The 144,179-nt window shown below is 42.4% G+C and overlaps 1 protein-coding gene and 1 long non-coding RNA gene across 3 annotated transcripts; one reads left to right on the forward strand and one right to left on the reverse strand.

The window, feature by feature from the left end:
• Positions 1-4,368: 4,368 nt before the first annotated feature.
• On the reverse strand, positions 4,369-41,299 carry LOC124035561. Of its 2 annotated transcripts, XR_006838766.1 has the most exons (4): positions 41,100-41,299; positions 7,874-7,942; positions 6,910-7,000; positions 4,369-4,626 (listed from the first exon to the last, which is right to left on the reverse strand). It is a non-coding gene; the product is annotated as an uncharacterized LOC124035561 (long non-coding RNA). The 2 variants fall into 2 exon arrangements; XR_006838765.1 differs by lacking the exon at positions 4,369-4,626 and having other exon boundaries at positions 6,263-7,000.
• Positions 40,578-107,146, forward strand: LOC124035560 (TOX high mobility group box family member 3-like). Its single transcript, XM_046349042.1, has 7 exons — positions 40,578-41,356; positions 81,044-81,097; positions 95,320-95,562; positions 102,983-103,243; positions 103,493-103,723; positions 104,392-104,472; positions 104,916-107,146. The coding sequence occupies exons 1-7, from the start codon at positions 41,255-41,257 to the stop codon at positions 105,804-105,806; spliced, it is 1,863 nt and encodes a 620-aa protein (XP_046204998.1). The 5' UTR covers positions 40,578-41,254; the 3' UTR covers positions 105,807-107,146.
• Positions 107,147-144,179: the final 37,033 nt, after the last annotated feature.

A 144,179-nucleotide genomic window follows, 5' to 3' on the forward strand; every position in this document is an offset into this window, starting at 1 on the left:
TTTGCATTTAACAAGAGATCAAGTCTAAACAGCTGAAACTTGTGTGTCCAATATCCTTGATCCAGAGCCACAATGGATCTTCCAATGTATACTTTGTCACATGAAGAACATCTAAACATATCCCTATGATGACTATAGGCATTTCATCCTAGAACCCATATTTTATTACATATCATAATAAGTGAAATCATTTGTTTTATGAATCATCTGTTTTATGAATGTGCATTAGAGGAGAATTCAATTAACTGGCTGCCCAATCAATCACCTTTATAGCAGTTAACTTTAAAGGAATTTTCAATCACAGGCTAATGCCGTTAGGTGGCTTGATGAGACAATGTCTGAGAGGCAGTGTAGATCAATATGGCACAACCAGATCTAACCCCAGTGTGATGTGTCAGTGAGGTAACCATCCCCCAGACACACAGACACACTCATGCATGCACACAAACACAAACTAACAAGCGTACAATGCTGCACGCAGCTTGATTCTGTGATTGTCCTTATGTTTCTAATTTACACCATACTTTCACATCAACAATTGGTTGAGAGTGACTTAGATTCTCTCAACCAATGAATCCCATCTGTGTGGTTATAGAACCACGTGTGAGTTCTAAATGTCACCCTATTCTCTACATAATGTACTACCTTAGACCAGATTCTTATGGGACCTGATCAAAAGTAGTGCACTATATAGGGAATATGGTGCCATTTGTGACTCAGCCATGCTCTGCTCCAGACCTGCCAATTCCACTGACAGCTACAGTTCTAATTAGCCCAAAAGTCTTCTCTTCATTACTAGTTAACCTATCACAGAGCATGGAGAGGGGATGATGACGCCATCGCCATCAAATTAGTTTTATATAAACAAATGTGTTGTTTCAATGTCATCCTATACAAATGAAATATCATTAGCTCACACTTGTTCTTGTTCCCCCATTTGTATTCAGTGGACACAACTCCTGTGCAGAGTTAGCTAGGAAACTATGATGAAGTGACAGGCAATTTTCCATCTAGGATATAATATTAATATCCCCAAGGTCGTATTAGTGTGGAGCTGTGTGTCATAGCCTCCAGCGCTGGGCTATTGGGTTATGAGACTACATGGCTGGGCCAGGAAAGGAAAGGAGAAGATCTGGGTTCAAACACTATTTTAAATATTTCAAATATTGTAAGCCTTTGCTCTTACCTGCCTGTAGTGCCAGGTGGTTGGGGTTTATGCTTTTGGAACTTTTTTGTGCCTCCTTTGCAATAGGCAAACTCAATCAAGTACAGCTAAAGTATTTGAAATGAATTCAAATAGTATTTGAACCCAGGTCTGGACAGAGGGTGAGGAGGGAGTTTGAGGGTGTTGTCACCATAAATACACTCGAGTAGGGCCTGGGAAAAGAAAAACCTAAATCTGAGGAGAGGGTGGACACACCTCTGAACATTGAACACTCAGATGGCTAGGTCTAGGGGCCATATGTTGTCTTATCGATGTGGGATGAATAACATCATAGCACAGGGTGAGGTGGACGACCTATGCAGCACACCTGTGTCCGTCATCGGACATGTCACACTACAAGTAGCCAGTGAAGTTAGCTAACATGTTCTGAAAAACAAAGTTGCTGAATAAAATGCACACCTTACTTGATTTACCTTACCTTATCTACTTCAATTACAGCAACAACTTTCCTCTGGGGTTTATAGTAAGTAAAATAGAAAACATGAAAACATCTGTCACTACTCTTCTCAATACAAAAACGTGTTTAATCAAGGCTCTAAATGTTCCGTCTAAACACTCAGGTGGTTTTTGTATTTGATAAACTCTCATTGTAGTCAGTTTGCATCGTTATGTGCTTCCATATTCTTTCATTTCACCCTGCCGCATGCAGACGATAGAGACAAATTGATGGGGTTTGATAGCCGTGTGTAGCTCAAGAGGTCAGCCAAACGCTGATATAATTGCAGAAATATCAAAAGCGTTTTCCGTTTGAATACAAAACTAACAAAAAGCCAATCAGCCTTTCATAGAGGGCTCTGTGATTGTGGGGTAGAGTTGGACACCTGAAAAACATTTGGATGGAGACGCTGGCCAAATGGTTGATTTTTGAACAGTCACATGGACAGGGAAAAGTAGCTACAGACATCCAGGTGTCATCCGTATCACTATTGAATGGGGGATTGATGATAGAAAACATCTCGTAACTGATTCAAACAGGACTTCGTTTGGAGCAGAGCCATTGAATACAATGTTTTGTGGAACAAATACCAAGTAGTCTTTGAAACTACAGTAGAAACAATACATTACTGCCTGTTACAGGAGCATCTGGATGGATCATACTGATGAGTACGTGTGGGAAAATGAGCATGCTCACAAAACTGGTTCCAGAACTCAGAGGTTTGACGTGACGGGTGCATTACAATAATTTTAAAAAAGGAAAATCTACAAACAAAAAGCCCTTTCATATGTTTTCCATAGAATTTTGGTGAATATTCTGTCAGCATGCTTTTGAAGGTCGCGCTGACGCTGCAGTTCAGAGAAAACGGTCATTTACGCCACAGAGTCTTTGTTGTTGTCTTCATTGTGCGCTGCTGACCCCAGGCTTCTCTAAAGAAAAACATCCCACACCTCCGATTACTGGCTCATTAGGTCTGATACTAGCTGTGAGCAGGGGAGGTGCAGGGGTGGGCGGGGAGGCTGTCGTATGTCTCTTTAGCCTTCACTCCCACGCCACACTTTAACCATTGAGACATTGTTTAGCAGTCTAAACCTGGGCACTGTTTAACCCCTCGTTTCTCACACTCTCACACTTCATATCATGTCAGAGGGCAGCTTCAGGAGTTTGTTTAGACATTATCCCTCTAGATTTATACACTATATGATAATCTGACTTACTCTTTACGTCTTTTAACTATATTTACCATAATAACGCTAAGTAAAATAAGCTGCTGACTATCAAGATTCTGATTGTTTCTGTTGTTGTTTAAGATAGCTTTGGGGGTGAAACAGCAATATGATTCAGGACATTGCAGAATACATAACTTACTATAGGAAGACTATAGAAGCCTTTTGGGGTTGTGAAACTGCGTTGTATTTTATATTGTATCTATATTCACTGAATGTACTTCAAGGCTACTGCATTTTGAGAGGTAATAGTGAATACTGGTAGATGTTCCTATGCAGCTACTGTATAGAGAGAAGAACATCATTCACTGTGCTTGTTAAACAACAATAGTATGCACGGTATTAATTACTACATGTTGTATAACAGATGTTGAATATAAAGAGTATTTTTGATAGTTTCTCTCCCCCAGGCATTCAGCTGAGATGGAAATAAAACAAGAGAACAGTGGAAATGCAGCAGGCACTTCAATGACCTTCCATTTCCATGGCTACGTGCCTTTGGTATATTATTATACAACTACTGTGCCGCTCTGTTTAATTTTTAATATACTCAAAATAAAGTTCTCATTCATTCAGCTCTACAGCTCCTGTGCTGAGTTCATCATTTCACTGTTGTTGTTTGAATAACTCTAAGGGTGAGCCACAGTGGAGGAGAGTAAAATACTACTCGCTCTATTTCTATTGCTCTCTCTCTCTTTCTAATTCTCTTTCTCTCTCTCTCTCATTCTCTCCCTTTCTCTTTCTCTCTCCCAGTTTCTCTCTCTCGCGCGCGCGCGCCTCTCTCTCTCTCCTTCTCTCCCTTTCTCTTTCTCTCTCCCAGTTTCTCTCTCTCTCGCGCGCGCGCCTCTCTCTCTCCTTCTCTCCCTTTCTCTTTCTCTCTCCCAGTTTCTCTCTCTCGCGCGCGCCTCTCTCTCACTCCTTCCGTTTGATCCATCAGAATTCTTATTTGGAAGACAGTATACATTACTACAGTGCAATTCTCTGCAATGTTAGACAGACTGCATGAAAGTTGTTCCTGTATCTGCTGAAATAGACTGTACTGGCATCTGGAGTTGGGAACATTCTGGCTGAGCTGTAATAGATTTGCGATGGGTTTTTGTATCAGGAAGGGAAGGACAACATGGGAATAACAGCAAGCATTATAACGATTTGTAGATTAGATTGTGTAACAATAACAAACAGGAATCTTATAAAAGCATGGAGTTGTATTAGTGTAGTATATGCACGATTACAAGTCATTGTTCTATCCTACCAGCTTTTATTTTAGACTCAGTAGAGTAGATAATCAATGTATTGTTGGATGTGCATGCTCATTTAATTAAGAGCTGCTGGAGGGTTAATCAAATGGAAATACAAAAACACAGATTTCAACACTGTTCGATATCATATATTATGCACACTGATGTCTATTGATCTGGTTGTTGTCAGATGATTGGGTGGGGGTAGTATGGCTGTGCTCCTCAGTGAAGGGCTGGTCTGAGGGATTGTTGCTTGAGTATGATCCTCTGTTGTCATCAGCTTCAATTCCACACATGCACACGCACATGCACGTGCACGTGCACACTCACGCACAGACATTGAGAGATTGCTGTTTGAGTATGATCCTCTGTTGTCATCAGCTTCAATTCCACACATGCACACGCACGTGCACGTGCACACTCACGCACAGACATTGAGAGATTGCTGTTTGAGTATGAACCTCGGTCGTCTTCAGCTCCAGCTGTACTCAGGAGAACAATCTGTATTTCACAGGGAGAATTAGTTTTTTCAGACAGTTTCTAATGAATAATGTTGTTCTTTGCATAGCACTGAAATGTTGTCAGACCTATACCCTGTATGCTGTATATGAGTTTTTTGAGCATTGTCCCTCACTATCATAGCTATCAACTACCTTGAACAAAAACACTGTAAACGTCAATCAGTTGACCATGCTACAATAGCAGTACAATAATTTCTGCACAAGCTTAACTATGAGTTCTTTAACATTACAATATTGACATCAATGCAGGGAGGAAATACTGGAGCATTGCCAGTCATCCAGCGGTAACACTAGACCATGTTAGCAGACATTACAGAAATGAAATGGCCTTCTCGTCCATTGTGATTGCCGAACTGATCTAGACAGCCAGTCGTGAGCTCTGCATTCACCATACCGCCCACTAAATCTACCAAATAAAGCAGAAATATTTGAGGTGTTGATCTGAACGAGCAGGCCCCCTGAATTGAATCTAATCCTCGCTTTGTATTTAAAAAGAAGCCAAATAGCCCTGCCTCTGCGCTCTCTCTCTCTAACTCTCTACTTCTCTTTTTCCATGGTGGTTATTTGTCGTGTGATTATCGGTAAAGAAAAACTAGCCAAACGTGAATTAAAGAGAGAAATAACACTGTGGTGAATGACCTGGATGTCGGTCAGAGGGGTGTGGGGAGGGGATTGAAGGGATGTCTGAATGTGTCTCAGTCCAAACCGTGCTGCAACAGAGGGGGACTCGTCAAGGCAGCAGCAGGCCCTCGGACAATGGAGCCCATCGCACGCTGATGCCGCTTGACATGTGAATGACATGCTGAATGGTTGCCATGGGAACAAATGTGTTTGTATTTTTGCATTAATATTCTGTGGTGAATTTTTGTCTCCCATTTTTTTTTCCGTTCTTTATGGCTGGGGAGAATTGACTAATAATGTGGTGATTCTAAGCATTGTCCCCGAACAGAGTGCTGCATAGCAGGGAGGCTCTTCTTTCTCTCTACTAGATCTACTAGACATTATATTATAGCCCCAGCTTAATGCTAATGCGTCAGAGAGTATTAGAGCACAGTCAGTCAGCGCCATGGTCCATAGATTAAATGCAGAGCATGTGAACAGAGAAACAGTGCATTAGGTTCTGCAGGAGGGGGCCTTCCACTGCTAATGATTCAATGACACAGTCTAGTCCACTACTTTGTCAGGCCTCATACCCCCATAGACCACCAAATAATAATAATAATAATATATGCCATTTAGCAGACGCTTTTATCCAAAGCGACTTACAGTCATGTGTGCATACATTCTACCACATACTGGTATTAAGTGTTCAGCCACCACTGAGGAAACAGGCAAATATGTGTGTTTTGTTTGCATTCACAAGCATTACTGTGTATGAGTGTAGCATAGCGTATACCAGTGGTTCCCAACCTTTTAATTTTTTTATTTAACCTTTATTTAACTAGGCAAGTCAGTTAAATTCTTAGTAGAAAGAGGTGGAAGGGAAGCGCTACTAAGGTACACAATAGTACATTTTGGGAGATAGAAGGTGCTCTTTGGTAAAAGGGGTAATTTGGTCATCAAATTGAAAGGAGGACCAAGGCACTCTTCATATAACTGATTAAAATGTCTTTATTAGTATGGCATGTTCAATAGAAACAAAGTTTTTTTTTAAACCGACGCGTTTTGGCTGCATGGCCTTCGTCAGGGAGTACAAAAAAAGAGGAATACAAGGTCCTCTTTTAAACAGCTTATCAATTAGCCCTAATTGGAAGAGGGAGTGGTTACACAATTGATTGGACACACCTAGTAAGCAATACTATACACATTAAAATACTGTAGCTATGTTATCATAAAAATACAACTCCAAATTAGAAGTATCAGAAGACTAAAAGGTAGTTCTAACCTTAAATATGACTGGGAGAAGTGTCAAGAATAAGAAAGCTAAATATACCATAGTACACTAGAACACAGCAAAACATGAACAACAACAGTCTAACCATAGCTGAGAGCAATAGAGCAAAATGTCCACTAGATGACAGCAAATGGACCCATCACAACCCCACAGGAAGGGTGAGAAATCCCTATCTTCATTTAAACCAGGGTATTTAGTGGCCTGTAGTTTGTAAATCCAAAAACTTTCCCTTTGGTTTAAATGTTTAAGACGGTCCCCTTTTCTAATAGAGGCCGGAATATGATCAATACCCATAGCTTGTAGGGAGGCAGGGTTGCCATGGTGTAGGGACTTGTAGTGCCTTGCCATGGGGTAGTCTTCATTACCTACCCGTATGGCGTACTTGTGTTCCGCTGAGCGGTCTTGAAGGCGTCTCTTTGTCCTTCCAATGTAGAACACCTTGCATTGTGGACATTCCAATCTATAGATGACATGAGTGGTTTTACAGTTAGTGAAATGCTTGACATAATACTCCATTTTGGAAGCTGTGTCAACAAAATACTTCTTCTGTACAATATTACTGCAATGGTTGCAATGGTTACATTTAAAAGAGCCCTTGGGTTTGTGGTCAAGCCAAGTTTTTTGAGAGTCACCCAGAAGATAACTGTGGACTAATTTTTCATTTAGGGTAGGACATCTCTTAAAGCTTATGACTGGTGGCTCAGGAAAGACTTGGCGTAGTAGCGTATCACTTTGGATGATTCCCCGATTGTTTATAATGATTATTTTAATGCTCTCTGCTTCAGTGCTGTATCTTGTAACAAAATGCACTCTCTCTGATGTATCACGAGGCTCTCCCCTTCGCAACAAGTTCTCTCTGTCAAGTTATTCAGCCCTTATAGCGGCATCTTTCAGGACCTGAATGCTGTAGCCCCGACTCAAGAAGCAATTCTGCAATTCAACAGATTTGACACTGTAGTCTGTTTCCTGATCGCAAATTTTGCGGACTCTTTGGAATTGTCCATATGGAATGTTTTCTTTTAGCCTTTTGGGGTGAAAGCTGTCTGCCCTCAGAATGGTATTCCCATCTGTAGGCTTCCTAAAGATTGATGTGTGCAAACAACATTTGTCATTTTTACTAATGTCGAGGTCCAAAAGATGAATGTTATCCTTGCTGTTCTCCATAGTTAGTTTGATGTTAGGGTTAATGTTGTTAAGGTATTGGTGGAAGGAAATAAGTTAATCTTCTGAACCGGACCAAAACAGGCAAACATCATCAATATAGCGTCCCCACCATATAATCCGGTCAAAGAAATGGTTACTAGAAGGATCCAAAATGAAGTCATTCATTTACCCAAGTACAAACCAGCGTAGGAAGGGCTGTCGCTCCCATGGCACACCCTCTGACCTGTTTAATACGGTCCTGAAAGATAAAGATGTTATGATTAAGAGTCCATTCAGTCAGTGAGACAATTAATTCTGTAGGAGGCATCTCAGTTTCGGGTCGGGTACTCAAGAAATGGTGCACAGCTGCCAAACCTTGTTCATGCTCAATGGTGGTGTATAGAGATTCCACATCCATGGTGACTAAAAAGGAAGCTGTACCTATATTGTTCAATTCCTTCATTATGTTCAACACATCTGTGGTATCTTGAAGATGGGCTGGGAGTGACGTCAGAAAAGGCTTAATAAAGTAATCAATGTACTTAGAGATGGCAGACTTTCATTACCACTAGGGTTGAAGGTAAGAGATTGGTAGAATTCATCATTGTCTAATTGACGGCAGGCTTCTGTTACATATTTGTCTTTACTCCACACTGCTGTAGCACCACCTTTGTCTGCTTTTTTAACCACAATCTGTTCATTTATGGACAAGTACACCATACGGGTAGGTAATGAAGACTACACCATGGCAAGGCACTACAAGTCCCTACACCATGGCAACCCTGCCTGGTCCTTCTGTAGCTCAGTTGGTAGAGCATGGCGCTTGTAACGCCAGGGTAGTGGGTTCGATCCCCGGGACCACCCATACGTAGAATGCATGCACACATGACTGTAAGTCGCTTTGGATAAAAGCGTCTGCTAAATGGCATATATTATTATATATTACAAGCTATGGGTATTGATCATATTCCGGCCTCTATTAGAAAAGGGGACCGTCTTAAACATTTAAACCAAAGGGAAAGTTTTTGGATTTACAAACTACGGACCACTAAATACCCTGGTTTAAATGAAGATAGGGATTTCTCACCCTTCCTGTAGGGTTGTGATGGGTCCATTTGCTGTCATGTAGTGGACATTTTGCTCTATTGCCTTCAGCTATGGTTAGACTGTTGTTGTTCATGTTTTGCTGTGTTCTAGTGTACTATGGTATATTTAGCTTTCTTGTTCTTGACACTTCTCCCAGTCATATTTAAGGTTAGAACTACCTTTTAGTGTTCTGATACTTCTAGTTTGGAGTTGTATTTTTATGATAACATAGCTACAGTATTTTAATGTGTATAGTATTGCTTACAAGGTGTGTCCAATCAATTGTGTAACCACTCCCTCTTCCAATTAGGGCTAATTGATAAGCTGTTTAGTAAAAGAGGACCTTGTATTCCTCTTTTTTTTGTACTCCCTGACGAAGGCCATGCAGCCGAAACGCGTTGGTTTAAAAAAACTTTGTTTCTATTGAACATGCCATACTAATAAAGGCATTTTAATCTATTATATGAAGAGTGCCTTGGTCCTCCTTTCTTTTTGATGATCAGTTAAATACTTATTTACACTGATTCTGATTTTAATAGCTATTATTTCAATGGCAAAAACGAATATATATGGTGACAGCGGACACCCTTGTTTAACTCCTCTTGACAATTCCGCTATTTACTATTTTACACCTGGGGTTGCTATACATTATTTTTTCCTATTTAATAAGAGAATCACCAAAATGGAAAAAATCCTCTAGAAATACCAGGCATGGTATCTTAGATGTTTCATGTTGTTATATTATTTCTAGTAGTTGTCGTATATTATCTAAAATGTATCGTCCATGTAAAAAACCTGTCAAATCAGGATGAACAATATCTGGTAAAACCTTTTTAATTCCGAGTGCTATGCATTTCGCTAGTATTTTTGCATTACAACATTGAAATGTAAAGGGCCTCCAGTTTTTTTAGATAGACTGGATATTTATATTTGCCATCTGGGTCTTGTTTTAATAATAGTGAAATCAGACCATCCTACTGAGTACCTTACAGACTACCATTTCTATAGGAGTAGTTAAAACAAGCTAACATTGGACCTTTGAGTATATCTTGATATACCTCTACCTCTATTCAGTGTCTTTATCATTGGGTCAGTGCCACTTTTGCTTGTTTTCAGACAATAATTTCCTCCTCCAGTTTAGATGGACGTCATATTGTATTTGTGTCTCCCCTTTTTGTAGGCAGATTATGTGGATCAGACAAAATAGTTTTTATTGGTCTATTTGTCAGTGTCAGCAGAGTCGGCTACCCTGTAATTTTTGTAGTAGGCCTATTTAAAAAAAAGTGTGTGCATGTACTTAGGTGTCCCTTACTGGTAAGAAATATAATCTACTTTCACCCCTGTAATCATGATAAACTCCAGTATAACCTGGTATTAGAGGATAGATAGGGATATATAGGATAGAGATGTAGGATAACTCCCAGATGTAGTATGTCTTTTTAGCCTTTGAATCCTGATAATTTCTTGTTTCTGGTTGAAAGTACAGTACATACAGTATAGTTACCACATTGAGAGCTGATCTTCACACCATTTTGAATGTATTAATATAGAGTTATTTAGTATTCAGAGAGGCAGTGGTAGGCTACGCTGACTGTGAGTGTGTGTTACTGTTAACCCGTTCTATGGGCAGATTAGATGCTGGGTCATCCTCCACCAAACCCTGCTGATGACACGGGAGAATCAGCACTATTTACAACAATACCACTGACACACTCACTGATACATAATGAAATTGTGTGTGAGTGTGTGGCAAAATACCCCAGTAATGGATGTGATGGTGACATCTTAGACATTTATCATCATTTATCAGTCTTTGATAATAGAAGGGGATCTTACAACCCATGATTAAATCACCCAGAAGATCATTATGTCATGTAAGGTATAGAGACATCGTGTGTGTGGACAGGACTGATAAATGAAATGTCAATCTTTTGTAGAGCACACCCTTACACGGAACCCAAACCGGTTGCGCGCGTGCGCCATTGTGCACTATCGTGCATACATTTATTTTGTCCCCCTACACCAAAAGCGATCACGACACGCAGGTTAAAATAGAAAAACAAACTCTGAACCAATCACATTAATTTGGGGACAGGTCGAAATGCATTAAACATTTATGGCAATTAAGCTAGTTAGCAATTTTTCCTATTTAGCTAGCTTGCTGTTGCTAGCTAATTTGTCCTGGGATATAAACATTGAGTTGTTATTTTACCTGAAATGCACAAGCTCCTCTACTCCACCAATTAATCCACACATAAAACATCCAACCGAATCGTTTCTAGTCATCTCTCCTCCTTCCAGCTTTTTAATCTTTGAACTTATATGGTGATTGGCATCTAAACTTTCATAGTATTACCACGACTACAGGCAAAACAGTTAGTCTTTCAGTCACTCACGTGGGTATAACCAACGAGGCGATGGCACGTGGGTACCTGCTTCTATAAACCAATGAGGAGATGGGAGAGGCAGGACTTATAGAAATAGAAAGGAGTTCTATTTTAGCCCTTGGCATTGCAGATGCTCGTTGGCGCGTACGAGCAGTGTGGGTGCAATAATTGAATAACATGGATTTCTAAATATATTTTGCGATACTGGTAAAGGATACATGACAATATATTCCATATCTCTCCAGTGAGGGGAATGCCCTGGGAATATTTTATTTCACTGACCAAAGATCTACATTTAAATTAAACCAGAGAAGCAAAAAATCTCTACCAGTATGATGACAGATATAAGATACTGTATACACATAGCTCACTGTACACTTTATAGGCTACTGTGTATTTTCAAATCGTACATTGTAATACAATTTTAGATACAGTAGGTCCAGAATTTTCCCTTTACTTTATTGGCTAATTAACCTTAGAGACAGGCCAGCTCTGTTTGAAAAATGAATCAATGGATCGTTACAACGTGTGGCGATGAAATCCGAGCAAATTAAATTTTCATAGGTCAATTAGGTCCTTTGGTTCTTGTTGTACAAATGTAGCTTCTTTAGTGGAAACCTGGCTGCCACTCTTAGAATAATATCAATATCAGTGGTCCTAGATCATTTATAACGTGTTGGGTTTACACATATAGACTCACAAACAGAGAGAAAGAGAGAGAGAGAGAGGTAGAGTGAGAGAGAGATAGAGAGAGAGAGAGATGGGGGAAGAGGAGAGAGTGAGAGAGAGAGAGAGAGAGAGAGAGAGAGAGAGAGAGAGAGAGAGAGAGAGAGAGAGGGAGATGGGGGAAGAGGAGAGAGTGAGAGAGAGATGGGGGAAGAGGAGAGAGAGATGGGGGAAGAGGAGAGAGTGAGAGAGAGAGAGAGAGAGGAGAGAGAGAAGAGAGAGAGAGAGAGAGAGAGAGAGAGAAGAGAGAGAGAGAGAGATGGGGAGGGAAGGGGAGGGAATACACCATTGAATGTCCCAGGCCATTAGAACAAGGGATATTTCTGGTTGACTGAGCAATTCATTCTCGACATGTCACATTGAATTTCTTCCATTATAAAACACGGCTGCCTTCTCTACTCTAAAGGCAGATTGCCTGCTCCTTTTTCACCCAGTAAAATATTGCCTCTCCCTCAAACAATCTTTTTTTATCCTAGTTATGAGAGAATTCAGAACATTCATAATGTTCATAATGTAAACTGATTATTTGAAAAAGTCTCACATTATTTTATTAGATGGATAAATATGTTATCATGTCATCCTTATGAAATACATCTATCCTTATACCATGTATACCATCCAAAATTATCAATTGTAAGCCTTACATTTGTTCACATTTTAAAAGAAATAAGCAATCCAAACCCATTGACAGTAAAGCCAGTCTGTGTACTGTCATTTATGACATGGTTTCTGGTGTTGTATACACACCTGTCCATTTTCTCTGTTATTGATGTGGTATTGGACATCAAAAAGAGAATCCATCTGTAACTGTCACCATGTATGGGGCTTTAGTGCTAAAGTCTGTTTTTCACTGAACCTGCCCCATGACACATGGAGTAAAGAGTAGGATTGAGTCTCTTCTATCTGTCGACCAGCGGTATCATATCCTCTCATCCTCAGCAACATCTTGTGGTTAGCTGTTAGCTCCACCACTTCACAGCATCTCTCTTTTAGGAGCCAGGCTTTATTCTGTGACTCAGACAGTTCTGACAGACCTGCAATACAGATTGATGTTGCCCAGATAGAACCGGGAAGGAAAGAATGCCAATTATGTCTGCCTCAGAGAAACACATGTCTGTGTGTGACGATACAAAGGCCTCCTCACTACATTGTTATCATTCTCAATAACCCAAACAGTGTTTGGGAGTAAATTGACTGTCTGCAGACATCTATCCCTCTATCGTCCTCTCCTCCTTTCTATGTCTTCCACCTCTATTCTAGAATGAATCTTTATTTCTGTTGCTTTGGGTAGCATGGAGTGTTTTTCTCTACAAGAAATGTAATCACATATTTTTTTAAATCCTAGTTGTTGGACACGAGTATGAATACTATTGATACACGCGCAAGACATAGTTGTACAAGAATTGGGTTTGTATACAGTACAAACATGTATGCTTTAAAACTGAACACAAAATTCTTGAATGGTCGTCTTTATCTACAATAAGCCAATACATAAACTAAGAGAAACAAGAGAAGCTGTTAGTTCTGGATAAGTACAAGCCCTTTATCTGTGGGTAGCTGACAGCATACTGTAGGGGGATTTATCATACATTATGTTCTAAACAGAGAATGATCTAAAAGCTATTATTATTCCAAAACCCTCATTTCATCACTTAAGAGCACATTTTGGATAGTGTCCAAGTTGTAGTCTGAATATGCTCTCATCTATGTTAGTCGTCATTAGAATAACAAAGGTCACATGACATAGATCTCCATGATATGGACACTATTCAAATGACTAGTCAGAAGCCTATAGCTGATTATTGAAAATATAATAAACCCTAAACATCAAATCCTGTACTTGTCCAAATAACACACTAACACACAATGGGAGGGGTGACTCTGAATGTATCTGACTGAGCCTCTGATCTCTCTGTGCTAATGGAAATGACAGTTGAGAGAGACAGAGACAGTAGCAGTATGATCCTGGCTAAGATCCAGATCCATCTACTACCTCTGTTTCTCCACTGTCTAAACATGGCTGTCCTCCCTCTCTTCTGACTGAGCCAGTTCTCACAGAGCCACTCCTCTGGTGTCTACGCTCTTATCCAGAGCGACTTACAAATTGGTGCATTCACCTTATGACATCCAGTGGGACAGTCACTTAACAATAGTGCATCTAAAACTTAGGGGGGGGGTGAGAGGGATTACTTATCCTAATATTCCTTAAAGAGAGGTGTCCACCATTGGGGGCACTCTGGTGGTTGTCATCAACCCCAGCCAACAGCGAGTCGTGTAGGGCTGATCAGAGCCTGGAGGTACTGAGGTGCCGTTCCCCTCACATGGCTGGTCTTGTAGCGGATGCGAGCTTCCTCCAGTGGAGAGAACCTCTCTTCTGACCAGACGGGCTGCGGCGTTCTGGATGAGTTGAAGGGGTTTAATGGCACAGGCAGGGAGCCCAGCCAACAGCGAGTTGCAGTAATCCAGACGGGAGATGACAAGTGCCTGGATTAGGACCTGCGCCGCTTCCTGTGTGAGGCAGGGTCGTACTCTGCGGATGTTGTAGAGCATGAACCTACAGGAACGGGCCACCGCCTTGATGTTGGTTGAGAACGACAGGGTGTTGTCCAGGATCACGCCAAGGTTCTTGGCGCTCTGGGAGGAGGACACAATGGAGTTGTCAACCGTGATGGCGAGATCATGGAACGGGCAGTCCTTTCCCGGGAGGAAGAGCAGCTCCGTCTTGCCGAGGTTCAGCTTGAGGTGGTGATCCGTCATCCACACTGATATGTCTGCCAGACATGCAGAGATGCGATTCACCACCTGGTCATCAGAAGGGGAAAGGAGAAGATTAATTGTGTGTCGTCTGCATAGCAATGATAAGAGAGACCATGTGAGGTTATGACAGAGCCAAGTGACTTGGTGTATAGCGAGAATAGGAGAGGGCCAAGAACAGAGCCCTGGGGGACACCAGTGGTGAGAGCGTGGTGAGGAGACAGATTCTCGCCACGCCACCTGGTAGGAGCGACCTGTCAGGTACTGAGCCAGTTCTGTAATTGTTGACATCGGAGGGATCAAGTGTAGGTTTTTTCAGAAGGGGTGCAACTCTCGCTCTCTTGAAGACGGAAGGGACGTCAGAGAAGGTCTCCGGAAAAACAATACCAATTTGTCATGGCAACCTTGTTATCAAATATCTGTATTGGGAATCAGATTAGATTGGTTGTCATAGAAAAACAATACCAATTTGTTCTGACTTGTTAGTTATATTACCATACAAGTTACAACCTAATATGTTTGTGCCATCAACAGTGTAGCTACTATTTACCTCAGCAGGTTGCTTGTGTTTAGAAATTGAAATAGAATTACAAATGTAGGATCTTAATTTGATCACCCTGTTGCAGAACAACTTCCCTGCCATTTCAAACTTGATGATCCCTTACGAGGAATGTATCAACCCCTACAAAAATGTCCATGAATTATAATCCAAATAATAAATAACATTTCCTGTTGCTCCAGGATTATTTTGCTGCTGTAGCAAACTGGCTCGAATTAGGATCCTACATCTGTACATAATTTGAATAGAATGACATTAGTCAAATAGAATGACATTAGTCAAATAGAATGACATGAGTCCAGATGACAGGATTCTATTCCATCAGTAGGAATGACAGGAAGTTGAGTTAAGTGATAGCATACCCGATTAGGCTTGAAATTAACTACTTGCTAGAAATCAAATACGTGTCACTCAAACAGGGACAAATCTGGACTAATTTATGACCATAGAGATGAGGCTTACTTCTCTGGCAGAATCAATATCACAACTTCCGGCGCCGACAGAGATGGCCGCCTCGCTTCGCGTTCCTAGGAAACCATGCAGTTTTTTGTTTTCTTTACGTGTTATTTCTTACATTAGTACCCCAGGTCATCTTAGGTTTCATTACATACAGTCTAGAAGAACTACTGAATATAAGATCAGCGTCAACTCACCATCAGTACGACCAAGAATATGATTTACGCGACGCGGATCCTGTGTTCTGCCTTTCAAACAGGACAACGGAATGGATCCCATGCAGCGACCCAAAAAAACGGCCCCGAAAAAGAGGGAAACGAGGCGGTCTTCTGGTCAGACTCCGGAGACGGGCACATCATGCACCACTCCCTAGCATTCTTCTCGCCAATGTCCAGTCTCTTGACAACAAGGTTGATGAAATCCGAGCAAGGGTAGCATTCCAGAGGGACATCAGAGACTGTAACGTTCTTTGCTTCACAGAAACATGGCTCACTGGAGAGACGCTATCGGAGGCGGTGCAGCCAGCGGGTTTCTCCACGCATCGCGCCGACAGAAACAAACATCTTTCTGGTAAGAAGAGGGGCGGGGGCGTATGCCTTATGGCTAACGAGACATGGTGTGATGAAAGAAACATACAGGAACTCAAATCCTCCTGTTCACCTGATTTAGAATTCCTTACAATTTACATTTACATTTAAGTCATTTAGCAGACGCTCTTATCCAGAGCGACTTACAAATTGGATGTCGACCACATTATCTACCAAGAGAATTCTCTTCGATTATAATCACAGCCGTATATATCCCCCCCCCCCCCAAGCAGACACATTGATGGCTCTGAACGAACTTTATTTGACTCTTTGCAAACTGGAATCCATTTATCCGGAGGCTGCATTCATTGTAGCTGGGGATTTTAACAAGGCTAATCTGAAAACAAGACTCCCTAAATTTTATCAGCATATCGATTGCGCAACCAGGGGTGGAAAAACCTTGGATCATTGTTACTCTAACTTCCGCGAAGGCCCTGCCCCGTCCTCCTGTCGGAAAAGCTGACCACGACTCCATTTTGTTAATCCCTGCCTACAGACAGAAACTAAAAAAAGAAGCTCCCACGCTGAGGTCTGTCCAACGCTGGTCCGACCAAGCTGACTCCACACTCCAAGACTGCTTCCATCACGTGGACTGGGAAATGTTTCGTATTGCGTCAGAGAACAACATTGACGAATACGCTGATTCGGTGTGCGAGTTCATTAGAACGTGCGTTGAAGATGTCGTTCCCATAGCAACAATTAAAACATTCCCTAACCAGAAACCGTGGATTGATGGCAGCATTCGCATGAAACTGAATGCGCAAACCACTGCTTTTAATCAGGGCAAGGTGACTGGTAACATGACAGAATAAAAACAGTGCAGCTATTCCCTCCACAAGGCTATCAAAGAAGCTAAGCGTCAGTACAGAGACAAAGTAGAATCTCAATTCAACGGCTCAGACACAAGAGGCATGTGGCAGGGTCTACAGTCAATCACGGACTACAAGAAGAAAACCAGCCCAGTCACGGACCAGGGTGTCTTGCTCCCAGGCAGAATAAATAACTTTTTTTGCCAGCTTTGAGGACAATACAGTGCCACTGACACGGCCTGCAACGAAAACATGCGGACTCTCCTTCACTGCAGCCGAGGTGAGTAAGACATTTAAACGTGTTAACCCTCGCAAGGCTGCAGGCCCAGACGGCATCCCCAGCCACGCCCTCAGAGCATGCGCAGACCAGCTGGCCGGTGTGTTTACGGACATATTCAATCAATCCCTATACCAGTCTGCTGTTCCCACATGCTTCAAGAGGGCCACCATTGTTCCTGTTCCCAAGAAAGCTAAGGTAACTGAGATAAACGACTACCGCCCCATAGCACTCACTTCCGTCATCATGAAGTGCTTTGAGAGACTAGTCAAGGACCATATCACCTCCACCCTACCTGACACCCTAGACCCACTCCAATTTGCTTACCGCCCAAATAGGTCCACAGACGATGCAATCTCAACCACACTGCACACTACCCTAACCCATCTGGACAAGAGGAATACCTATGTGAGAATGCTGTTCATCGAATACAGCTCGGCATTCAACACCATAGTACCCTCCAAGCTCGTCATCAAGCTCGAGACCCTGGGTCTCGACCCCGCCCTGTGCAACTGGGTACTGGACTTTCTGACAGGCCGCCCCCAGGTGGTGAGGGTAGGCAACAACATCTCCACCCCGCTGATCCTCAACACGGGGGCCCCACAAGGGTGCGTTCTGAGCCCTCTCCTGTACTCCCTATTCACCCACGACTGCATGGCCACGCACACCTCCAACTCAATCATCAAGTTTGCGGACGACAAAACAGTGGTAGGCTTGATTACCAACAACGACGAGACGGCCTACAGGGAGGAGGTGAGGGCCCTCGGAGTGTGGTGTCAGGAAAATAACCTCACACTCAACGTCAACAAAACTAAGGAGATGATTGTGGACTTCAGGAAACAGCAGAGGGAACACCCCCCTATCCACATCGATGGAACGGTAGTGGAGAGGGTAGCAAGTTTTAAGTTCCTTGGCATACACATCACAGACAAACTGAATTGGTCCACTCACACAGACAGCATCGTGAAGAAGGCGCAGCAGCGCCTCTTCAACCTCAGGAGGCTGAAGAAATTTGGCTTGTCACCAAAAGCACTCACAAACTTCTACAGATGCACAATCGAGAGCATCCTGGTGGGCTGTATCACCGCCTGGTACGGCAACTGCTCTGCCCATAACCGTAAGGCTCTCCAAAGGGTAGTGAGGTCTGCACAACGCATCACCGGGGGAAAACTACCTGCCTTCCAGGACACATACACCACCCGATGTTACAGGAAGGCCATAAAGATCATCAAGGACAACAACCACCCGAGCCACTGCCTGTTCACCCCACTATCATCCAGAAGTTGAGGTCAGTACAGGTGCATCAAAGCTGGGACCGAGATACTGAAAAACAGCTTCTATCTCAAGGCCATCAGACTGTTAAACAGCCACCACTAGCATTGAGTGGCTGCTGCCAACACACTGACACTAACACTGACTCAACTCCAGCAACTTTAATAATGGGAATTGATGGGAAATGATGTAAAATATATCACTAGCCACTTTAAACAATGCTACCTTATATAATGTTACAATGTTACATCTCATATGAATACGTATATACTGTACTCTATATCATCTACTGCATCCTTATGTAATACATGTATCACTAGCCACTTTAACTATGCCACTTTGTTTACATACTCATCTCATATGTATATACTGTACTCGATACCATCTACTGTATCTTGCCTATGCTGCTCTGTACCATCACTCATTCATATATCTTTATGTACATATTCTTTATCCCCTTACACTGTGTATAAGACAGTAGTTTTGGAATTGTTAGTTGGATTACTTGTTGGTTATTACTGCATTGTCGGAACTAGAAGCACAAGCATTTCGCTACACTCGCATTAACATCTGCTAACCATGTGTATGTGACAAATAACATTTGATTTGATTTGATTTGATATCAGCAAATGACAGTTATATTCAACGGAATATGAAGTCACATTTAGTTTAACACTCTTGTTGACATTTAATTCAAAGACTACGGGCCAAGAGGCCAACTCCATTCTCAGGCTACTGTTTAATGTGTTTGAATGGCTATCGTAAAGACAAGCCATGATATCATTGAGATAATGGCCAGAAAAGTTCATCCAGAATGTGTTTGTAGTTTAATGTATTATGTTGTAAAAATTGTAGTTCAAAGCCAATAGGAAAACAAATCAAGATAAAACCAAGTAGGAAATGCTATTCTATTGCTCTTCTATCTATTGAAACAGTACAATTTAAGGGTCCCTTTCCAAGACCAGTGTCCATACCATATTACATATCATTTCCATGTGATCAGATTGTATTTCATCAATGCTTAGGGACCAACACTGCAGTAATATTCCAGGCCACGGTAGAAGCACAAAATACATACATCATTCAACAGCTATCTCTACTGGACACCTATGGGTAAGATAAAGTCTTCATGTATTGTTTTAAATGAGCTACAGATTAAGCCAGCCTACAGCCGCTAGACTCCTGTGAGCTTTTCTATCCAACGGGCTATATGTAATATTCAACGCTCAAAGCAGAACAGCTAACGGCAAACAGCCCTCAAGCTGTGCAATAGTGAGGAGTGAGCAGTGCTTAACTGCAGTGTTGCATAAATATTGATGAGATTCCTAGCTACAAACCTATGATATAAACATCAGAATAAGACCAGTGACAGCCATTAGAGAGTGGTCACACTGAATCAAACAGAATAACTTGTCTTTGATGCCAGTTGTCAGCATTATCACTGCCATTAGTGGACACATAAGAGCAGAAAATGATTTTCTAAATAGACTCGGACTCTGGAACTCTGTCCTTAGATTCATTCTTTTGCAGTACCTTTCATGTGTGCTATGGAGATGAGAGGGTTTAGCAGCGTGTGACCCTGGCAACTCTACATTCTTAGAAATAAAGGGTTATTAGTCTGTCCCCATATGGTAACCCTTTTTGATTCAAGGTATAACTCTTTTGGGTTACATGTGCCCTGCACAATACAACACAAATATACACATTACACACCAAATATACATATACAGTACCGATCAAGTTTGGACACACCTACTCATACAAGGGGTTTTCTTTATTTTAACTATTTTCTACATTTTAGAATGACAGTGAAGATATCAACATTATGAAATAACACATATGGAATCATGTAGTAACTGAAAAAGTGTTAAACATAACAAAATATATTTTATATTTGAGATTATTGAAAGTAGCCACTGTTGGAATTCTGTCAACCAGCTTCATGAGTTAGTCACCTGGAATGCATTTCAATTAACAGGTGTGCCTTGTTAAAAATGTATTTGTGGAATTTATTTTCTTCTTAAAAATGTGCTTGAGTTTGAGTTGTGTTGTGACAAGGTAGGGGTGGTATACAGAAGATATCCCTATTTGGGAAAAGATCAAGTCCATATTATGGCAAGAACAGCTCAAATAAGCAAAGAGAAATGACAGTCCATCCTTACTGAAAGACATGAAGGTCAGTCAATAAGGAAAATGTCAAGTGCAGTTACAAAAACCATCAAGTACTATGATTAAACTGGCTCTCATGAAGAGCCAGTTTGTTATATCTGGAGTACTTCTCCTGTCCTAATGTGTCAGGGGGCTGGGTCAGTTTGTTATATCTGGAGTACTTCTCCTGTCCTATCCGGTGTCCTGTGTGATTTTAAGTATGCTCTCTCTAATTCTCTCTTTCTTTCTCTCTCGGAGGACCTGAGCCCTAGGACCATGCCTCAGGACTACCTGACATGATGACTCCTTGCTGTCCCCAGTCCACATGGCCGTGCTGCTGCTCCAGTTTCAACTGTTCTGCCTGTGATTATATTTAGTTGACCATGCTGGTTATTTATGAACATTTGAACATCTTGGCCATATTCTGTTATAATCTCCACCCGGCACAGCCAGAAGAGGACGGGCCACCCCACATAGCCTGGTTCCTCTCTAGGTTTCTTCCTAGGTTTTGGCCTTTCTAGGGAGTTTTTCCTAGCCACAGTGCTTCTATACCTGCATTGCTTGCTATTTGGGGTTTTAGGCTGGGTTTCTGTACAGCACTTTGAGATATCAGCTGATGTACGAAGGGCTATATAAATTGATTTGATTCCATTTGTGTTATTTCATAGTTTTGATGTCTTCACTATTAGAAAATAGTAAAAATAAAGAAAAACTCATGAATGAGTAGATGTGTCCAAACGGTTGACTGGTACTGTATATACAGTGGGGCAAAAAAGTATTTAGTCAGCCACCAATTGTGCAAGATCTCCCACTTAAAAAGATGAGAGAGGCCTGTCATTTTCATCATAGGTACAATTCAACTATGACAAACAAAATGAGGGGGAAAAAATCCAGAAAATCACATTGTAGGATTTTTAATAAATTTATTTGCAAATTATGGTGGAAAATAAGTATTTGGTCACCTACAAACAAGCAAGATTTCTGGCTCTCACAGACCTGTAACTTCTTCTTTAAGAGGCTCCTCTGTCCTCCACTCGTTACCTGTATTAATGGCGCCCGTTTGAACTTGTTATCAGTATAAAAGACACCTGTCCAACTGCGTGCGTCCTTATTGAATTCCCGAGACCTATATTGAAGATGTTGGACAAACTGTCCACATGTACTTTTTGTCAGCCAACAAGATGAGTAGGCCTAATGAACAGCAAAAGCACTAGCCTATGTCAATCTACTACCCCATGGTAAAAAAGTTGACCTATTCTATTGGTTATTATTTTCGTCAAACTTGAAACTCACGCACTGCCAAAGTATGCCAGTTAGGCTCTAAACCGGTTGTAAAGTGAATTATTTGGCCACTTGTGTTGCGATACAAACCTTATCAAATAGGCTTATGGGCTAGGCTACATGAGATGTGCGACTATGATTTGAAAAAGTCAGGGGAAAAAGGCATGCGCTGTTTGCACACAAACTGGGCATCATTTACAAGTGATAGGATTATATCACCCATCAGACTATTCTTGATTTAATCTTCTCTTTACATATACTAAATAATATATGTGTGAAATTTGTTTTGATTTAGAATGGACCATTATCATGCACCTGTCTCAAAACAGGGGCAGGGGGAAAAAATACATATAATCTATGCACTTATTTAGTGAATGGAGGATGCTTTTCCCGTGTTTCGTTTTCATGCCAGCCAGGAAGGTTTCTTCTCTCTGTAAAGAGAAGAAACGTGCTTAATATTAGGAAAGTTTAGAAATAAATATAGTAGGCCTAACCTAAAGAAAGCTGATGGGATCCTCCTCTTTTTAATAGATGCTATCTCACGCAATTGCATAGCCTATACCCTTAGGGATATGCGCAATGCCTTCGGGGGTACGCCAAATTAAGAAGTTTAAAAAATGTATTTAATATTTTTATTTCTTCACATTTTCAAACAGTACATTTATATTTTCCAACGTGGCTATACATTTTGGACTATACACGAGTAGCCTCGTTTCACTGCCAAAAATACAATTAAACCATATAGTGTTCAGCGAAATAACAACAATGAATTCATTAATAACTAACATCCAATCACATTAACAGTTACTCTCTCACGGGAAACCTTCACTCTTGCGCAGACATTTAGAAACGAAACATGTCAATTTCAAAAATAAGCTACGGGAAGTATTTTGAGCGAGAAGAAAGATGACCTTCGAGTAGTTAGACCTGTATAAAAGCAACAGATACCATTAATAACAAAGGGCTAGAATCGTCTTATATGGTGAGCTACCGAGTGGCTAGGACAGGCAAGCTCCATGCTATTGTGGAGGACTTAATTATTCCTGCTGCCGCGGATATGGTTGGGACATTGCTGGGGGAAAAGGCAAAAATAATATATACTGACAACGACTTCTTCAAACAACACTGTTTCAAGACGCATCAGTGACATGGCAGGAGTTGTTTTGAAACAATTACTGCTTCGCATACAAGCCAGTGAATTATATGCATTACAGCTGGATGAGTCAACAGACATGGCAGGCCTGGCACAGGTCCTGGTATAGGCATGTCTTTACATTTATGGGGGGTCAATTAAGGAAGATATCCTCTTCTGCAAACCACTGGAAACCAGAACATTATGAGAGGATATTTTTCAAGTACTGGACAGCTTTGTGACATCAAATGGACTTTGGTGGTCAAGATGTGTTGGTATCTGTACTGATGGTGCAAAATCCATGACAGGGAAACATAGTGGAATGGTAACGTGCGTGCAAGCAGTTGCTCCCGACGCCACTTGGGTACACTGCAGCATCCACGAGAGGCACTTGCTGCCAAGGGAACGCCTGACAGCTTGAAAGACATTTTGGACACTATAATGAAAATGGTTAACTTTGTTAAACCAAGGTCCCTGAACTCTTGTGTATTTTCTGAACTATGCAATGATATGGGCAGCGACTACGTAACGCTTTTACAACATACAGAAGTGCACTGGTTATCAAGGGGCAAAGTATTGACACGTTTTTTTAAAAATTGAGAGACGAGCTTAAAGTTTTCTTTATTGACCATAATTTTCACTTGTCTGACCTCTTGCGTGATGACGAGTTTCTCACACGACTGGCCTATCTAGGTGATGTTTTTTCTCGCCTGAATGATCTGAATCTAGGATTACAGGGACTCTCCGCAACTATATTCAATATGCAGGACAAAAGTGAGGCTATGATTAAGAAGTTGGAGCTCTTTCCTATCTGCATTAACAAGGACAACACACAGGTCTTTCCATCGTTGTATGATTTTTTTGTGTGCAAATGAACTCAAGCTTATGGACAATGTCAAATGTGATAAAGCGAAGCACCTTTGTGAGCAATTACGCAGGTACTTTCCCGAAACGGACGACACAAACAACTGTATTCGTTACCCCTTTCATGCCCTTCCTCCAGTCTACTTACCGATATCTGAACAAGAGAGCCTCATCAAAATTGCAACAAGCGGTTCTTTGAAAATTGAATTTAATCAGAAGCCACTGTCAGATTTCTGGATAGGGCTGCGCTCAGAGTTTCTTGCCTTGGCAAATCGCACTGTTAAGACACTGATTCCCTTTGCAACCACGTACCAATATGAGTGGATTCTCGGCCCTCACTAGCATGAAAACTAAATACAGGCACAGACTCTCTCCAATACAACCCAACATTTCAGAGTTATGTGCATCCTTTCAAGCACAATTTCTGATGAACAAATAAGGTTTTATATGTAAGATGGCTAAATAAAGAGCTAAAATGATTGATTATTATTATGTTATTATTTGCGCCCTGGTGTCACGCCCTGACCTTAGTAATCTTTGTTTTCTTTATTATTTTGGTTAGGTCTGGGTGTGACGAGGGTGGTAAGTGTGTTTTTGTCTTGTCTAGGGTTTTTGTACATCTATGGGGTTTGGTATGTCTAGGTAAATGTAGGTGTATGGTGGCCTGAATTGGTTCCAAATCAGATGCAGCTGTTTATCGTTGTCTTTGTTTGGGGATCCTATTTAGGTTGCCAAGGGAGGAACGGCGCGTTGTGGAAAAATGGACCTGGGACGAAATACTGAACGGTAAAGGATCCTGGACGTCGGAGGAGATTTTGGCAGGAGAGGATCGCCTACCATGGAGGCAGGTGGAAACTGCGTGGGAGGAACAGCAAAGTAAGAGAGGACAGCAACGACGTCGGGGAGTTAGGCCACAGAAACCCCAATCATCTTTTGGGGGGGGAGCACATGGAGCAGTCGGCAAAGTTGAGGGGTGAGTCTGATATTGTCGAGGAGTTATTGGACAGATTGGTGGAGAGTGTACGGATGGGAGATTATGAGACTTTCAAGGAGTTGTTGATGAAATTGGAAGAGAGTGAAGAGAGAGCTGATGGTTTGGCATAGTATGCACGGCATTCGCCTTGAGGAGCGTGTTAGCTGTCCGATGCCACCTGTGTCCGTTTCTTGTACTCATCCTGAAACATGTGTTAAAGTTCCGGAACAATTGATGCCGGCTATACACACCAATTCTTCAGTGTACCTACACAACCTAGTGTGTTCTGTTCCTACTCCTCATCCTCTTCCTCCAGCGTGCCTCCAGGGTCCAGTACACCCAGTTCCTCCTCCCCGCACTCGCCCTGAGGAGCGTGTAACCAGCCAGGTACCACCAGTGCCGGCACCACGCACCAGGCCAACAGTGCGCCTCGGCAGTCTAGTATGCCCTGTTCCTCCTCCCCGCACTCGCCCTGAGGTGAGTGTCCCCAGCCCGGTAGCACCAGACCTACAGTGCGCCTTGGCAGTCCAGTGTGTCTGGTGACAGTACCCAGTCCAGAGCGTCCAGCGACAGTACCCAGTCCAGAGCGTACGGCGACAGTACCCAGTCCAGAGCGTCCGGCGACAGTACCCAGTCCAGAGCGTCCGGCAACAGTACCCAGTCCAGAGCGTCCGGCGACAGTTCACAGACCGGAACCTCCAAGGACAGGCCACAGTCTGGAACTTCCAACAACGGGCCACAGTCCGGAACCTCCTACGACGGGCCACAGTCCGGAACCTCCTACGACGGGCCACAGTCCGGAACCTCCAACGACGGACCACAGTCCGGAGCCTCCAACGATGGGCCACAGTCCGGGGCCTCCAGTGACGGTCCCCAGCCCGGGGTCTCCAGCGACGGTCCCCAGCCCGGGGTCTCCAGCGATGGGCCACAGTCCGGGGTCTCCAGCGACGGTCCCCAGCCCGGGGTCTCGAACGATGGGCCACAGTCCGGGGTCTCCAGCGACGGTCCCCAGCCCGGGGTCTCCAGCGACGGTCCCCAGTCCAGAACATCCGGCAATGATCCACGCAGCGAGGGTCCCCAGCCCGGGGCCTATGGCGAGGATCATTTTGTTTTTGTGGGTTATTGTCTATGTGTAGTTGCCTGTCAGAACTCGTGTCTTATAGCGTTACGTTCATTTTGTTGTTTTGTATACTATGGTCAGTATTTCTCTTTCATTAAAGAAGAATGTATTCCTATCACACTGCACCTTGGTCTCCTCGTTATGACGAACGTGACACCTGGTCCTATAAGAGCTCTTTGTCACTTCCCACAAGCCGGGTTGTGACAAAAACTCACCCTTATTCTTATGTTTAATAAATGTATCATATAGTGTGTGTGTGGCAGGCTTACAATGATGGCAAAAAACAACATTTGAGAGTGCGCTGACCCTGGTGCTAGAGGGGGTACACAGCTGGAGGTTGAATGTTTGAAGGGGTACAGCACTATAAAAAGTTGGGAACCACTGGATTAGAGGGACAAGAGTGCTGATTCCAGGCAGTTAGCAAGTTTGGTGGGCTACTAATGGCCATCAGCAGCATCAGAGCTTGGAGAAGCCTAGTTACCGCGACTAAACGGTCACGTGGAATTTGACTTGCCTTCATGACTCGTGATCGCCGGTGTGGCGGTAATACGGTCACTGTGACAGCTCTAATAGGGCCTTGTCATTATTTTAGCACTGTTCTGGATGACTGTGTGATAACGCTCTCGTTAGCTGTTGTGAGAAAGACCTTTAAACAGGTCAGTATTCACAAAGCCGCGTGGCCAGATGGATTACCAAGACGTGTACTCGAAGCATGTGCGGACCAACTGGCAAGTGTCTTCCCTGACATTTTCAACCTCTGAGTCTGTAATACCTACATGTTTCAAGCAGACCACCATAGTCCCTGTGCCCAAGGAAGCGAAGGTAACCTGCCTAAATTATTACCGCCCCGTAGCACTCACGTCGGCCATGAAGTGCTTTGAAAGGCTGGTCATGGCTCACATCAACAGCATCCTTCTGGATACCCTTGATCCACTCCAATTCGCATACTGCCCCAACAGATCCACATATGACGCAATCTCAAACACACTCCACACTGTCCTTTCTCACCTGGACAAAAGGAACACCTGTGTGAGAATGATGTTCATTGACTACAGCTCAGCGTTCAACACCATAGTGCCCACAAAGCTGATCACTAAGCTAAGGACCCTGGGACTAAACACCTCCCTCTGCATCTGGATCCTGGACTTCCTGATGGGCCACCCCCAGGTGGTAAGGGTAGGCAACAACACATCTGCCATGCTGATCCTCAACACTGGGGCCCCTCAGTGTTGAGGGGGGCCCGAACAGGCCCCACTAACATCAACGGGGCTGTAGTGGAGCGGGTCGAGAGTTTCAAGTTCCTTGGTGTCCACATCACCAACAATCTATCATGTTCCAAACACACCAAGACAGTCGTGATTAGGGCATGACGACAAAATATTTGCAATGGGTCCCCAGATCCTCAAAAAGTTCTACAGCTGCACCATCAATGGCATCCTGACCGGTTGCATCACGGCCTGGTATGGCAACTGCTCAGCCTCTGACCGTAAGGCACTACACAGGGTAGTGCGTACGGCCCAGTACATCACTGGGGCCAAGCTTCCTGCAATCCAGGACCTATATAATATGCTGTCTCAGAGGAAAGCCCATGAAATTGTCAGAGACTCCAGTCACCTAAGTCATAGACTGTTTTCTCTGCTATCGCACGGCAAGTTGTACCGGAGCTCCAAGTCTAGGACCAAAAGGCTTCTTAAAAGCTTCTACCCCCAAGCCATAAGACTGCTGAAAAATGTATCAAATGGCCACCGGACCCTCATTTTATTTTGTACACTGTTGCTACTCGCTGTTTATTATCTATGCATAGTCACTTCACCCCTACCGACATGTATACATGACCTCTAACCTGTACCCCCGCACACTGACTCGCTACTGGTACCCTCTGTATAAAGCCTTGTTATTGTTATGTTATTATGTTACTTTTTATTATTTTTACTTTAGTTTATTTGGTAAATATGTTCTTAACTCTACTTGAACTGCACTGTTGGTTAAGAGCTTGTAAGTAAGCATTTCATGAGAAGGTCTACACTTGCCGTATTCGGCCCGTGTGACAAATAATGTTTGATTTGATTTGTACAAACGGAACAGGAACATGTTGCCATGAAAGTCACTAGCAGAATTCATTGCTTACCATTATGGCAGAAAGAATGCGTTGACATGACATACTTGAATTTCAGACAACAATAGGATCAATGTAGATGGCTATTTATGCAGGAGGGTGACAGCAAGCCTGTAAACATGCTAATTTGCTTAGTTAACGATGACAAAGCAAATTGTGGCAGAATTATTTATTTAATTTACCAAAATGGCAATCCCAAACTATCCATCAAAAGAGGATGTGGGTAGAAATCTCATCATGCTGTAGCATTTGGAAAATAAGCTCTTTGGGACATAGCTATTTCTTATTTTACCTCAAGACAATCCTAAGTTTCATGTATCTGTCAATATTGTGGGTAGATCAGATTGTATACAAAGAAGTGCAGGCGTTACCCTTATACAAAAATACCATGTAAAAGTGTCAGATAATAAGATTCTTTAACTTTAGTATCACGCTGACATTAATATGAAGCCCTTGTGGAGGGTTCTCACAATTATATGTTTTACACACTGAAAGCCTTGTGAAATATGAAATGATTATAAAAACACTGAAGCATATAATGTAATTACTTCCCCAAGTTTTTACAGAATGTCAATCAGCATCATATCTCTGCATCATTTAATGGGATATTGAAATATCCTCTTCCAGCATGAGACACTGGAGGCTGCTCTACTAATTAGTATAAATGACGAGCACTAAGATTACTAATGCTGCTGACGACAGGTTTTAATTGAGAATAATATAATGAAGTATCCTGTAGATTTGTCAGAGTTCTGTAGATTACTTTTCATTGGTCTACTTGGGGGTTATGAGAGGGGTAGCTAGTGTTATTTAGGTCCTGTATACAGTAATAACTGTATAATAACATAGTAGTAACAGTAACAGTATAAACAATATTTTTGTCTTTGTTTTAAAGGGCAGGGGATATCAATTTGTAGAGGTTGCAATTACAATCTTCTTAATGTACTGTATGTGTGACTCGAATAGGGGATGGCTTACTTTGAATGATTAAACTGTCTCTGAATATAAATACAATGTTGGCCACTAAGGAGGGAACTCAAGTCATGCATATGAATTAGGGTGCTAGTATGCACTGTATTTTGGGATGGGGTGGGACTGAGTGGAATGGAGTTTCAGCACCTTAGTATAGAACATCATTCAATGAAAATTGAATAGGTTTCTGGTAGACATCATCATTGAAAAGCTACACATTCTGGAGACAGATTCATCTCCCATTTCATGTTCATGTTTGAGCATTTAAACAACAGTCAGTGAAAATAACTGTTTCAGTAACACATAGTCCCTAGAAACTGTGCTTTGATGGTATTACAAATGTTCAAATGCAAATGTAGGTGCCGCGGATATGATTCAGCATTGAAAGAAATGTTACACAAACATGCCCTGTGACATCACCGCATAGGCCTATCACCTTAGAGGAAGAGGATGGTTCAGTTTGGCTTTAATCTTTAATCTTCTCATCATTACCGAGTAGTGTAATAGAGGCAATGGTCCCCAAGAGCATGGCATGAAACACAGCCCAGCACATCTAAATCTATCTCCTGCGGGATGAACAATGCTGGATGCTAGATATACTCAGACTAAATGACACCCTATTCACTATATCGTGCACTATAGTAGTGCACTATATAGAGGATGAGGTGCCATATGGGATGTCGTGTACCAGTCAGAACCAAGTCCTCCCGGTTGCATTTAAAACAGACAATCAGCTCAGGAGTGTAACGTCGTTCTTAGTTTGTAGAAAGAGAGTCGGACCGAAATGCAGCGTAGTGGTTACTCATGACTTTAATGGAAAAAGTGACACATGAAATAACTAACAAAATACAAAAACAACAAACGGAACGTGAAACCTAATACAGCCTATCTGGTGAACACTACACAGAGACAGGAACAATCACCCACGAAATACACAGTGAAACCCAGGCTACCTAAATACGGTTCCCCATCAGAGACAACAAGAATCACCTGACTCTGATTGAGAACCGCCTCAGGCAGACAAGCCTATACTAGACACACCCCTAATCAACCACAATCCCAATGCCTACAAAAACCCCAATAAGACAATACAATAACCCCATGTCACACCCTGGCCTGAACAAATAATATAACGAAAACACAAAATACAATGACCAAGGCGTGACAGAATCCCCCCCTAAGGTGCGGACTCCCAGACGCACCTCAAAACCATAGGGAGGGTCCGGGTGGGCGTCTGTCCATGGTGGCGGTTCCGGCTCGGGACGTGGACCCCACTCCATTAATGTCCTAGTTCCTCCCCTTTGCGTCCTGGGATAATCCACCCTCGCCGCCGACCATGGCCTAATAGTCCTCACCCAGAACCCCACAGAACTGAGGAGCAGCTCGTGACTGAGGGGCATCTCGGGACTGAGGAGCAGCTCGTGACTGAGGGGCATCTCGGGACTGAGGGATAGCTCGGGACTGAGGGACAGCTCGGGACTGAGGGGCAGCTCGGGACTGAGGGGCAGCTCAGGACTGAGGGGCAGCTCGGGACTGAGGGGTAGCTCGGGACTGAGGGGCAGCTCGAGACTGAGGGGCAGCCCGGAACTGAGGGGCAGCCCGGAACTGAGGGGAAGCCCAGTACTGAGAGGAAGCTCAGGCAGGTAGTAGGCTCCAGTAGATCCTGACTGGCTGGCGGATCTGGAAGATTCTGGTTGACTAGCAGATCTGGAAGAGACTGGTTGACTGGCAGATCTGGAAGAGACTGGTTGACTGGCAGATCTGGAAGAGACTGGTTGACTGGCAGATCTGGAAGAGACTGGTTGACTGGCAGATCTGGAAGAATCTGGTTGACTGGCAGATCTAGAAGATCATGGCTGACTGGCGGATCTAGCTGCTCTATGCAGACTGACAGCTCCTTGCAGACTGACAGCTCTGGCAGCTCCATGCAGACTGACAGCTCTGGCTGCTTCGAACAGACTGACAGCTTTGACTGCTCCATGCAGGCTGACAGCTCTGGCTGCTTTATGCAGACTGACAGCTCTGACTGCTCCATGCAGGCTGACAGCACCCTGCAGACTGGTAGCTCCTTGCAGACTGACAGCTCCTTGCAGACTGGCAGCTCGTTGCAGACTGGCAGCTCTTTGCAGACTGACAGCTCTGGCTGCGTCATGCAGACTGACATCTCCTTGCAGACTGACAGCTCTGGCAGCTCCATGCAGACTGACAGCTCCTTGCAGACTGGTAGCTCCTTGCAGACTGGCAGCTCTGGCTGCTTCATGCAGACTGACAGCACCCTGCAGACTGGTAGCTCCTTGCAGACTGACAGCTCCTTGCAGACTGACAGCTCTGGCAGCTCCATGCAGACTGACAGCTCTGGCTGCTTCGAACAGACTGACAGCTTTGACTGCTCCATGCAGGCTGACAGCTCTGGCTGCTTTATGCAGACTGACAGCTCTGACTGCTCCATGCAGGCTGACAGCACCCTGCAGACTGGTAGCTCCTTGCAGACTGACAGCTCCTTGCAGACTGGCAGCTCTGTGCAGACTGGCAGCTCTTTGCAGACTGACAGCTCTGGCTGCGTCATGCAGACTGACAGCTCTGACTGCTCTATGCAGACTGACAGCTCCTTGCAGACTGACAGCTCTGGCAGCTCCATGCAGACTGACAGCTCCTTGCAGACTGGTAGCTCCTTGCAGACTGGCATCTCTGGCTGCTTCATGCAGACTGACAGCACCCTGCAGACTGGTAGCTCCTTGCAGACTGACAGCTCCTTGCAGACTGGCAGCTCCTTGCAGACTGGCAGCTCTTTGCAGACTGACAGCTCTGGCTGCGTCATGCAGACTGACAGCTCTGACTGCTCTATGCAGACTGACAGCTCCTTGCAGACTGACAGCTCTGGCAGCTCCATGCAGACTGACAGCTCCTTGCAGAGTGGTAGCTCCTTGCAGACTGGCAGCTCTGGCTGCTTCATGCAGACTGACAGCACCCTGCAGACTGGCAGCTCTTTGCAGACTGACAGCTCTTTGCAGACTGACAGCTCTGGCTGCTTCATGCAAACTGACAGAACCTTGCAGACTGACAGTTCCCTGCAGACTGGCAGCTCAGGCTGCTCCGAACAGGCAGTTAGGCTACGGCAGCGCAGGAGGGAAGGAAGGCTCTGATAGCGCTGAACAGGCGAGGCGCACAGAAGGCCTGGTGCGTGGTGCTGGAACTGGTGCTACAGGATTGAGGACACGCACAGGAAGCCTGGTGCGGGGAGCTGCTACCGGAGGACTGGTGTGTGGAGGTGGCTCTGGATAGACCGGACCGTGCAGGCGCACTGGAGCTCTTGAGCACCGAGCCTGCCCAAGCTTACCTGGCTCGATGCCCACTCTAGCCCGGGCCAATACGAAGGGCTGGTATGAACCGCACCGGGCTATGCACCCGCACTGGAAACACCGTGCGCTCCATAGCATAACACGGTGTCTGCCTGGTCTCTCTAGCCCGCCGGTAAGCACAGGGAGTTTGCGCAGGTCTCCTACCTGGCATAGCCATACTCACATTAAGCCCCCCCCAATAATATTTTTGGGCTGCTTTTTGGGCTTCCATCCGCGTCGCCGTGCTGCCTCCTCATACCAGCGCCTCTCCGCTTTATCCGCCTCTAGTTCCTCCTTGGGGCGGCGATATTCTCCCGGCTGCGCCCAGGGTCCTTTTCCGTCTAATATCATCTCCCAAGACCAGAAGTCCTTATATTGCTGCTCCTCACGATTAACAGGGAGAGTAGGCTCAGGTCTGACTCCTGACTCCGCTACTCTCTCTCTGAGCCCTCCTCCTATAAATATTTGGGGTTTACTTTCGGTTTTCGCTCTGCGCCGCCGTGTCTTTCTTTTCGACTCCATTCGCCTATAGCCCTCTTCTCACTGCTCTAGCGAATCCCAGGCGGGCTCCTGCACTCTCTCTGGGTCGGCCGCCCACCTGTCTATTTCTTCCCACGTCGTATACCCCATGCCATTGCTGTCCATAAGTCCTCCTTTTTCTGCTCCTGCTGTCGCTGCCTGTAACCACGCCACTCGGTCCGTGTGTGGTGGGTGATTCTGTAACGGCGTTCTTCGTTTGTGGAAAGAGAGTCGGACCGAAATGCAGCGTAGTGGTTACTCATGTCTTTAATGAAGAGATTGCGATACATGAAATAACTTATACATATACAAAAACAACAAACGGAACGAAAACCTATTACAGCCTATCTGGTGAAACTACACAGAGACAGGAACAATCACCCACGAAATGCACAGTGAAACCCAGGCTACCTAAATACGGTTCCCCATCAGAGACAACAAGAATCACCTCACTCTGATTGAGAACCGCCTCAGGCAGCCAAGCCTATACTAGACACACCCCTAATCAACCACAATCCCAATGCCTACAAAAAACAATAAGACAATACAATAACCCCATGTCACACCCTGGCCTGAACAAATAATATAACGAAAACACAAAATACAATGACCAAGGCATGACAAGGAGACATTCAGGTCGGACTGGAAATATACCAGCCATATGATAGGCAATGAGATCATGTCAGACTGCATCACAACCAATCTGATTTAAATAAAACACACATTCCTTTTTTTTTAGAACACTGTAGTTTTCTTTACAACACCCAATTACAGGCAAAGGATATGATCTGATTGGTCAAATGACTGTAAATCATGGCACAGTATCTTCTTCTGTGGTAGAGGTATTCAAAAGGAGCTAGAAAGATGCTTAATGACTGTCCACAGCTCAGGAGGCTGTCTCTTTCTCTCTGTGGGGTTTGAGTCTGCATTATCCACTTCATGTTCACTCCTCAGTGGCTAGCTGCAGGCCACTATTTATCTCCTAGGAGTGTGTGTCAGGGAGGTGTATATGTGTGTGTGAACTGACTGAGTGATCACCAACAGTGCTCTGTAATAGAAAACTGTCATTTATATGCTAATTTGGGGTATTATTAACAGTAAAATACAGTGAAACGTTTAACTACAGGATTCTGTAAAGAATTGCCATTTTCAAATGGTACAGTAATTCAATCCCACAGAATACAATACCATACTGTATTATTGGAGCAGCAAAAACCTTTTGACCACTAGTGGGTACATGGTATTGTTGTTTCTGGGTCCTTAACATATTTTTAGGCTATATTTGTTGCACCCATGAGTGACAGTGCTGTACCTGTCATGCCTTGGTCATTGTATTTTGTGTTTTTGTTATATGTTTGGGTAGGCCAGGGTGTGACATGGGTTTATATGTTGTTTTTCGTATTGGGGTTTGTAGTGTTTGGGATCGCGGCTGATTAGGGGTGTTGTATAGGCTTGGCTGCCTGAGGCGATTCTCAATCAGTCAGGTGATTCTCGTTGTCTCTGATTGGGAACCGTATTTAGGCAGCCTGAGTTTCGCTTTGTATTTCGTGGGTGATTGTTCTTGTCTCTGTGTTGTGGTCACCAGATAGGCTGTAATTAGTTTCACGTTCCGTTCTGTTGTTTTTGTATTTAGTATCAGTTATTTTATGTACCGCGTTTTCTTTCATTAAAGTCATGAGTAACCAACACGCTGCATTTCGGTCCGATTCTCTTTCTTCAACAGACGAACTCCGTTACAGAATCACCCACCACTCACAGACCGAGCAGCGTGTAAACTGGCAACGACGTAGACAGCTTCAGGAGCGAAAGGAGGACGTTATGGACGGTAGAGGCATGGAGTATACGACGTGGGAAAAAATAGACAGGTGGGCGGCCGACCCAGAGAGAGTGCAGGCGCCCGCCTGGGATTCGCTGCAGCAATGTGAAGAGGGCTATAGGCGAATGGAGTCAATAAAAAAGAGAAGGCGGCGCAGAGCGAAAACCGAAAGTCACCCCAAAAAAATTATTGGGCGGGGGCTCAGGGAGAGTATGGCTGAGTCAGGAGATAGACCTGAGCCAACTCTCCTTGTTTATCGTGAGGAGCCAAGGAGGAGACCAGAACCAGAGCCAGTGTTAGAGGTGAGCGAAGCAGAGACTGTGAAGGAGTTAATGGGGAAAGTGGAGTGGAGAGTAATGAGGGAGTTGCTAGCTTGGTGCTATAGATACAATATTCGTCCGACGGATCGTGTCGGGGATTTGATAGCACCTGAGTTAGCGCTCTATACTCAACCTGAGGTGCGTGTTAGTCGGCTGGTGAAGTTGGTGCCAGCCTCACGCACCAGGCCTCCTGTGCACATCCCTACCCTTGCACGTCCTGTGCCTACACTGCTCTCAAGATCTCCAGTACGCCTTCACGGTCTAGCCCATCCTGTGCCACCTCCACACTCCAGTCCTCCGGTGGCAGCTCCCCGCACCAGGCTTCCTGTGCGTGTCCTCGATCCAGTACCACCAGTTCCAGCACCACGCACCAGGCCTTCAGTGCGCCTCGCCTGTTCAGCGCTTTTCTCCTCTCCTGCGCTGTCGGAGTCTCCCGCTTGTTTAGCGCAGCCAGAGCCTTTCTCCTCTCCTGCGCCGCCAGTGCTCCCAGTCTGCCCAGCGCCGCCAGTGCTCCCAGTCTGCCCAGCGCCGCCAGTGCTCCCAGTCTGCCCCGCCCCGCCAGTGCTCCCAGTCTGCCCAGTGCCCCCAGTGCCGCCAGTCAGCCCAGCGCCGCCAGACAACCAGTCTCTTCCAGATCTGCCAGACAACCAGTCTTTTCCAGATCTGCCAGACAACCAGTCTCTTCCAGATCTGCCAGACAACCAGTCTCTTCCAGATCTGCCAGACAACCAGTCTCTTCCAGATCTGCCAGACAACCAGTCTCTTCCAGATTTGCCAGACAACCAGAATCTTCCAGATCTGCTTGTCAACCTGAATCTTCCAGTTCCGCCAGCCAGCCAGGATTTACCGGAGCCTACTACCTGCCTGAGCTTCATCTCAGTACTGGGCTTCCTCTCAGTACTGGGCTTCCTCTCAGTACTGGGCCTCCTCTCAGTACTGGGTTTCCTCTCAGTACTGGGCTTCCCGAGCTGCCCCTCTGTCCCGAGCTGCCCCTCTGTCCGGAGCTGCCCCTCTGTCCCGAGCTGCCCCTCTGTCCCGAGCTGCCCCTCTGTCCCTCTGTCCCGAGCTGCCCCTCTGTCCCGAGCTGCCCCTCTGTCCTGAGCTGCCCCTCTGTCCCGAGCTGCCCCTCTGTCCCGAGCTGCCCCTCTGTCCCGAGATGCCCCTCTGTCCCGAGATGCCCCTCTGTCCCGAGATGCCCCTCTGTCCCGAGATGCCCCTCAGTCACGAGCTGCTCCTCAGTTATGTGGGGATCTGGGTGAGGACTATTAGGCCATGGTCAGCGGAGAAGGTGGATTGTCCCAGGACGAGAAGGGGAGGAACAAGGACATTAATGGAGTGGGGTCCACGTCCCGAGCCGGAGCCGCCACCATGGACAGACGCCCACCCGGACCCTCCCTATGGTTTGAGGTGCGTCCGGGGGTCCGCACCTTAGGGGGGGGGGGGTTCTGTCACGCCTTGGTCATTGTATTTTGTGTTTTTGTTATATGTTTGGGTAGGCCAGGGTGTGACATGGGTTTATATGTTGTTTTTCGTATTGGGGTTTGTAGTATTTGGGATCGCGGCTGATTAGGGGTGTTGTATAGGCTTGGCTGCCTGAGGCGATTCTCATTCAGTCAGGTGATTCTCGTTGTCTCTGATTGGGAACCGTATTTAGGCAGCCTGAGTTTCGCTTTGTATTTCGTGGGTGATTGTTCCTGTCTCTGTGTTGTGGTCACCAGATAGGCTGTAATTAGTTTCACGTTCCATTCTGTTGTTTTTGTATTTAGTATCAGTTATTTTATGTACCGCGTTTTCTTTCATTAAAGTCATGAGTAACCAACACGCTGCATTTCGGTCCGACTCTCTTTCTTCAACAGACGAACGCCGTTACAGTACCAATTTAACTGATATGTAGTAGCAGTGCCCCATCAATTTGAATTGTATAGGGGACAGATTGGAGTGGCAGCAAGTCTTAAACCTTTAATGGTTGAGCATTTTGCCATGTCCTTGGTTTGTTTTGCACTGTTGTCGCTGCCAAGTGGAAGCTTTTGTTCAGGCCTCTAGAAGTGAAAGTAATATAAAACACCAAATATTAATTGACATGCTGTAATGTGTTAACACGTTACCCAGCAGACAACCTGCTTGCACCATTCCCATATAATTAAAGTAAAATACTGTGAAATACAAATCTCCTCTCAAAGAATTGCATTCATCCATTCATCTATTCATGAATTACAATTACAGTATTACTAGACACAACAAGTTGTGATACTACTGAAGTTACAGTAGACATACTGCCAAATTTTCTATAACGACGTTATGGTAGAGAAATGAATAATCAATTATCTGAAAACAGCTCTGGTGGACATTCCTGCAGCCAGCATTCCAATTGCACCCTCCCTCAAAACTTGAGATATCTGCAGCATTTTGTGTGACAAACCTGCACATTTTAGAGTGGCCTTTATTGTCCCCAGCACAAGGGTCACCCATGTAATGATCATGCTGTTTAATCAGCTTCTTAATATGCCACAATTGTCAGGTGGATGGATTAGCTTGGCAAATGAGAAAGGATCACTAACAGGGATGTAAACAAATTTGTGCACAACATTTTAGAGAAATAAGCTTTTTGTGCTTACGGTAAATTTCTGGGATTTTTTATTTCAGCTCAGGAAACATGGGACTAACACTTTACATGTGCATTTATATTTTTGTTCGGTATACAAAGAGAAAACAAATGGATGAATGCTATGGTGCACATGCACAAAACAACCATTGGCTGGATAGATAGAGGTTTAATTAACCAATGGCCCGACAGAACAAACACAAAGCACAGGAAGCTTCCATGCTTCCCATGTCAAGGTGAGGTTGTAGCCTTGGAAATAGTGTTATAGTAGGTTGTGGATTTAGTAGAATAGTAGGTGTTAGGGTTGCATATCTTATGTCCAACACATGTCAGTAATTCACATAAATTCTCCACTTTCCTCGAATAGATTGACATTCTAACACGTATGCTGATGCAGCTGTATCCATCATGCACAATATGTGCTTAATGGGTGAATGAGATGGTCATCAGAACAGATCTGGGTATGACATGTACCTGAGCTGTTTTTAATATGAGATGGGAAAGAGATGGGAAATAATGAGCATTTGATTTCACTAATGTAACACAGGATGAAAAACAAGCACGAGAATTCAGTTACAAATATCCAACAGCAGTTATTTGTTCAGGTTGCCGCACAATGGAATCCCATACTTAATATGAGGAGGATCATAAATAAAGATTATTAGGTTAATTAATTATTTTGCATTTATTACTCTTTTGTACCTCCACATAATTACTCAGCACTGATTTAATTGAATTTGAACGAGAGCTAGCGGAAGATAATTTGTTTTCAGGTTACCAAATGGTTCCAATGTTGCCTGAGAGAGTTGGAGAGGGAGAAAATGACAAATGGGTGCATCCCAATTGGCACACTATTCCCATCCCGGATCAAAAGTAGTGCACTATAACGGGAATAGGGTGCCATTTGGGACATATCCATGGTAGCAAGGCATAATTCATCAGGCTGGGACACTGACACCCAACCAACAATACGGAAATGAATTCAGCTCTGCAGCTGCATGGGCGAACAACATTAAACACAGACATAAATAACAACACCAACCCAAAGACCTGCCGGAGCCAGAGCACAGCTCTGCTTTATTCAAAACCAAAACATATCTAATAACCATGAGCTATTGAATTAGAAATGTAGTGTGGCGGGCGGGCGGTGGCACTCTTATCTGATAAATTATGTGGGAGATTGTGTGGGTTTTTATTTGTGTGCGTGTGTGTGTGTGTGTGTGTGTGTGTGTGTGTGTGTGTGTGTGTGTGTGTGTGTGTGTGTGTGTGTGTGTGTGTGTGTGTGTGTGTGTGTGTGTGTGTGTGTGTGTGTGTGTGTGTGTGTGTGTGTGTGTGTGTGTGTGTGTGTGAGTGAGTGATAGTGAAAGAGATGTGATTGAGTGTATATGTGGGTGTATCTGTATGTGTACATGTATAATGCTTTTGAATTTTTTTTTATTTTTTACACGTTTGCAGTTTAATTATCCAGAAACATAACATAAAAACATCCACCTTGGGTCAACGTATCCATAAATGCAAAGTATATTTTCTTGATGAAGTTACATGGATTTTTTACAATTTGTTAACCATTTCAAAGCAATCGTTGGATCGTTGGACAGCACTCAAAACATTGATTATCTTCTAGCATGGGCATACAATTATATACTATATTTATTTAATTCAATAACACATGCTAAACACCTCCCATGTTCAGAATATCTTATACAATGAAAACATACAACAAACCTTCACCCACTTGGGACCACAAAGGAACCTTAGATCGGAGATGTTCAGTAACTCAAGCTCTCCATTTCTCTAACATGTATGACAGCACTCAATTTTTAGGTATATGTGTAGATATGTGTTTACATACAAGAAGAATAATACTTTGTCCTTAGATGTTTATGTGTGTGTGCGTGTGTGAGAGTGAGTGAGTGAGTGAGTGAGTGAGTGAGTGAGTGAGTGAGTGAGTGTGTGAGTGACAGAAAGGTAATAGAAAGCCCTTTGTCCAGGGTCTCTTTGTGGGTGCTAATAAGTGATGCCCCTCATTTTCATCTCTCCACTGGTCAGTATGTATCAGCAGGCCTACTATCCTGAAGAGAAAGATGTGCAGGCAGGTGGTTGAAGTATCTAATAGGCCATGTCTCTACATGTGGCCGTATATGTTTGACTCGGCCTGACAAGAAATCAGGTTATCATTATATACATAAGAGGCCGAGCACACATAAAGTACATCTCCTCCAATCCCTGTAATGGGAGACTGACTGTTAGTTCAATCTTTTCAGAGGAGAAAATAAACAAGTAGGGCTACACATCATTGAGACATGATGATTATTGTAAATAGACTGTATTCATTCTAGTGTCCCGTGTGGTCATATTAGGGAGGGGACCAACAAGCTGCTTCAGGCTATAACTACTCCTAAGATTGGATTGGCTTTCAAAACTCATGTTTGTTTGTTTTGAAGAGATTTTCATTAGGAAAAATGTGTGATTTAGTAAAGCACATAGAAACAATTATAGTAATAAGGTTCATGACCATCTTATTACCAGTTTATTACAAACATAAACAAATTGTTTGTATCCCACTCAATTCGCAATTCAAGCAACTACTGTAAAAACATGTGTATATTGCTGATTGAGTATTTTGATATAAAATCGGTCAATCAAAGTATCCCCAGAGACTGAAAGCAGTGTAAAATGTAACTATCTAGTGTTTTCATTGAGGCAAATGCTGGCTGAATGGGAGTGGCGTGCTGTGTTCGGGGAGTAGCCCGATTTGTTCACACATTGTTCATCAACAGAGCCAAAGACTGAACCAAGCATCTATCTAGTGTTGTAAAGCAAATCTACTAATTCCACATTATTGGTTGACCGCACAAATGTATCAGATTTTGTCCCAAACCCCACTCTCCACTGGTGGAACACTATAGCAGAATTCCAGGGAATACAATATCCTCATTGCTTTGTGCTACCTTCGCCAACTACTGTGCAAACTTGAGGAAAACAACTTCTGAAAGAAACGAGAGGGTGGTGGAAAACGTCTTATTATACACCCATTACAACGTTAGCTCTGTTTTCAATTTTGTTTCGCAAGCTGAACAGGGGAAGGACGATTGTGCAGTCTGTCCCTGTCGGTCGCGTGGCTTCTTTGTGTACAGCAGCTGCCTCTAAATGCACGGGCAAACATCACCGCTTGGCGCAGATATTATAAACCTTGAGGACGAGCTTGGACATAGCTCAACCGTTATTTGGGTTTCAAAACTATGAAAAGCTTCTTCAACAAATAGAAGAGGAATAACAAAACGTCGTATTTTATCCCTTACCTCTTCTTATCCCGCTTTCTATTTATTTGATTTACGGTCCCGATAAAGCTTGCCCGCCTCGCCGCCTTTCTCTCACTCCGTGCGCGTGGATTGTAAAAAGGTAGAAACAAATTGAGCTCTGTTCACAGTACAGCTGCGCTGTTGCCTGGTACATCATGGATGTACGGTTTTATCCGACTGCCGGAGGAAATCCTATTCCAGGAGACCCACCAAACCTGGATTTTTCCCACTGTTTGGGCTACTACAACTATAATAAGGTGAGCATTTGTGATCTACATTGTTTTGCATACTTCTATCTTGTTTCTGCACACTGTATTCAAACCCCATTCCCCCTGAGTCCAGACAGACTGATATAATGGCAAATGGTGTTGTACACGATTGGGAATGTTTTATTTTAGAATTAATTAGGCTACTTCATCATCTAATCCTATTCTGCATTGGCATTACAAAGCTTTTATAAAATAGACAGAATAACACAATAAGACAAGAGGTCGTTTTACCAGTGCATTACACACTTTAATCAATTAGGCAAGTTACCATCTTCATTTGGTGCTGGAGTTCTGCATGTCATAATGTTTACGCTTGAAATGCTTTCTCATATAGCACATCTCCCTGTTGGACGAAGTTTTGGTATCCTATCTCTTGCAGAGTAAGCTATTCATGCCTGGTGGCAGTGACACTGCTACTTTACGATGAGTGATCGACTTGATTACATGTGTGATAGAGCCTTTAAAAAGTGTCTTGATCCATAATAATTTAATCATTTAATGTGCAGTGTTTATAATTCCACCTGGAGCTTCTAGTCTACATCATCAATCAACATGCAGTTCATATGTTTTAGATTCCCTGAAGGCACATGATAAAGTGATGTCACTACCTATAGAGCTGGTCATATTCGAGGCCAATTCCTGAATTGTGAAAGGTATTAATTGTCCTTGAAGTGAGCAGGTTGTTTATGTTGATATCTGATGTCTGATTCAACTGCTGTTGTTTCAGATCGTGATCCCTTCTTTTGCTCACAGATAATATATCCCTTTTTACTGATGTGTTGCAGTGTTTTGAAAAAAAATGTCATAGTGTTCCTAGTAGGGTTATCCTATGTGAGATATCCTTACACAAACAGTCCCAGAATGACAGGTGGTTTGGTACACAACCAGCAGCAGATATTTGGTGTTTTTGTATTACAAGCACAACGGAGTATTAATTTTGAAAAGGATAATGGTTCTATTTAACAACATCTTCAGGATGTGGAAGCATGGTAAGCTGCCAAAAGAGAGAGAGACAGTCCATATCAAATGAGTTTCCAGACTTTTCCCCAGAACATCCTCTAAAACTGTTCTGAGAACCAGTAGAAAACATACTATAACCCTGTTCTGAGAACATTCTGAGACCAGAGCAGTGTTTGCGTCTGCTTAGCCAAATAGCCCAGGCTTGTTAAAGCTCCCAAGTGCAACCACATTTGTTTGACTGTCTTATAATAGATAAAGTGTGGTTTTGTGTTTGCTTGAAAACTCCCCGGGCCAAAGTTTGAGAAAGGAAATAGTATTTCTGTCAGGAATAGGCCAAAATGCAATTGCAGTCTGAGAGGGAGAGGAAATGAAGCACTCCCTCTGCAACATGTCTCATCACAAACCACACATATCACATGCCAATTCAGAAGCCTCTGCATGCTGAGTGGAAGGCAGATTTGCATGTGTTTGCATAATGCAAGACACATCATCCCCAAACTGATTCGACCAAACTCATTGAGAGGAAACATTAGTCATCCAGATGATGTGTCAGGTTTTCAAGTTATAGAGACTCAAATGAACTTGGGTTGATAACAGATTTATTTATTATAGCTTTCATGTCAAGTTCCCACTCCGAGAAGCTGTGACAGTGCCTTGGTCAATGTCAATGGGTACTCAATGTGATGTATAAACAGTAACACGCTCTCAAAATATTGTCTGAGGAAATAATCCCGTTTTAATCACTTTCAAACATCACAGATTTTTTTTAATCTACAGAAACATCCAAATGAGTGGCACAAACTTAATTAGGTATTACAGTCATCATGATTCATGACTAATGAATCCAGCCGTGATTTGGCAATGAGATGAAGGGGATATGTTAATATCATGTACTTTACAAGGGAACATGAGCTGCTAGTAATCTAGTAGAATTGAACCTTGGACCCTTGATGATAAATGTCATTAAGAGCTGATTTAAAGCACACTTCATCTATGCTACCTATTATTCTATACATTTTTAATATTTAATGGTGTGGATTGTGTTCAGGTGTATGACAGGGCAGTCTCAGCAGGGTGCCTTTGGTAAAGTGCTTTGATTTAAACTGGGACACAAGGCAACTATGTTTAGGGGTATATACCCACAGGGACTCTTTTTAGCCACTGATTGGTTGGTAGTTGGTACTCCAGAAATTGTGTGCAGTCTTACATTACATTCAATTTATCTGGGATAATGACGTGGCTTTTACTGGCTCTTTGGTTTATACTGAGCACATGTGGTCTTAGTCAGTGAAATTTACAAGAAGCCCGGCTTCACTTGTGAAACCTTATGAATACACGCCTAGATTATTTCTGGTCATCAGGGTGTATTTTCTCTCCTTTTCTGTCTCAAAAGTTGAATCTTTTATATGTCCCCCTTGGTTTAAATGTGGGACAGTTTGTGGTCTACATAACTGGGAAAACTCTTCAGATTGGACACTACTAAAGGCTGTGATCTTTTTTGGGTATTCTCTCAACTGTACTGGTTTACATTTAGCATGTCTCAAAGTCAGGTTTGATTTGACTGTTTGATTGACTGAAATGCCTTTGTTCATGAGCGTGCCCCCCACCTCCCCTGTTACTGGCACATTTATAGTCCTGTGTTATACTCCCCTGAAGTTTAATCATGTTTTAGATGTAATATACATTTCATTAGCTGCACTGGTAGAGGTAATTAGTTGGTTGTTACCAGATGTAACTGAGGAATGTGTTGCACCTGCAGCACTGTCACTACTACAGAGTTTCAGTTTGTGAAACTAATACTAATACTGCCAGTAAGTGATTATAAATTGTGGATGGCTATGTTCAGATCCAAAGTTTATGTAATATGCATTAGCATTGTGTTAACTGTGATTGATATCATTTTTCCGCTGTTCCGTAGCCATACTTTTCTGTTGGTTTAAAAGGTGTCATTACGGAAGAGTGAACGATTGTCTTCCAAGAATCCTTTCAATGACAACCGCTGTAAACAGGAAGTGTGTTTCACTGAGCAGGGTTGATAGTAATAGCTGATTGGCTCTGATGACAAATAGCCTCTGTGACTGTACCAAATGGATATGTTTCCTCTTATCCAAGGAAACGCTTATCAATGGATTATATTTCAACTTTGAGTTGTATCAACCACTTGTCTGTCATACGTAATAGACTACATACACTGTAAGAACAACAAATGGGAAGTTATTCACAGCATAACACATGAGGATGGAAGGCTGCAGCTGCAGTCAGCATACTCTAGGACTTTACTGAGCCTTTAAATGAGTCATGTAGGTGAAACAAAAGCCTGATTGAGGATGGGTTGGATCCTATTGTCCCTTGCATATGTATAGGAAACAAAGCAGAAAGGACATAAATAGACTCAGAGATGCTACATTACAGTCCCTTCACACCAGAAAACCCTTGGGGCAATATCTCCTCATTGTCCCCTACAGCCAGATTGGCCTAGCCTCCCGTGGTCTTTGTTGTCCCGTCTGTGGAGTGGTACTGAAGGGGTTAAGACGCTCTTCAAACACACAGTGGGCCGTGTGCATCTTGTCAGTGTACACAGCTGGTGCCATTTCACCACACACACATTGTAAACATATCCAAACACTACTAGGACTCTAAATCGCTGGTACCCCGAGAAGCTGCTTACTTTGCCATTTTCTAAAGTTGATGGATGTAACTGAAGTCATATGTTTAAATGTTTAAATGTTGAGGAAGTGAAAAGCTGATGTGTTTCCTGGGCATTTTAATTGCAGCTTGTCAGAAGCCTAGTTCAACAGATTTATTAAAGAGCCAGTTTTCCATTTGAGATTGGGGAAATGTATTTTTAGCTCGCTCACTTGAAGTACAGTACTTGGAACCCCTGAGCTAATGGATGCTCTGTCCGAAAGTGAGTTACTCTGCAGATTCAGACAATTTCCCCAATTTCTATCTACATTATTTAAACTGATGTGTGTATGTGATTAACTATGTAGTGTTTACGTTTTTGTCTTAGCTCTGAACTTCTATCAGCTCAGTAAAGCTTCCTGCATGGAAGACACTAATAGTTGTTGCTATGGAAGCTGTGTCTGGACTGTGAGTCATATACTGTATATTAGAGGTGGCCTTGTGGTGGAACATTAGTAGATCATACTCTCTGCTTTCTATGGCTGCGCTGTAGATGATCTAAGCTATTACACACATCATTCCTTGCAATGTGTACACACACACACACACACACACACACACACACACACACACACACACACACACACACACACACACACACACACACACACACACACACACACACACACACACACACACACACACACACACACACACACACACACACACACACACACACACACACACACACACACACACACACACACACACACACAGGGAGTGCTCCTGTTTGTGTTTGTATGTCTCTGCGGTGTCCACTTTTAATCCAACCACCACCCAGTGCTCATGAATCCATTCCATCTCCTCTTCTCACATCACCATCATCAGCCAGCAGGCTGCATGTAGATATGAGTTCACAAAGTATTGCTACATTTGAATATCCACACTAGCATACTACTTAGAATGAAACAATATAATGGGCATGCACGGCAACCGGTACCGATGCACCAAGTCTGGAACGAACAGGACCTTGAATAGCTTCTACCCCCAAGCCATAAGACTGATAAATAGTTAGTTAAATAGTTAACCAATATCTACCCGGACTATTTGAATTGACCCTTCGTGCACCAACTCTTCTGACTCATCACATACTGTACACTGCTGCTACTGTTTATTTTCTAACCTGTTGCTTAGTCACTTTATAGCTACCGATATGTACATATCTACTTCTATTACCTCATATCCCTGCACAATGACTCAGTACTGGTACTTCCTGTATATAGCCAAGTTACTCATTGTGTATCTACTTTTCTATTATCATTGTTGAGAAGGGCCCATAAGTAAGCATTTCACTTGTTGTTTACCAAGCATGTGACAAATAAAATATGATTTGATTTTGGAATGTCCACACTAGCCTATGACGTAGAACACATGCCCGATACATTGCTTCCTTTTAAGTAGTATGCTAGTTTGGACATGGGAACAGAGAGACTGTCTCAGAAGGTTCTGTTTTCTCTCTGGACAATCCAACAGCCGTGTCACTGTTACAGCTCCACAGCACTCAGATATAATAGACGGGTAGTAGCTCAGAGCTGAGGTGTCATGCTCGGTGTAGGGTTACGGTCATTTATCATGACACACCTGCAAGTGAATGAGAGAGAAAGGCCTCATTTAACCAGTATTGCTTAAACTGTCAAAGTTCTGAATCATTTAACAAAGGTACCCTGGAAACTTGAGCTGTAGCTCGTCCTCTGCCTAAGGGTCCCAGATAGACTTTCTTTAGGCTTTAAAACCACAGCCAAGCATTTGCCTGGCTACTCATCCACATTGCTCTGGCCAACCGATGTTTCTTCTCCACGTTGAGTCTGGAATTGCCTCTATCTCCAACTATTTCGAGAATGTGAACACATTCTGTCTGTTCTGATTGGTCCCAGTAACCGATGGATTGGTCCAGAGCTGGCCTATATGATGACATCATTAACTTTGGTAATCTGATTGGTTATAGTTGTTAGAGAATATCCCATCGCTAATTAATTTGTTCTCTACAACTACCCTCATTTTGAAGCCACACAAACTACAGTTTTAGACTGAATGTATGGAGCGATTGATAGAGCAGAATAATTCAATTCAGGGTGAGTCGTTAGGCAAGCCTTACATGTCTCTTTATATCACACCAGGGTCTACTAACTCACCATGAGATCTTCTTTTTCCACCACGATAAACCGTCTCATCCTATTTGTCTCACTACATCTCTGACAGCATCAACCTCACTGACTTATTAAAGATAGAATCTGTTCACCCGAGCGCCATTGTTATTGTTTTTGTTTTGTCGACTAAACGGAGGTGAGCAGCATCCAAATGGAAATCAGCAGCGTGGTACAACACATTTCAGTACATCAGTGGAGGCTGCTAAGGGGAGGATGGCTCATAATAATATCTGGAACGAGCAAATGGAATGGCATCAAACACATGGAAACTATGTGTTTGATGTATTTGATACCATTCCACTGATTCCGCTCCAGCCATTAACATGAGCCCATCCTCCCCAATTAACCTTTAAGGTGTCACCAAACTCCTGTCCAGTACATATTCTGCTGTTCTATCGAAGCGTGCAATGATGTTCGAGGCAAAACAACTGTGTTTGTTGTTTGCTGTAACTTCTGTGGTGTTATAATATCCCAAACGTACATGACAGCCTCACCATTAAGGATTCCATCTTTAAAGAGAGAGAATAAATTATTATGTGCCACAGAAACGGCTTTTACTGTGAATTAAGCAGTGGGACCAGTCAATCAGTTCTGGCTGGGTGATTCAATAAATTGTGTCCTATAAATTATTCGCATTGCAGTTAAGACACTTACATTTATTTTTAAAGCACTGTTGCAGTGAGACAGCCATCATATTTTTCACGTATCTAATTTCTAATGCCTCGTAATGGGCTGACGGAGGACTGTATCAAAACATTTAACTGAACTCCCCTGGATTTAACCTTTAATCCAACACAGATTGAATTAGTAGATAGATTAGAAATGTGACGTTTTACACAATCAAATATGCATGACCCCCTTCACTCAACACGTGAATAGGAGGTCCTGTCAAGAAAACGAGACTTAAAAGTTCCATTGTTTGAATTTTTGCCTGTGTTATTTTTCAGACCATCCCTTACTGTTCAGAAAGGAAGTATTTCTCATCAAGGTATTGCTGACTGTTATTATGACTTTCATTTGCAGGGAAATGCGTTGTTGTGACTGTGAAATGTCACCTCATTAGTGAGCTATGTGCTGTAGGGACTGAGAGAGAGATATTATGTAGAAGGCAAAGGAGATTTATGTGCATCCAAAATGCCACCTAACTTGCACTACTTTTGACCAGGGCCCTGGTAAAACAATATGCACTATATAGGGAATAGGGTGCAATATCAGACGCAGCCATACTGTGGTGATTAGTCCAGCTATCCTTTGTTCAGCTGCCTATAGCGCCACCACGACCATGTAACATTCCCATAATGCTCAGTGTGTGTCACCACCAGGTCGTCCTTTAGGGAGAAGACAATGTCAGCAGGTGGGCAAATATCCATCAGACCTGCTGAACAAAGAGCACAGAAAATGGAGTAATACAACAGCTATTTGAATGTTTAAATGGGAGACTGAAATGAACCGCAGTAACAACGTACTGTTTTTCAATAGGTGATTTAATGTAACTTGGACCTATGCCTTGGTTACTGTAATACAGTAGTAAACAAATAATCAGTGTCACGTTTAGAACACACTGACTTTAACGGCTATGTTTATCTCCATTTACAAACTGTTTTCTTACATTTTCCCAGCCAGTGCAGAGGTCCCCAAGCCAACAGCTGGAGTCAGTGTTATGGAAATAGGGGAGCCATGTTGGCCTCAGAAGGTCATAGTCATTGATCGTAGATCGCCCCTCCCCCAACGTTATATATGCGGTAACAGGGTAAATGTTAAAATCTCACTCTGCTAATCCAATTTTGCTGCAGCGTTAATAGTGTAGTATTTAAAGTCATCTTCACCTAATAAATAAACTTTAATAGTCTCCTCAAAAGCTAATATAAATTGGAAAAGTGCCATCACACTCTGGCAGATTTTAATTGGATCTTTTATAGACGTGCATTAGAATGATAAGAATATTCTATTGCAGAAAGTCCTTTGTTTTTCCTGGAAATGTAATTTGCCATAATTTATGTTAGAATTAAATGGTAGCAGAGATCTACAGTATATAGGCACTGTGCTGACATGGCCTTGTCTGTCTCTCTTCTCTGTGTAGGCCTAGCTCTGAGAGTTTTGAAAGAGCTGTTCTTGGGAGAATGTTTCTGTTAGAGATCGACCGATTATGATTTTTAAACGCCGATACTGATACCGATTATTGGAGGGCCAAATTTTTTACATATTTTTTATTTGTAATAATGACAATAACAACAATAGTGAATTAACACTTATTTTAACTTAATATAAAACATCAATAAAATCAATTTAGCCTCAAATAAATAATAAAACATGTTCAATTTGGTTTAAATAATGAAAAAACAAAGTGTTGGAGAAGAAAGTAAGTAAAAATGTGTGCTGTGTCATGTATTGTCATATATTGTCATGTCTTGTCCCTGTGCTTTCTCTTCTATTCGTTTCCTCCTGCTGGTCTTATTAGGTTTCTTTCCCTCTCTCTATCCCTCTCTCTCTCTATCGTTCCGTTCCTGCTCCCAGCTGTTCCTCATTCTCCTAACGACCTCGTTTACTCTTTCACACCTGTCCCCTATTTTGCCCTCTGATTAAGTCTCTATTTCTCTCTCTGTTTCTGCTTCTGTCCTTGTCGGATTCTTGTTTGCTGTTTGCTTTGTTCTTGTTCCGTCCAGTCGTGTTTTGCCTTATCTTCAGATGCTGCGTGTGAGCAGGTGTCTCTGTCAGCTACGGCCCGCGCCTACCCGAAGGGACCTGCAGTCTGTTGCCGCTTATCCTGCAATTCCCCTCTACAACTAGAGGATTTCTGTTTTCCCCGTTTGGACATTTCCTGTAAAGGATTGAGGATTATGTTATTTCTGTTTGGACTTAAATAATCTCTGTTAAGTCGCTTTTGGCTCCTCACTCACCTGCACAACATGCTGTGTAAAATATATGTAAAAAAGCTAACATTTCCTTGCTCAGAACATGAGAACATATGAAAGTTGGTGGTTCCTTTTAACATGAGAGTTCAATATTCCAAGGTAAGAGGTTTTAGGTTGTAGTTAATATAGTATTTAGAGGACTATTTCTCTCTATACCATTTGTATTTCATATAACTTTGACTATTGGATGTTCTTATAGGCACTATAGTATTGCCAGTGTAACAGTATAGCTTCCGTCCCGCTCCTCGCCTCTACTTGGGCTCGAACCAGGAACACATCGACAACAGCCACACTCGAAGCATCGTTACCCATCGCTCCACAAAAGCCACGGCCCTTGCAGCGCAAGGGGAATAACAACTCCAAATCTAAAAGCGAGTGACGTTTGAAACAGTATTAGCGCACACCCAGCTAACTAGCTAGCCATTTCACATCGGTTACACCAGCCATGAGACGGATAGGCTTGAAGTCATAAACAGCGCTGTGATTGCGAAGAGCTGCTGGCAAAACGCACAAATGTGCAGTTTGAATGGATGATTACGGGCCTGCTGCTGCTCAGTCAGACGGCTCTATCAAATCAGACTTAATTATAACATAATAACACACAGGAATACGAGCCTTTGGTCATTAATATGATCGAATCCGGAAACTATCATTTTGAAAACAAAATGTTTATTATTTCGGTATTTTATCTAACCGGTGGCATCTCTAAGTCTAAATATTCTTGTTACATTGCACAACCTTCAATGTATGTCATAATTAAGTAAAATGCTGGCAAATTAGTCCGCAATGAGCCAGGCAGCCCAAACTGTTGCATATACCCTGACTCTGCGTGCAATGAGCGCAAGAGAAATGACACAATTTCACCTGGTTAATATTGCCTGCTAAACTGGAATAGTAGTTATAACTAGTGATTATGATTGATTGTTTTTTATAAGATAAGTTTAATGCTAGCTAGCAATTTACCTTGGCTTCTACTGCATTTGCGTAACAGGCAGGCTACTCGTGGAGGGCAATGGTTAGAGCGTTGGACTAGAGCGTTCTGCCCCTGAACAAGGCAGTTAACCCACAGTTCCCAAGCAGTCATTGAAAATAAGAATGTGTTCTCAACTGACTTGCCTAGTTAAATAAAAGCTACAAAAAATGTATTTAAAAAAATTAATGAAATCGGAAATCGGTGCCCAAAAATACAGATTTCCGATTGTTATGAAAACTTGAAATTGGCCCTAATTAATCGTCCATTCCGATTAATCGGTCGACCTCTAGTTTCTTGTTGTTTATTGATGAGTTTAAATAGTTGATTGTGTCCATGGTTCTTTAACTGGATAGTAGTGCCTATTCATATATTGATCATTTATCCTCTCTGTCAGAAAGCATTAATCTCATATATGGATACTTAGTATTCATTTATTTGTGTACAAGTACACAATTCTAGTTACTACTCCTGCCTGTAGTATGTCGCTCCAAGGACATAATTTTCCAAAGCAATCAGTTCACAGTGATGCCTGGAATGTTTTTCTGAAAATAAGTGCTTGACTGTACAACCCAAAACAATTCATCATTATGCCAACATATGAAATAAGACACATGGTGAGTGAGCCCCAATATCAAAACAGGGAAAGAGAAAAAGTGAGAGAGAAAAACAGATATTTTTAGTAAAACATCAAACTCTCTCTAACATATTCAATAACCATTAAGATGTTGTCAGATTGTATCAGCCTATGGGGTGCACCATTACTCTCAATAAAATAACACGTCTGGCAACCACACAAATCCCTCTCACATATCCGCTTTGAACCCAACTTTTGATAAGTAACATACTCCCCCCCGAGTAGCATTTCCCTATCTGTTCTCAATGTACCACACATTTACTGTAAATCACTATTTAGTTGGAGTGCAGATTTATATGAGTTCACTTTTATATATTGGAGAAAAGATAAAGACATGTAGCGTTTTGTAGAAAGCACTAGCCTATGGATATATATATTTTTTTTATCCACCAAGAAACATATGGTTTATCTCATGCCCTGGCTCGGCTCTAATATTTATTTCATACGCATATTAAAACTGGAAAGTGCTCTCTTTTCAGATGGTTTCCAAAAATTATACAGTGATTGCTTCATTGCTGATTTTTATTGGCCTCAGACGTACTGTCTTAAACAAAAGCGTGCCTCCCCGTTCCCCTGCCTTAATTCATTGTTGCATTTAGGATGTACCAATAAAGGCCCAATAAGGGGACACTTTGCTGCTGGCCTCCATCTGGATCTCTGAAAGCAGTATTGATGTGGAGGGAGAAGACTCTGAAAAGTCATCCACTCATTGGTTAAGTTCTCTTTTGTTTCTTGGCAATCATTCTTGTGGGGTTTGGAGGTCGCTGGTTGCAACCTCTGATTGTTTGCAAACTGATGAGTTGATGAGAGTGTTCCACAATGTATTTGTCTTATGAAGACTCCCCTAGTACATTTCGGAAAGGAGCTGATATTTTAGGCTTTTTGTTTGAGCTCATCTCTTCATTGCAGTGGGACCCAGTGTACACATCCTCACAGGTGGCTATGGTGTGGGATGCCAGTGGTAGGAACCAGGCCAAGGAGAAAGAGGCCTCGGCATTGAGGAGTTCTTTAGTTTCCTCCTGAGACTACATGCTATTGAAAAGTCTTTCATATTCCATTCCTTTCTAGGCAAACGATCTAGTTTCTCTGACAATGGGCAATAACCCTGAACGTTCCTCTCTCCTCATCGGAAGCTCTTACTCACGTCTTTCCAGACACATGCAGATCCTGGGAAAGGAGCTTGCTCTCTTATTATTCTCGCTCTTTTTCTCTCTTTCTATAATGGAGACACAGGTACGTTTTTCCTTCCTACCCGCTGATAAATGAGAAGTAGAAGCAGAATGATAACATTGTATCAGAGACATTACAGGCAGTTGATTAAAGCGTTAGTTGGGGAGTTAGCCAAGGTTAACAATCCATAATGAAACACTGTGAAAATAATGATACGCTGCATGGTTTTATGAAGGCTTGTGGCTGCTCAGCAGAGCTGCGTTGACCTTCAACAGTTACACAAGCTAATCGTGGTGAACCTTCAGCCCCCCTGTAGTTTCCAGCAGACTCAATTAGCTTGTAATATGCATCTTCTAGGAGAGCAGCCTAGACCTTACAGAGTTTTGGTTTTGGGATTGTTCTAGTGACATTGAGATTACTGGCAATTCTAAGATAGCTCTGTTAGGTAGTATCACAAGTTGTTTGTCTGATGTACAATGGCTTGCAAAAGTATTCACCCCCTTGGTATTTTTCCTATGTTGTTGTCTTACTAATTGGAATCAACATATATATATTTTTTGAGGGGGGGTTGTTTCATTTGATTTACACAACATGCCTACCACTTTGAAGATGCAAAATATTTTTATTGTGAAACAAGTAAGAAATAAGACTGGAGCGTGCATAACTGTCTCTATCATCTTGGCACATCTAGCCACTGGGATTTCTGCCCATTCTTCAAGGCAAAACTGCTCCAGCTCCTTCAAGTTGGATGGGTTCCACTGGTGTACAGCAATCTTTATGTCACACCACAGATTGTCAATTGGATTGAGGTCTGAGCTTTGACTAGGCCATTCCAAGACATTTAAATGTTTCCCCTTAAACCACTTGAGTGTTGCTTGAGCAGTATGCTTAGGGTCATTGTCCTGCTGGAAGGTGAACCTCCGTCCCAGTCTCAAATCTCTGGAAGACAAACAGGTTTTCCTCAAGAATTTCCCTGTATTTAGTGCCACCCATCATTCCTTCAATTCTGACCAGTTTCCCAGTGTCTGCCGATGAAAAACAGCCCCACAGCATGATGCTGCCACCACCGTAGTTCACTGAGGGGAATGAGTTCTCGGGGTGATGAGAGGTGTTGGGTTTGCGCCCGACATAGCGTTTTCTTTGATGGCCAAAAACTTTGCAGCCCCTTCAGAGTTATCTTTGGTCTCTTTGTTGCCTCTCTGATTAATGCCATCCTTGCCTGGTCCATGAGTTTTGGTGGGCGGCCCTCTCTCTCTTGGCAGGTTTGTTGTGGTGCCATATTCTTTCCATTTTTAAATAATGGATTTAATGGTGCTCCGTGGAATGTTCAAAGTTTCTGATATTTTTGTATAACCCAGCTCTGATCTGTACTTCTCCACAACTTTGTCCCTGGCCGGTTTGGAGAGCTACTTGGTCTTCATGGTGCCCTTTGCTTAGTGGTGTTGCAGACTCTGGGGCCTTTCAGAACAGGTGTATATATATATACTGAGATCATGTGACAGATCATGTGACACTTAGATTGCACACAGGTTATTATGTGACTTCTGAAGGTAATTGGTTGCACCAGATCTTATTTAGGGGCTTCATAGCAAAGGGGGTGAATACATATGCACACACCACTTTTCCGCTTTGTATTATTTTTAAAAAATCACTTCACCAATTTGGATTATTTTGTGTATATCCATTAAATGAAATCTAAATAAAAAATCAATTTAAATTACAGGTTGTAATGCAACAAAATAGGAAAATCGCCAAGGGGGATGAATACTTTTGCAAGGTACTGTGCACCAATAATTAGGGGTTTACCCTTGATACACCACACTTCCTTTTACATGGGTGTAGCTGGCTTGAATGACAACAGTCATTTAAAGTAAATCAAGTATTTCTTTGTTGTCGTGGTTTGTTTTCAGTGAAGTCTATTAGAGTGCCATTGCTTCTCCTGGAGAGAGCCAGAGAATGGTCACTGTCCAATGTCAGATCCTTTGTGTATGTTGAAAGCAGTTGTCTGGTGTTACAAAAGTCTCAATTTGTGATGTTGTTGAAACAGCAGCATATCTGTATGCTTTGGATAGTAGCTTGGATCATGTTCCTACTGCTTTATCCAGACCATTTGCTACTCAACAGGCCATAGTGCTAGCGGCCTAGCACCATTAGCTTTGATCACTGACTAATAAAGCGTTCTACTATCTAGGGATCCTGTTGCCACAAAACATTGAGGATGTCAGGTGATGTCATATTTTGATTGGACTGTAAGTGTAAGACATTAGTTCCTATTGGCTAATGACAACATTAGCCTGTTGCTCACATCATAGATTACACCTACTTCTCCTCCACAAGCTATCCTCCAGATGCTAGTAAGATATTTAAGCAATACTTAGCCTATATAGCGATTAACTATTGCTTCAAAAGATAATACATTTTCTCGGCCCAAATGTCGAGAAATACCAGAAAAAAAGCATTGTTTACTGAGGCATGTTCCAAGTGAAGCTTTATTCATGTTTACCAACATCTGTGAGTGGTGAGTATTGTAATAAACTGTGGATAAAATGGAATTAAGATGGTCGTTAATGAGGCGATATGCTGAAGTTATATGGAGGAGTGTGAGTTACATATCTTTCTGTAATTACCTCAGTGATTGTCTGATGCTTTGGCTCTTATCAGACATAAACTTGAAGCACATTCCTCTGTGTAATTGTGCTCGCCATTATTATTGCAATTACTGTTATTGCAATTACAATAAGTTATTTCTCATATTGTTCTCTGTTGGACTGGTAGTTTGCTAGTTGCCAAATATGGACTCTAGGGTTGGGCAGTATCCAGGTTTTCATACCTTCATACCATTTCTGTAACCTCCCAAAAACATTTATTACATTTTTTTTGACACACAAAACAATTTAGGCAACAGGGATCTTCATCCAGGGGGAATTGAATGTCTCTGCTGTAACCAAGGGGCTTGATCTTGACATCTAGTGACTAACCAAATGCATAGCTGGAGCCCTGAGCTGGATAGAATTTATTTGACACATCTTAGAATTCTTATAGTTATACTGAATTTATAGTTGTAAGCAGAGGTGTAGCATGCACCCCCAAAGCCACCACGAGGCAGGGGCACCCCCACATTTCCACTTCACAATAACAGCACTTACAGTTGACCGGGAAGCTCTAGCAGGGCAGAAATCTGACAACATTACTTTTTGGAAAGTTGGCATCCTATGATAGTGCCACGTTGAAAGTCACTGAGCTCTTCAGTAATCCCATTCTACTATGTGTGCTCGATTTTATACACCTTTCAGCAATAGGTTTGGCTGAAATAGCCCGAATCCACTAACTTGAAGGGGAGTCCACATACTTCTGTAGACATACAGTGCCTTCAGAAAGTATTCAGACATTTTCCACATTTTGTTATGTTACAGCCTTATTCTAAAATGTATTAAATTTGAAAAAATCCTCAGCAATCTACACACAATACTCCATAATGACAAAGGGAAAACAGATTTTCATTTTTTTAATGCAGGTTTATAAAATATATAAAACAGAAAAACCTTATTTACATAAGTATTCAAACCCTTTGCTATTAGACTCGAAATTGAGCTCAGGTCCTGTTTCCATTGATCATCCTTGAGATGTTTCTACACCTTAATTGGAGTCCACCTGTGGGAAATTGAATTGATTGGACATGATTTGGAAAGGCACACAGCTGTCTGTATAAGGTCCCACAGTTGACAGTGTCATGGGGTTGAAGGAATTGTCCGTAGACACAGATCTGTTTTGTCAGGCACAGATCTGGGGAAGGGTACCAAAACATTTCTGCAGCATTGAAGGTCCCCAAAAACACAGTGGCCTCCATTATTCGTAAATGGGAGAAATTTGGAACCACTAAGACTCCTTCTAGAGCTGTCCACCTGGCCAAACGGAGTAATCAGGGGAGAAGGGCATTGGTCAGGGAGCTGACCAAGAACCTGATGGTCACTCTGACAGAGCTCTAGAGTTCCTCTGTGGAGATGAGATAACCTTCCAGAAGGAAAACCATCTCTGCAGCACTCCACCAATCAGGCCTTTATAGTAGAATGGCCAGATGGAAGCCACTCCTCAGTAAAAGGCACATGACAACCCGCTTGGAGTTTGCCAAAAGGCACCTAAGACTCTCAGACCATAAGAAACAAAAAGTTCTGGTCTGATGAAACCAAGATTGAACTCTTTGACCTGAATGCAAAGCTTCAGGTCTGGAGGAAACCTGGAACCATCCCTACGGTGAAGCATGGTGGTGGAAGCATCATGTTGTTCAGCAGAAGGTACAGTCAGGATCGAGGCAAAGATGAATGGAGCAAAGTACAGAGAGGACCTTAATGAAAACCTGCTCCAGAGTGCTCAGGACCTCAGACTGGGCGAAGTTTCACTTTCCAACAGGACAACAACCCTAAGCACACAGCCAAGACAATGCAAGAGTGGCTCTGGGACAAGTCTCTGAATGTACTTGAGTGGCAAAACCAGAGCCCGGACTTGAACCCGATCAAACATCTCTGGAGACCTGAAAATAGCTGTGCAGCAATGCTCCCCATCCAACTTGACAGAGCTTGAGAGGATCTGCAGAGAATAATGGGAGAAACTCCCCAAATACATATGTGCCGAGCTTGTAGCATCATACCCAAGAATACTTATGTAAATGTGATATTTAAAAAATGTCTAAAAACCTGTTTTTGTTTTGTCATTATGGGGTATTGTGTGTAGATTGATGAGGGAAAAAAATCGATTTTAGAATAAGGCTGTAACAAAATGTTGAAAAAGTCAAGGGGGGGGGGCTGTGGGCACCCCTGCCTCGTGGGGCTGCGGAGGTAGTAAAGTATAACTATAAGAAATCTAAGATGTGTCAAATAATAGTTTTTTTTTAAATAATACCAACTGTATTTCAAAATACTCCAGTATATGGTGTAAACAGTATATCGCCCAACCTAGTGGACTCCCTCAAAGAATTAAAGCATCTTTCCAATTATTTACAGATGGGACAGGCTCAAAGAATTCAAGCATATTTACATTTTTTCTTTCCAGTTTATATATTTTTTAGCCTGGGATAGTACATTCAGCAGATGGACTAATGATTACATACACAGCATCCAGGGGCTGCAGGTAGCCTAGTGGTTATAGCATTTGGCCAGTAACTGGAAGGTTATTGGATTGAATCCCTAAACTGACACGGTTGAAGTCTGTCATTCTTCCCCTGAACAAGGCAGTTGACCCACTGTTCCCCAGTAGGCTGTCATTGTAAATAAGATTTTTTTCTTAACTGAATTGCCTAGCTAAAGGTTAAACAACAAAAAATGCAGGATGTGTAATGTTTTCATAACATTAACACATTTTCCACCAGTGTCCACCACATACCAGGCCTGTTTATTCAATTCCCGGATCTCTTTCATTTTATGAACTAGCCTAATGTGCAGGGGGTTTCAGATCATGTTTGCGGATCAAAGCACAAATTCCCTTTCTATGTTTTCCTCCAGCATGTCTAACTACAAACAAGCCCTCATATTTTCCGGTTGCAGTTTTATTTTGTTTACTCAAAACAGATGAAGAGGTCCGTGACACTCCAACATGAGAGTGGGCTGTGCTTATATCTCTCCAGGCTAAACGGAGGCCTGATAGAGCCATGATATTGAGGCTAAATCACAAGTGTGTGCACTCACATTAGCAGGCTACAGTTGGACAGCCACAAGGTTGAGTACTAATTGATGTTTTTAAAAGCCAATCAGTTCCGCACGATGGCTGCTTAGTGCCGTCCAAAAGTGTCATTTTATTTAATCTGGGTATCAAAGTTTATCCAGCAATGGAGTGTCATTGCAAATACAGGCAGATTGTTTTTGGTTTAATTGTGAGAAGGCGGAGACTGGGAAACGATAGGACAGAAAGAGAGAGCCTTATGTTCAGACTGGCTGTTGTAGTGTATTGTGGGTATTGACATTTTCAGAGAGAATATATTTTTCACAGGAGCTAATGAACAAATAAGAGTAAATGCTCCATCTGCATATGCATCACCAGGCAGGGTCATCTCTCTCACAACACAACAGGCAAGCCTTAAGCAGGAAAAACAAAGTAGTACATAAATCAGAGGTTTTCTCTGGCAAGGCGGAACCCCCCGGGACCTACCTTGGTGCTTCATTAGACTCCAGAAGGATCATGTTTTAAGTGGAGGTGAGCGAGTTCTGAATAACAATGACAAATCATGCATCAGAGCGTTCGGTGTTTAGGGAACATAAAAGTAACATATCGCTTTTCCTAAAAGTGAATAAAATATTATTTGAGGGAAAGGATATTCACAGCACTATATCATAAAAGTATAGTAGTTAACGTAATGGCTACTATTGCTGATTCTGGCAGAGTTTCCCAAATTGCGGTTGAGCATATTCCTTTCATAATTACCCACATGGGATTACAATTAATATATGCTCTTTATTAGGCTTCAGTGTGATGGCTTCACATGTTTTACTAATTTAAATTGTTGTCCTTTTTTGCATCTCGTCGTATTTGACCACATAATTCTATTCACTTAACTCACCCCACATACAGCACTTGTGAGGAAACACTCATGATAATATATGATCAGTATCATGTTTCTCTTTTAATTATAAAAACATGATGTTTCTCTGTAGAAAGTGATACTAACATAACTGAGAGAATATGCAGCACTCTATGTAAAGCTTGTAAGATAAAATACATCCAGAGTTTGTTACACAGGCTGTCAAACCACTGTGTGCTGACATAGAGGCTTTTAGAGCCCAGTCAGGCAGGCCTCTGGCTATTGTTGTTCCTGATCTTTGAATTCCTGGATCTGACAACTAGCACTGATGTCTGATGGTCTGTGGGCGAGAGAGAGCCAACAACAAATCTGAGGGTAACAAATCCTCATATAAAAATGATATGGATGAAGGATATGGATTCAGATGATGCTAGTGAGAAAGATTAACTGAATTATAATATATCACAATTTGCGATGTGCCTGTTTAGAGAGGCCTTTACAAATGAATAATACATTAAATAGAAAACTTTGTGTCGCCGAGTTATAATAAGAAAGCCTTTTCCAGAGTATACATCTGCTCAATTACAGACAGACAGGAGAGATATGCTGGAGCAACATTCCCATGGCTGTTCAGTCACACTGAATATCCACACATGGCAGATTTGAATAAAGAGATCGGGATTATTATTGCTTCCCAGTGTGATGGTAGCCTCGTTTTCCAATCCAGGCCTTTATTTGGATTTTGGGGCCAGCATGATAGCAGTAATGCTCCCGATTTAACAAAAACTGTGAAATACAAGGAGCTAACAGTCAATACTGTTGGAGAGCTGATTTGGTCGATCTCTTCAGTTTACATGAATGAAGTGATGAATTATCTCTGTGTCCTTTGAATCTGCCCCCCTCTCTGCAGGTAAATTGGCTGTCACTCTCTCTCTCTCTCTCCAAAAGAAAGTGGTGTTTTCTCTCCACCTGTCCAGCACAACTGTTTGAAAGCCTCTCACTCTCTGTGTCTTTAAAGAAGGACGTGAAGGATAGTGAGAAGGACAGTGTAGAGTAGATGAGATGTGGGCTGCTACAGTATGAAGGAGCTGCAGCTGCTCCCAGTAGACTATACTTACAGAGATGTGGAGAAACAGTTCAAACACAAGCTTAATGAAGACCAATGGAGAGGCATGTTGGTACACACATACACATACACACAGTGGGGAAAGTGCTTGGGTTCTTTGTAGAACGTATGGTGGAACCCGGCCTTTGCTGAACTGTCTCATTTATTTTGGTGCAGAAACTCACAGTGTGGTTCCCATTTACCCCTAACATAGAGGTCAAGGCTCAAATACAGCATATGTCACTGTCTGACCCCTTTCTCATCTTCCTGGACTGTTAGAAATGGAATAAAACTGCTCTGAGGGAGCTGTGGTCAAAGGAGGAAGTCAATGGCTTATTTTGCTATAGACAGTTAGCAGACCTTGCTGCCTCAGAGGTGGAGTAGTGTACAATATCAAATGAGCAGTGTTATTTTTAAGCGTGGAAAAACAGATGCTTTTTCCCGTAGTTGTTTAAAACAAACTGTACACTACTTAATCTCTGTAGTCAACCTAATTGATACCCAGCATTAAACTGTCCATTAAAGCACATCTACATTGCAATAAGTAGATCCTCATGTTCTAGAACACACTAACAAATCTAATTGAACCATGATCTTAATGTAATGTATTTCACTTCATCTAGTATACTCAGTTGAAAGGGGTTGGATAGAATAATGACATTGCCATGACTCTCCTACTCTCCATTCCAGAACCAGATGCTGGTTTATGGTTGTAATGTACTGTATGCGCACATGACTGACTTTATGAGTTATACCATTGGCTCATACATTAGTCGTAAAGGCAAACGTTTAGCCTTATATTATCCCGAGGGAAATCCACACTTTTAAGTGTCATGGCTGTATTTGATTGGTCAAATGCCTTTTACGTGTCAGCCTCACCAAGGATATTTTTGAGAGAGAGAAAATCACACAGACCCACAAAGAATTTGAAAACAAATCAAACATTGATAAACTCCCATATCTGTGCAAGCATGGCAGCAAGATTTGTGGCCCGTTGCCATGAGAAAAGGGAAACAAGAGGAGCACAAACAACATTGCAAATACCACCAATATTTATCTGTTATTTATCTTCCCGTACTATTCGTACTTCAACTATTTGCACATTACTAAAACACTGTAAATAGCTGATAATATAACACTTGAAAAGTATTTATCTTTTTGAAACCTTTTTGAGTGCAATATTTACTGTTAAATTCTAATAGTTTTTTGTTAATGTTTTGTGTCTTCTCACCTTTGTTGATTGTTTATTTCACTTGCTTTGACAATGTAAACATATGTTTCTCATGCCAATAAAGCCCCTTTGAATTGAATTGAGAGAGACGGAGAGACCGAGACAGAGAGAGAGGTATATTTTCTCTTCACCTTTTTCAATGCTTTGCTAGCTAAGCTCAGCTTCTCTTTTTCCTTCCCTGTAAAAAATAAATCCTCTAAAACATCGTGGGGTTCCATTAACTCTGTGGACTGACATGTTCAGGTTCACTTTGATCTCGTTGTTCTGTCTAACATTGAGGAACGGAATCATTTTACATTGTGTTTAAACATATCTGTAGTGCGGATTTCTTCTTAAGCTCTCTAAATGTCACTGGCTGCTGTGATGTGAAATAAATAATGAAGATGAAGTCTTTGTAATTATTCAACAGTAGGTATCATAATCTTACACTTCCTTTGAAAAGTGAAATGTTAAAATGGCACTTCAGGTGTAAATAGAGTGAAAAGCATGAACAGAGCATTTAGTCTTGATGGCTCCTGTCACATGATGAAAATAATATCTGAAACTCAACAGACGCTTCTTTTTTAAATTTTGTTTTCGGAGGCCCTGTTGCCACGAATTGTCAGTCAAATTGCTGAATGGAGGGCAGTATGCTGGAAAATACATACTTGAAATAGCTAATTGTCTGTAATATGCAGGTATAAACAGCTGTTTTTTTGTCCACAGTTGTCCTTTGCAGCTGTCCTTTCACTTTGGAATAAAACAATTCATAACATGCTAGGCAGTGTATTAACATAGACTCTTGTGCCATAATGGGTGTACATGTGATCTTACACACCATCCCCCAAAGATTGTGTAGGAGAACGATACTGTTAACAACTAACAACGACTGGCAAAAATGGCAGGTATATGTCGCTCAACAACCCAAAGGAAAACATCTTTATCTATAGCATTTCCACAATTTCAGCTAATTTGCTCCAGTCATTGCGTTAATCTGTGCCGACCTGTTGATTGCCAGTTTTCCAGACACATTTCTATAGCCGAACACAAACAGTATTTGCAGCAGGACCTCTCTCTGTTCTGTCAGTAGTGCCAAGCAACATGGCCACAAATTGGAACGTGGTAAAGTTCTGGGAAGGCAGCCAAGATTGAAATTAGACAATAACCTTTGCTCCCCTATACTGGCTCTCTACTCCAGCTGCAGGCAGATCCATTTGTTTAATACAGTCAGCCCTGTAGTGTATAATAGACTGATATATGAGTCACCGCTCAGCAGTTTGTGTTTCTCAGATTTATAGAGATTGAACAACTGGTCGGTTTATACTTACTGTAGTCTTATCGAGAAAAATACATGGCAAGGAAGGATGCATGCAGCCAGCACAGAACAGCACATCACACCACATCACAGCACAGCACAGCACAGCACAGCACAGCACAGCACAGCACAGCACAGCACAGCACAGCACAGCACAGCACAGCACAACACAACACAACACAACACAACACAGCATTGCACATCACATCACAGCACAGCACAGCACTGCACTGCACTGCGCATCATCTACAAAACTGCTTCCAACACTCTTCTCAGCAAACTGGATGCAGTTTATCACAGTGCCATCCGTTTTGTCACTAAAGCACCTTATACTACCCACCACTGCGACTTGTATGCTCTAGTCGGCTGGCCCACGCTACATATTCGTCGCCAGACCCACTGGCTCCAGGTCATCTACAAGGCCATGATAGGCAAAGCTCCGCCTTATCTCAGCTCACTGGTCACGATGGCAACACCCATCCGTAGCACGCGCTCCAGCAGGTGTATCTCATTGATCATCCCTAAAGCCAACACCTCATTCGGCCGCCTTTCGTTCCAGTACTCTGCTGCCTGTGACTGGAACGAATTGCAAAAATCGCTGAAGTTGGAGACTTTTATCTCCCTCACCAACTTCAAACATCAGCTATCTGAGCAGCTAACCGATCGCTGCAGCTGTACATAATCTATTGGTAAATAGCCCACCCATCTTCACCTACCTCATCCCCACAGTTTTTATTTATTTACTTTTCTGCTCTTTTGCACACCAATATCTCTACCTGTACATGATCATCTGATCACTTATCACTCCAGTGTTAATCTGCAATATTGTAATTATTTGCCTACCTCCTCATGCCTTTTGCACACATTGTATATAGACTCCCCTTTTTTTCTCTACTGTGTTATTGAATTGTTAATTGTTTACTCCATGTGTAACTCTGTGTTGTCTGTTCACACTGCTATGCTTTATCTTGGCCAGGTCGCAGTTGCAAATGAGAATCTGTTCTCAACTAGCCTACCTGGTTAAATAAAGGTGAAAAAAAATATTAAAAAATAAAAAATAAACATCACAGCACATCACATCACAGCACATCACATCACAGTACATCACAGCACAGCACAGCACAGCATAGCACATCACAGCACAGCACAGCACTGCACTGCACTGCACAGCACAGCACTGCACTGCACTGCACAGCACAGCACAGCACAGCACAGCACAGCACAGCACAGCACTGCACAGCACATCACAGCACAGCACAGCACAGCACAGCACAGCATAGCACATCACAGCACAGCACAGCACTGCACAGCACATCACATCACATCACAGCACTGCACTGTACAGCACAGGACTGCACAGCACAGCACAGCACAGCACTGCACAGCACAGCACAGCACAGCACAGCACAGCACAGCACAGCACAGCGTAACGGATGTGGAACGGCTAGCTTAGTTAGCGGTGCGCGCTAAATAGCGTTTCAATGGGTGACGTCACTTGCTCTGAGACCTTGAAGTAGTAGTTTCCCTTGCTCTGCGGCTTTTGTGGAGCGATGAGTAAAGAAGCTCCGTGGGTGACTGTTGTTGATGTGTGCAGAGGGTCCCTGGTTCGCGCCCGGGTATGGGCGAGGGGACGGTCTAAAGTTATACAGTTACATTGATGTTGTTGCCCCGGATCACTGTTTGCTGCAGAAAAGGAGGAAGGTCAAAAGGGGGGTGAGTGTAACGGATGTGAAACGGCTAGCTTAGTTAGCGGTGCGTGCTAAATTGCGTTTCAATCGGTGACGTCACTTGCTCTGAGACCTTGAAGTAGTAGTTCCCCTTGCCCTGCAAGGGCCGCGGCTTTTGTGGAGCGATGGGTAACGATGCTCCGTGGGTGACTGTTGTTGATGTGTGCAGAGGGTCCCTGGTTCGTGCCCGGGTATGGGGACGGTCTAAAGTTATACTGTTACAACAGCACAGCACAGCACAGCACAGCACAGCACAGCACAGCACAGCACAGCACAGCACAGCACAGCACAGCACAGCACAGCACAGCACAGCACAGCACAGCACAGCACAGCACAGCACAGCACAGCACAGCACAGCACAGCACAGCACAGGGTAGATAGATACAGTACACCCACGCCAGTTTACAGCTGTATCTTTACAATACATGCATGGAGAAAAACACAGGTATTTACCTAATCCATTACTAGCCTAAAGAGTTTTGTTTTGCAAGTAAGAAGAGAAACATGAAAGCTTAACAGGTAATACTACAGATCCTACTGATTGTACACAATGAATTTGCTGGTGGAATAATTTGTTGGTACATCCGATCTATTTACATAAGCATTGCATGGTAGAAAACTTTCATACTGTCACTTTTAATCCAGGAAGCTTTTCTGCCTGAGTCAAATTATAACGGTAGCCTGGTTTATAAACGTTGTTTCAACCTCCTGAGTTAAATGTCATTTTCATGCAATTACTCTCAAAGAATTAGAGGATTAACTTACAGTGAGTCTCTCAAACAGTGACTGGTACCTGCGTTTTGCAGTGTGTACAGAGGCAAAACCATTCTAATGCGTGTGTTTAACCAGTAATAGTGTCCAGGGAATAGAGAAATGTGTCTGTTCTGCCAAGGCAAAAGGAGAAGACTCCATTCTCCGCAGCTCTCTATAGGGATGGATCCAGGTCACTGAGCCTATACCCACCTGTCATATCTAGTACAGCAACACCACCATCAGCACTAATACCACTGAAACAAACCCATCTACTGTGATGAAAATCTTTCCTGTATGGCGATTAAACAATGCATTATCTCAGATAATGACACACCTAAAACCACAGTAGCCATAGACCAGAGAGCTAAGAGTGCAGTAAAAGTAAGCCTGGTTTAAATGATAGCATCTTGGTGCTGGATTTACTTCAAAGCTGTCCCAAAGTAAACAGCATGTAGACATTCAAGGTTTAGAGGCGAATGCAAGACAACACCACCACCAAGCTGGACTACTCTCATGTCATTTCCTTAAAGGTCCAATGCAGCTGTTCTTATCTCAATATCAAATCATTTCTGGGCAAAAATTAATTACCTTACTGGGATTGTTTTAAATTAAAATGGTCAAAAAGAAGCAAAAATAGCTTCTTAGCAAAGAGCAATTTCTCAAGCAAGAATTTTGCTAGGACTGTCTGGGAGTGGTCTGAGCGGGGAGGGGAAAACTGAAAACTAGCTGGTTTGGAACTCTCTTTCTTATTGGTCTATTAAGTAATGTTTATCCTGGTGATGTCACTAGGCAGGCCAAAACTCCATCCAGCAAAATAAGCTGAAATTTCAGGCGGTCTTTTCAAACAGCTCTTACACTAAAAGGGCATTGTCATCATTTTCACAATTTTGCAGTATTATTCCAACCTCATAAGGTGGAAATACTTTATATATATAAAACACAGGTAAATTAAATGTTTGACTGCTCTGGGCTTGTGTGTCTGTGTCTGTGCTGCTAACAGCAGGCATTGTGGGAAAGCTTCCCCATGTTTCTGAGGCCTTATACTCTCCTCAGCCCTAAGCCCCTTTGTGGCGGCGGGCCAATGGCTTTGCACCCCTCTAGATCAAAGATGAAACCCCTCATTCAGCTACTGCTTTCTTTTAGGATTTGCTCTCGGGAGTGTGGACCAGACCAGACTCAGTGGTAAAGGGAGAAGAGGAGAGGGTGGTTCATGTACATAATATGTAGACTAGCTGGATTGGACCCAGGCTAAGGACACAAGTCCATGTAGGCAAAGTGCTAGAACAGATGCTTTTGGTCATTATTGGTATCAACTAGGGATGTGGTGATCACGAAGGTTTGTCAGCCGGTGATTGTCAATCAACTGACTGTCGGTCTCACGGTAATTGACCTTTAATTAACATAAACACATTTAGCATCTCCTGGCTTCCACACATAGCCTACAAGCCCCTGATGCTGACCTTAGGAACATATACTCTTTAAAAGCCTCATAAATCCATGTCATATCCATGCCAGGACAGCGGAGTCAATCACCACCTTCCGGAGACACCTGAAACCCCACCTCTTTAAAGAATACCTAGGATAGGATAAAGTAATCCTTCTCACCCCCCCCCCCTTTACATTTACATTTACATTTAAGTCATTTAGCTTTAAGATTTAGATGCACTATTGTAAAGTGACTGTTCCACTGGATGTCATAAGGTGAATGCACCAATTTGTAAGTCGCTCTGGATAAGAGCGTCTGCTAAATGACTTAAATGTAAATGTAAATGTATATATCCTACACCTTCACAATGAATCTATTATTTATTTTAGACAGGTCTAAAAAAACATGATAAGAAAATGTAGTCTATTTCAGAAGAACAGAATAGCATACTCTGAGTTTCCCTTATGTTAGGCCCTGATCTGGCTATGCCAAATGGCTGTAGTAGGCTACACTAATTAATTTAGCAGACAGGATTTGCTTAGAATTCTGTGCCATTATTTTATAGTATGAAGAATACAATTGAACATAGCTGAATAAAATAGAAAGGATTCTCCAAATGATTTGAGGGAGTGCGCACATGTGACTACTTTGTGTTGAGCGGTTAGTAAAGAAATAGCTACTCCTATATGCTTCATTTAGAGTTATTAATGTAACTTTAGTTGTTCTACCAATGTTGGGCTTTATGTTTAGATTTTTAATACATTGTAAGGCTGCATGATGCGACTTTAATGATAATTTGAAAAAGTTGTTTGAAAGGCATGATCTTTGCTTTGTTTTATTGTGTAGGCTGTACACACTACATCAGTCTCTCATTCACTATTTGACAAGCACTTGATAATGCCTAGAATTTCATGGCGGCATCCACTTTGTGTGACCGTAATGCACCCTAAAAAAATCCATGCCTTTTGCGGCCAGTGGCTGTTGTGCCCTTCTCGCTGAGTGCTGCACGCTCCATCGCTTGATTGGGTCTTTCTCACAGGCTGCAAGTAAAGACAGACACATCGGGGATGCAACTTGCATATTGAAGATATTGGAAGAACTGTCCACATTTACTTTTAGTCAGCCAACAAGATGAGTAGGCCTAACGAACAGCAAACGCACTAGCCTATGTCAATCTACTATCCACCATGGTACAAAGGTTGACCTATTCTAGTCTGTGCAATAAATAAATATTCAAACCATAGCAGTTCTGGGTTGCGATAAATCCCAAATGAATACAACCACTAGCACCAAAAAATATTTTTTACACAATGTGACTGACACAACAGATCAGAACATTTACAGTAGCTTAAAAAGTTGAGAAACTATTAGGCTATTTCTTCACATTATAGCAAGGCTATAAGCACGAATGTTCCATCAGTGGAAAACATCATTATCAACAGTGACCGCAAATGCAATTATGCATGTAATGATATTATTATAAAGGCACATTTTTATTGTGAAACTTATCTTCCCCAAAATTGATCTCACGCGCTACTTATGTATGCCAGTTAGGCCCTACATCCCTTGTAAAGCAGAATAATGTGCTTAATTTTAAGAAGTTATTTGGACAATTTAGTTGTGATACAAACCTTGGGCTAGGCTGCATGAGGTGTGCGACTATGATTCGAAATAGTCGCAAAAAAAGGCATTGTTTCTTATGCTGGGCATCATTCACAAGTGATAATATATAATTCACGTGATAGGATAATATTGTCACCCATCAGACAATTATTGATTTAATCTTGTCTTTACATATGTAATGATGTGCGCTGAGAGTCGGGAAGCAAGTTCAGGGAGTGAGTGTTTTAATTAAATAAACGAGACATAATACACAACAAGAAACACAAACAGCACACAGACATGAAACAGAAACAGAAACAATAACGCCTGGGGAAGGAACCAAAGGGAGTGACATGTATAGGGAAGGAACCAAAGGGAGTGACATGTATAGGGAAGGAACCAAAGGGAGTGACATGTATAGGGAAGGAACCAAAGGGAGGGAAGGAACCAAAGGGAGTGACATGTATAGGGAAGGAACCAAAGGGAGTGACATGTATAGGGAAGGAACCAAAGGGAGTGACATGTATAGGGTAGGAACCAAAGGGAGTGACATGTATAGGGAAGGAACCAAAGGGAGTGACATGTATAGGGAAGGAACCAAAGGGAGTGACATGTATAGGGAAGGAACCAAAGGGAGTGACATGTATAGGGAAGGAACCAAAGGGAGTGACATGTATAGGGAAGGAACCAAAGGGAGTGACATGTATAGGGTAGGAACCAAAGGGAGTGACATGTATAGGGTAGGAACCAAAGGGAGTGACATGTATAGGGCAGGAACCAAAGGGAGTGACATGTATAGGGAAGGAACCAAAGGGAGTGACATGTATAGGGAAGGAACCAAAGGGAGGGAAGAACAAAGGGATTTACATGTATAGGGAAGGAACCAAAGGGAGTGACATGTATAGGGAAGGAACCAAAGGGAGTGACATGTATAGGGAAGGAACCAAAGGGAGTGACATGTATAGGGAAGGAACCAAAGGGAGTGACATGTATAGGGAAGGAACCAAAGGGATTGACATGTATAGGGAAGGAACCAAAGGGAGTGACATGTATAGGGAAGGAACCAAAGGGATTGACATGTATAGGGAAGGAACCAAAGGGAGTGACATGTATAGGGAAGGAACCAAAGGAAGTGACATGTATAGGGAAGGAACCAAATGGAGTGACATGTATAGGGAAGGAACCAAAGGGAGTGACATGTATAGGGTAGGAACCAAAGGGAGTGACATGTATAGGGAAGGAACCAAAGGGAGTGACATGTATAGGGTAGGAACCAAAGGGAGTGACATGTATAGGGTAGGAACCAAAAGGAGTGACACGCAGGTGAGCACACGTGACAACATATACTAAATGATACATATGTGTGAAATTTGTTTTGATTTAAAATGGACTATAATCATGCACCTGTATCAAAACAGGGGCAGCGGGGAAAAAAATGTAGAACTCTTTTCCAGTGGTTTATTTCCATGCCAGCCAGGTAGGCTATACTCCTGCTGTAAATATAAGCAATGTACTTAATATTAGGAGTTGAAAAATAATATAGTAGGCCTAGCCTATGGAAAGCCGATGGAATCTTCCTCTTTTTAATAGAGTCTATCACTCTATTTTCTCACACAATTGCAGAGCCTATAGAAATGTTGCAAAACGAGCTCATGAGCTCTCATGAAGTGTTTGATTTGATTTTCGAACACATTTGCATTGATGTCAGAGTGATTAGAGGGACAATAAAGTGCTGAGTACCAGGCAGTTAGCAAGTTTGGTAGACTACAAATGACCATCAGCAGCATCAGAGTTTGGAGAAGCCTAATTACCATGACTAAATGGTCACGTGGAATTTGACTGCCTTCGTGACTTGTGACCGCCGGTGTGGCGGTAATACGGTCACCACAACAGTCCTAGTATGGACTACAGCGTTGAGGCTTTGGTGTACATATATCACAGATCCAGTGAATTTCTGACATTTGTTTTGACTAAAATGGAAGTAGCTTTGTGTCATCATAATTCTGAACGTGGTTGATTGATACTGCCTATTTATCCACATATTCCATATTCCTTGTAGGAATATTGTAGGGAACATTTTTGGACAACAGTGAATATGTGATACAGGATTAATAACAAGAAAAATGTTTCATACGGAACCACACCACAACTCTCCTCGGCCCAGTGTTTGTTATGTTTGCTCTGCAGCAAACACGACAAAAGATGTCTGCGTCACTAACCTCAGACTTTTACTTACAGTCTCTCTCTCATCACTACCAAAACAAGCTGGCCCAGATAAGAAACTTGAAAGCAAAGCACACTATAAAATCATCCAATCTCATTTCCTTTATTTTCTTAATTGACCACTTCAGCTTGTTTCCAAGTGTAGTCCATGTTTCTTAAGCCAGCAACAAGAAAGCAGTAATGTTCTTAGTTATGTCATGTACTGTAACATAGTACCTGAGAGGCGCTACTTAGGTTTAACTCCCGTCCCAAATAGACACATCTATATTAGGTGCTCTCACATTTCAGAGAGAGCAGCCTTGGGACTGTATCTTTCATATAAGTTAAAGTGAGCTTACACAAAATCTTTCTGAGGGGACCTGCACACGAGACCTGAAACTCAGTTTTATTAATACACTCAACTCCACCGAGGCTGCTTCCCAAATGGGACCCTATTCCCTACATAGTGCACTACTTTTGACCAGGGCCTATAGGGCTCTCATAGGGCTCTAGTCAAAAGTACTGCTATATAAGTAATAGAGTAATATTTGTGACGCAAAACATCAAACACTGGTAGAGTTTAAGTGAACAGTGAACAGGTGTTCTTTTATAGCCATGTTGATTTCCCAGCATGGGGTAAAACAATTCCATCAGGTCAGATTTATTAAAGCAAACAGGGCAGACTGACGACACAATGGGCATGTCCCAAATAGCAACCTATTTCCTGAATAGTGCACTACTTTTGACCAAAGACCTATGGAATAGTGTTCCATTTGGGATGCAACCAATGCAGGGCCAGAGAAGAAGAGAGTGGACAGGCTGTTAAAGAGAGAGACAATCAGAGACAAACTGAATAAAACTGTCATCTGTTAGATCCAGACTTCTGATAACACCAAGCCTTTGTCTCTCAGAACCGTTGATAACACCAAGCCTTTCTCTCTCAGACCTGTTCTACTGCTCCATTCTAATCTAGTGAGGGGTGAGAGATCGGCTTGAATGGTATACCGTATATACTGTACCATATAACTGGGTATTTGGAAATAGCCATGGGATCGTTTTTCAATAATACCGTCAAAATACCGTTGACCGTTAAAACTAGTTATTTGAAGTTTTTAAAAATTAATTTTACTGTTTGTAGCTACTTTTTAAGTAAATATTTACAGTCAATTTGTGCAATACGTTAGGAGATTAAGAAAATCCCATTCTTTATTTCACCTGTCACATATTTTTCATTATAGTTCTCAGTCATGTGGTGATTGTTTACAAGCACACAATGACGAGAGACTGGAGCCTTGTTACAGCATGGAATTCACAACTAAATCTTTGCCAGCAAGATATCTTATTACTATTAAGTTAGCTGTTTAAAATGTTCAAATTGCTCTGCAGTTGTTCTTTTGATTTGCTAATTTAGTAGCTAGTTTTCTATCTAGCTAAGTGGTTAGCTTATTCCAAAATTAAGATAAGATTGGTAACACCAGAGAATCTATTGCTGGAGCCTTGTTGTCTATTATTATATATATTTTGATTTGTGCGTGCAACAAACTGTGTAGCATTTTTTTGTATAACTTTATGAACTGGGATGTCTGTCCTGTAAATAATTTAGGTCAGAGACTGTATAAAATGTTCACAATAAGCTTGTTAGCATTTAGTTAGCATTCTCTATGGGATGTTACATGTACTTGTTATCATTTCTAACCTTTGGATTACAGAGGCTCAGTGGGATTTTGTTCACTGCTGGTATTACTGAATATTCTGGGATGGCATATGGTCGGTATGAAGGTAAGAAAATCTGGATACCTCCCAAGAGCTAGAGCGAGAGAGAGAAAGAGCGGGAGAGAGAGAGAAAGAGCGGGAGGGACAGAGAGAGAGAGATAGAGAGTAGAGGTCGACGGATTAATCATAATGGCCGATTAATTAGGGCCGATTTCAAGTTTTCATAGCAACCGGAAATCTGTATTTTTGGACAAAACATTTTTTTACACCTTTATTTAATCTTTATTTAACTAGGCAAGTCAGTTAAGAACACGTTCTTATTTTCAATGACGGCCTAGGAACGGTGGGTTAACTGCCTCATTCAGGGGCAGAACGACAGATCTTTACCTTGTCAGCTCGGGGGATTCAATCTTGCAAACTTACAGTTAACTAGTCCATCGCTCTAACCACCTGCCTCTCATTGCACTCCACGAGGAGACTGCCTGTTACGCGAATGCGGTAAGCCAAGGTAAGTTGCTTGATAGCATTATACTTATCTTATAAAAAACGATCAATCAATCATAATCACTAGTTAACTACACATGGTTGATGATATTACTAGTTTATCTAGCGTGTCCTGTGTTAGATATAATCGATGCAGTGCGTATTGTTGCTCCAATGTATACCTGACCATAAACATCAATGCCTCTCTTAAAATCAATACACAGAAGTATATATTTTTAAACCTGCATATTTAGCTAAAAGAAATCTAGTTTAGCAGGCAATATTAACCAGGTGAAATTGTGTCACTTCTCTTGCGTTCATTGCACGCAGAGTCAGTGTATATGCAACAGTTTGGACCACCTATTTTGCCAGAATTTTACGTAAATATGACATAACATTGAAGGTTGTGCAATGTAACAATGTAACAGGAATATTTAGACATATGGATGCCACCCGTTAGATAAAATACGGAATGGTTCTGTATTTCACTGAAAGAATAAACGTCTTGTTTTCGAGATGATAGTTTCCAGATTCGACCAAATTAATGACCTAAGGCTCGTATTTCTGTGTGTTATCATGTTATAACTAAGTCTATGATTTGATAGAGCAGTCTGACTGAGCGATGGTAGGCACCAGCAGGCTCGTAAGCATTCATTCAAACAGAACCTTTGTGCGTTTGTCAGTAGCTGTTTATAACTTCAAGCCTATCAACTCACAAGATTAGGCTCGTATAACCGATGTGAAATGATTAGATAGTTAGCAGGGTGCGCACTAATAGCGTTTCAAACGTCACTCGCTCTGAGACTTGGAGTAGTTGTTCCCCTTGCTCTGCAAGGGCTGCGGCTTTTGTGGAGTGATGGGTAACGCTGCTTCGAGGGTGGCTGTTGTCGTTGTGTTCCTGGTTCGAGCCCAGGTAGGAGCGAGGAGAGGGGCGGAAGCTATGCTGTTACACTGGCAATACTAAAGTGCCTATAATAACATCCAATAGTCAAAGCTTAATGAAATACAAATGGTATAGAGAGAAATAGTCCTATAATAACTACAACCTAAAACTTCTTACATGGGAATATTGAAGACTCATTTTAAAAGGAACCACCAGCTTTCATATTTTCTCATTGTCAGGACCCGGTTACGAACCTGGGTCTCCGGAGTGAGAAACAGTCACTTAACCAACTGAGCCACAAATAGTCAGCAGAACCCAGAACATGAGGCAGACACAGCAGTACTTGAGACGGTGTATTTAATGAAGTAAAAAGTGAAGTTCTTCAGGAAAACATGTAACTCCACAACCTCAAAAGGAATCCTACAAGAACAAAGGTAATCCTCCAAGACAAAAAAGGTAAATCCACAAGGTGGAAGGTAAAGCACAAAAAGCCTCAAAAGATACTCAAAAAACAAACAAACAAACAAGAACAAAAAACAGAATTCCACAAGAGAGTCCACCGGGATCAACAAGAGTTCTCAGAGTACTAGGGCTGGGTGCTATAACATACAAACACAGAGCAAAGAACAGAGGAAAACAAAGGGTTTAAATACAATCAGGGGAAACGAGGCACAGGTGCAAATAATAATGGGGATCAAGGGAAAACAAAAGGTCAAAAGGCACAATGGGGGCATCTAGTGACCAAAAACCGGAACAACCCTGGCCAAATCCTGACACTCATGTTCTGAGCAAGGAACTTAAACGTTAGCTTTCTTACATAGCACATATTGCACTTTTACTGTCTTCTCCAACACTTTGTTTTTGCATTATTTAAACCAAATTAAACATATTTCATTATTTATTTGAGACTAAATTGATTTTATTGATGTATTATATTAAGTTAAAATAAGTGATAATTCAGTATTGTTGCAATTGTCATTATTACAAATAGATTTTTTTTAAACGGCCGATTAATCGGTATGTGCCTTTTTTGGTCATCCAATAATCAGTATTGGTATCGGCGTTGAAAAATCATAATCGGTCAACCTCTAGTAGAGTGAATAAGAGAGAGAAGGAAAGATGGGAGACAGACAGAGAGAAATTAACTTTAATGTTACTTCTTGTGTAGTCCTGGACCAACAGTCAGTTAGTTCTGATGGGAGGGAACAGTCTGTGCTGTGCTGTGCTGTGGGAGTAATGATTTTAGCTTTAAACTGAATTACAGATCGATCCATCCTGCAGATCAGAACACAGCTTGTGAGCTGACTGTGTGGACACGCTGTGCACTAGAGTCGCTTTACAAATTGACTGCAGAACACATAGTGAGGAATATATATATATATATGTCAGCTTGGCACTGCATGTATGGGGACATGCTGGGGGTGAATAGCCCCTATAATCACAGGAGGGTCCAGCTGCAGACTGTTTATGCTGTATTGGGTGGTAAATGAGCATGTATTTGGTGAGAAGGACCCAGGGAATCAGAGATTGGTGTTTACCCAAGCTGCAACTGGCCTGGTGGAGGTTAGGCAGAAGGGAAAGTGTTCCGTTTGTATTGCTGGTCTTGGTCTCATCCCCTTCTGCTAAATGAAAGGGACAAAGCTACAGTGGCTGTCATCTTAAAGGAAATATTAAAATAAAAAAACAGAGCAAAGTACTTGTGTTTATACTCTGACTGAACTAGAGGCATAGTGTAGTTGCAAGTTGACTGGTGTTTTATCCTTCTTACAGAGCGATGACTGGACTGGAAAACACATTAGCATAAGCATCATGTCCCGGAGAACGGAGGCTATGCTGTGATTACTGAGCTCATAGTTGAACTGTAAAATTACTTGTCAGCAGCTGATATGTTTCTGGCAAATGTCTGCTCGTGATTGAATTAGTTTTTGGTGTTTCTGTGAGGAGGAGGGAGGAGGAACACAGTCAAGGTGCTTACCTGCTGTCAAGCAGGTACTGATACTGATGGCTTTGGATTGTATTGTGTAACCTAAGTAGCCTATATTCTGCTCATTCTGTGTCTCATCCATCACAGAGTAGACATTGTTTTTTCTCTTCTCTGGATATTTGTGACATGGCCAATCAGTTATTGTGAGGTCATTTAATTTTGCTTTATTCATGAGTCAACTTTGAAATTGAATAGTCTAAAGTGCAGATGAAGAGGGAAGATTCTAGACCCTTTGTATTCAGTTTAGTATGTAATTTTACACTCCAAGACTTAAGCGGAAAGAATTACTTGATTTATTCTTATAACATTATGTTTTCGATGACTTTGCTCTCTGTTCATGCTCTTGTGAATCTGGACTGTATGGTGACCAAACCAGCACAACAGTCCAAGCTGACATTTATGAGCATCATCATATGACAGTTGTCCAACAGAGGCTCTCAAGGCATAATTGTGGGTCTAACTTGTCCTTCCCATGTTTACTGATTTGATCCATTTGGTTCCTACCTCATACTGGGGGTTAGATGGGGTCATACTGGTGTAATATTGTGTTTGCCCTGGGGTTGAAATAATAGTGTTTGGTATAATAGCTGTCAACAGCTTATTTCCAATATGACATATGTTCATACAAATATTCTTGAACTATGGTTAGAAGATATTGAAATGACACTGGTATCAGTCATACAATGGCTTTGCCAGGGTTATCAAATGTGGAGAATGTCAGTTTGTAAATATATATGCATACAGGAAAATGTGAAGTAAAAGATCCTAATGCAAGTTACTGGGTGGAAAGTCTTGCCAAATAAAAGCAAACCGATGAATTACTATGGTATTTACAGTACATGGAGAAAGCAAATGCATCTCAGCAAATGAAGATGTAAAGAGCCACCATCTCCCCTCCTCCTCTTCCAGCTCTCACAAGAGCTCATCATAGCACTATAATGTGAGAGAAGACTGCCAATGGAAAAAATATTGGGTATTCTTTCCCTCCTCAAAACACAGAGAGAAATATGAACTAATCTCTTCGTCTGATTCACTGTGAGGAAAGCTTAATGCTTTTCTGTCTCTCTCTGTGAGTGTTTTCCCAGACAGTACAGCATTTACAGCCTTTTCACGGCAGGATCAGGATCATGTAAGCTCTTTAATTCTCTGTTCTCTGAAACATTTATTGAAGAAAGAAATGTGCTGCTGGTGCAGATAGAGAGGAAGTGGCTGGGAGTGAAAACACTAGGTAGATGGCCGGTCAGTCAGTGTGTTTGCTCTGTCGTTTCTGTCTCTCTCACACCGTCGAGGCTCGTGTTACACAGAGCTCTTTGGCCATGGATCCAGTCTGTTAATAAAAGCCTTTTATCCCAAGGCTATTTTAAAGCTCTACTCTACTCTACTGCTGCTTGTTCCCCTCTGCCAGATAGAGCCTTTAGGAGATAGAGAGAGATTGGGAGAGGGAAAGAGAGACATCACTTGTTTTTCCAAACATGCTGAGCTTGGAGCTTGAATGTGCAGGGCTGTCTAATGCTTAGTAACAGGTTTGCCCGGCCTGTTGCTGCTGTGCTCTTATGTTCCTACAGATTTTTCACCCCCAGTTCCCTGGTTCCTATAAGAACACCCCATGATAACATTTCTGTAACATTTACTCTGTCATGTTCGGGTGATAATACCCCTTAGTTCAACCAGTGGCAGATTTCACTGCTGCCAAAAAGCTTCCTGTGTAACGTAGCGTGGTTTGGTTTTGTCCTAACGAGGACTGTAGCAGGCAGAGTTTGTTCATCCATCCTGCTCATCTCATCATTTTAATTACAGAGCGCTTATTGTCTGCTCTGACCCATTTTAGTGCAGGCTCTGCCGTCAGCTGCACAGTCCTTCCAATCACACTTAATTTCATCTGGCATTTGACTCAGGGCCGGCCGTGAAACATGAACATTAAACGCCGGCGTTCCACAAAGATTAATTGGGAGCAACAATATAATAATAACAAGATCTGATCGTGTTGCTACTCACTGTCCACTGAGGATGTGGCCAAGCGACTGCCACGGTAGGGTAAAGCTCTTAACTGGGGACTATTTCCAATGGTGTTGATGAGAGACTAGGATGTGTCCCAAATGGCACCCTGTTCCTTTTATAGTGCACTGCTCTTGACCAGGGCCCATAGGGTTTTGATCAAAATTAGTGCACTACATAGGGCAAAGGGTGCCATTTGGGATACCAGATTAGTTCTCAGAGGAGAGAAATGGGCCCTGGAACTGGAAGCACAATAAATCACACCTCATGGAAACAGGGCAGTCTTCCTAAAGAGTTTCACAATACTTTCCTTTTTGCAGTGTTTTCTCTGAAGCTAATTTACTGGACCTCAGGCCAGCATCAATTGTTATTGTTTGTTTTCCTATTGTCTCACCTTAGAGCCTGGTGTTTGTATTTTTTAGTTTTGTATTTCATCTTTATTTAACCAGGTAGGCAAGTTGAGAACAAGTTTTCATTTACAATTGTGACCTGGTCAAGATAAAGCAAAGCAGTTTGACACATACAACAACGCAGAGTTACACATGGAGTAAAACAAACATACAGTCAATAATACAGTAGAAAAAATAAGTCTATATACGATGTGAGCAAATGAGGTGAGATAAGGGCCAAAAAGTAAAGGTAAAGGCCAAAAAAAGGCCATGGTGCCGAAGTAAATACAATATAGCAAGTTAAACACTGGAATGGTAGATTTGCAGTGGAAGAATGTGCAAAGTAGAAATAGAAATCATGGGGTGCAAAGGAGCAAAATAATAAATAAATACAGTAGGGGAAGGAGTAGTTGTTTGGGCTAAATTATAGATGGGCTATGTACAGGTGCAGTCATCTGTGAGGTACTCTGACAGCTGGTGCTTAAAGCTAATGAGGGAGATAAGTGTTTCCAGTTTCAGAGATTTTGGTAGTTCGTTCCAGTCAATGGCAGCAGAGAACTGGAAGGAGAGGCAGCCAATGGAAGAATTTACATGGATTTGTTCTCTGACATGTACATACAGTATTATTGAGGTATAAATTCACCATGTGTTGGGAGCACACACCACAGAGGTGGTAGTTTACAGATATAGGATCTTAATGTGACCTGTATTGTCACAGCAAAATAATCCTGTGCAACAGAATTTTCATGTTTAGTCCATAACGTTGCTTGATCAGTGGTTAGGCTATAAGCCGGTCAAAATGAAGCTACATGAAAAGTGGAATACTGTCAATATAACCGTGTGTTAGTGCGGGTTTTCAGTGAATTTATGTAGATCACGAAGCTCAACTGCATTTTCTGCGGCACAGAAAAATATTCAGCAACAAAAGAGTGATCAAAATTAAGATCCTACATCTGTATATTGCAGGTAGTAATTGCATTGGGAAACAGTTGGATGTTGATGACATTAATGAATAACTAAACACTGACAACCAACACACTACCTGCATGCTCTGGGAAGACATAGCCTACCTCCGCATCAGTTCTTGCCATTAGAAAGCCCACAATAACAACAAAATTATGTATTCACCTCCTTAGATCCTTATGTTCCCTCTCCATTTCCCACAATGTTCAGAGTTCTCTTGGTTCCAGAGCTATTGTTTGTTCACCCCCTAACGTTTCACTCACCAGTGAAAATCAAGGGGGTTAGGAAGAGGTAGCACTGCACAAAACCCTCCTATCTCTCCCTACATCAACACAATGTTGCCTGTGTTTCAATAGAGAGCGATATCTCTGAGGCTTCAATTTGTAATCTAAAAGAAGGGGACAGTGTAACACTTCACAGATAAGCCCAGGCTGCGTTAAGGTTAATTACTGGCAGAGTGCTGCTCAGAATGCCAGGTGTGTGTGTGTGTGTGTGTGTGTGTGTGTGTGTGTGTGTGTGTGTGTGTGTGTGTGTGTGTGTGTGTGTGTGTGTGTGTGTGTGTGTGTGTGTGTGTGTGTGTGTGTGTGTGTGTGTGTGTGTGTGTGTGTGTGTGTGTGTGTGTGTGTGTGTTTGAGTGCTCAGCTCAGATACAGTTCAGTGGGACAGCTCCAGGTAAAGAGGTCTTCAAACGGGTTGTGTTGAATGTATCAAACCACCTGCTTTGCCAACTGCTAGTGGGGCTTGTGGCTTCCCTTCTCATTGGTGCATTACGCTGTTAACATTGCTGCTGATTCTACACGCTCTCTCTCCAAGGCATAGGCTAATTAATGGATACCATTCACAGTTGATTAGCCACAGTTCTTTTGGTAATTACATTCGCATACTAACCACTCACAAGAAAACAAGGGGAGAAAAAAACAAAGGAGTGGAAAATAAATTAATGCACTTCTCATCTGATGGTCTTAATTTATTTCCACTATTGTTTGGCTTCCGCTAAAGATAAGAAACCATTTTTTCTCTCCCTCTATATTTGAGTTGTTCCACATTCATAATGTTTCACTAGAATGACTTTGAAATAAATACTCCAGTGCTTTGTGCAAATGGAGAAAGTGTCTCACAGAGGGAGGACTCATGAAGACACAAACCTCTTCCCCTCTTCCTCCCTGCCCGGTGTAGGCTGGGGTTTGTGGGGTTTGTGCTGCTGCTGTAGCCTGGTCACAGAGAGGTGCATTGTGCTCTAGGGCCCAGCTGTTAGTGCATAATTCTTCATTCTGTGTCCCATTGTTCCTACCTGTCAGCATGCTTGTGTCTCAGAAGAAAGGAAATGGCAGCCATTTTGCTAGGAGGGCTGTGTGTGTGGGTTTAGGGGGCTCGTCATGGACGCAACACACAGCGCTGTTGCTATTTCTTAACTAAACTAAAGGACACATTTTGTAATAGCTCATCTAGCAACACTTATGCCCTCCATTCATGCTTGCCTTTCACCAATCCAAAAAACCACAACCGCTCCATGTCCTATTGGTACTCTCCCACCATCTTGTTTTTGTTCCTTGGCAGCATCCTCCTCCCTTGGGTTACTTGAAGTTAATAACCTGCCAGAACATCTTGATACTTTGCTTTGTGATGCAAACCCGTGCTTAATTACCATCCCATAAGGCATGAATAGCCGGCCCAGATTTTCATTACCTTGCAGTGAATTGACTATAACCTCTCGAAAGACATCTTTCTACTACGTGACAATAGAGCAATGTGGCAGAAATTACTCACCCAAGTAGAAACAACTAGGACTTAACTCAACACGTAAATTTGAAAAATGTAAACGCAAGTGGCACTAATTGAATGGATCTGTGAAAGGAAATATCTCTGTGACACTGATTTGACATAATCTTGGTATGAGGCCAGAGGTATAATGATGATCTGTTCTCTTCTCTTGCAGTTTGCCAACAACAACAACTACATGAACATGGCAGATGTCGCTGGTGGTGGTGATGTAAGTATCCCTTCTCCACTTTCCTCAACTATCCCTTCTCCATGTTCTGATCTCTTCTCTACGTTCTGATCTCTTCTCCACGTTCTGATCTCTTCTCCACGTTCTGATCTCTTCTCCACGTTCTGATCTCTTCTCTACGTTCTGATCCACATTCTAATCCCTTCTCCACATTCTGATCCCTTCTCCACGTTCTGTTCTCTTCTCTACGTTCTGATCTCTTCTCTACGTTCTGATCTCTTCTCCACGTTCTGATCTCTTCTCTACGTTCTGATCCACATTCTAATCCCTTCTCCACATTCTGATCCCTTCTCTACGTTCTGATCTCTTCTCCATGTTCTGATCTCTTCTCCACGTTCTGATCTCTTCTCCACGTTCTGATCTCTTCTCTACGTTCTGATCCACATTCTAATCCCTTCTCCACGTTCTGATCTCTTCTCCATGTTCTGATCTCTTCTCCACGTTCTGATCTCTTCTCTACGTTCTGATCCACATTCTAATCCCTTCTCCACATTCTGATCCCTTCTCCACGTTCTGTTCCACGTTCTGATCCCCTCTCCACGTTCTGATCCACATTCTGATCCCTTCTCCACGTTCTGATCCACATTCTGATCCCTTCTCCACGTTCTGATCCCTTCTCCACGCACGGATCCCTTCTCCACGCTCTGATCCCTTCTCCACGTTCTGATCCCTTCACCACGCTCTCATCCCTTCTCCACGTTCTGATACCGTCTCCACGCTCTGATCCCTTCTCCATGCTCTGATCCCTTCTCCATGTTCTGATCCCTTCTCCACGCTCTGATTCCTTTTCCACGTTCTGATCCCTTCTCCACGCTCTCATCCCTTCTCCACGTTCTGATAACGTCTCCACGCTCTGATCCCTTCTCCACGCTCTGATCCCTTCTCCATGTTCTGATCCCTTCTCCACGTTCTGATCCCTTCTCCACGCTCTGATTCCTTCTCCACGTTCTGATCCCTTCTCCACGTTATGATTATGTTAAGGCCAATAATGGAGATGTAGGGAAGTCAATGAATCAGATGAAGATGTCAGAGATAACTACTATTTTTTTCAGACCGTGTACCGGCATACGAGCTATAGCAAATTATAGGCTACAATTGTTTTTAACATCGAGTAAGGCTTTGTTGTATTGGTGATAAATTGCTTCATTTAAAAACAAAAATATTGGGTCGGCAGGCTAGCCTAGTGGCTAGAGCATTGGACTAGTAACCGAAAGGTTGCAAGTTCAAATCCCTGAGCTGACAATGGTACAAATCTGTCATTCTGCCCATGAACAGGGGCAGAACTGTTCCTAGGCTGTCATTGAAAGTAAGAATTTGTTCTTAACTGACTTGCCTAGTAAAATAAATATAAGGCTTTGTTATATTGCTGTTAAATTGCTTCATACTGAAGCAAGACCCTGCGTAGATAATTAGTAAGATTAGTCAAGTTCAATATAGAGCCCTCTCTTCTGAAAGCCTTGTGATGTCTCTAGGTGAGTCAAGGTGAGGTGTCAGAAAGTTAGGGATGTAATCACCTGTTTTCCCTCGTGTTCCAAGACATGATCAAGGAGCCTGAGGAGAAACACGTGCCATTACTCACAAAACCACTCTCTGTCTTGCCTGGCAGTTACAATGCCTTGAATGTCATGTGGCATGACTTTAGAAGTATCTGAATGATCTGTGTATGTTATGGTAAGGACACATAGAGTAGGTTTGGGACTACTGCTGCTAAGCTGACAAACTCACATTTCCTGTCCCTCTGAGCGTTGGTGACTGAGGATTCAACCGTGTGCTAAATATACCAGTGTAGTCGACCTCCACCCTCTCTCCTGCCCTGTCATTAGGGATAAGTGCACCAAAAATACTCATCATCCATCCACAGTAGTTCAAAACAGGGCAATCTCATACTGTTTAGTGTACCATGGTACTGTCTAAAGAGAGACTGATCTAGCCTGCTCTCTCAACCATGTACCAAGCAACCACAGTATTGCCACAGAGAAGGGCAAAACATATTCCTTTGTAATGTTACACATCACATCTCTCTCCATGGTTGAGAAATCTATAGTTTCTTGACTCAATACGTCAAAGGTAATGCTACTCAGTCAAGCAGTTACAGTACAGCAGGGACTGCACAGACTGACCCAACTACAAAGCCTTAACCTTTTGCGTGTAGGGGGCAGTATTGTCATTTTTGGCTAAAAAACGTACCCATTTGAAACTGCCTATTTCTCAGCCCCAGAAACTAGAATATGCATATAATTGTCAGATTAGGATAGAAAACACTCTAAAGTTTCCAAAACTGTATATATTGTCTGTGAGTATAACATAACTGATATTGCAGGCGAAAACCTGAAGAAAATCCAATCAGGAAGTGCCTCTTATTTTCAAACCTCTCTGTTTATATGCATGCCTATGCTACATTTAAAGGGATGTCAACCAGATTCCTTTTTCTATGGCTTCCCTAAGGTGTCAACAGTCATTAGACATAGTTTCAGGCTTTTATTTTGAAAAATGAGCGTGAAAGATTACATTGCGTAAATGGATAGGTGGGGGCTCTCAGAGTGAGTTTTGCGCTACAGAGTGAAGAGGCCATTGTTTCTCCCGGTATTATTGAAAAACCTACACACCCGTTTGATATATTATTGAATATATATTTTAAAAACAACCTGAGGATTGATTATAAAAAAGTTTGACATGTTTCTGTGGACATTAAGGATATTATTTGGAATATACGTCTGCGTTGTCGTGACCGCTCTTTCCTGTGGATTTCTGAACATAACGCGACAAACAACCGGAGGTATTTTGGGTATAAAAATAGTCTTTATGGAACAAAAGGAACATTTGTTGTGTAACTGGGAGTCTCGTCAGTGAAAACATCTGAAGATCATCAAAGGTAAACGATTAATTTGATTGCTTTTCTGATTTTCATGACCTAGCTACTTAATGCTTAGTGTACATAATGTTTTGTTATGCTATCGATAAACTTACACAAACGCTTGGATTGCTCTCGCTGTAAAGCATAATTTCAAAATCTGAGACAACAGCTGGATTAACAAAAGGCTAAGCTGTGTTTTGCAATATTGCACTTGTGATTTCATGAATATGAATATTTTTTTGTAATGTTATTTGACTGTGGTGCTATGTATAGCATTACAGCGGTTGCTGATGAAAATGATCCCGCTAACGGGATGGGTAGCATCAAGAAGTTTAGAGTCATATAGGGAGATGTTCCATTTGCCAACACATTTTCTCAAACTAGGTGCATCCATCCTCCATGTCCAGGGCCTGCTGAGGCCAAAGAAATATAATTACTAGAACCGGCATCCTCATGCAACTCAATGTGCCGTGATCAATGGTGATTTTTTTTAACCCAATCTAGTAACTCTACTTCTATGGCTGAGGCCCTCTGTGGTGAGGCGAGTCGAGGCCACGCCATCACAAGCTGTTCAGAGAGCATTCAGCCCAAGCTGTGAAAGCCCAGTGTGGCTGGACTGGCTGGGTGGGGGCTGGTGGGCGGGTGGTAGTTAGGGCGAGGGCAGGAGAGTTAATAGAATAGCCAAGCAGCTCATTTGCATTTTATCAAAAGGAACAACTGTTTCCAGTGTTATGGCGCAGATGGCATTGTACTTCAGCCCACTTTTTGTGTGTGTGTGTATGTGCATGCATGCGTATGTGCATGTAAAGAGAGAATGATAAAGAAATTGTTTAACCACAGGCAGAGCAAAGATTATTTATTTTTTCTAATGAAAAAAGGATTGGAGTATGTGAAGTATTGTTTCTTGTAACCTGAACTGAGGAGAAATTTAAGTGACTTTCCACTTTGAGTTGTGTAATTTCACACTAAAATGAGATTTCTCTCTACAGTAACGCTGTATTAATCAAGTTAATGTGACAGGCCTTGGCTCTGGGTGCACTGGAAGGGAAGGCTGTACCAGCACCAGCCAAAATGGATCTGGCTCCATGATGAATGAGTGACTTTGACAGCAGCTAAATATATACAACTGCATTCTGCAACTCTTGTATAATACGGAACACTAGTTAATGAGTCATTTCTACACAAACACTACATGCTATTACTCACTGGTATACTCAAACTCAGAGAACACCTTTAAATAAGCCAACATGCGTATTCAAATAGATAAAACAATATTAGATACTTAGATGACTAGTGTATCAAAATAAACCAATATGCTTATCCAATAGATACAATAACATTGGATATGTAGATGGCTGGTGTATCAAAATCAACCAAAACTTCATATGTAACAGATAAAATAACATTGGATATTTACTGTAGATGGCTGGTGTGTTATTATTCTGAACTTACAGAATGAGATAAGATGACCTTGGTGTGCTCCTGTTGAAACACCCATCCTGACAGGGAGGATTGACTGCTCTCCTTAGAGAGTATGATACAGTACACCGGGATTCAATTCCACTCAGCGGTGGGTATCACTTCTCCCTTCCAATCAAATTAGACAGGAGTAATGATCTATGTAGAAATGGATTCGAGATGGTTACACATTTGAAATGTTGATTGCGAGCCCACCGTGATGTTATCATTTGAGTAGCTTTATGCTCTGCTGCCTCGCTAGATATTGGAAACTGGAGTCTCAATCCTGGCTCTATTGATCCCGGGGCCTATTATATTCAGTAATTGCATGGCTCTGCCTTTAACAAGTCTTGGTTATTGCATCAGTGAATTGGATTACAGAAGTTTATTGAAAGGCTGGAGATATTGCCTCAAAAGCTTTTTCTTGCTGCTTTCTTTGATATTGGGAGTGAGAACACCATACATGTTGGTGGTTGGTGGTCCTTCTGTAGCTCAGTTGGTAGAGCATGGCGCTTGTAACGCCAGGGTAGTGGGTTCGATCCCCGGGACCACCCATACGTAGAATGTATGCACACATGACTGTAAGTCGCTTTGGATAAAAGCGTCTGCTAAATGGCATATATTATATTATATTATGTTCTAGATAGAAGGAATATGAGAGAGAGTGGAGTCCTCGATGGTTCACAGAAACACATCAGATCATTAGCATCTGAAACTCAACCATGAATCGTCTCATGCTTTTCCTGAACATTTCCATAATCCTTGCCTGTTAGCTCCAATAGTCAACACTTTAGCAGTGAGCCAATGTGTTTGTCATAAATCTACTGGCCTTTTCACCATGCACGTAATGCTGCCTGTATATGAACAACACACTATATCATACAGCACTGGGGCTCTGTGGCTGCTTGGGAGATTCCCTATACATCTGCCCACACATGCTGGATTGATCTGGTCTGGCCTCAGCTCCCTCTTACAAGCCCTGCTCTGCACCCTATGCCATCGGACCCTCCGCCTGCCCATGGAACGACCCGTCACACATGCAGGCACACATAACACACACACACAGTGACCGACATGGACACACACACACAAACATGAAACCAACATCTGGTTTGCTTGGCACTTGGCTGGGCTGAGCATTCATAACAATTTAAATGGATAACCAGGCTGCTGATGTGAAGGAAGTGGATTGTGCATCTCTTAACCTGAGATCATAGCCCCTCTAAACTGCTCCTGGTGCAGAATTAGCCAGGTTTTATGTGAAGTGACACCAGGCAGTAATGCTGCAATACTGTAACAGTGTGTTACTCTCTGGGCTCCACCAGCCATCCATCCAGCCAGGCAGGCAGGCAAGCACTCCTAGTCTGGCACCTCTCCCCTGAGGAAGAGAGGCCTGCCCTGCACTGACAGCTGACACACTCCCTCCGTACCCCAGGCGAGCCTTAGCTAACTTCATGTATCAATTTTAGGCTCCCAACTCGTGCAGATGTTAATTTGGATCATCATTATGGACGGGAGTGGAGGAACACAACCAGAGTCTTTGATAGTGATCTTACTTCCTCTCTCTCTCCCTCCCTCCATTACTGTAACGGCTTTCTTCCGTTGAAGGAGAGTCGGACCAAAATGCAGCGTGGTTAGTTCGATACATCTTTCATAAAGAAAAAACACAAACAATACAAAAACAACAAACGGAACGTGAAAACCTATACAGCCTATCTGGTAACAACTAACACAGAGACAGGAACAATCACCCACGACAACTCAAAGAATATGGCTGCCTAAATATGGTTCCCAATCAGAGACAACGAAAATCACCTGACTCTGATTGAGAACCGCCTCAGGCAGCCATAGACAATGCTAGACACCCCACAAAAACCCCATGACAAAAACGCTCCACAGTAACCCATGTCACCCCCTGGCCTGACCAGATAAATGAAGACAAACATACATACTTCGACCAGGGCGTGACAGAACCCCCCCCCCCCCCAAGGTGCGGACTCCCGGACGCAAATCAAAACAATAGGGAGGGTCCGGGTGGGCGTCTGTCCATGGTGGCGGCTCCGGGTCGGGACGTGGACCCCACTCCATCAATGTCTTAGTTCCTCCCCCTCGCGTCCGAGAATAGTCCACCCTCGCCGCCGACCATGGCCTAGTAGTCCTCACCCAGAACCCCACTGGACTGATGGGCAGCTCGGGACTGAGGGGCAGCTCGGGACTGAGGGGCAGCTCGGGACTGAGGGGCAGCTCGGGACTGAGGGGCAGCTCGGGACTGAGGGGAAGCTCGGGACTGAGGGGAAGCTCGGCACTGAGAGGAAGCTCAGCACTGAAAGGAAGCTCAGCACTGAGAGGAAGCTCAAGCATGTAGTTGGCTCCCGCAGATCCTGGCTGGCTGGCGGATCTGGAAGAGTCTGGTTGACTGGCGGATCTGTAAGAGTCTGGTTGACTGGCAGATCTGGAAGAGTCTGGCTGACTGGCAGATCTGGAAGATCATGGCTGACTGGCAGATCTGGAAGATCATGGCAGACTGGCAGATCCTGGCTGACTGGCAGATCTAGCTGCTCTGGCTGCTCCATGCAGACTGGCAGCTCTGGCTGCTCTATGCAGACTGGCAGCTCTATGCAAACTGGCAGCTCTGGTTGCTCCATGCAGACTGGCAGCTCTGGCTACTCCATGCAGACTGGTAGCTCCATGCAGACTGGCAGCTCTGGCTGCTCTATGCAGACTGGCAGCTCTGGCTGCTCCATGCAGACTGACAGCTCAGGCTGCTCCATGCAGGCTGGCAGCTCTGGCTGCGCTGAACAGGCAGGAGACTCCAGCAGCGCTGTAGAAGAGTAAGGCTCTGGCAGCGCTGAATAGGCGGGAGACTCCGGCAGCACAGGAGTGGAGGAAGGCTCTGGCTGCGCTGAACAGGCAGGAGACTCCAGCAGCGCTGTAGAGGAAGAAGGCTCTGGCTGCGCTGAACAGGCGGGAGACTCCGGCAGCGCAGGAGAGGAGAAAGGCTCCGACAGCGCTGAACAGGCGGGAGGCTCCGACAGCGCAGGAGAGGAGAAAGGCTCTGGCAGCGCTAAACAGGCGGGAAGCACTGAAGGCCTGGTGCATGGTGCTGATACTGCTGGTACTGGACACGCACAGGAAGCCTGGTGCAGGGAGCTGCCACCGGAGGACTGGTGTGTAGAGGTGGCGCTGGATAGACCGGACCGTGCAGGCGCACTGGAGCTCTTGAGCACCGAGCCTGCCCAACCTTACCTGGCTCGATGTCCACTCTAGCTCGGCCAATACGAAGAGCTGGTATGTACCGCACCGGGCTATGCACCCGCACTGGAGACACCGTGCGTTCCATAGCATAACACGGTGCCTGCCCGGTCTCTCTAGCCCCCCGGTAAGCACAGGGAGTTTGCGCAGGTCTCCTACCTGGCATAGCCATACTCCCTGTAAGCCCCCCCCCAATACATTTTTGGGGCTGACTCTCAGGCTTCCATCCGCTTCGTCGTGCTGCCTCTTCATACCAGCGCCTCTCCGCTTTTTTTTCGCCTCCAGTTCTTCTTTGGGGCGTCGATATTCACCAGGCTGTGCCCAGGGTCCTTTTCCGTCCAATATCTCCTCCCAAGTCCAGAAGTCCTGTGATCGCTGCTCCTCACGATAAACAGGGGGAGTTGGCTCAGGTCTGAACCCTGACTCTGCCACACTCTCCCTGAGCCTCCCCCAATACATTTTTGGGGCTGACTTTCGGGCTTCCTTGCCAACCGTGTTCCCTTGTTACGTCGGCTCCTCTCTCCGGCTGCCTCTGCTCTCCTAAGTGCCTCCACCTGTTCCCATGGGAGGCGATCTCTTCCAGCCAGTATCTCCTCCCAAGTGTAACAACCCTTGCCATCCAAAACGTCTTCCCATTTCCATTCCTCCTTTCGCTGCTTCTGCTGTCGCTGCCTGTCACCACGCTGCTTGGTCCGGGTGTGGTGGGTGATTCTGTAACGGCTTTCTTCCGTTGAAGGAGAGTCGGACCAAAATGCAGCGTGGTTAGTTCGATACATCTTTAATAAAGGAAAAACACGAACAATACAAAAACAACAAACGTAACGTGAAAACCTATACAGCCTATCTGGTAACAACTAACACAGAGACAGGAACAATCACCCACGACAACTCAAAGAATATGGCTGCCTAAATATGGTTCCCAATCAGAGACAACAAAAATCACCTGACTCTGATTGAGAACCGCCTCAGGCAGCCATAGACTATGCTAGACACCCCACAAAAACCTCATGACAAAAACACACCACAGTAACCCATGTCACCCCTGGCCTGACCAAATAAATGAAGAAAAACATACATACTTCGACCAGGGCGTGACAATTACACTATTTATCAGAAACTAGGAAAATAACATTCCTCTATTCCTGCCCTCCAGGGCAGGTCAGTTTATCTTGAAGGTCACGGTCACATTAGCTCTGTTTTACTATAAAAATGGAGCTCACCTTTCCTCATCTTCATCTAAGGGAAGGCTGTCTCAAACCTCCTCCTGTTTGCCACTATAATTCAGGCCACAATGCATCAGCCTACGGTCCAACATCCCTATCCAGCTCTGTTCACTGTCCTGGTTTAGCTTCTTCCACACAGATCTTGGCAAGTTGTACCCATATGAAAAGGTCAGAGAGTAATACAAATGAATGTAATGGTGATGTCCTTTTTTCCTCCCCTAAAGTATCCTTCTGAGGCCTGTGAAACCAGCCAAACAAACAGAGAGGCCCTTTTTACTGCACATCATTCTTCTCTAAATGACAGGTTCAGATTGGTAATGAAGCCTGTGATGATGATGTTCTCTCCTGATTAGAGCATTGGCCTGGTTAGAGCATTGGCTGAGTAACCAAACAGTTGCAAGGTTGCAAGATCAAATCCCTGAGCTGACAAGGTAAAAATCTGCCGTTCTGCCCCCGAACAAGGCAGTTAGCCTAGGAACAGTGGGTTATCACTGAAAATAATATTATTTTCTTACCTGACTTGCCTAGTTAAATAAACAAAAATTAAAAGGTTCCAGTGCTTTTTCGGTGGCGTTAACATTAAATAAGATGGCAGTAGTAGAGTAGAGCACAGTACATGGTTGTTAAAAGCTTTATGTAATTTATCCTGCTCTCCTCTACATTCTTAGAAAAAATATATACAGTTGAAGTTGGAAGTTTACCCAATTCCTGACATTTAATCCTAGTAAAAATTCCCTGCCTTAGTTCAGTTAGGAACACCACTTTATTTTAAGAATGTAAAATGTCAGAATAATAGTAGAGAGAGTGATTTATTTCAGCTTTTATTTCTTTCATTACATTCCCAGTGGGTCAGAAGTTTACATACACTCAATTAGTATTTGGTAGCATTGTCTTTAAATTGTTTAACTTTAGTCAAATGTTTTGGGTAGCCTTCCACACGTTTCCCACAATAAGTTGGGTGAATTTTGGCCCATTCCTCCTGACAGAGCTGGTGTAACTGAGTCAGGTTTGTAGGCCTCCTTGCTCGCACATGCTTTTGCAGTTCTGCCCACACATTTTCTGTAAGAGGTCAGGGCTTTGTGATGGCCACTCCAATACCTTGACTTTGTTGTCCTTAAGCCATTTTGCCACAACTTTGGAAGTTTGCTTGGTGTCATTGTCCATTTGGAAGACCCATTTGCAACCAAGCTTTAACTTCCTGACTGATGTCTTGAGATGTTACTTCAACATATCCACATAATTCTCCTTCTCATGATGCCATTTATTTTGTGAAGTGCACCGTCCCTCCTGCAGCAAAGCAACCCCCCAACATGATGCTGCCACCCCCGTGCTTCACGGTTGGGATGGTGTTCTTCAGCTTGCAAGCATCCCCCTTTTTCCTCCAAATATAACGATGGTCATTATGGCCTAACAGTTCTATTTTTGTTTCATCAGACCAGAGGACATTTCTCCAAAAAGTACGATCTTTGTTCCCATGTGCAGTTGAAAGCCGCAATCTGGCTTTTTTATTGTGGTTTTGGAGCAGTGGCTTCTTCCTTGCTGAGCTGCCTTTCAGGTTATGTCAGTATAGGACTCGTTTTACTGTGGATGTAGATACTTTTGTACCTGTTTCCTCCAGCATCTTCACAAGGTCCTTTGCTGTTGTTCTAGGATATATTTGTACTTTTCGCACCAAAGTACATTCATCTCTAGGAGATGTCTCCTTCCTGAGCAGTATGATGGCTGCGTTGTCCCATGGTGTTTATACTTGAGTACTATTGTTTGTACAGATGAACATGGTACCTTCAGGCTTTTGGAAATTGCTCCCAAGGATTAAAGCAGACTTGTGGAGGTCAACAATTATTTTTCTGAGGTCTTGCCTGATTTATTTTGATTTTCCCATGATGTCAAGCAAATAAATATGCACTGAGTTTGAAGGTATGCCTTGAAATACATCCACAGGTACACCTCCAATTGACTCAAGTGATGTCAATTAGCCTATCAGAAGCTTCTAAAGCCATGACATCACTTTCTGTAATTTTCCAAGCTGCTTAAAGGCACAGTCAACTTAGTGTACGTGAACTTCTGACCCACTGGAATTGTGATATAGTGAATTATAAGTGAAATAATCTGTCTGTAATCAATTGTTGGAAAAATTACTTGTGTCATGCAAAACGTAGATGTCCTAAACGACTTAACAAAACTATAGTTTGTTAACAAGAAATTTGGGGAGTGGTTGAAAAACAAGTTTTAATGACTCCAACCTCAGTGTATGTAAACTTCCGACCTCAACTGTATCTAGAACCTTAAACAGGGTTCTTTGCCTGTCCCCATAGGAGAACCCATTTTGGTTCCAGGTAAAAGCCTTTTGGGTTTATGTAGGACCTTTTCCACAGAGGGTTCTACAAGAAACCCAAAATGGTTCAATGTGGAACCAAAAAGGGTTCTCCTATGTGGACAGCCAAAGAACCCTTTTGGAACCCTTTTTTCTAAGACAGTATAAAACCGTCCGCATGCTTCCCAACTGAAACAGTTCATACATATATTATGATGACATTTTGTGAAAATGTTGTTTGTTTTGTCCTTTGGCTAGATTTTTCTCTGGCTGTTCATACACACATATTTTTTTATTGAGGCAAACCAAATCTATTTGTAATTGTTCAACAGTAGGGATTGTTCAAAGAAGTGTTTGTTGTCATTCAACGATAGACGACTCGTTTTCATGCAAATCTTTTCACTTGAGAAATACTAAACCAAACATCCTAGTTAGGTGTAAAGTTGCGCGACTAAGATCTCCTTGGCAAAAACATCTAAATTAATGACAGATTTTTTTTTGTTATCATAGATTAATCTTAAATCAAATCAAAGTTTATTTGTCACGTGCGCCGAATACAGTGAAATGCTTACTTACACGCTCTAACTAATTGTGCAAAAAGGTATTAGGTGTATAATAGGTAAGTAAAGAAATAAAAACAACAGTAAAAAGACAGGCTATATACAGTAGCGAGGCTATAAAAGTAGCGAGGCTACATACAGACACCGGTTAGTCAGGCTGATGGAGGTAGTATGTACTTGTAGATATGATTACAGTGACTATGCATATATGATGAAAATATAGTAGCAGTAGCGAGTGGTCAGTGGGACACAATGCAGACAGCCCGGTTAGCCAATGTACGGGAGCAGTGGTTGGTCGGCCCAATTGAGGTAGTATGTACATGAGTGTATAGTTACAGTGACGATGCATATATGATTAACAGAGAGTAGCAGGAGCGTAAAATGGACATTCATTTTGAGTAATTCTATACTGGTTACGGCGTCTCAAGATGGACTAACTAGTACTATTGGCATTTTTTTTTTTTTTTAAAGCGAAGGTCTTTTCAAGCAAAGGTCAAAGGTATGCGAGCACACTAGTTGAGTCCTGCTAGGCGCCCTAAGAACCGAAGCATGAGGAAGCCTTAAGCCAGAGTCCAGAGCTGTGATGAACATGCAGTGACTCCTTCAGAAAGGAGGACTGATTGAACAGCTGTGAAACAAGCATCAGAAAGTTTAAAAGTGGTCTGAAACTAAGGGAACATGAAAATACAACTCTATTAGCTGTCTCTGCCTCTGGAATTCATCAGTGCTTGTCAAGACAGCTGCCCTGAGTAGGCAATGAATTTGTTTCAGGTGTCTGTGTGCCAAAGCAAGCAACAGAAACATTACTACTCTCTAATCAAGGACTAAGCTGGCATATTCGCTCTGCTGCCACTGCCTTGGGTTTTTTCATTGCCTGTAAGAGAGAGATCGAAAGAGAGAGAGAGTGGCTGATGGACTTCTGTTCTGCCTCCCCTCTAAGCTTGTCCTGGTAAAAAAGTGTATTAACACTGATATCAACACACTGACCTAAAGCTAACAGAAATACTTATTTCAACTCGACTTTAGACCTTTGATATTGAGGAAAGAGTATCTTGACTGCCATGCTAGTAGTGGCTGTATCCAATTGTGGCGCGTCCTATATGCATGTAACTCTGATGTGGTCATGGTGGGTCGCTATGTGAATACGTTGGCTTTTTACTGAGTGGCTTAAGGAATGTTCCAATGAAGACAAGACCAGCAGTAGGTGAACAGTCAGTTGGTACCATCTCCAAGAATCCAAATAAGCTAATTAAGTGTGTCCAAAAGCTTGAATTCTGCAGGCAGAGGGATTAGACTGTTTGATGAGCAGATTTAAGGGTTCAACCAAGGGGAACAATGAGAAACCCTTCTGGCCAAGCGTAATATTTCTCAGAATATTTTCTTTAAACCCCATGTCTCTGTGACGTGTATTTTCTCCGCACTTCAGACCCAAGATCTTCCATCCCTGAGATTAAAGGGCTTTTATCATGTATCCTCTCCTCTCTCATGATTTCCTCACTTTTTTGTAGTTGCTTTTTTTCCCCTCTTCCCTCCTTACTTTGCTCAGAGTGAACTTTAATGGGTTTTAAGAAATGTTACATCTCTGTATGGTTACAGACAAGTGTTAGTACCACTCCACCTAAGTACCACTCCACCTAACTTCTCCTCCTTTAAACAATACATCCCTGAAAGGAAGGCTTCATGCAGGTATGAGAGATAAGAATGATTCCAACTCGGATCAAAACGTTGTCTGTTTTGTGCGTCTGATTAAATCCCCATGGGAGCATAGGAGAGTTGCAGATATTCCTTTTTTCCTTTGATTATAATTAATGGATTATTTTGTAGGGGTTGACACATTCTTCATAAGGAAAAATCTACTCTGAAATTTTAAAGTGGAAATGACAAACTTCGGAATTCTTTAGCTCAGTTGGTAGAGCATGGCGCTTGTAACGCCAGGGTAGTGTGTTCGATCCCCGGGACCACCCATGACTGTAAGTCGCTTTGGATAAAAGCGTCTGCTAAATGGCATATATTATATTATTTTTAAACCTCAAATACACTACACCTTTAAACATTTCCTGCATTGCAGGAAAGTTCTCCTGCAACAGGGTGATCAAATGAAGATCCTACATCTGTAACATTGGGATCATACCAGAGTTGTGGACATTTATTTTTTCTTTGATACGTTCTTCTGACCTGCACCTGATGAATTGGATGTGCATATTTGTCTATTTTTTCCATTAATTATAATCCACATAATAATTCACATTTCCTGTTGCTGCAGGATTATTTTCCTGCTTTAGCAAACTGGCTCAAATGAAGATCCTACATCTGCAGATAGTTTTAGCTAAATGTCACTATAAAGTATCTAGGCCTGTAGCGTCAGTATACATACACTGATCATAAATTCATCCATTGATGTGGGTGTGTGCTTTTCCTTCCTTTTCCCGCTCAGCCAACTTTCACTACTAGTTTCCTATACAGTACACATGATCTGTATTGATTTCGCAAACATGAATCCAATGATATGACCGTGTACTTTCCTCTCCCTATCTGCTCTCTAGACATTCCACACCCCCAGCCTGGGAGACGAGGAGTTTGAGATCCCTCCCATCACCCCTCCTCCAGAGACTGAGTCTGGCCTGGGCCTATCGGATGTGGACTCCCCCTTCCCGGGGCACCCGCTCCAGCACAGGGGACCCTTCACACCCCAGTTCCCCCCTCAGAGCCTGGAGCTGCCCTCCATCACCATCTCACGCAACCTCATGGACCAGGAGGGGCTCTCCAGCATCAACGGCCTGCCATTGGTGAGTACTAGACTGGACCAACACTTAGGGTAGAGGGATTTAATAGATACTATGGTCACATGCATAGGCATCAAGTACAGCGTGCTATTAGGACATGCACCTCTTCAATAATTATAGGGCTAGGGCAGGTATAAGGTGTCAATCTGATGGATTTGTTCATGCACAGAGAAACTAGAGTACCAGGCACCAACACTTGGGTACAGGATCAAGGTGCTGTCATATAAACATATAAATAGAAAAAGGTCAGGAGAGCCCATGTGACCATTACAGTATGATCTGAGTACCTGGAGAATACCTTTACCCTTTATTAGGCCATAGAGTAACCTTGACTGCACTCAGTGCACACCTCCAGTTGTTACTGCATCTGGCACAGCATCTGGCCCGTTTATAAAGCTGAAGGATGGAATAGTATCACAATGCTAGCTAGACAATGGTTGCAGTATGTAAATACTGAATTCTGTTTGGGTTTATAAAGGAAAAACAAAGCCTACAAAAATAACCCTCTTTATAATAGGAAAATATATGAATGGATCATGGGCATGATGGCACAATGTATTTTTGCCCCTCCAGGGAGTGATGAAAGTGACTCCCCAAAAAGTGCAACGGTTTCATGGGCCCGTATACAGTATTATGTATGTTGGTTCCAGAAACCCTGTTCTGTAGATGCTGATGCATCATTCTGTCCTGTCCTGTCCCCTCCACTGTCACATGATGTGTTTCCATGCCTTTATCTACATGTTGTTATGTTCAGAGCCTGAATGCACTCAGTCAACTGACAGACAGAGCTTTGTTTCAGAGTTCAGAATCACAGGTTTTGTATTTGGTTAAATATCACGATGCTACTAGAATTAACCTTTGGTGTGAGTACTTAGAAAGGGAGTCAATGAATGGATCTCCAGCTTAGCCTTCCTGTCCATTGGTGTGGATGAGAGAATGTGGAATGGTTCCGGAACCCAGTAATCACTTTCTGTATGTTGATAGAGTTCTATGTTATAGATTGAAAACATTTTGAGAGAAAAAGCTTTCTTAAATGCCATTGAGGATGAAATGCATTGAGGAGGAAATGTGGAAATGTCACTCGCTGATACTATCACAGTAATACGGGATCATTATAGGAAGAAAATATGGAAGCAAAAAGCATTATAAGCAGAAAGATTATATTGATGCTGTGTTTTTTGGGGGGTGAACTGTAAAACAATCATAACATTGAACAAAAATATCATGATAGTTTTAGCCTTATTATCCATGTAAAAATGTATTTCAGACCCCCCACTTTTAAACCAGACACATATGGTGAATCACATACAGTGTATGATATTACAGAATATGTATTTACATTCCGATATGGGCAGGCACTATAACATTTCATTGCCTTTTTTCCTCCCTTCCATGCTGCTGGCATGTAAAATAATTGCAGCTTTTAAAATATCTGTGCTGCGTAAGCGAGCCCCGGAAGACTTTTGCCTAAAGAATTTTCATTTCATGGTCAGTTAAGCTTTTTTACATCTGGAGATGAAACGGAACCTTGACACAATTACAGTCCTGACTGTTCTCACGACTTGGTGGAGGATTAGATTTGATTCTCCAACATTATTCCTCTTTAACACCATTTGCATGGCTCATGTCTCTGATTGTAAGGAGAGACTATTAAAACTACAGGGAAAGAACGTGCAGTTTCTGCTCCTTTGCCTCGTGGCATTGTCACTGGGAGACTGTTGCACACTGCTCTGCAGACAGAAAGGCAGAAAGGCTTACCGACCGTGAACTCCATTATATTCTGGATATGGGTTGATCCCCAAAAGTCCTGAACACAGAGACAACGCAGGGAAATTACATTGATCTATGCCATTGTCTTTGGTTTGAGATTTGAAAAGGGTTGAGGGAAGTAACTATTTTAATGAACCATACACTGTTTATAAAAGTGTTATTATATTTTAGGTTCATTTTGTCAGTGGAATGACATTGGGGGACAACATTATGTACACTACACTGTTGTGTATCTCTTATTTGAAACGTCTGCAAGGACATATAAATAAACCATGCAAATAAAACATAGTAAGTATGTTTCCCAACCAGCCACAGTTTTCATATTCCCCAAATAGTTTTCTCTGTTCTCTTAGCTCTGTGGCAGTGGGTAATTCATAACTGTGATAGCCTCTCGCTACACCACCATGACAAAAAAACAAACAATGGGTGTACAATGTACCTGTACCATTTTCAAATCCCCCTCCATGTAGTTGCTCTGCCAAGTGTTCCACTAATTCCTTTCCCCTAATGCTCCATGTATGTCTTGCAAATTGGCCACAGATGCTATGGTTCTACAAATAGAAATACATGTTTGTGGGCTGGCAGAAAGCAAGTCATTATTTATTTAATCTGCTCTCCTAACAAGCTTCTGACTGTCATTTGTGTCTCGCAGCATGTGTCCTCCTGATTTGGTCTCTGTCAATAGTGCCACATACTATTGGAGGTGGAACTGCCAGTCTCTATTTATTTAGAGCTCCCGTTCTCTCTCGTTCTCTCTCTCTCTCTCTCTCTCTCTTTCGCTCTCTACGATGCACTGCACAGGCCCCTGGGTGCTATTTCTGAAAATATCTCTGTCTTCTCTACAGTATCCTTGCACAGAGGTAGACCTTTCCCATGTTTCCTCCCTTGTAAGAAAGTATGGGTAGATATGGCGGTCTATAAAAAGGTCCCTTCTACGTGTCACATCTTCATAATTGGGTTAGAAATAGCCCAAATATCCCGTTTGAATAGAAATTAATATGGAGTCAAATGTATCTTTCTTAGTTTGTTGCCCAAAATTGATGCAAAGATGCATGTTTATTGTATTTACATGAATACATACGGACTATTTGCCAAGTCTTGTCAGTAGGAATCTAATCTGCATCATGTGCGCTACGTTCACCCTAATGACTTAGTACACACAAACATTTAGCCAGCTAGACTAGTACATTCATTGACAGTTGTTTTTCTCTATAGCCAACACCCAGTAATGCCATGCAATTTGGTCTGACCTGGGGATTTGTAGCTGACTGTATGTACAGTATGTTAATTACTCCCTGATGTACAGATACAGATAGTCTAATCCCCTATATTCTGACCTGTCACAAACCACTGTCTTGAATAAAATGGAAAATATGACCACTGTTGCAGAAACAGTTTTTTTTACACTCTCTTATCTTCCTTCCAAGCTGAGTAGCATTGACATCAGTTGTACATCCATTTCAGAGAGTGGATTTTTTTCTCATTGTTTTCTTCGTCCTGTTTCTTTTCTCTTTTTACTTTCAGCCAGACAGATGTTGTGACATATTGGGTCAGTCAGAAATGAAAGATATTCATGCAGGCATGCAATACTTGTAATGAAGTCTCAACCTGACCTTCTGTGTGATTGATTCTGTAATTTAGTTTTCTTAGGCAGCCAGCACTTGAAATGAAATGATATCATGTTGAACAAGTTTTAAATACCCACAGTGCACCGGGAGAAATGGGGGAAGGAAGGGTTTTGGGGGAGGGCATTTATGGGGGAGCGGGAGAAGGGGAAGGGGATGTGTAGCCCTTCAAGGTCAGTTAAAATGGGAGTGTGGAAGGGAAGATTTTGTTTTTGGGCTGGGGGGTTGGATGGAGAGGGGTTAGTCAGTGGATGGACTGTGACTGTGTATATGCACAGCAGTATACTGTGAGGTTTGTTAAAGCCAGAGACAGGAGAGAGGAGTCGAAAAACAATTTATCTTCATGCTATTATAGCCTTTACCAGCATTCTAAATTCCATTTTTCTCATTTGGCTTAAGCACCAAGGTTCTGCGGGCAGGGAGCCGAAAAGGGAGGAGTAAGAAAATAAGATGTACCCGTTTAAAAGCACATGCAGTAAAGGACTATGTGCAGAGGACTGATAAACTATCTTTAATAGGACTGACCTTTCATGCTGGCGAAAGTTACTGGGGGACTCATCCTTATAATTACCATATAGATGATTTTACCCCTCTTCTGCAATGGAACATTTCCAAGAGCCTCTGTCGTTGATTGAATGGACATTGAACTTGTTAACATTCTTTTCAGCCTGTTAAATTTCCCACCTCCTCAAATTTTGATTCCAATATCTTCAAGAACAGATGCAAGGCTCTTTTCATTGACATCACTGATATTGAGATTTTATCTCTGGTACTTCTGAATAAGTAATGTTGCATTTTCAGTCCAGCTGCTGTGTTTATTAGCCAGTGTGTTGCGGAAGGGTCTCGGCTATTGTTGTTTTTTTATTGCATCTTATACATAGTTGTTGGGATGCTTTGGTGCAGGGGAGAGGATAGGATGTGTAGTCAAAGCCAACAGCCTTCTATCAAACAAGCCAATATGCTTGTGACAGCTTGACAGGTACACATGACGTGCTGGTTCCTTGAGCTTGAGGTTTTTTAAAAGGCATAGATGTTGAGAGTCTCCATCTCAAGATGTCCTTCACAAAGCCATATTGATTGGAGAGTAGATTGCATAGACTCCAGGTTTACTTGTGTTTGATACACATGGCCATGTATACAAACACACAAGCTGGATGGAGCCTGATAGGGACGTTTTTTAAATTGGACTTTTATTTAGTTAGGCAAGTCAGTTAAGACCACATTCTTATTTACAATGACGGCCTAGGAACAGTGGGTTAACTGCCATGTTCAGGGGCAGAATGACAGAATTTTACCTTGTCAGCTCGGGGATTCGATCTAGCAACCGTTCGGTTATAGGTCCAACGCTCTTAACCACTAGGCTACCTGCTGCCCCACTTGTCACATCTGGCCATTGTGCATTCAAGAAAAGGACTTATTTACAGATTTATGATGACTATCAAGCTGTCTTCTTAGATGTCTGCTGTGACTGCAGACAATATCTGCGTCCGAAAGGCACCCTATTCCCAACATAGTGCACTATGGGCCCTGGTGAAAAGTAGTGCACTATATAAAGAATAGGGTGCCAGTTAGGACGCATCCAATATTCTAATTAAAATGCAACTGAGAGGACAGAAGGACATAAATTAACAGACTTGTTGCAGATTCACATAATACATTCACAACCACTGTAGCCCTTTCTCAGGGACTAGTATTATCCAGGGGTGTTTTGATAGTATGGTTAACATAGATGTGTTAACATTAGGCCTAAGCTAGGGTATGTTCACCTACTCTATAATCACTCATTCCTCTTCAAACTTTGTACAGCTTTTTTGTTACATACAGCATATATGTTACACACATTTTACATACATGGTACTTTATTTTACACTGTAATATATATATTTTTCATATAGATTACATGAATCACTCACTCTTTTAGGTAAGTAGTTGTGAGCTGTAAAGAGCCGTATATGTATTTATAGCCACCAGTCAAGTTTATAGTATTATACCACTATAGTCTGTATAGCAATCTGGGTTTGGTGATATTGTTGTAACACTAGTGTAAGCTATTTCACCACAAACCCATTTACAAAATTGCCAACTATCACCAAAGCCAGCAAACACAAGATACATTTTGAAAGGCAAATGATCTTTGAATAGGGCAGGGCCATAGCTGTTATGAAGAAAACTCAACATTTGACACAAAGGGCATGATGTATCATTGCTCTAAGTGATATTGCATCATTGTGATATTGTGTTGAAATGTTGTTACACAGATGGTCATGGCTAAAGAGCTCAGTGTGTTTCATCTGTGAAGCTCTCAATGAGCAGAGAGTCACTCAGAGCACTAACTTACTGTAGCTCACTACTGGAGGTGACAATGAGACTTACACATCAAGTGGAACATTTGAAAACTGAAGATATGTACATCAACATTACATCATTATCCCATTGCTCAAGTTTATTTCACCATTTATTCAAAGAGCGAATTGAATGGTTGGCATGTTTTATTTCACTATTTATTCAAAGAGAAAATTGAATGGTTGGCATGTTTTATTTCACTATTTATTCAAAGAGAAAATTGAATGGTTGGCATGTTTTATTTCACTATTTATTCAGAGAGCGAATTGAATGGTTTGCATGTTTGCATCATTAAATTGTATTCTATTCCGTCTCTGGTGGAGTATTTCTATGTAAATATTGAATACATATCTGCCTTGTAGACTGATTTATGATAGGTAGTAGACATGGCACATGAGAAAGATGGGAGACAAATGGATTGTAAATTCAATATGTTTCTGTTCTAAGAAGGTGTTTGAAGATTGTTTTGAAGACAGGGTTCGTAAGGTTCTCTCAATAAAGCAAGGTGTGTGGGTATATGATGTGTTGATGTTGGGAGAGATGGAGTTTGTGCTGCTGCTGAATACCAGATGGATGTTACTCAGGGAGAACACACGAACACACACACACCACACAAACACCTCCTAAACAAATCACATTTTTGTTGTGTTTGGTTATTTTTCACTATTCCCTGTCAGCTCCGCTGCATCCCTGATCATTCTCCCCTCTGAGAGAATGACAGGCCATGTAATTCCATCCTCAGTGGAATTCTCAATGCAAACATCTACCTCTCCCTTTACACAAAGAGATTTTTGAAAAGCATAATGTTTTATCTGGAAGATAAATGAGAAAATATGAAGATGGTATTGATGGTATCATATACTCAGCATTGTATAAAGAGGAAGAAAAATGTCCATGACACGCCAATCGTATCCCTTCAGACAGTTGAATTATAGAGTTGATTATATATAAATATATTTTCACTCTTTGGCAGTTAAAGTATGATCTATGAAACCTGCCGGCAGATAGCATTTCATCTTTAAACATAATGGAGAAGGTATCATTTGGGCCCCCATCTGCCAACTAGGGCAAATTTATTACCTTCAAAATGTCAGATTTCACAGAAATGTATAATATATTTTTATTTGTTGTATGGGCATTAAATCCTAAATGTTCTCGAGATAGTCATTGTGCATACAAATCGTGACTTGCACAATCTTTATTTGTTTTGTCCTGGCATTTGAGGTTATGTAGCCTAACCATCTCAAGGGTACTAACTCAGTCCATTATACACCAGAGCAGTCAAAGCTGTGCCACAGATTTCCATACAATAGAGTGTTGTGAACCGTATCAATTGAGCTGTGAAGCTATTTATTAATGGCAGATCAAACTGGCTACTCAGGTTTCAAGATAATTCATCATAGTTGATAATGGGAGAAGTTAAAGACCCCGGGCCATGTGTTATGTTATGTGATGCATTCTGGCCATGTGGCAGTCTGGAAGAATGTGATGACCAGATTTTTGTTCTGTTATGCTCTGGTCCAATATCTGTTTGTGATGTATAGCCAACTCCTATTTGGTTGTCATGCCAAACAAATAGCTATATAGCACAAACATATCTGGGACCAGGCTACAGATACAGTACAGTCTCTTACAAGATGCTGTCATATTTACTGACTTTTCCCTCTCTTTCTCCTCTGATTCAGAACATGCAGGGCCAACTCCGCCAGTACCCCCCTAACCCCGCCATGGTCATGAGATCCATCATCAGCATGAACAACCCCCATGGTATGATGTCCCGGAACCAGCTGACCACCATCAACCAGTCCCAGCTCAGCGCCCAGCTGGGCCTGAACATGACAGGACCCAAAATCCCCCATACTTCGCCCTCACCACCAACCAGCAAGTCGGCCACGCCCTCACCCTCCAGCTCTATCAACGAGGACGACCAAGACCAGGACAATAGGGTGAGTGAGGAAAACTCTATGAAAGGGCCTTAAATAAAAACACATTTTAAAGAAGGCTGCACTAAAACTGTGCTCACTTTAGTGTGAAATAGACCTGATTGAATAGCACAGTGACTGCTTGATATTCATATGCATTTGTTGAAGGTGGTTGTGTTAGTAAAGTGTCACATGCAAATTCCTTTGGCACTACCACAAGTCACCATTGAATTACATTCATCTGTCTAAACCAGATCACTCTTCTTGTAACAGGTAATGGCAGGAGAAAAGCGCCCAGCGCCAGATGCTGGGAAGAAGCCCAAGACCCCCAAGAAGAAGAAGAAGAAGGACCCCAACGAGCCCCAGAAGCCAGTTTCAGCCTACGCCCTGTTCTTCAGAGACACACAGGCCGCCATTAAGGGTCAAAACCCCAACGCCACCTTCGGAGAGGTTTCCAAGATAGTGGCCTCCATGTGGGATGGCTTGGGAGAGGAACAGAAGCAGGTAATCCATCATTATCTGTCAGAGCAATCCTACACTATGACATTTACACCACTGGATCTGCATTCACAAAGGCTGTGTTTACACAGGCAGCCCAATTCTGATCTTTTTTTCGGATCAATTCTGATCTTCAATTCTGAAAAAGATCTGATGTGAAAAGATCTGTGATTAATCAAAAGACCAATTATTGGAAGAAAAAACTCATCTGAATTGGGATGCCTGTCTAAACACAGCCCTAGCATCTCAGACTAGGAGTGTTGAGATAGAATCGGTTTAGCCTTTTAGATCATACTGAATACGATTATATATGAACAGGACAGGACAGGGGAGATCCTGAATGAGCACTTCTACTCTGAGATGCTTTGTGAATACTGGCCCTTGACTTTTATATCTGATTGAGAAGCAAATGCATGATGATCAGTAATTAGCAGTAATTGCTCTAAGGGGATGCATGAAGTCAGATTGTATAATTTCTCCTGCCCGCTATTTTCCCAATCAATATGTCGAGAGCTACAAAAATAAATCAATTAATATAGACATCTACAAAAGTAGAAGGCTGATAAGTCAGTTATATTGTGCTGCCTATGCCTGCATTTAGATGTTGTATCTCTTTACAGAGTGATCCTTTGTTTGTCACCTGTCATTCACACCTGTCCGTCTTGTCATAACAGGGCTATAAAAGCAAAACAGAGGCTGCTAAAAAGGAATATTTAAAAGCCCTCGCTGCCTACCGCGCCAGCCTGGTTTCAAAGGTGAGACACTGCTTTCTTTCACTTTTCACCCAACAGAAGTGTGAACTGCTGGGAAGAAGCCTAAGACTCCTAGTTTTTATTTCTGACTTGTTATATTTTTGATTTGACTTGATTCTAATTGATATTGATATTTATACTGCACTGTTGAGGAGCGCTGCATTTCACTGTACCGTTTATATCAGCAGTATCCTGCGCATGTGACAAAAGAAACATTGATTTGATTTGAATTTAATTGTGACAAGTAGTAAACTTAGATATTCAAATCTTCCTGCACGAGCTGCATGCAGATCCTGAATCTTTTCAAGATTGCAATCTTAGAAAGTTAGAGGATTTATAGCTTTCCGTTGTTACCTCAGGCTATTGTCGAAATAAATATTTATTTTTTGAGTAAATCTAGTGTCCATTCCTAGTCTGTATCTAACATGCTGTTGTTTCACTTCCAGGCTGCCCAGGAATCAGCAGAGGCTCAGACCATCCGTTCAGTCCAGCAGACCCTGGCCTCCACCAGCCTGTCCCCAGGTCTGATGCTGCCTTCGCCACTCTCCCAGCACCCGTCCATGTCCTCTATGTCCTCCATGGCCCAGGCTCTCCAGAACGGCATGCCACGGGCCATCGCCCCCAAGCCGCTGCAGATGAGGCTGGGGGGCAACCAGATCGTGACCTCGGTGACGGTGCAGCACCAGAACATGACCAACGGTGTGCCATCCCAGCTGCTGAACCAGATGGGTGGAGGTGGTGGAGGGGCCATGGTGGCCGGGGCCCAGCCCACAGTGTCCCAGATGAGCCCGCCCATGCAGGGTGGCGTGGGGGGGCACATGCAGCAGCTGCAGCAGCAGCAAACACAGCAGCAGCAGATGCAGCAACATCTGCAGCACCACCAGATGCAGCAGCAGCAGATGCACCACCAGCAGATCCAGCAGCAGATGCAGCATCAGCATTTCCAGCACCACCTCCAGCAGCAGCTGCAGCAACACAACATACAGCAACAGCAGCAGCAACAACAACAACAACAGCAGCAACAACAACAACAACAACAACAGCAGCAGCAGCAGCAGCAGCAGCAGCAGCAGCAGAGGCATGATATGCAGCAACAGCAACTGCAACTCCACCAGATGCAGATGCAGCAGATTCACCAGCAGCAGATGCAGCAGCATCTCCAACAACAGCAGCAACAGCACCAGTCCCAGTGTTCCCCACCACAACACTCACCCAGCACACCTCAATCTGTGGGGGGCTCCGCCTCCATGGGCAGTCCCCAACCCGCCCCCCAGCAGCCACACCCCTCCCAGATCCAGGCCCACGCCCAGGTTCTGTCCCAGGTCTCCATCTACTGAGCCAAATGAATGGAAGATATCTATCTTATCTCAAAGAAGAGGAATAGAAATAAAAGCATAATTTCCACGTTGCTTTTCTAAGTTGCACTTAAGAAGTGTGTAAGAATTAGAATGTTTTACAAAGAACTTGTCCATTGTTATAGACGGATATGAATACCTACGTAGACGTGTAAAGGGGCAGATACCTTAGCTGGATTTTGTCTATAAAATAGGCTGTGCGATGAGGAAAAGTCGGTAGGCAAATGCCCATTGATTGTTTATTGTTTGTTTGTTTGTCTCCGCTCAATAGTCAATTCAAAACTGCTTTTGGGCACATTTGTGAAAGGACTGGTGTACCTGACTCACACAGGGGAAGGAATGCCCTGTTTTTATTTAATGATAAAGCTTTATTTATGAGGTCAAAGTTGTCATTTCAGCCCAACTACTGGACACAATGAATGGATTTCAACAGGCATTTTGTTTTGCAGCTCTAACCTCTCCCAGAGAAGAACACCTGAACTGAATGACTTACAGGTACAATACTGGAGACCAGTAACCCACACATTAAACTTGTTTCCACACTGGCCAGTATATTATGAGACTTTCTACCTTTTTACCATTTTTCTCTTGCCCTACATTCCTGCAGATGTAACTGTTAACAAATTGTCTAAAGGAAACTCTCCATTAAACCATCATGCATTTCAGGCCAATGTGATATCTGAGCGCATTCATCCTATGGCATGAAGGCAAGAGACAATATCTTAAGGAAAAAGGGAACTGAAAAATGTCTTGGGGATGGGAGATTGTGGGGGTTGCTGGATGGAGGAATGGAAGAATGGACAGACAGAGACATAAACTGCCATAAGGTCATTTATGTCATCAAACTGTAAATGTAACCTGCTGTAAGTGTTTTGTAGAGTTGGGGACCTCTTCTTTCCACTAAAATACCAATTTGTTCAAAAAGTGTGTGTAAAACTGGCACTCCAAAAAATCCTCCTTTTATGTATTTGTTTTTACCTCAGATGTTTAAGAATTAAATTATGTTTTTATTTGGTGTGATAAAGGGGATATTTTATGGTAAATGAAAAATGCCACGATCAAGGTTGATGGTTTCATGATTGATTGATTGATGTATTTTTACACTACGTACTCCTTGATACTACAAAACTTATCAAAAGTAAACAGAAGAAGTAGCAGACACTTTGTTGCACTGTCAGAGCCAATTGAAAAGGCAATGAGGGTATTTTCTTGCCAGATGAAGTGATATATCCATGATGAAAAGAGAAGCGTTGTACATTTTTCATATCACCTGTTGTAAAGTTTTAATATGTGAGGCTGTAATTAAAACATTGGTAAAATGACCTGATTGCTATATATCACGTAGTGCATTTCTGCTCTTTTATACTTTATGAGTTATAATAGCAACAATTAATTTGTTTGTATTTTGCTTAGATAAAAATCCAACTGCTTTCTTAAAACTGTCCATAGAATAAATGCATTTTAGTATGAATATTCTACTTGTTTTTGAGCTCTTAATAGGACATTTAATTTAACATTTGAGTTTAAAAGAAAACACAACCAGATACATTCCATCTATTATACTATTAGCCATAATAGTATAATTAGCCATAATAGTATAATTAGCCATGATATTATACTCTATTATACTATAAGCCATGATATTAACCATTTTGTATGAAGTCTCCTTATTTTTTAAATATGTGAAAAGAAAAACAATATTTATGTATAGAATTATTTCAAGATAATTAAAAAAAAGTGATATGTATGCTTTATATGGAGTAAATAAGACGTTTAATAATAATAATAATAATAACGATGCAGGGATATAAAACCTACTTCTCCTGTTGCCATTATTATAGTTTGTATATGTTTCTCTGTGATTTCAACATGGAGTACCAACCATTGTAACTGTGTCAAACAAACAGTGTTGAGACTGGAAAGAGTCAGCATGTAACTGGTGCTTGTCTCAATAACAGTCCCCATTCTCACTGACAAATGTTTTGGATTCTGACTCTTTCTTCACCAGGAACTAATCGTTTCGTACCACCACATATTAACTACTTCATTTCTAAGATAACATTTTAAAATTAAAAAAATGATAGGCGATCTTATTTAACTAGGCAAGTCAGTTAAGAACAAATTCTTATTGTCATTGACTGCCTAGGAACGATGGGTTAACTGCCTGTTCAGGGGCAGAACGACAGATACCCTGCCGCCCCAATCATCAGGGCTTACATCAACATGGTGAATGAATGGGGGAGGGAAGAATGGCATACAATAATTATCATATATCCACAATGAGCAGAAAGGCCATTAGACTACGTAGGGGGGAGTGACGTTTATCATAAACCAATTGTGAAATAAATCTGGACCTGGAAAAAAATTGTGAAATAAAACTCATGCATATTTTATACCACCGATTGATATAATTTTCAAAATGTGGCTTTGTATTCAATTAGTTAGTTTGAAAAGGCATTTGTCATTTGGGTTTTGAGGGCTGGCTGCTGATGTTGTAGTGTGTAGTGATTGGCTCTTCATCTCTGTGTGGAGCAACGATGCCCATTTCTCTGCCCGGCGTGATTAATTGCAGCATCTGTCCTGTCAGAAGGCAGTAGTGAAGAGGTCTGCAGAAAAACTGCAAATAAGCTCTAGCAACAGTCTAAAAGCGCTTATGATGAAATGAAAATTAAAAACAGCAAGTGCTGTTCATGATCTGAATCTCAATAGGAGAGGGTGAGTGGAGGGAGGTGGGGGGGGGAGAGAGAATGTTGTAGAGTGGGGTGTCCATGGCGACCAAACACATGCTTAAAAACACACAGTAATGAGGCGGAGGGAAATGGCTGATATTATTCTAAACAGATTCATGGTCGAGCTTCCATTAATAATGCATGGAGCACCTTGTTATTCCATAACCCCACAGCACTGCGGTCACTGTGTGGACAAATATCTCACAGCCAGGGATGGGAGTTTAGGGACTGTTCTATAAAAATATTACAGATTTATTTTCAAAACATTGTTAGTAGCCTACATCCTCAACATACATTTTAAATGATTACTGTTGAGTAAGTCTTCTTTGGGAGACTGACTGGATTAGATTGAAGACCTAGCTGAATATATTTCACTTGCTTTCAGTGGACTTCCATTGAGGTTTTCTGCAGGCATTTACACGACATCATAACCAGTGTATTTATCTACATTTGCAGAAGTAGGCTAGTGCAACTTTTAATATAAATTATCCATCCTCACAATTTGGCAGTTTTGATAACAAACATAACATAATAATTCATATGTTAGGCTATATCAGGAATTGGCAACTTTTGAAGACCCTCTAGTAAATTTCTACAAAAAAAAAAATCAGTCGGGGTCTCAACTTACTGTTACAAGTTAGAATAGTAGAATACTGTCACGTTGGTATAAAGAGATTCGGGAGACAGACGCAGGAATGGGTAGTAGGGTTTTTTATTGTACCCAAATTACAGAGTGTCCTGTAAAGGCACAGGGACCAAACAAACACTATACAAAAACACAGGGTTGAAACCCAAACAAAAGAGCGAGGAGTACCTCAAATAAATAACACACGCCCATAATGATTAACACACGAGACGAGACCCGTAATCATCTGCTCAATCCATAATGGCACGAAAGCCAAAACACACAGCACAGGTACTCACACGCACCAACGGACATAGTAACAATAATCGACAGGACAATGGTAAACCAAGGACACATGTATACAATTACTAATCACTGGGAATAGGGGCCAGGTGTATGTAATGAAAGTTACACAAGGTGCAATTTAGAAATTTGGTTGTGCATCACCAGTTTTTTTCTTGTTGTCAGTCACTGATAGTTACTCAATTAGCCCATGGCAGCTATTTTTTTCCGATTGGTAAATGAGTCTAGTGACCAGCTATCTAAACTTATTAATCTTGGTTAAGTTACCTGCCGGGGGGCCCCCATTGATTTTGTTAGTCGGTCTCACTCAGATATCATATCAAAAACTGCTAACATTTCTCTCCATCCTATGAAAAAATGTGTAGAATGTTTGGAAATTAGCTGTAAAACAGCACAAAAAATGAGTAGAATTGCATGAAATTAGTTATAAAATTGTAAATTCTCTCCACCCTATGGCAAAATGTGTAGAATTGCAGCAAACGTGCTTTAAAACTACAAAATTATCTCTACGCCCCATATCAAAATGTGCAAAAAATAACTTGAAAACTTAAAAAATGGCTCTGTTCTCTCAGGAGGAGGGGATGCTAAAAGGTTTTTCTCACAACTGTGGCCCCTCATTATGCGTTCAGATTTTTTGTGGCCCCTACCACATTAAAGTTGCCCATCCCTGGGCTGTATGATTCATGGATAACCTGAGCCAGTTGCCTTCATCCTTATTCTGGTCTTATGCCTCATATGCTTGGCGTTGTGTTAGAGGAAGCCTGAGGAGCCAGATGTGGAACCTGTATGATCCCTACATTTTAATGATTTATTTGGGTCCTGTGTTTTCCTGTTCAATGCACAGATACAATGTAGCCATAACAATAGCCCTGCTGCTACTGACTCCTAGTCCCCCGAACACCCAGACCCACATAGGCTTGGACCATACCCCACACCCAAGCTACAGCCAATATCTGTGTCTGGACTTGGACTCTAACTCTGGTATGCAGAGTTGCTGAACTGACACTTTGCCCATCAAAACTATGTCTAATATAAAAAGCACACAGCCTTTGGTTGTGTCTGAAATTGCACCCTATTCCCTTCATACAGATGTAGGATCTTAAATTGATCACACTTTTGCAAGAGAACTTTCCTGCAATAGAGGAAATGTAAAACTGTATTTAAGGTTTAAAAGGACTTCTGAAGTTTGTAAATTCACCTTGATTTCATATTTGATTTTCCCTTACAAATAATGTATTAACCCCCCAGAAATGTCAGTTAATTATAATCCACATAATAATTCACAACGCGACAGGATTATTTTCCAGCTATAGCAAACTGGCTCAAATTAAGATCCTACATCTGTAGCGCATTACTTTTGACCAGAGCCCTATGTGAACCCTGTTCAAAAATGGTACACTGTATAGTCCCAGTCGGTATTAAATAGAACGTTGTGGCCCAGCCCGCCTGTAAGTGAAACAACCCGTGGTTACCCAATTGGATAACAGCAAAAAGTGACCTTTTTCAAATGCAATTTTCTTTTTGTCTGCTTGTTTTAGTCAATTATAAAAATACATTTAAGAAAAATACATGTCTAAAGATTACTTTTCAGCATTGCCTGCTCCCAAGCGTTCTCACTCCTTAGAAAGACGTAATATTGTAGGGCTTCCCTAATGCCCCATTTCGTGACGGCGCTAACTTTAGCCACGCTAGCCAAGAACAACAACACAAACAAACTGACTATAAAGCTAGCTTAAGACTATAAAGTAGTGAGTGGAACTCAACTAGCAAACAGACTATACTGAACAAATGTCTTACCTGTGATTAAATGTTTTCCCTACATGGACCGAGTCCCCACAAGTTCCCAGTCTTCCACATCAAAAACATGAAACCACAGGGCTCTTCTCATGGGATTTCTTACCTCGTTACATTGACCAGCACAGCAGCTTTTCAGCATTTCTTGTTATTTCTGTATAACAAAAAATCTACGCCGAAGTTGGCTCTTTTACAATGGGGGTCAACTGGAAAGACGGGTTTGTTTTCCCCAATTGTTGGGCGAGGTCGAAGGGAATACCGACTCGGGGTTTAGGGAATAGGTTGCCATTTCAGATTCTGCCTTTTTCACCTGAATTAAACCAGGTAGGCTAGTTGAGAACAAGTTCTCATTTACAACTGCGACCTGGCCAAGATAAAGCATAGCAGTGTGAACAGACAACAACACAGAGTTACAAATGGAGTACAAAAAAAATAGTCTATATACATTGTGTGCAAAAGGCATGAGGAGGTAGGCGAATAATTACAATTTAGCAGAATAACACTGGAGTGATAAATGATCAGATGGTCATGTGAAGGTAGAGATACTGGTGTGCAAAAGAGCAGAAAAGTAAATAAATAAAAACATTATGGGGATGAGGTAGGTAAATTGGGTGGGCAATTTACCGATGAACCAAGGGCTATATCTGTTCTTAGTTCTGTATTTTTTTGAACAGAGCATGCTTATCTAAGATGGTGAGGAAGTTACTTTTAAAGAATGACCAGGCATCCTCAACTGACGGGATGAGGTCAATATCCTTCCAGGATACCCGGGCCAGGTCAATTAGAAAGGCCTGCTTGCAGAAGTGTTTTAGGGAGCGTTTGACAGTGATGAGGGGTGGTCGTTTGACCGCGGACCCGTAGCGGATACAGGCAATGAGGCAGTGATCGCTGAGATCCTGATTGAAGACAGCGGAGGTGTATTTGGAGGGCCAGTTGGTCAGGATAACGTCTATGAGGGTGCCCATGTTTACAGATTAAGGGTTGTACCTGGTGGATTCCTTGATGATTTGTGTGAGATTGAGGGCATCTCTGGGCGTGGTAGAATATATTCAGGGCATAATGCGCAGACAGGGGCATGGTGGGGTGCATGTACAGCGGGGGTAAGCCCAGGCACTGGGTGATGATAAGAGAGGTTGTATCTCTGGACATGCTGGTTGTAATGGGTGAGGTCACTGCCTGTGTGGGAGGTGGGACAAAGGAGGTATGAGACACATGAAGAGTGGAACTAGGGGCTCCATTGTAAACTAAAACAATGATAACTAACCTGAACAACAGTATACAAGGCATATTGACATTTGAGAGAGACATACAGCGAGGCATAAAGTAATCGCAGGTGTTGATTGGGAGAGCTAGCTAAAACAACAACAGCTAATCAGCTAACACAACAACAGCAGGTAAAATAGTGATGACTAGGCAGAGAGGGTCAGATTAACTACGCACAGAGCCTAAATTCGCAGCTGGGGCCGACAGATAAAAAATAAATTAACAGAATGGAGTACCGTGATTAATGGACAGTCCAGCAGGCATCAGCTATGTAGCCAAGTGATCATAGTGTCCAGGGGGCAGCAGTAGATGGAACAGGGAAGCCGCCACTACGCTAGCACATGGGCGACACAGCGTTTAAAGTTATTAGCCCGGAGTTAGTAGGAGCGTCTGCTCCGACGGAGGCCGGTTGAAGGCACAGCGGATGGAGTATTCATCAGCAGACCAGTCGTGGTGGTGCAGCGGGGCGCCGTGTTGACAGAGAATCCAAGCCAGATGGCGAAAGAGGTATTGTAGAATTTAGTTTGCTAGCCGGGAGATGCGCCTGGCTCCCGGCTAACTGGTGCTAGCTTCGTGGCAGTGGCGTCAGCCACTATAGCCAATCGGTAGCAGCGGTGATCCGGTGCCAAGGTCCAGAGTAGCCGTGTATGAGTGGGGTTCGGGTGAACAGCTGAGTAGGCCGGGAGGTGGGCCTCAGGGATAGCTTCGGTACTGGGTGCCATGTGAGTACAAGCTAGCTGTGAGCTAGATAGCTGCAAGCTGTGAGCTAGCTAGCTGCAAGCTAGCTGTGAAGATCAGAAGTAGTGGTCCAGGGATTACGGTAGGAATCCAGCGTTGTTGTGGAGAGACAGTCCGATACTGGTAGACTAGCGAGTATTATCGAGGCTAAAAACAGGGCTGGTATCTGTGCAGAATGTAAAAGCCGCTAGCAGTGGCTAACAATGACTAAATAGCTTGTAGCTAATTAGCTGGTTAGCTTCTGGAGGTTCTTGAATGTGTTCTAAAATTAAAAATAATAGCAATTACGTATCACATTGGGTGAGGCAGGTTACCGGAAGGTATAATCGAATTAAAATTCGAAAAGAGATTGAGAATAAAATTGAATTATATATACAAAAAATACGAAAAATACAAAAGTACACGAGAGGACAAACAAAACACGTCTTCACTGCTGCGCCATCTTGGAACTTTAACTCCTAACACCTGGTCCTGGAGCGATGACAGTTGACCATCCAAGTTCAATGACAAAGCTGTGTTTAGGGAAACCGTTAAGTTCACTGGTGATCTTTGTTTGGAGAACTATTGACCCCATCGTTCAATGATGAACTTTATTTAGGTTGGCTGGCTGGCTCTTCAGGCTTTGGCAAAATGAATTCTTGACCCAATGGTAACCTTTGTTTCGGGAACTTTTGACCCAGCAGACCATGGGATGGACATAGTTGAGATGATAAGCAACCTCTCCGGAAGATAAGACTAATTTAGTGTCTGTGGGAAGCCTGTAATTTCACCTTTATTTAACTTACTTTTAACTAGGCAAGTCAGTTAAGAACAAATTCTTATTTTCAATGACGGCCTAGGAACAGTGGGTTGCCTGTTCAGGGGCAGAACGACAGATTTGTACCTTGTCAGTTCAAGGGTTTGAACTTGCAACCTTCCAGTTACTAGTCCAACGCTCTAATCACTAGGCTACCCTGCCACCCCTAAAACTTTCACTGATACGTATCCATAATGTTAGTGTAGGTCATTTGCATTTTATTGTCGCTATAATGAATTTAGACCTACTAAAAATAATATAATGCCTTGGGTTTGGGTCCTTTGCTCTGTTTTTTGTAAAACAAAAGAAACTACAGCATTAGTTTGCCGTGTTGGTAGGATAACCAACACATTGAAACCTAGCACACACACATACACACAGGACACACACATTCTCAATCCTTGGTGACAGTGATTCAGTCTTTAGGTTTATCCCCTCTTTTGTTGAATTCAGTGAATGTAAGGCTGAACTGACCACTCTACTGACCTTAGTTGGTCTGAGATTCATGCTAAGTCACACTATATCACAGGCCTGCTATTGGCGTTAGTTTACCATACAAATATAAAATAACATATTTAGAGGGGTACCCAGCTTCAGACGTGTTTTATAGGTTTGTAATCAGGCATTTATGTAGGCTAACAAACATCCTTACTAACCCAGCGTATAGGCTACCTCCTGAAATAGAACCAAATACAAACTGGAAATCCACTCTGACAGTATAGCATACAAAACATTAGGAATACCTGCTCTTTCCATGACATTGACTGACCAAGTGAATCCATTTGACAGCTATGATCCCTTATTGATGTCACCTGTTAAATCCACTTCAAATCAGTGTAGATGATGAGGAGGATACAAGTTAAAGAAGGATTTCTAAGCCTTGAGACATTTGAGACATGGATTGTGTCAAGCAGGTGAAAGAGGACCCAAAAGCGACTTAACAGAAACAGAGTTTATTTAAATCCAAACAGGGAATAACAAAAATCCTCTAGTCTGTAGAGGGGAATAACTAGAGAAGCGGCCACAGACTGCAGGTCGCTTCGGGTAGGCGCAGGCCGTAGTTGATAGAGCCACCTGCTCACACGCAGCATCTGATGAAGGCAAAAAAACACGACAGGACAGGGCGAAACACAATCACAGCATGGTGAATACAAAACAAGGAACCGACGGGACAGGAACGGAACACAAAGGAATAAATAGGGACTCTAATCAGGGGAAAGGATCGGGAACAGGTGTGGGAAGACTAAATGATGATTAGGGGAATAGGAACAGCTGGGAGCAGGAACGGAACGATAGAGAGAAGAGAGAGCGAGAGAGTGAGAGGGGGAGGGGGAGAGAGAGGGAAAGAACCCAATAAGACCAGCAGAGGGAAAACGAACAGAATGGGGACACAGGGACAAGACATGATAATAAATGACAAACATGACAGTACCCCCCCACTCACCGAGCGCCTCCTGGCGCACTCGAGGAGGAATCCTGGCGGCAACGGAGGAAATCATCGATGAGTGAACGGTCCAGCACGTCCCGAGACGGAACCCAACTCCTCTCCTCAGGACCGTAACCCTCCCAATCCACTAGGTATTGGTGACCCCGTCCCCGAGAACGCATGTCCATGATCTTATGTACCTTGTAAATAGGTGCGCTCTCGACAAGGACGGGAGGGGGAGGGAAGACGAACGGGGTGCGAAGAAAGGGCTTAACACAGGAGACATGGAAGACAGGATGGACGCGACGAAGATGTCGCGGAAGAAGCAGTCGCACAGCGACAGGATTGACGACCTGGGAGACACGGAACGGACCAATGAACCGCGGAGTCAACTTACGAGAAGCTGTCGTAAGAGGAAGGTTGCGAGTGGAAAGCCACACTCTCTGGCCGCAACAATACCTTGGACTCTTAATCCTGCGTTTATTGGCGGCTCTCACCGTCTGTGCCCTGTAACGGCAAAGTGCAGACCTCACCCTCCTCCAGGTGCGCTCACAACGTTGGACAAACGCTTGAGCGGAGGGAACGCTGGACTCGGCAAGCTGGGATGAGAACAGAGGAGGCTGGTAACCCAGACTACTCTGAAACGGAGATAACCCGGTAGCAGACGAAGGAAGCGAATTGTGAGCGTATTCTGCCCAGGGGAGCTGTTCTGCCCAAGACGCAGGGTTTCTGAAAGAAAGGCTGCGTAGTATGCGACCAATCGTCTGATTGGCCCTCTCTGCTTGACCGTTAGACTGGGGATGAAACCCGGAAGAGAGACTGACGGACGCACCAATCAAACGACAGAACTCCCTCCAAAACTGTGACGTGAATTGCGGGCCTCTGTCTGAAACGGCGTCTAACGGGAGGCCATGAATTCTGAATACATTCTCAATAATGATTTGTGCCGTCTCCTTAGCGGAAGGAAGTTTAGCGAGGGGAATGAAATGTGCCGCCTTAGAGAACCTATCGACAACCGTCAGAATCACAGTCTTCCCCGCAGACAAAGGCAGACCGGTAATGAAGTCTAAGGCAATGTGAGACCATGGTCGAGAAGGAATGGGGAGCGGTCTGAGACGACCGGCAGGAGGAGAGTTACCCGACTTAGTCTGCGCGCAGTCCGAACAAGCAGCCACGAAACGGCGCGTGTCACGCTCCTGAGTCGGCCACCAAAAGCGCTGGCGAATAGACGCAAGAGTGCCTCGAACACCGGGATGACCAGCTAACTTGGCAGAGTGAGCCCACTGAAGAACAGCCAGACGAGTGGAAACAGGAACGAAAAGGAGGTTACTAGGACAAGCGCGCGGCGACGCAGTGTGCGTGAGTGCTTGCTTAACCTGTCTTTCAATTCCCCAGACTGTTAACCCGACAACACGCCCATAAGGAAGAATCCCCTCGGGATCAGTAGAAGCCACAGAAGAACTAAACAGACGGGATAAGGCATCAGGCTTGGTGTTCTTGCTACCCGGACGGTAAGAAATCACAAACTCGAAACGAGCGAAAAACAACGCCCAACGAGCTTGACGGGCATTAAGTCGTTTGGCAGAACGGATGTACTCAAGGTTCTTATGGTCTGTCCAAACGACAAAAGGAACGGTCGCCCCCTCCAACCACTGTCGCCATTCGCCTAGGGCTAAGCGGATGGCGAGCAGTTCACGGTTACCCACATCATAGTTGCGCTCAGATGGCGACAGGCGATGAGAAAAATAAGCGCAAGGATGAACCTTATCGTCAGACTGGAAGCGCTGGGATAGAATGGCTCCCACGCCTACCTCTGAAGCGTCAACCTCGACAATGAATTGTCTAGTGATGTCAGGAGTAACGAGGATAGGAGCGGACGTAAAACGTTCTTTTAGAAGATCAAAAGCTCCCTGGGCGGAACCGGACCACTTAAAACACGTCTTGACAGAAGTAAGAGCTGTGAGAGGGGCAGCAACTTGACCGAAATTACGAATGAAACGCCGATAGAAATTAGCGAAACCTAAAAAGCGCTGCAACTCGACACGTGACCTTGGAACGGGCCAATCACTGACAGCTTGGACCTTAGCGGAATCCATCTGAATGCCTTCAGCGGAAATAACGGAACCGAGAAAAGTAACGGAGGAGACATGAAAAGAGCACTTCTCAGCCTTTACGTAGAGACAATTCTCTAAAAGGCGCTGTAGAACACGTCGAACGTGCTGAACATGAATCTCGAGTGACGGAGAAAAAATCAGGATATCGTCAAGATAGACAAAAACAAAAATGTTCAGCATGTCTCTCAGAACATCATTAACTAATGCCTGAAAAATAGCTGGCGCATTGGCGAGACCGAACGGCAGAACCCGGTACTCAAAATGCCCTAACGGAGTGTTAAACGCCGTTTTCCACTCGTCCCCCTCTCTGATGCGCACGAGATGGTAAGCGTTACGAAGGTCCAACTTAGTAAAGCACCTGGCTCCCTGCAGAATCTCGAAGGCTGATGACATAAGGGGAAGCGGATAACGATTCTTAACCGTTATGTCATTCAGCCCTCGATAATCCACGCAGGGGCGCAGAGTACCGTCCTTCTTCTTAACAAAAAGAACCCCGCCCCGGCCGGAGAAGAAGAAGGCACTATGGTACCGGCGTCAAGAGACACAGACAAATAATCCTCGAGAGCCTTACGTTCGGGAGCCGACAGAGAGTATAGTCTACCTCGAGGAGGAGTGGTCCCCGGAAGGAGATCAATACTACAATCATACGACCGGTGAGGAGGAAGGGAGTTGGCTCGGGACCGACTGAAGACCGTGCGCAGATCATGATATTCCTCCGGCACTCCTGTCAAATCGCCAGGTTCCTCCTGAGAAGTAGGGACAGAAGAAACGGGAGGGATGGCAGACATTAAACACTTCACATGACAAGAAACGTTCCAGGATAGGATAGAATTACTAGACCAATTAATAGAAGGATTATGACATACTAGCCAGGGATGACCCAAAACAACAGGTGTAAACGGTGAACGGAAAATCAAAAAAGAAATAGTCTCACTGTGGTTACCAGATACTGTGAGGGTTAAAGGTAGTGTCTCAAATCTGATACTGGGAAGATGACTACCATCTAAGGCGAACATGGGCGTAGGCTTATCTAACTCTCTGAAAGGAATGTCATGTTTCCGAACCCATGCTTCGTCCATGAAACAACCCTCAGCCCCAGAGTCTATCAAGGCACTACATGTAGCACCCGAACCGGTCCAGCGTAGGTGGACCGACAAAGTAGTACAGGACCTTGATGGAGAGACTTGAGTAGTTGCGCTCACCTGTAGCCCTCCGCTTACAGATGAGCTCTGGCTTTACTGGACATGAATTAACAAAATGTCCAGCAACTCCGCAATAGAGGCACAGGCGGTTGGTGATCCTCCGTTCCCTCTCCTTATTCGAGATGCGAATCCCTCCCAGCTGCATGGGCTCAGTCTCAAAGCCAGAGGAGGGAGATGGTTGCGATGCGGAGCAGGGAAACACCGTTGATGCGAGCTCTCTTCCACGAGCCCGGTGACGAAGATCTACCCGTCGTTCTATGCGGATGGCGAGAGCAATCAAAGAGTCCACATCTGAAGGAACCTCCCGGGAGAGAATCTCATCCTTAACCACTGCGTGGAGTCCCTCCAGAAAACGAGCGAGCAGCGCCGGCTCGTTCCACTCACTAGAGGCAGCAAGAGTGCGAAACTCAATGGAATAATCCGTTATGGACCGTTCACCTTGGCATAAGGAAGCCAGGGCCCTAGAAGCCTCCCCACCAAAAACTGAACGGTCAAAAACCCGAATCATCTCCTCTTTAAAGTTCTGGAATTTGTTAGAGCAATCAGCCCTTGCCTCCCAGATAGCTGTGCCCCATTCTCGAGCCCGGCCAGTAAGGAGTGAAATGACGTAAGCAACCCGAGCTCTCTCTCTAGAGTATGTGTTGGGTTGGAGAGAGAACACAATCTCACACTGCGTGAGAAAGGAGCGGCACTCAGTGGGCTGCCCGGAGTAGCAAGGTGGGTTATTAACCCTAGGTTCTGGAGGCTCGGCAGGCCAGGAAGTAACAGGTGGCACGAGACGTAGACTCTGGAACTGTCCAGAGAGGTCGGAAACCTGAGCGGCCAGGTTCTCCACGGCATGGCGAGCAGCAGACAATTCCTGCTCGTGTCTGCCGAGCATGGCTCCTTGGATCTCGACGGCTGTGTAACGAGCGTCTGAAGTCGCTGGGTCCATTCCTTGGTCGGTTCCTTCTGTCAAGCAGGTGAAAGAGGACCCAAAAGCGACTTAACAGAAACAGAGTTTATTTAAATCCAAACAGGGAATAACAAAAATCCTCTAGTCTGTAGAGGGGAATAACTAGAGAAGCGGCCACAGACTGCAGGTCGCTTCGGGTAGGCGCAGGCCGTAGTTGATAGAGCCACCTGCTCACACGCAGCATCTGATGAAGGCAAAAAAACACGACAGGACAGGGCGAAACACAATCACAGCATGGTGAATACAAAACAAGGAACCGACGGGACAGGAACGGAACACAAAGGAATAAATAGGGACTCTAATCAGGGGAAAGGATCGGGAACAGGTGTGGGAAGACTAAATGATGATTAGGGGAATAGGAACAGCTGGGAGCAGGAACGGAACGATAGAGAGAAGAGAGAGCGAGAGAGTGAGAGGGGAAGGGGGAGAGAGAGGGAAAGAACCCAATAAGACCAGCAGAGGGAAAACGAACAGAATGGGGACACAGGGACAAGACATGATAATAAATGACAAACATGACAGATTGGGTATGTGTGCCATTTATAGGGTGAATGGGCAAGACAAAATATTGAACTGCCTTTGAACAGGGTATGGTAGTAGGTGCCAGTCACACTGGTTTGAGTGCCAAAAACTGCAACTCTGCTGGGATTTTCACAGGCAACAGTTTCCCATGTGTATCAAGAATGGTCTACCACCCAAAGGACATCCAGCGAACTTGACACAACTGTGGGAAGCATTAGAGCCAACAAGGGCCACATCCATGCCCTGACAAATTGAGGTTGTTCTGAGGTCAAAAGGGGATGCAACTCAATATTAAGAAGGTGTCCCTAAGGTTTTATACACTCAGACCTAATGAAACTATTCTAAGACACAGTCACTACACATCACTTCAGTTTGTTTTAGTTCTCATGTCTCTTTAAATCCAACCATCAGGTGAAAGCAGCAGCTCCAGAAGAAACTTTAGGGTGAACAGCAACAAGAATCAGAACACATTCTGAGGGAACATTCCACAATCGTTACTGTCAACTTCTGCAAAGCTCATCGAACAAACATCTAAAGTCAAATAGTTGAACAAAAATGCCATCAAGCCTGCCTATCGTCCAACCATGCTGTGAACTGAATATACATTGAGACCACCCACTGGGCACAGGCGTCTAGTTTTGATATACATTTGGTTGAGTTGTCAACTAATGTGAATTCAACATGAAATCAACCAAAAATATCACAATTGTCATTGGATTTAGGTGAAAAGTTGGATGAAAAAAAAACTAAATTCCCTTACGTTGACGACTTTTTGCAAATCCAATCAGTTTTCCACGCTGAGTCAACGTCATCACATTGAATGTTTTGTTGTTGAAATGACTTGGAAACTACGCTGATTCAACCAGGTTTTTTTTCAAGTGGGCAACTACACTTAGCATTCTGCAGCTTGACTGGCTACCCCATCCACATCGCTCCGGCCAAACGCCACGCCCTCTGAATTTGTCCTCCCCGATGACTTCTCAAATGCAAAAACACATTCAAACCGATCTGATTAGTCCCAGAAACCGATGGGTTGGGCCAGAGCCGGTCTACACGAATCATGAATCACAATTTTAACGTCTGCACAAACGATTTCTAGGATGGTAGATTGAGACTGATGTATGGAGCAATCGATAGAGCAGTGGAATTAAATTCAGGATGAGTTGTCAGGCAAGCATTCTGAAGTTCTAATGTATTTTGCAGTATTTATTTTGTGTCGAGTTGTAGCTACGAGTGACTAGTCATTTATGTCAGTGATTTGAGAACTCTGGCTACAGTATATTGTGACAGAACATCATAGCCCAGAGGTGTTCTGCAGAGTTGCCCATTCTCTGACGTTGCTTTTTATTGCAACTAACTCAGCCTGTTTATAAACTATTACCGAGCTCACATGTTTCTATGGCAACAAAACCAGACCAAAGTGATAGCTGACATGTGCGTGCTGTGTCATATCCAATTAAGTCAGACTGACTATATAGCACCATTATGTCTTCCTCTGCTCTGGAGGAAAATCAATAAATATGGACGTGCCAAACAAGGATCCCCCTTCTTGTTTCTTTTATTATCCACTTTGGACTAGAAGGAAACCGGGAGGCTAAGATAGATCAAGCCACTAGGATGTCACTGATGCTACAAGAGGCAGGTGCTCTGTAGACACCATTCAAAACTTGGCCTATTCAGTCCAAACTCCTCTAACGCTCCATTCATGCATAGCAAAACACCATCTGCTGCTGTTTTGCCTGGAGCAATCACAGCTGACCAAAAAAAACATGATACCAGCTGTTGCCAAACAAAAGTCAAACAAAGGGGGCAGGAAAAGGTTAGACAAGTTCGACCGCGCTGAATATTACTCAGTGGAGAGAGGGAGAGAGCAGGAGAGGAGGTAGATGGAACATTTTTGTTGGCTCCCTCAAATTATCAGAGTAACAAGTGTCTATCCAGAAACAGTGAGTGTAAAGGGTTAAACATTAGATATTTAATCCCTTAGTCTACAAGAGCCTTAAAGCATCAGTGGGTCAGGTGATAATAAAGACGGAGACTGTGGATGAGGATGGTTTCACTGTTCACACAGTCACCCTCAGTTCTATGTGTGCTCTGGGGACAAAAACAAATGGGCTAGGGGGGAAACATCATGGTATATTATCACTGTCCTGGTGCCTGCTGTAGCATGGAGAAGCTGGTAGGAGAGCATGTAAAACAGGTGTTAAATGAGACTGAATTAAACAGGCAGAGGGCCAGAGGGGGAATCACATGGTAGAGAAGGAAGAATTATTCAAGTGAATATACTAGAAATGTGTAATAGTTGACAAACCTGAGAACTAATCATAAGACCATATCAACAGACTAATTCACATCCAAAATCAACAAATCGAAGGAAAATCGAATGATCCACTAAAGGAAAACTGGTATTTTCAGTGAATATAGAAATGTATAATAGTTAACATACCTTGTCACCAGACCATATCAACATATCTTTACACTTAAACTAACCAAACAGATTAGGTAAACAAATATAAACACAATCAGAGAGAGCTGGGTCACAACCTAAATAAGTGCATCACATTGCTTCCTTCCTTATTTAAGGGGCTTTATTTGTCCCCATCGGTGTGATGCTCATTGCTCTGTATTGTAGAGTGATTGGCACCAGTCCCTGGACCCGGTGAGACTGATCCTGCTCTCATGTATGGCTGGTTGACCTGGGGGAGGAGCAGCCAGGAGATGTGGAAGACTGAACAGCTTGCGTGCCTTCAGACTTCAGCTGTCCATGCAGACTGTGACTGTGTCAGAAATGGCACCCTATTCACGTGTGCACTGCTTTTGACCAGAGCCCCATGGTGGCTCTGGTCAAAAGTAGTGCACTATATAGGAAATAGGGTTCCATTTCGGACACAACCTGACAGGGTTGGGCTCAATTCAGATTCAAAGAAATCCCACTCAGTCATAGAACATGAGAGTTTCATTGATTCTGACAGGTCACACTTCCAGATACCAAAGAATACATAACTTTTGCCTGGAAACAATGTAGTCTTTCAACATTAGTGCTTAGAACAGCTATATTTCCACCAACCATTTAATTTGTTTGGCTTCTTTTTGAAGGCCTCAGGGTCAACTTGAGGGTTATACTAATGCATTCTGGGAAATGTATTTTCCCCACAATTAAGCAAATTTAAGTGATTTATGAAATTAAAAATAACTTAGAATATTCACATACAGTTTTTGTTTTCATTGATCATTCATTTTAAAATTTTTATTCTGAAAATCAAATGTTCAAACAATATTTTATATTAATGTATTTAACGACATGTTTGATGTTTTATGTACAATATGCATCTTTGTATAGGCTACACCTAATATAGAATAGAAGAGGCATTTGGATTTCATTGAATTTCAATTCCTTCAATTCTATTTCCTTTAATCCAAATTAAATGTGCAATTCTGTATCATGTTTACTACTTCAATTCAAATTCAATTCAAAGATTTCATTGGAATTTGAGGCACTCTCAATTCAATTCTGAATTGTGCCAAACCCTGTAACCTGTGAGCTGTAAAAACACTATTAGAGCCACACAGACCTGTTGTCAGAATATGGCAACCATCTACAAAAGTAACAACGTGTCACAAACACATGCAGTGCAGTAGGCACTAACAATATACTACCACCAGTACACAGAGGGAGAAAGGGGAAAGGGATACCTAGCCAGTTGCACAACTGAATGCATTCAACAACAATGTGTCTTCCGCATTTAACCCGACCCTTCTGAATCAGTGAGGTGCAGGGGCTGCTTTAATCGACATCCATGTCATCAACGCCCGGGGAACAGTTGTTGTTGGGGATTAACTGCCTTGCTGAAGGGCAGAAAGGCAGATGTGTCCACCTTGTAGGGTCAGGGATTCAAACCAGAAACCTTTTGGTTACTTGCCCAATGCTATTAACTGCAAGGCTAGCTGCCTAAAAGGTGTGTGTGCGTGTTGGGATACTGAAAGTACGTTTAATGATGACTGTGAATGAATGGTACATTTCTTTTTCCATCTGAGGCTGTAAGAGAGGTGTCTATTGCTGGAACTTGCATTTACAAACAGACATTGATGATAATGCAATTTGACTAACAAATGCAATTTGAATAACAAATGTTTGCAGGTGTTGTTTTGCACCGGATTGTCAGTTTTTTATTTATGCTGTCTCTTCCAATAGATTTATGTTGTTCAATAGATTGATCTTGGAAATACTTTTTCCGGAAAAAGGAGTTTTGAAATTAAGACTCATAATTAGATCAACTTCCTCCTCATGAATTTCTAAATCTACTGTAGCTAAGTTAAATGACACTATATCTGTATGCCTGGAGAAGGAGGAGAGAGGGGCAGGCTCCAGTCTGTTACCATTAGCTTATTAGAGGTGATTTGGCTGCTGTACTGATTCCAGTGCCTGCAGTTTTATCAGTTTAAAGCACAGGCAGCGTTCATTATTTATTTGCCGGGAGGGTCAGCCTCTCTTCAGCAGAACAAGTATGGTTTGTGTTTCTGTCAAAACGGGGGGTTTAGTGCTTGACCCGCAAAGCAATTCAGCTCTCAGAGTGATCCATTGTTTGTGTCCTCTCTTTGTTTGCACTGTACAGAAGAGAGAGGAGAGGGAGGGAAGAGGCCAGTGCAGGGGGAGGGAACAGGAGGGAAAAGCAGGGGTCTTCAGTGCAGTGTCAGAGGTTTGCACTCTTCTTCCCATTCTACACACACAGATCCAAGCCTACAGTAGGCCTACACAGTTTACTCTAAGTCCATGCTCTGTGAATGTCAACCTGAACTCCTAGTAGGCATGATTATCAACTACAACGAGACAGCCTACAACAGGAGGAGGTGAAAGCCCTGGTAGAGTGATGCCAGAAAAATAACGTCTCCATCAATGTCGACTAAATGAAGGAGCTGATCATGCACAACAGGAGACAGCATAGTGAGCATGCCTGCATCCACATTGACAGGGCAGCAGTAGAGAGGATCAAAAGATTAAAGTTCCTCAGTGTGCACATCACTGAGGACCTGAAATGCACCCTTCACACCGACACCGCGGTGAAGGCGTAACAGCACCTCTTCAACCTTAGGAGGCTGAAGAAATTTGTTTTGGCCCCTAAGACCCTCAAGAACTTCTACAGATGCACCATCGAGAGCATTTTGTCGGGCTATATCACCGCCTGATACGGCAACTGCACCACCCGCAACTGCAGGGCTCTCCAGAGGGTTGTGCGGTCAGCACACTTTCTGCCCTCCAGGAAATCTACAGCACCCAGTGTCACAGGAAGTCCAAGAAGATCATCAGGATCTTAGCCACCTGAGCCATGGCCTGTTCACCCCAACCATCTTCCTGGAGATTTACCGTCCTGTGGGTTTTCAGTCCAACCCTAATTTAACACACCTGATTCTACTAATTAGCTGCTCAACAAGACCTTAGCTAGCTGAATCAGATATGCTAAATTAGGGTTGGACTGAAGACCTACAAGACTGTAGATCTCCAGTAAGAGGGTTGGGCAGTCCTGATCTATAAGGTAGAGACAGTACAGGTGCATCAAAGCTGGGAGCGAGAGACTAAACCGCTTCTATCTCCAGGCCATCAGACTGTTAAACAATCATCACTAGCCGGCCTCCGCCTAGAACCCTTCACTAAAATCTTAGACACGGTCACTACCCGGCTACCACCCGCTACTCAACCCTGCACTGTAGAGACTTCTGCCCTATGTATTGCCATTCAACACTGCAGTGACAGTCTGTGATGTTTAAGATGAGGGAAGAAGATAAATGTTTTCATGAGCATTGCCTTCTTTCAATTACAGCATATTGTATTACTGTCATCCTATTCCATTCACCCAGCTCAATATAACATTGATAGGTTTAGGCTACTACATGATATTCAAATTAAAATTAAATTAAAACGCAGGTGCAAAGATCAAGAGAAAAACGTGATTAATCAATGTGACAGACATTCAATACTGCCTTCTTACACTCTTCAATACACTCTTGTCTGCATCTAGCTGATCTGGGGTGAAATCATTAGTCCAACGGTTGCAAACAAGAGTTTCTATTAGGCAAATTCAGGTATGTTTATCCCTGTTTCATTTAGTTTGCTTCCGTTTAAGATTTCTTTTACAGAATCGGTGGAATGAATACACCCCTGATCACACACAAACACAGTTCAATTTCTGTCACGTCTACTCCCGCTCCTCCCCTCCTGCATTCCACGTTGCCAGTTTACTAACCACTGGTGTAGGGGACCATCATTACGCGCACCTGGCTTTCATCATTACGCGCACCTGCGCTTCATCATTAAGCACACCTGGACTCCATTACCTCACTCATTACCCCCACTTTACACTTTCATAGCAGCCACATACAAACAGCATAATCATTTTGCTTGTTGTATAATTCCTTCTCGCATCTACACGTTCTCCTCCTCTCACCTTTTCCATTCGCTTGTGCTTTAGTGCACAACACATCAGCTGTCTGTAACTAGGCAAAACATATTTCCAAGCCAAACCTTCATATCATAACCTCTAACCACTGCCTACATCGTTGTCCCCATATTAGATAACGTCATCGTCAACATAGCTACTAGAACTAATGAATTAGTAAACACACTACAATCATGCAGTACAGTTTACAGTCAGCAAGCAGTTTAACAGTTACACCAGAAGTCCACAGTGGCAAGACATTAATAACACCAAAAGCTTACCCTGACTTGGAAGAGTTCCAGTGTTAGATAGCCATAGCGAGCTAGCTAACATAGCATCCCTCTCTGTTTGAGCCGGGTGTTTGAGTATGCTAAACTAGCTAACTTCATATAGTTAGGTGAAAGTGAAAAAAAACTGAAATCTCTCTCTCTTGCTTCTCCTTCATTTTTAAGAAATTAATTTGAAAAATGTTCAACTATTGCCTTTCTCTCTCTTTGACTAAACTACTCACCACATTGTATGAACTGCAGTGCTAGCTAGCTGTAGCTTATGCCTTCACTATTAGATTCATTCTCTGATCCTTTGATTGGGTGGACAATGTGTCAGTTCATGGTGCAATAGCTCTGATAGGTTGAAGGATGTCCTCTGGAAGTTGTCATAACTACTGTGTGGGTCTATGGAAGGGTTGAGAACTGCAAGCCTCCTATGTTTTGTATTGAAGTCAATGTACGTAGAGAAGGAAGGAAACTAACTGTCCTCCAGGTCCACCCTGGTGTTACCCTACAGAGTGCTGTTGAGGCTACTGTAGACCTTCGTTGCAAAACAGTGTATTTTAAGAATTATTTGGTGACGTGAATATATTTATTATAGTTTTACCTAAAAAAGGATAACATTTTTTGTTTCACAATTTTTCCTTCATGAAATTCACTGAGGATGGTCCTCCCCTTCCTCCTCTGAGGAGCCCCAATAGAACACTGGTAACTTTAATAATGTTTACATACAGTTTTACCCACTTTATATATTCCAGGTAAATGCTCTGACTAAAATTTGAGTTTTTGATTGTAATTTAAACTATTTGTATGTTTTGCCAAGAAAGATATGTTCACTTGTGTTTGTATAAGATATAGATTGAACTTTTTAATAGATTGTTTAGGTTAAATAGAAAGACCAATCCATTCTAAGTAATAGCAGGACAATGGAATACACTATCTTTCCCAATTTTTTTTATTTAACCAGGCAAGTCATTTAAGAACAAATTCTTATTTTCAATGACAGCCTAGGAACAGTGTGTTAACTACCTGTTCAGGGGCAGAACGACAGATTTGTCTTGTCAGCTCAGGGTTTGAACTTGCAACCTTCCAGCTACTAGTCCAACGCTCTAACCAGTAGTCTACCCTGCCGCTGGAAAAGCCCGCTGGAACAACGTATTGGGAAAGGAGTCGTATTCAAAATGCTGAATCATAGATGAGACAGTTACCTAAATTGAATGAATTCTAAATAATAACGAAGAGATAACTACTATAGAGTTGTGCCCATCAAAATGTTTTTTAACATACGTTATACATTTAGCAAAGTACATGGTACTTTTACATTTTGGAGTAGAGAAAGTTGAAAAGTTTGGTTTTACTCTTACAATAGGATTAAAGCAGAACTCAGTTGGAGTAGCGGGTATATTTTTGCCTAGACGAAGGAATAAGTTGCTGTGTGGGCTACTAATTTGCAGGGTAAGTTGCTAGAGGCAGGTTGATTTGTTGTGTGATAACGTAAAACTGCGTCATTATGTTGAATACACAATAACGTTACTCAACGTTGTTCAGGTACACTCTTTTCTGTACTTCTGGCAGTACAATTTTGATTAAGAGATGTTGATTGATGTTGTAAGTTCTATTCAAGATCCAACATTTGTGATTAATTGGGTTTGGCTTGTCGAACCCGTACTACTGCTGCTGCAGTCAGCCAACAATGATTTGCAATTCGCTGAAGTTGCTGCGGCTTGGGCAGCGACTGAGCGCTTGTTGCTGACATCACTCACAATGCACTTTTGCAGCCAGGCAATGAGGTTGTGACTGAGGGTGACAGAGAAAATAGTTGGTGTCATTTCGAGGGTAAATGCGTGCATTATAGCTTTGAGTCACTTTTCAAAAGTTGCTAAAAGTTCCAAATACATTTTTAAAAGTTGCTGAAAATTGTCAGGGTAGTCTGAAAAGATGCTAAAACTAGCAACAAAATTGCTAGCTGGCCATCACTGATTGGTAGCGTTCACTGGGCTATATTTGGCTATAAGAGAGGGAGGTCTGAATAGTTGTATCTTGAAAGTTTTTTAATAGTTCCCGGTTATTGATTTTGGTTTGATTGTTTAGGTAACACCAGTGAAATTTAACAGGAAGTTAATTAAGGTATACTAACATTATAATCTGTTTCCATTATGGGGAACAATGAAAGGTCCGCAAAGAGGATTGCAGGCTGAGTTCATTGGATTTTAAAGTACAGTGCACGTTTATCACAGTTGTGTGTGTCTAATGGCAGGGTGTTTCTAACAAGCATTTTGGGGAGACTATTTGGAGAAAGACTGAATGAGTTACATGAAACATTGAGGACATTTAAAACAAAGGATTTGAGGGAGTTTATTAGGATTATTAGGAGTTTTATTTTCTGAGTTCTAATTAAACACGTGAATTCTATAGATAAAGGGTTCTTTAACCTTTTCGTGTAGGGGGCAGTAATTTTAATTTTTAGCTAAAAAACGTACCCATTTGAAACTGCCTATGTCTCAGCCCCAGAAACTAGAATATATATATAATTGTAAGATTAGGATAGAAAACACTCTAAAGTTTCCAAAACTGTCAAAATATTGTCAGAGAGTATAACATAACTGATATTGCAGGCAAAAACCTGAGGAAAGTCCAATCAGGAAGTGCCTCTTATTTTGAAACATCTCTGTTCCTATGCATGCCTATCCTCAATTTAAAGGGATATCAACCAGATTCCTTTTCTATGGCTTCCCTAAGGTGTCAACAGTCTTTAGACATAGTTTCAGGCTTTTACTTTAAAAAATGAGCGAGAAAGATCACATTGCGTAAGTGGATAGGTGGGGGCTCTCAGAGTGAGTTTTGCGTAACAGAGTAAAGCGGCCATTGTTTCTCCCGGTCCTATTGAAAAACCTACACTTACGGTTGATATATTATCAAATATATATTTTAAAAACAACCTGAGGATTGATTATAAAAAACGTTTGACCTGATTCTGTGGACATTATGGATATTATCTGGAATTTTCGTCTGCGTTGTCATGACCGTTCTTTCCTGTGGATTTCTGAACATAACGCGACAAACAAACGGAGGTATTTGGATATAAAAAATAATCTTTATGGAACAAAAGGAACATTTGTTGTGTAACTGGGAGTCTCATGTGTGAAAACATTCAAAGATCATCAAAGGTAAATGATTAATTTGATTGATTTTCTGATTTTTGTGACCTAGCTACTTAATGCTTAGTGTACATAACATTTTGCTATGCTATCGATAAACTTAGACAAACACTTGGATTGCTTTCGCTTTAAAGCATAATTTCAAAATCTGAGACGACAGGTGGATTAACTTCTTGTGATGAGCAAACCCGTATCCGGGACCGTAATCATAGCCTCAAGCTCATTACCATAACGCAACGTTTCCTATTCATGAAAATCGCAAATGAAATGAAATAAATATATTCAAACACAAGCTTAGCCTTTTGTTAACAACACTGTCATCTCAGATTTTCAAAATATGCTTTTCAATCAAAGTACACAAGCATTTGTGTAAGACTATTGATAGCCTAGCATAGCATTAAGCCTAGCATTCAGCAGGAAAAAATTTCACAAAAACAAGAAAAGCATTCAAGTAAAATAATTTACCTTTGAAGAACTTCGGATGTTTTCAATGACGAGACTCTTAGTTAGATAGCAAATGTACATTTTTTCCAAAAAGATTATTGGTGTAGACGAAATAGCTCCGTTTTGTTCATCACGTTTGGCTAAGAAAAAGACCGGAAAATGCAGTCACTTACAACGCCAAACTTTTTTCCAAATTAGCTCCATAATATCGACAGAAACATGGCAAACGTTGTTTAGAATCAATCCTCAAGCTGTTTTTCACATATCCATTCGATAATCTATCAGTGGCTTCTCATCAGAAGCAAACGGAAAAACACTGCAGCTGGAGATTACGCAATAATTGCGATGGAGGACACCAAGCGACCACCTGGTAGATGTAGTCTCTTATGGTCAATCTTCCAATGATATGCCTACAAATACGTCACAATGCTGTCGACACCTTGGGGAAGCGACAGAAAGCCTAAGCTCATTCGTGGTCCATTCACAGCCATATAAGGAGTCATTCGCATGAGGCGGTTTAAAAAAATGCGGCACTTCCTGATTGGATTTTTATCTGTTTTTTTTCTGTAACATCAGTTCTGTGGCACTCACAGACAATATCTTTGCAGTTTTGGAAACGTCAGAGTGTTTTCTTTCCAAATCTGTCAATTATATGCATAGTCGAGCATCTTTTCATGACAAATTATCTTGTTTAAAACGGGAACGTTTTTCATCCAAAAATTAAAATAGCACCCCCTATATCCAAGAAGTTAATAAAAGTCTAAGCTGTGTTTTGCAATATTGCACTTGTGATTTCATGAATATTTTTTAGTAATTTTATTTGACTGTGGCGCTATGCTATTCAGCGGTTGCTGATGACAAATATCCCGCTTAAGGGATGGGTAGCGTCAAGAAGTGAATATGTCTAATATAGTATGGAACATGACTGTAAAAGGGTGGTATAACCTTTGACCTCTATCATGGCTTTCCCTTGTGGTCTGATCAGCCTCAGGGGAGGGCCATTTGGATAAAGAATTTGTGGTCATTTGTGATACTGATTTCAAGGTAAATTAATTATGATGGAGTTTAAAGCTCTTGGACATAATTGTAGTTTGAACCACAGAGGCGAAAGTGGAATTGAGGCAGGACAAATTATGGGGAGCGGGGGAATAAACTCTAGCAAGGAAGAGGAAGAGGTTTAGGGATTCTGTTGTAAACACTGACTGTGAAGGTTTCGAATGGGCTATTATTGATTTGGTATTACAACAGGGAAAAAAAATCCTATTTATCATTGATAATAAATAGGAGGAGATATGGTACATTGAGGTTTGGACAGGAAATATTTTAAGCCAATAGGCCAGGAAAATACATAGATAGAAAAATAGTGATTTTATAAGCATTAAAATGATGAATGAAAAGAAATAAGTTGCAGTTCTTAGGGATGGTAAATTACTGTAGATAAGGTATCCCACACTATGCAACATATATTAAATTATTGATGAGACTGATTTTAAGGTTAACCCATGTTATTGTTAGATAAAATACAGTGTGCTCCTGAAGGAGAGAGCTCATTAGTACAGAAAGGATATGATATGGTTAGCATTCGTTTTGGCTTTATTTGACCATTAGAAGATTTTTATTTAAATAGTACTAAAGTTGACAGGGATATATGACATTTTGGTGATTCAGGATTATTGATAGGATCGAGATAGGTTGATTAAGGTTATGTAAGGACTTTAGAGATTGCCACCATAGACATGTTTTTTCTCAAATCCATGATTTTAGATAAAGCCAAACAGTGAGACACATAGTTAATATTTGGAAACAACACATAGTTGTTACTGACTGTTATGAGAAAAAGAGCTACAGACAGATAGGGGAAAAGGCAGACAGAGGAGCCCTCCCCGCACTGCTGAGACCTTGAAGGTTGGAGAGTAGAGAGGAGAAGGGCGGCCAGGAAATGAGCAAGATAGGAGTGACACCGAAATAGTAGCGTTGACTAGTGTCTGTGAAATACGAAAGGAGAGAAAAGGGTTACTGTTTAAATAGATAAACATATATATATTTAAGAACATACAAAGCAGCACAGATATCTCTTAAAGTAGATAAGACACTTGACAGTGAATTGATACAGGATAGACATGAATGGACGCCCAAGGGAGAATTGGATATGTGGAGAATGAAAGGGGCCTACATGATAATGTCAGAACATAAGGATCATTTACTAATCTTACCTAAGTCATTGTTTAGAGTAGGCAAGGTTGTTACCTGGGAAGAGCCAGGTATCAAAGGGGGATGGGTAAATTGTGGTCTAGGATAGGATGGGGCCCAGGGGGGCCTAGGATAGGACACTGTGGCCTATTGGATAATAAACTAATAAAAACAAACAAAGATTCTAGCTAACAAGTAGACATAGAAGTTAAAGATATAATCAGATAGAACAAATGAGAAACTGTTTGTTAACCAAACCTGTATGTCCAAGATTTTATGCACTACAGGTGAATTCCAGGAGAAGGTGATTCACTCAATCCAGTCCCTGAGGAGAATAGACGGGAAGCAGCCCTGTTGGGAGGGGCCATACCAAGTACTCCTGGTGACAGCCTTCGCGGTGAGGATAGCTGAAAGAGCTACCTGGGTGCATATCACACATTGTAAGAGGGCAAGACACTGACACTGTCGAACATTCACAGGTGTAGGAGCAGAACCATAACCAACAGGGTTCGGGGTTTAACTCTCTACTGAAGATTCCCTTATACCCAACCTTTCCCCGCTGTGAGCGTTCATAGAAGTGAAAGTGTGACATGGCCTCTGGCTGATGATATGTTCTCTGTGAGAGGGTGGGGTTTCACAGGTGTGCTGGCCGTCCCGAGCTGTCTGATCGTAGGAGCCATAATCCTGATACAGGATGTCTCAGTGGAGTTCTATGTAGACCAAATGGGGTCTCTGACTCCTTGGCAGTCTAGGACTATGAGCCATTATGGAAGATATCTGTGCAAGTCCCTGTGTAGTTCATGGAAACAGGTTATAGCTCACACTGAGAGAGAGGGCTACATAAATCCACATACCCATTATGGAAGAAGATGGAGTGTAGTGAAAGTAAGGGTTTCAGTTGATAACCTAGTGCCATTCCGGGTAGAAGAAGATAGAGCAGATGATAGCTCTATAAGCAGAGCCCCTGACAAAACAGATACTGACCGTGGAGTTGTCTAGAGCCAAGGGCCGGTGAGGATAGTGCAGACGAAAGATCTTAAGAAAGTGGTTGAGGTGAAAACTGGTTATGGGGATTCTAACCTATGGTTAGAATGGATTCAGAATAAAGTCAGATCAATAGCGAAAGAAGAAAGTTAGGCCTGCTCAACAGCAAAACCTCAGTTGACAACCATTGCCCTTTCCATTTGATGGAAATGATTCATCCAGGGGAATGGCCTGTATGGTAAAGCTGTTCATGAAGGCAGGGAAACCAGACAATGACATTTGCATTGGTCTGCATCATCCGTATCCCCATGTGCTCATCACATTCAGATATCACTCTTTCACAGTTACAGGATGACATTATTATTGCATGGCTCGCTACAACACACGGATGGGACGTAGGAGAAGTAAGAACATAGAACTTGCCATAGGAAAGATAATCTTTACCGACAAGACAATGAGGGACCTGACTAGCAGATGAGAAGGCTTAGAGTGTGGAGGTATGAAGCAGTGGGCTTACCTGGCCACCAATTGGACCGGTAGTTGTGCACAAGTGCAGTTAGGCATGCTCTTCACCCTTACCTAGTGCCAGGTAGAAGAGAGAGAAAGGGTGCTCCGTCAGGATCTTTTGACAATAGAGTTTATATTGATAGCATTGGTGCCAGATGAGTTCAAAGCAAGAAATCAGATCCTAGCAGGATCAGAGTCAAGTATTTTCTGGTGGTCCACTCTCAATAAGAATGTTATATATCAATTATATTTATTATATTCAACAGCGCTTCATCAATTATATCAGAGATGTAATAAAATGATTGGCAGAGCAGACTGAAGCGACCAGCCTGATGGCTTGGCAGAATAGAATAGCCTCGATGACACAGCTCCAGACGGATCAGTGACCAAGGCTCTGGCAGAGAACTCTGGGGTAGATAATGCTCTTATAAATTGGTTCCATAGTGTGTTTTGGGCAATCTTCACCTGTGTGACTGTGTAAGTTTTGTGCGGATGTTGTGAGAAAGGTTCTCATTTCTAGGACTTTGGAGAAATCGATGACATAACAGATGCTGAAGTACGGACCAATTCCAAGCTCTGACCAGTGGAATGATGAATACATAGCTCCAGACCTAGTAGATGTATCCGGATCCTCCACATACGAGGAGCCTATGTTAGATGAAACCATTTTTGATGTTTAGGAAATTTAGGTTGTTTCTTGTTTTGATGTTTAGACTGTTTCTTTGATGCAGATTGTAATGACAATCCTGATAAGAAGAGTTATGATTCTGATGTAGGCCTAGAACAGTCAGTGTGAATGCTTGTATTGGTTTCTGTTAGGTTGTATTTGAATAACAATAAATATTTCTAATACAAATAGATGTGTGCTTTTTAATATTTTTAATACAACTAGATGTGTGATTGGATGTATAATATTTAGTCATAGGGTGGATATGTTATGGGATTTTTATGAATAATGACTAAAATATATATACATTTAACTTAGAACTATAACTAAACAGAATACTACTATGTTACTGTATGAATGTATGAATCTTATTGTAATCATAATACTGAATATAATGTGTGTAGTTTTAGTCAAGAATTAGTCTGTTCCTTGTTAGAAACTAATGAGGCCATTGTCAGACCGGCTGGAATACTGGTCTCTGTCCATTTTATGCAAATAAGGATCTTACAAATTCTTAGAAACAGACAGAGTAATTTAAATTGAATTGGTTAATGAATACATATAGGAATTGTAAAATTCCTTTAACAATCCACAACATTGACAGAGTGAAAATAAGGAAGCCTATACAGAAAACATACATCCTGTTTGTAATAAGGTACTAAAGTAAAACTGCAAAAAAATGTGGCAAAGAAAATAACTTTATGTCCTGAATACAAATTGTTATGTTTGGGGCAAACCTCACACAGCATATCACTGAGTGCCACTCTTCACATTTTCAAGCATGGTGGTGGCTGCATCATGTCATGGGTATAATTGTCATCGACAATGGAGTTTTTATGATAAAAGAAAAGGATTTCCTCCAGTGTCTATACATAAAGTGTAGATTGCATTTGGATTACTGTTATAGTGTTCTTTGGGTTGTTAATTGGATTCGTTCCGACATTTCAAGATTTTTTCTATTATTTTTATTATTATTTGTGTACTTTGACATTTTACTGCATTGTTAGGAGCTAGTAATATATACATTTCACTGCACCCGCTATAACATACTAAACTGTGTACCTTGAATGACCAATAAACTTAGATTTGATTATTAGATTTTGGCCTAGTGTGACTTCTAGGCTGATATAAACCAAGCCGGTAGGTTCAAATTAAACAAAAAGAATAAAATATTTGGAATTCAATCAACAGCATGTACATTTTTAGGGTCCAATACAAACCCGGGTAGCCTAAAATCATTCTTAATTAAAGAGTAACTTTTATTATTTTATTTTTTTCTTTGATAACCAGAAGAGGTTTCAGGATTTGTTATAGTGAAACTCACCAATTCTGGTCTTCATTTGGACAGTTCATTGCAAAAGTCATATATTTTGGTCTTTTACTATTAAATCTTGCTCTTTTTGCCCCTATAGGTTCAACTACTTTTGAAATCGTGATGTAGAGGCATTTCATCTCAAGGGATGTGCTGAGTGGTACCCCCTCAAGAATTACTACAAAAGCAGGTGACAGGGCACCTTTTTTGACAATGGTCTTGGTAAGTGGAGTGTTCCAATACATTAAGCATGATGCTTCCTTGACTAGACTACTGACGGTACACAACATTCAAAAGGCAGTAAGGCACATTTCCGCATATGACCAAATTCATAGTTTTGCTTACTTTTTCATACACATCTATGTGCTTTTACAGAGAAAAAAAACATGTTAAGCATACCTAATTTCAAAATAGGCCATCATCACTGTCAATTGTAAATTATAATTCTTCACATTTTACAGGTGAAATTGCAACAGCATGCCAATTATCTGATTGATCTCAATAAGTTTCATGGGAATAAGATAATAAGATATTTTTGAATTACTGTTTTATGAGAGAATTAGAGCAGATGGTGTTATCAAACTATTACATAATCAAAGCATGCAGTATATCCTGCCTAGTGGCTCTGTTGAGTTTTGGCCCATTTTTTTAGTATTCAGCTTCAGCTAACCATCCTCAAATGTAATTAGAAATGAGGAGCGGTTTTTGGTGTAACAGTAATGTTATAGGCCTACTATGCTATAATATTTGTTTATTTTAATGTAAAATGCGAATTAATCGTTATTTGATCTTGCAAGACATTGATTCAGCTTTGATCTAACTTTACTAAAGGGCACCATTGTGAGAAGTGATAATATCCTATTTGTAATAATAGGTGAGTAGGACAGATATTGATAAATCTTATTTAAACGATTGGAGCGGCCTGGTTCTAGAAGGACATAGCTAAATAAACATAGATTTGATTAGCCTGAACACATGGTAACAATTTTCCCATATTACAGAATAAAAGAAAACAGAGAGGTGAACTATCAATTCATAGAATTTATTTGGATAGATTTATTCATCAAATCAATTGACCAAGTAGTGAACATAAATCACTCATTTAAAAATAGCCATAAAATCAAGCTTTTTGAGTAGGGTATTCACGCATCTCAATAAACCAGTGGCCATATTTTAACATGTAAATCTTGCTGGAGCAAAATTAAAAACATTTTTAGATGCATATCAGCAAAGCCACAACACAACACTAAACAATATATTACAGTGTCCACAAATGGTTTAGGGCCTAAATAAAGCTGTCCCAACAGCAGAGATTTATTTTCTGCACCATGGAGTGAATCCTTACCACTGCTACACCTGGCTAAGAGCGGAGCCTTGTCTGGTAGCTAAACATTTAATTCAGCCTCATTTACTGCCTTTATAAAAACATAGCTGATATGGCTGACTTGCTTAAACAAATGTGGTTTCTACTGACAATTGAGATATGGCGTAAGAGAACAAAGAGCGGATAAGTGGCAATGCATAATTTAGATTAAGACATTAACGAGCTAGGACAGATGTAGTCAATATAACTATTTGTTCAGCACTTTTGAAATGTACAGCGACAGAATTCAAAAGATAGTCCATTCTTACAGTATTCTCCCTGTACACCATGTCAGACCCGTAGAATAAATAATGGGGGCATATAAGCAGACAATGAAAGCAGACAATATTCGATGATTACATTTCTCTAAACAGGCTATAGGCTACATGTGCACCACCAAGTCAGAACAGTGAGCTAAGTTAGGAAGGGGACAGGGACCACATTTTTAGGGTGAGGCTCATGGGCTACTAACAGCTTACTACACAACATACACTTTCCCTCCGCAAGGCAATCAAACAAGCTAAGCGTCAGTATAGAGACAAAGTAGAATCTTAATTCAACAGCTCAGACACAAGAGGTATGTGGCAGGGCCTAAAGTCAATCACGGATTACAAAAAGAGAACCAGCACCGTCACGGATCAGGATGTCTTGCTCCCAGGCAGACTAAATAACTTTTTTGCCCGCTTTGAGGACAATACAGTGCCACTGACACTGCCCGCAACTAAAACATGCGGACTCTCCTTCACTGCAGCCGACGTGAGGAAAACATTTAAACGTGTCAACCCTCGCAAGGCTGCAGGCCCAGACGGCATCCCCAGCCGCGCCCTCAGAGCATGCGCAGACCAGCTGGCTGTTGTTCCCACATGCTTCAAGAGGGCCACCATTGTTCCTGTTCCCAAGAAAGCTAAGGTAACTGAGCTAAACGAATGAGCACTCACTTCCGTCATCATGAAGTGCTTTGAGAGACTAGTCAAGGACCATATCACCTCCACCCTATCTGACACCCCAGGCTTACCGCCCAAATAGGTCCACAGACGATGCAATCTCAACCACACTGCACATTGCCCTAACCCATCAAGACAAGAGGAATACCTATGTGAGAATGCTGTTCATCGACTACAGCTCGACATTTAACACCATAGTGCCCTCCAAGCTCGTCATCAAGCTCGAGACCCTGAGTCTCGACCCCGCCCTGTGCAACTGGGTACTGGACTTCCTGACGGGCCGCCCCCAGGTGGTGAGGGTAGGCAACAACATCTCCACCCCGCTGATCCTCAACACTGGGGCCTCACAAGGGTGCGTTCTGAGCCCTCTCCTGTACTCCCTGTTCACCCACGACTGCGTGGCCACGCACGCCTCCAACTCAATCATCAAGTTTGCGGACGACACAACAGTGGTAAGCTTGATTACCAACAACGACGAGACGGCCTACAGGGAGGAGATGAGGGCCCTCGGAGTGTGGTGTCAGGAAAATAACCTCACACTCAACGTCAACAAAACTAAGGAGATGATTGTGGACTTCAGGAAACAGCAGAGGGAACACCCCCCTATCCACATCGATGGAACAGTAGTGGAGAGGGTAGTAAGTTTTAAGTTCCTCGGCGTACACATCACAGACAAACTGAATTGGTCCACCCACACAGACAGCATCGTGAAGAAGGCGCAGCAGCGCCTCTTCAACCTCAGGAGGCTGAAGAAATTCAGCTTATCACCAAAAGCACTCACAAACTTCTACAGATGCACAATAGAGAGCATCCTGTCGGGCTGTATCACCGCCTGGTACGGCAACTGCTCCGCCCACAACCTTAAAGGCTCTCCAGAGGGTAGTGAGGTCTGCACAACGCATCACCGGGGGAAAACTACCTGCCCTCCAGGACTCCTACACCACCCGATGTCACAGGAAGGCCATAAAGATCATCAAGGACAGCAACCACCCGAGCCACTGCCTGTTCACCCCGCTATCATCCAGAAGGCGAGGTCAGTACAGGTGCATCAAAGCTGGGACTGAGAGACTGAAAAACAGCTTCTATCTCAAGGCCATCAGACTGTTAAACAGCCACCACTAACATTGAGTGGCTGCTGCCAACACACTGACTCAACTCCAGCCACTTTAATAATGGGAATTGATGGGAAATTATGTAAAATATATCACTAGCCACTTTAAACAATGCTACCTAATATAATGATCCCTACTATTCATCTCATATGTATACGTATATACTGTACTCTATATCATCTACTGCATCCTTATGTAATACATGTATCACTAGCCACTTTAACTATGCTACTTTGTTTACCTACTCATCTCATATGTATATACTGCACTCAATACCATCTACTGTATCTTGCCTATGCCGCTCTGTACCATCACTCATTCATATATCTTTATGTACATATTCTTTATCCCCTTACACTTGTGTCTATAAGGTAGTAGTTTTGGAATTGTTAGCTCGATTACTTGTTGGTTATCACTGCATTGTCGGAACTAGAAGCACAAGCATTTCACTACACTTGCACTAACATCTGCTAACCATGTGTATGTGACAAATAAAATTTGATGTGATTTGATTTAGTATTACGTTCTTAGCTAAAGTACACAAATCTCCCTGGAATATTATATCATTTATGCAGCAGCATTCAATACTTTGTTGTAATCATCTTGTTGTGCTTGAACAGGAAGGTGTACCACGGTCGTAATTGGGCAAATGTTGTCATCAAACTTTGTTATCAAAGTCTGTCAATCTCTGGATTTACAGTGCTTTCAATGCAACTGGTAAATGTAAAAAAAACAAGGTCGAATCATGGAGTCAGCGATCTTCAAGTTGGAACTAAAAAGAGGCCAACGTTCCCAACTTGGAATTCCAAGTTGAATGACCGTTCAAAACTTATTTTCCCAGACGGAGCTAATTTCTTTCAGAGTTCCTTGTTGTCTTGAACTCACTGGAGTCTGAGACTTTCCAGTTCCGAGTTTGCAGTTGTTTTGAACACGGCAGAAGTCATGCTGGATTGACAGCATGGCCAATGTATTCAACCTTTTCTGGCCCCATCTTGTTGAATGTTTATCCTTTTAAGCTTAGAAAGAGACCTTAAAAGCAAGATTTGGACCCCACACCCACTCCACTGAATAGCAGGATAGTGATTGCTTGTAGTTAGCCACTGATTCCTTCCAAACTACTCATTGTTGAATTTGCGATTTCCAACTTGTTGTGTAATGTTTATGTCCAATGGCCGGTGAGCACCGATACATTTTATCTACAATTTCTCTTCATAATTTCTCTTCATACGACAAGGATTGAAAAGGATTTGCCAGTAGATTGTCGACTTGATTCATGATGATGACTGCTAGATACGATTTTGAAAGTATGATGTTGACATGATCAGTCCAATCAAATCTACAGTAGATATAACGTGATTTGACATAATTTTATCTGTGGCCAACGACCTTGAGCCTTCTTGGATGAGCACTTTTAATGTACAGTGCATTCAGAAAGGATTCAGACCCCATGACTTTTTCCACATTTTGTTACATTACAGCATTATTCTAAAATGTATGAAATAGTTTTTTCCCACATCAATCTACACACAATACCCCATAATGACAAAGTAAAAACATATTTTTAGAAATCTTTGCTAATTTATTTAAAAGGAAAACTGGAAATATTACCCTTTACTCAGTACTTTGTTGAAGCACCTTTGGCAGCGATTTTCAGGCCTGTGCAGAGATGTTCGGCTGGGTTCAAGTCTGGTCTCTGGTCGGGCCACTCAAGTACATTGAGAGACTCCGGCGGCTGCAGTCTGAGGTCCTGAGTGTTCTGGAGCAGGTTTTCATCAAGGATCTCTCTGTACTTTGCGCCGTTCATCTTTGACTCGATCCTGACTAGTTTCCCAGTCCCTGCCGGTGAAAAACATCCCCACAGCATGATGCTGCCACAACCATGCTTCACCTTAGATATGGTGCCAGGTTTCCTCCAGTTGTGACGGTTGGCATTTAGGCCAAATAGTTCAATCTTGGTTTCATCAGACCAATGAATCTTGTTTCTCATGGTCCAAAAATCTTTAGCTGCAGAGATGGTTTTCCTTCTGGATGCTTCTCCAATCTCCACAGAGGAACTCTGGAGCTCTGTCAGAGTGACCATCAGGTTCTTGGTCACGTCGCTGACCAAGGCCCTTCTCTCCCGATTGCTCAGTTTGGCTGGGAGGCCAGCTCTAGGAAAAGACTTGGTGGTTCCAAACTTCTTCCATTAAACAATGATTGAGGCCTCTATGTTCTTGGGGACCTTCAATGCTGCAGAAATGTTTTGGTACCCTTCCCCAGATCTGTGCCTCAACACAATCCTGGCTCAGAGCTCTACGGACAATTCCTTCAACCTTATGGCTTGACTTGCTCTGACGTGCACTGTCAACTGTGGGACTTTATATACAGGTGTGTGGCTTTCCAAATCACGTCCAATCAATTGAATTTACTACAGGTGGACTCCAATCAACTTGTAGAAACTTCTCAAGGATGATCAACAGAAACAGAAACACCTGAGCTCAATTTTGAGTGTCAGAGCAAAGCATCTGAATACTATTGTAAATAAGATATTTATCTTTTTATTTTTAATACATTTGCAAAAATGTCAAATAACCTGTTTTCACTTTGTCATTATGAGGTATTGTGTGTAGATTGATGATATAAATGTATAATTTAATCCATTTTTGAATAGGGCTGTAACATAACAAAGTGTGGAAAAGGTCAAGGGGTCTGAATACTTCCAGAATGCACTATATATCATGGTCACAAGGCCTATGAAATTACATTTACATTTAAGTCATTTAGCAGACGCTCTTATCCAGAGCGACTTACAAATTGGTGCATTCACCTTATGACATCCAGTGGAACAACCACTTTACAATAGTGCATCTAAGTATTTTAAGGGGGGTGAGAAGGATTACTTTATCCTATCCTAGGTATTCCTTAAAGAGGTGGGGTTTCAGGTGTCTCCGGAAGGTGGTGATTGACTCCGCTGTCCTGGCGTCGTGAGGGAGTTTGTTCCACCATTGGGGAGCCAGAGCAGCGAACAGTTTTGACTGAGCTGAGCGGGAACTGTACTTCCTCAGTGGTAGGGAGGCGAGCAGGCCAGAGGTGGATGAACGCAGTGCCCTTATTTGGGTGTAGGGCCTGATCAGAGCCTGGAGGTACTGAGGTGCCGTTCCCCTCACAGCTCCGTAGGCAAGCACCATGGTCTATAACAAGTTATAGAGCAAACAACCCAATTATTACAACACAAATGTTGTATGGCTTTTTTTCTGGCTTGTTTTCCCAGTGATTTTCGCTGTAACTCCTGTAAGTGATCACATATTTTTCAGGGTTCCACTGTACAAGAGGGGGTCTGTTGAGTTTAATAAACAACAAGGCAGACAGTGCATTTTGAAATGGAAAAAAGGGAGGCCTTCAAGCTTCCACAGCACTACACACTTGTTCTCAGCATAAATGTTGTAGCTTTAACCAGTGGCATATTTTTCCTTGCACATTTTTTGTAGATTATATCATTTCGTGGGTCAATGTGAGACTCGCACCATCTTCTCTTGAAGTCAATAACACCTGTATGATGTTCGGATGCAGAAAGAATCAGGAGACAGATATTTTCGGATTCGGGAAGGAACAGGAGACAGACGTACAATTCCCGTCAGTGCACCAGGCTTTGGACGCCATAACTAAAATTTTGAACTGGAATGGTAGCATTTTATGGTGAGTAAAGTCAAGTATCTATACAAACTATTTCACACATTAGCAGCCTATACGCCCATTTCTTTCAAGGAAAATGTACTATGAAGAAAAATGTTGGGAACATCTCAAAGATATTGCGCAAAGAAGTTCATATTGGTGTAGCCTACAAGTTACCAATAGGCCCAATAACTATAACCTTACGAATTAAGCTTGTAATATTTGGATATGGACGAGTAGACTAATTGCACATTTTGCCCTCACACTGCTAACAATGGGTCAGTTGTTTCAGCCACTAACTAGGTTCAGGTTCAGGTCAGGGTTCATCTGAACATGTCTATGTTCTTTACTTCCACTCCCTCAATACCAATGTAGCCTAATTGGAGAAGCTGGACAGTGTGGGTTGAGAAGTAGAGGCTTTGTGATTTGGGTGACAGCCAGGATTCATGCAAACATAGGCAGCCTAGGCATGCTCCTGACTGGAACCAGTTTAATCAGTGGGTGCAGTCAATTTGTCTTGGGCTTTGATGTGATGGTGGGTTCTGGGTGACAGAAGGTAGGTCTAATGCACTAATTCTGTGTTCATCATCTGCGGAAGTATGATCTATCAATGTCAGGTTGGATGACCCCTACCCCAACCAAGCCTACCCTCAAAAGCTGTTCACATACATAAGGGGTACTTTTTTCACTATGTTCTTAATTTCACTACATTTTAACAATTCAAATGAGAATGTAATGCCACATTTGATTAATGGAATAGTACAAGCACTGCGATTCCCCATCCCCCTCATCCACGCATATGGGTTATTCAATTATTTACTGTATTTGGGATGATTGGAGTTAGTGTAAGAGCTGT

The sequence above is a fragment of the Oncorhynchus gorbuscha genome, linkage group LG05 (assembly GCF_021184085.1).
Source record: "Oncorhynchus gorbuscha isolate QuinsamMale2020 ecotype Even-year linkage group LG05, OgorEven_v1.0, whole genome shotgun sequence".
Lineage (NCBI taxonomy): Eukaryota > Metazoa > Chordata > Actinopteri > Salmoniformes > Salmonidae > Oncorhynchus > Oncorhynchus gorbuscha.

Coding starts and splice junctions, on each gene's coding strand:
- LOC124035560 (XM_046349042.1), top strand. CDS start 41,255: ATGGATGTACGGTTTTATCCGACTGCCGGAGGAAATCCTATTCCAGGA. Junction 95,563..102,982: donor GCATCAACGGCCTGCCATTG/GTGAGTACTAGA, acceptor CCTCTGATTCAG/AACATGCAGGGCCAACTCCG. Junction 103,244..103,492: donor ACCAAGACCAGGACAATAGG/GTGAGTGAGGAA, acceptor TTCTTGTAACAG/GTAATGGCAGGAGAAAAGCG.